This window comes from Amphiura filiformis, chromosome 2 (genome assembly GCF_039555335.1).
Source record: "Amphiura filiformis chromosome 2, Afil_fr2py, whole genome shotgun sequence".
In the NCBI taxonomy this organism is placed as follows: domain Eukaryota; kingdom Metazoa; phylum Echinodermata; class Ophiuroidea; order Amphilepidida; family Amphiuridae; genus Amphiura; species Amphiura filiformis.
This window is the reverse complement of record NC_092629.1, coordinates 77849280-77993458: the sequence shown is the minus strand read 5'-3', so window position 1 is coordinate 77993458 and position 144179 is coordinate 77849280. Positions and strand designations below refer to the sequence as shown.

The 144179-nt window shown below is 36.8% G+C and overlaps 4 protein-coding genes across 4 annotated transcripts in view; 1 reads left to right on the top strand and 3 right to left on the bottom strand.

Annotated features, from left to right (window-relative positions):
• Nucleotides 1-731, top strand: part of LOC140137123 (uncharacterized) — a 6953-nt gene extending 6222 nt beyond the window's left edge. Inside the window, exon 4 of the mRNA XM_072158781.1 lies at nucleotides 1-731. This exon is cut by the window's left edge and continues 595 nt beyond it. The gene's annotated coding sequence lies outside the window, so the exon portion shown is untranslated.
• Nucleotides 732-1467: 736 nt separating this feature from the next.
• LOC140146648 (neuronal acetylcholine receptor subunit alpha-9-like) lies at nucleotides 1468-14837 on the bottom strand. Its single transcript, XM_072168519.1, has 7 exons — nucleotides 14765-14837; nucleotides 12103-12251; nucleotides 10024-10068; nucleotides 9143-9252; nucleotides 7004-7231; nucleotides 5865-6178; nucleotides 1468-4589 (listed from the first exon to the last, which is right to left on the bottom strand). The coding sequence occupies exons 1-7, from the start codon at nucleotides 14832-14834 to the stop codon at nucleotides 4030-4032; spliced, it is 1476 nt and encodes a 491-aa protein (XP_072024620.1). The 5' UTR covers nucleotides 14835-14837; the 3' UTR covers nucleotides 1468-4029.
• Nucleotides 14838-28616: 13779 nt separating this feature from the next.
• Nucleotides 28617-41239, bottom strand: LOC140137115 (neuronal acetylcholine receptor subunit alpha-9-like). Its single transcript, XM_072158773.1, has 7 exons — nucleotides 41165-41239; nucleotides 37582-37730; nucleotides 35754-35798; nucleotides 34161-34270; nucleotides 32931-33158; nucleotides 31309-31622; nucleotides 28617-30247 (listed from the first exon to the last, which is right to left on the bottom strand). The coding sequence occupies exons 1-7, from the start codon at nucleotides 41229-41231 to the stop codon at nucleotides 29985-29987; spliced, it is 1176 nt and encodes a 391-aa protein (XP_072014874.1). The 5' UTR covers nucleotides 41232-41239; the 3' UTR covers nucleotides 28617-29984.
• A 15114-nt stretch (nucleotides 41240-56353) lies between these two features.
• LOC140146647 (neuronal acetylcholine receptor subunit alpha-2-like) lies at nucleotides 56354-111286 on the bottom strand. The gene is made up of 7 exons (XM_072168517.1): nucleotides 110958-111286; nucleotides 103932-104083; nucleotides 93925-93969; nucleotides 93261-93370; nucleotides 90403-90627; nucleotides 61924-62237; nucleotides 56354-59047 (listed from the first exon to the last, which is right to left on the bottom strand). Exons 1-7 carry the CDS (start codon nucleotides 111037-111039, stop codon nucleotides 58599-58601), a joined length of 1377 nt encoding a protein of 458 aa, XP_072024618.1. The 5' UTR covers nucleotides 111040-111286; the 3' UTR covers nucleotides 56354-58598.
• Between the last annotated feature and the right edge of the window lie 32893 nt (nucleotides 111287-144179).

The window sequence follows — 144179 nt, the reverse complement described above, 5'->3', positions numbered from 1 at the left end:
TTCATTTTGACGTTATAAGCAAGGTCATATTTGGGCTCCACATGGGTCAAGTACACAAAAATGCTCCGATATCTATAAAAAAGGTCTTAATTTGTTCGTCCTTGAAAGACACTCCAAATTAAGAACAGTTTGCCATATCTGGGATGGTTCGTTACCTAGGTAGCAGGGTAAGAGAGATCGATGACCTTTGCACACTTATTAACCATGACATATATTTGATGTTACCTATGTAAATAAACATCCTAAACATGACAAACTATTCTTTAAACATGTTAAATGAGTTATGTTTGTAAGACGAACACTTTGAGACCATTTTGGTTAAAATCAGACAATGTTTTAGTGTTTACCTCCACGGAGCCCAACATTTGACCTTTGACCTTTTGGCTTATAGCTCAAGAACCGTATATCACAGATAGGGCAAACTAATTTGTGTAGTTTCGAAGTGATTGGAGGCCCCTGCATGATATTTTCCAGCCAAAAACTATGAGGGCATATAAAATGGCTAGTAGACAAAACTGGAACGAACTGCAATTTACTGGTATGATATTATGGGTTTGTTTTAAATTTGCGCTTCCGGTGTGTAATGTTAGGTTTATAACAAAATAAAAGCATCCGGTAATAATATTGGAACACATTACAATTATTGCCAGATTTATGGACAGATAAAACACAATGATTTAAATTATACACTATTACAAAAAAAAGTATATTTATTACATTTCAAAATATTTAAAAAACTCATATATAACAAATAAAGGTATAACACAATCATATATTATGTTGCGTATAATGAAAAAAACTTGTAATCTATAATGTGCCTTATTAATGTGCTTTATTGTAAAGGTTTTTATGAATGTTTTTATTTATTTGTTTAAAACTTATTTTCTTTCCAGACTGAACTTTTTAGTTTGTTATCTATTTCAGCTTTCAAGTGCACAATATCTTAAAAATCTTACTGCGTTGCTGCAAGATCGTTTTTGTTTACTTGTTTGTAATTGAACGTTTGTTTTTGAGGTACAATTCTGGTTTACCCTGCGCACCCTGTGTTAGGTTAGGGTTATGGTTATGGTTAGGGAAAGGGTTATAAACTACGCAAAAAAATGTCTTTATGGTTAGGAAATTTACCCACAATTAAAATCTAGCAACTAATTTTGTACGTTTGCTATATAATCGCATGCGGGGGATTGTTCTGCGCATTTTGACACCTCAATCACTACCCTACGACACTCCTGAGAAAAGATATGAATGTTTAAGTAACACGAGGTCGAAAATAAAAATTGCAAAGAAGCCTATTCAATGGTTTTAGAGCTGATTTACTGATCGAAGGCGGTTTCATTATTCCCGCCTTTTCAATTTGAATTTAAAGCATTTTCCTTGATGCATGTTGGATAATCCTTTGCTTATTGTGCAGATGAATGATCAAAAACAAAGGTGAGTGGGTATACTAAGACATTCACGTTTTGAGAGATGGGTTTGGAAAAGGGATTCAAAACAGGTCATGATTACAGCAGTTTGGAAGATACTGTACGTTCAATATGTTACCAAAACAGAAGGAATTGAGACACTTGAGTGGTCCTCCAGAAGCCCTGATCTTAACCCGTTGGAGAACCTTTGGGATCAGCTCAAGAGACAAGTAAAAAAGATAAAGGCAGATACAACTCTGGTGGGATTGCGTCGCATCGTTATCAATGAGTGGAACGGGATTGAGCAAGGTAACATTCGACGCCTCATTAGGAGCATGAGACGCCGCGTGGCTGCTGTAAGGGAAGCCAACGGTGGACACACAAAGTACTAAAAGAAAAAGAGATTAAGCTCAATTGATGTTGAAAGCGGCAGTATGATGTCTGAAATGTGCTCAGCAAGTAAACAAAAAAATTTATCTGCATGTTTTTTGTGTTCTTTTATGCTGAAAACTTGAATAGGCCTTTTTGCAATTTTTATTTTTCGACCTCGTGTTACTTAAACATTCATATCTTTTCTCAGGAGTGTCGTAGTGTAGTGATTGAGGTGTCAAAATGCGCAGGACAATCACCCGCATGCGATTATTTAGCAAACGTACAGAATTAGTCGCTAGATTTTAATAGTGGGTAAATTTCCTAACCATAAAGAAACTTTTTTTGCGTAGTGTACTTCGTGCGCAGGGTATAGCAGAGTTATTCTGTTTTTGACATAAGATACATCCACTCTTAAATTTGTTTTGTACTCATCCGGCAGCAAAGTTGTCTGACCTCCTCCGTAAAATTTTATGTACAATAAACCTTTTGCATAAAACTATTGCGCTAGAATCATTAAAATGCGGTAAAAACTTGCGGTATCTAACCACATTATGGCAACAAATTGCTTCTAGCAATACCCCTCTAATAGCCCCTTACCAGCTGTCAACATTTAATAACCAAATGCCCCAGGCAGAGGTCACCTGAGACACTTAAGCAACGCGGTTCTCGAGCAAAACGTGGGGGATGCCGTGTGAACTGTGAAGGTTGCCTCCAAATTAATGGGATTTTACGATTTCGTCGAGTCATCCTCGAGTGGTATTCGAGTGCTACCGCCACGTGAAGGATAAATACAATTCGTTGCGCCACTAGATGGGTCACAGTAAGCTTCCGGTTGTAATTCCAGAACTGACGTCTTGAGACATTGTAAAACTCGAGGATTCCCGGCTTTAATTGTGGCGTGTGGACACTCGGGATCTGAACACGGTCATCTGATGTAACTTATTTAGACCTACGCCCTTGGTTGTAAGACAAACTGGTTTTGGTCATTACGGGAGAAAGAAAAAAAATCCCTGGGAAGTAAAGATGTCAAGAAGAATAATTGCTCAAAAAATTTAAGGGATCTGAAACGTAATGAAAATATGTGACCTGCTACCACGAAATTAGAATAAAGTCGCAAGTTGGTAGTTTCGAGGCATTCTGGGTGACTGTTTTGATGTTCTTTGCTTGCCGCGTACCTAAACAAGCCAGTAGTATGTCCTTCGAGAATGGCCCATTGTGCCCTCATTCTGAAAGGACATACATACAAACTAATGGCTTGAACAGGTGCGTAAGAAGCAAAGGTCATCAACGCAGTAGCCAGTGGGTTTCGAAACTACCAACTTGTGACTTTATACTAATTTTGTGGTAGCAGGTCATATTTACGAAACAAGTACACCATGTAGTACATGGTGGTGTTTATTTTAGTAATATTTAAATCAGCATTTTCGTCTTGCAACATTAACGGAACCGATGTTTTTGGTATACTTACACCTCTAGAAGTTAGTAATTGTTGGTATTTAGTTCCTGTATAAACCTGCCAGTTGACCAGGCCAACTACGGTGGACCTTTAATGTCTACCAGCAGTGACGATACATTACCCTTCCAAGAATCCTTTACAGCATGATAAAGCTCCACACTTCACTTCATGAAGTGACACTCGCATTACTTTGTACTTGTTCCTTTCTTTTCACGTTGAGAATGGACTGCCTAAACATTGGTAGATGGTCAAAAAATAAACATATTTTGCTAGACCTTGGTGTGCTCTAACCATTGAGTTACTTTTTGTCACTATCAACCCATGTTGTACTAGATAGCCTTCCTAATCAGCTACATACAATTGAAATGGAAGAAATGCATTGTGAGAAGTGTAATATCTTATGGTCTATAATTGAAGAGAGAGATAAAAAGACTACGTTGCGTCTGACGTCAATGTCAATCAAATTCCCTATGATCCTTAATTGGTTAATAGCGCGTAAAAAGAAGGCCGATTTATCTTGTGCCGATCGGAGAAAAAAAATATCAGAAAATTGCGACGTACTTTTACAAGGCAAAAAGCTACTTTACTAGGCATTGTTGACATGGTGCCTCCGGGAAAGAAAGTTTCCTACTATAAAGACCTAACTTTTGAGATGGTTTGTGTGTGTGAAGGTGCAAAATTAACAATAAGGCGCCCGGTTTTACTGTCGCGTTCAGCAACTCATCATCATCACGGCACTTGCAAACAAGCCGTGCTCGAGTTTGATTGACAGATGACGTCAGACGCAAACTAGTATGTTTATCTCTGTCTCCAATTATACCAGTTTGTATCCAGATCACGTTTTACTTCATCATATGCTTCTTCGCTTCCTAAAACAATCGCAAGTGAGAGCCAAAGTGTACACACAACCATAAAAATGACAAAAATATGCAACAGTAACCGATCACAAATTATCGCAACCCATCGCCATTGCAAATGGTCCAACTTACACGCATTCTTAAAGGTAAGATCTGTTTTTATAAAGTGTAATGTATCTAACACTTCTCGAAGTTCCGAATTAAATCTCGATACTGGACCTTGGGTGACACTATTATCATTCACCACTTCCGTACCATCGTCCCCTTTGGATAAGTATACGTCTTTGGCAGTTGGATTTTGAATGGTAGATCTTGGCGTGGATGTGCCTTGAGAGTCGTTTAGGTTTACAGGTGATACACAGAGCACACGGGACAAGAAGTCAAGAAACACACACTTCACCCATCGTGGTACAGGCCGGGATATAGAACTAAGATGCATTACGACGCCAGTTGCCATCACAGACGCGCACACCATGACTATCATACACAAGAAATAAGTACCTGAATAAAAAGGATAAACAAGTAAATAGTTTTACGTGAGCGTTGTTGTTGCGATAAACGGAGAACCCGCCAGTTATGGCGTATCATTGGTGTAAGATATGCATGAGTAAAGACTCCATTGAAGAATCAAGCAACTTACGGAATAAAGCTGTATAATCCCTAAATAGAATAATTTTGTGCTAGGCTAATTCCGTGCAGTTTCACCAGAATGATAAACCCAATTCTGCTTGTTTTCAGTCAAATTTCTATAACTTAAGGTCTGATTTAAGGGATCTTATCATGCGCGTATTTTTATTGGGGGCTGTGGGGGCGCCAGCCCCCCGGGGTCAAAGTAGGGGGCGGCAAAAACGAGGGGCGGCGGAAGAAGAAGGGCGGAAAAAACAGGGGCGGCAAAAACGAACGGGGCGGCAAAACGAACGGGGCGGCAAAACGAAAATGTTTTTTTTTTTGCTCTTCACTTTTTCAAACGACCGTGAAAAAAATTGGGTCAACCTTTTCGGGCTGTTAAGGAAGGGGCGGCAAAATTGTTTGTTCTTCAGCCCCCGGGGTTGGGGCGACCACGGTACGCCACTGCTTATAGTACACGTTAATATAGTTTACGTATTTTTGTGGGAGCTGAGAGTACACCAGACACATCGAATTGCATTGTGAATACGAGGAATATCCTCTGATATCAAATAGTTCTGATTTTTTGAAATTCGCGATATTATACAAATTTTATAACAAATTATTAAAATTTGATAATATTTTACAGTCCTCGAAGTAAACTTTATTTCATCCCCGCTACATACACTTTAAGTACATATCATTAGACTTAGAAGTTTACTTCGAGGACTGTTAAATATCAAACATATCAAGTTTTAATCATTTGCCATAAAATGTGTATTATATCACGAATTTCAAAAAAACAAAATTATTTGATATCAGAAGTACATTCTTCGTATTCAGAATGCAATTCGATATATCTGATGTGCTCTAATCTCCCACAATAAATACTGTCCAAACGTTCATATCCCAGCCCTTAACTGTTGTTTGCATTCAAAAGTCACAAATATAACTTTTTTTTTCTGAGATCATGTTAATGTTTTAGATTATGCACATTACGGATGGCGTTATAACCCAAATGCCATTCAAGCGCCTGGACTCTGACAGAACCGGTAAATGGTTTGGAACAATAGAACGCGGTTAATTCACCGGCTCTGTCAATGGTATTGGCGGTCGACCAGCGGTAGAGCAACATTAATCGATACAAAGTTTAAAAAATCAAGTATTTACCAATAATCGGCGAGTCTTCTGAAGTTGGTGGCATATTCGCGGCAATCATTTGTTGAAACACGACCAACGCCAGTAGATTAGTGATGGATAGCGTGAGCTTCTCACCACAATCAGGTGGCAAGTAGAATACCAATAGCGACAATATAGATAGTAATATACAGGGTACTATCATGTAATAGATATAGAAGGCGGGGCTACGTTTGAATACTAAAGTGAAATGTACTTCCGGGTACGGCTCAGGACAGCAAAGATAGTGTACCACCTCTCTCTTGAAGCGGATGTCAACCATATCCCAAATACCATTTGCAATGTACCTGATTGGACAGAAGCAAAGACGAACAATACGTGATATTGAAATTACAAATTTTTTTATAATAATAATAATAATAATAACACTAATAATAATAATAATAATAATAATAATAATAATAATAATAATAATAATAATAATAATAATTAGGAAATTTGATTTATAATCTGATCTACTGGACTTACGTTTTGTGAGTGGCAATATTGCACATTCTATTTCGGATGCACCATCAGGCCCACTGATTTTAAAGCGGCAAAAGTTCGTTGACCTGTGATGGGATGTGAAATATTGCCACTCACAAAACGTATATCAGATTATTTCATAGTTATTAACACCGGGATGAATGATAATCTTTGCAATAATAATAACAATAATAATAACAACAACAATAATAATAATAATAATAATAATAATAATAATAATAATAATAATAATAATAATAATAATAATAATAATAATAATAATAATAATAATAGTAATAATAATAATAAAATATATAAATAAATAAATGTAATTTCAAAGGTCAAATGCAAAATCTCATAATTATGTAACAAAGTGGGCCCCAATATTCAATTCAAATTGTGTGTCAGGTTGAAGACCATGTCCCAACACACTGTGCTTCCCTTTTAACCATCATTTGCTATGCAAATCCTGTTAAGTTTGAACATTTCTTTACGTGTCACACAAAATAACGAAATCTTTATCGTTACATTATAAAGTTTTGTCACTGGGGTCCACTTATTATATGAGGTTTTTCAATCATTGAACTTTGTTTTCCCGCGCCCAGCGACTGCTTGCTGTTAGCCATTTATCACTCGCAATTAAATACCTGTGTGTAAACGCATCTATGCTCTCCTCTGGATAAAGATCGATCTCTAAACCGTGATAAGCCCAAGATCCAAAAACCATATCACAAACTTGGACATCGAATGGAAACCATTTCACCCACATTCTACATACGACAGTGTATATTGCTGGCGAAAACCATATTACGGTCCCATCAGGGGAAAGAGCTGCGAAAGAATCTGGTTTATACTGCTCAAAATCTTCATCGGCACTTAAAAAAAGAGAGTGAGAAAAATTGAATAAGAACAAGTTTTGTTTAGTAGGCCTATCGTTTGTCCACCCAAGTAAACGCCCCTATAGACAAACAACATTGATATACTGCCCTCTCATTATAATCATTATAACAAGGGTGGCATGCGCCATTGACGACGTCTTAGAAGGCACCGAATCTACCAATCTCCCCTTCGATCGATTCTGCGCCCCTTTCAAGCGGTAAAAGTCAAAATCTTTAAAAACCGAATGCGCGAGATAATACGCTGCACAAATGCTCTTCTTTATATCGTTATGAATTCGGCAGAGTGACGAATCGAGAATTTTGATCATCGTGATCATTAAATGGTACAGAACGACAGAACATTATAGAGTATTCATTTATGCATTACGTTGCAGTATTAAGGGAGCTCAATTATGACCCCTACCCTCAGATAAGTGAGGAGGGGGCCGGGAGATAATCTTTTGTGCGGTTACATTAATGGCATTCCCCACCCCGGGGATACATTGAGGGCATCTTATACCCACTAATGTGACGTATAGACCCAAACACATATCACATACAGAAACCCATCTCAATATGTGACTTGACCTTGACCGTGGTGACGTTTGAAAAATGGCTTCAAAATCAAAATTTTAGCCTTCATTTTCCCCCCTCACCTCAAGATGTGGGTGATAGCGGATATTTGTAATGAGTGAATTTTGTTTACAACTTAGGGAACAAGTTATGTAATGAAAGATTAGGCACAATTATCAATAATATTATCATCATATCCAATGTTTTCAAAAATGCTGATTATATTCAATTGATCCTTTAATTCTTTTGAGGAGTGTTTATAGACCCAAACGATATGCCTTACTGAGGTGGGAAATATCTTTCTTTAGCAAACTATATAAGTATGAAATGCTAAAAAATGAATTCCGAAAAAAGCTCGCGGGCGAAGTTAAGGCCTATAAAAATCATAAAACTTATACTAAAAGATACAATTTCATGCCTAATTTTAACACCAGGTTTTATTGGTTAAATGTATATCCAAGCACTATGTTTTAACTGAAATTTCGGAAGAAAAAAATATTGCTTTCAACTTGTATCGATCGACTTTTAGCGCGACTATGCATAACAAAAGAAGCGGGCGACGATAAAGTTATGAGGGGTACTGGACCGACGCGATCACGACGGCTTAACGTCTTTTTCGAAAGACGTACTACTCTTATGATTCAGTTCTAACTGCAAATTAGGCCTACAAACATGACAAACAAGATCATTTCCTCGGGTAGTGTCGCCACAATTGAAACACAATCGCTCCTGTTTAGGGAAATAAGCTTTATGACGTGTCTACTAAACTCTGAGGTGAACAAAGCATGTACCTTGAACCATAACCTGGTTTTAAATTTCCACACTTAAATAAACTGAACTTAAGGGTATACGCGGTATTGTTGGTCGAAGCAGCCAAAAAAAATCGATTTTCATTATCCAAATTAATATATTATTGAAAAATAACAGTTTGGTGTTTTGCATTCTACAAATCATATACTTTGAAAACCTGATTAAGTTATTGTTGTTAACGAGTTATGTACGTTTTACAAAAGTGTTGTTGTTTCAGCACTCTTTACAACATAACTCAAGAACCACAGGACCTACAAAAGTATATCTGTGATATTTGCATTCTTCTACACGCTCGCTATGAATTGAGCAATGCATTTTTTGCTAAAGCTCACTAGCATTCGCAAGATGCTGTGAACTACATTTTTTTTTTTTTCGACCAACAATACATCATAAAATTATACCCTTTTGGTTTTTTAGGGAAGGGGCAATTTTAATGATTGTATAACGGAGGGGATGATGCTTGGTTTGGTGATGGCGCTATTCATAACACAATGCAACAATACCAGCGTTTGAGTGTATTCGTACTTATGATGCAGAGTAATATCTGGAGACCAAATGCCATTGACAGGAACCAGGAGCCTTTGAATTCCGTCAAATTCGTCAGGATTCCACGTAAGAAATTCATCTGTCCATTTCTGAAAAGTATCAGATATAATTGAACACCGAATTAAAAAAGACTTGTTTGCGTGTGACGTCAGGGCAAAGGCGCGACGTGATTGGTTGCTGACCTGCGCAGCACAGCATTTTGGACTGGTTGACAGGACGTCATACGCAACTAGTCTTCAATTCAACTAGTCTTCAATTCGGTCTTCAATTATAATACGCTGCATGGTTAACAAGCATTAGATGGTGCTGTGAGAAATATTAAAGAGATTTTCAGTGATTCCGCGAAAACAAAAATTGAAATTTATTTGAGTAGCGTATAAATGACAAATTAGTCTATTGCAAACTTACATTAAACTAGATTATATATAGGTCAAAGGTAAAAAAAACCTTGGTTTCATGAAGTTTACATGATTGCTTTTTCAAATATCTTAATTAAATTTTAAAACTTATACCATGATTTACCATGTAATATATAAACCTTTTTGATACTATTGAACGAAATCCCCAAAATATTGCATCGAGATATAAAGTTTGTTTTATTTTGTTTTTGTTTTACTTTCAAAGTAATAGCTATTTTCATATTGATATTGTGGTAAAAAAAGTCCTAAAAACTACATTTTCAACCCAAATATCGCAGCTGACGTCATTTTTTAGAAACGACAGCCAGGTGAAATAAAAAGATCGGAGTAAGCAGATATATTTCAACATGGATGTCACCTTTGTCTAAAAATGTTACGTGAAAATTTCAAAAAACACTAAATCTAGTTTGCAAACAGTTTTTGAGTTTTAGAGATACTTACAAATTTTAACCATGCTCCCACCGAAAAGACCTGTTCAGGGGTATCCTGGCGAAAAAGATAAGAACGAAATAATTGAAAATACAACGTACGCCAAAATATTAATTTAAGAACCGTGATTTGTTAAAAATGAACGTGAGGCCATATACTGAGCTTATTCATTAAAATAAAATTTATTAACGGGATCAAAATGAACTCTTTAGTAGGGGTTGAATAATGATTCCCCGTGGAAATAATTAGTGCACGGCAGAAGTTTTGAAAGTGTTTCTTTGTACTTTCGAGGGTGCTGAATAGGAATGTTTGGGTCAAAATTTTAGGAAATGCATCATGAGAATACTCCCTCCTTCGGAGAGGACATTAAGCCGTCGGTCCCGCGTACATAGAGAGTCACACCTAAACATGTATATCCCCAGCAAACACAAAACGTTTTCGACATCATTCGCAAAAGGTTAAAAAATGTTGTCAGAAAATGTTTAAATGTCGGGTTATATAAAGGGTATATCAAGAGTATAAAACGTTTTCATAACATTTAAAAATATTTTTTGATAATCTACTGCCCAACAAAACAAAACAAAATTCGCAAAAGGTTATAAAATGTTTTACAGAAAACGTTTAAATGTCGGGTTGTATAAAGGGTATAAAAACGTTTTAATAACATTTCAAAAACATGTTTGAAAACTTGATACATAAGATTCTAAACAGAATGTTATTTTGGGGTTGAAAAAAATATTTTGCGACAAAAGTTTGCCCAAAATATTTGCAATAACGTTTTAAAAACGTTTTCATGACCTTCATATAACCCGACATTTAAATGTTATTAAAACCTTTTGAAACAAACATTTTAAGAACATTTCTGTGTTTGCTGAGTGCAAATATTTTAACATAATGTTATTTAAGTGTTGACAAAATATTTGGCAAAAAACGTTTGCGAAAATAGTTTACAATAACATTTTTAAAAACATTTAAAAAATATTGTTGTAGTGTGTTTTCATATAAAACGTTTTAAAACGTTTTCATGACCTTTATATAACCCGGGTTTTTAATGTTATTAAAATGTTTTTACCTAAACCAAAAGCCAAAATATAACTTATTTATAACGTTTTTAAAACGTTTTTGTGTTTGCTGGGTCACCGTCTGTTTTGAAATGAGTTGGGCTGTACCTATCCGCCCCGGTTTGCCGCAGGGAGCCCTTAAGATGGAATTGCAGTACCTTTCTATTTAAGTTAAAATCAAAATATATAAATAAATATCGGAAATTCCATGGTAACTCGTGCTCCACTTTTGGGCATCCTTTTACAAACTTTATACTCCAGCTTTTAAACTCAGTTGAGTGGAATCTTTATTTTATTTATTTATATATATATATAATATATTTTAATACCCAACATTCAAAGGTAGATCCTCGTAGCCTATTGCTTAATGACGTTTGTAAATATGGGACAGCTGTGAAAAATGGAACTCGCGCTACGAGCAAAGGACATCTCTCTCTCTTTTATTTTGATGGTGTCATAAAACAAAAAAGACTATATAAAGCTTAATTGATTATGATAAGCTAGTGACTACTATGTTAAGGTTTATCTTGATATACCTTAAAAAAATTTGCCCTTCATAAATTTACATTTGCTTGCAAAAAACATGGTATATATACTCGTGCTACAGTTTGTCCGCCCAAAAAGATGCAAACGAATTACGTAATAAATCCCTCAACAAGATTAAAAAAAAACATGAAAAATATAGAATATGTAAATTGCGATACTCCTTGAGCAATTTAAAACAAAAAACATGAAATAAAACCTTAATGAAGATGTGCAAAGGAGATCCAAAATGTAGGTCTTTTATCACTCAAAAAGTAACAAATTTAGCCCAAAAAAATTTTCAAAGAAAATTCAAGGTAAACATGCACCAACGTAACTGCAAGACAACTTACATGTTAACCTCTTCCATTTGATACTAAAATTTTCATTGTAGCACTTAAAGTTTTAAAGTTCTGAGCATTTTTCATGTTTTGGGTCATGTCCAATTTTGCTTGGAAGTGCCTTTATGCAGAATACTTAATTCAAAATAATTAATATTTAAATTTACCATAGTTAATAGATTTCGCAATACCATCCTCATAATCACTGGAGTTGCAGTGGAAGCGTTGTGAACAGGACGAATCTCTCGGATGTAATCGTGGAATAAGTAATTGTGCAGCCTTTTCCCAGCGGCAGTTTGGTTTTCGCAGAAACATACTGTGAAAATAAATAAATAAATAAATAAATAAATAAATAAATAAATAAATAAATAAATAAAGGGGTGGGTGTAATAAAGTCCTAACCCACCTAAAACACATGTTACTGGTTTCGCGATAAGTTGTTTTTTGACCAAGGGTCTTTTTATCTTTCCAGTTTCCGTAACTCTATTGTTCAGATACGAAAACGCAAGGAATTCAGTAAGTTTACTGTAATCTGACTTCATTGTTAACTCTGAAGTACCAATCAGCTTATTTCAATAGAGGTAATTGCCTGTGTCAATAAAGCCCATAAAGGCTGGAGATAAAATAGTATTGAACACCGGTGTTCGACCGCTGTTTTAATGGTCTAGCGCCCTCTCGTGTTTGACAGTGATAAATTGATTCACATTATTATGACAAAATGCAAATCCGAATGAAAAGGTCCACTTTTTTCTGTAAAAACGTTGAAAATAAGCCCTTCAATCACAAAAGGTCCGCTTATGAGCCTGTCGCGCCCCATTGCACTTGTGCAGGGCCACAGTGTCGCCCTTCCCTCGTATCAATGTGTATCTCCCTATTTTGCTTCCTCCTGCCCCCCCTATGATCAGTCTCCCACTCCCTCCCCGTCCCCGGTCCCTACTCTCTCCTCTCGAGTTCTTCTCTTTCTAGTCCCTCTCCTCTCTTTCTTCCTCACCCCCTCCCACTCTCGCTTGTTCCGTCTCAACTTAAGTATCTCACTCCCTCCCTCCCTCCCCCTCGCGAAATTTATCAGTATGATCCATGACTGAAAATAAGCTCTGCAAAAATAAACATTTAAAATAAACCCGAGTCTTGCATATAGGCCCAACCAATTATCAGATTAGCTTGCCATGAATAGAATACATTATCTTTGCTCCAATGCAAATTCTTTTGTATTGCATTTCAATATAAAACATGATTACCAAATCACCACTTGTACGCGCCTCATTGGGATATTTTAGACGCTCGTTTCATCGCCAATATGAAAGACTTTTGCTTATAACTTGGCAACATGGTTAGTATATATTTCAATGCAAGACTTTTTTACGAGGCACTTACGTCTAGGCGTAAGTACATATACACCAAACACAAGTCAATTGAAGCCGTACAATTTACCGCGAATTTAGGACCGTAAAATTTAGACTCTTCTTTTGTCTAGATTGGCACCCAACCGCACATCTCAAGGTTTTATGTAAAAAATCAATATAACTTACCAAAACGAAAACTGAAATTCACGAGCTTCAAATTTTCAGTAACTAACAAAAGGCTAGAATAAAAGATTGGTCATACCTGGGAGACTACCACTTCAGAATAACAATGACTTACAAAAACTATTACGGATACGGAAACAGAAACTGAAAAGATAAAACGACGGCAAGTACATGAGAATTTCCATAAATAAAGTATACAAACATAAAGTATAGGCTTTCTTCAACAGACTAACTGTTTTGTTGAAATCATTCCTACAATTTTTACACACAAACCGGTCACTTGTAAATTAGTGGGTTAGGACCTTTTTGCCCCAAGAATTCCACACTACTTTCTAGAACTACCTAGATGGATATTTCTTTGAAAAAATATCGAATTTAGTCGTTGTTGATGTAAGAAACACATTCTCAATGATTCCAGATAAAAATTGTTGTTCATAGAAAATCTAGGACCCCAGGTTTAAAGTCGGTAGCAATATAGTGCTAACCCACATTTCTTTTTTGAAGAAAAACAGGGAACATTACATACCTGTAATCATGCCAATAAGTTCATATTGGTGCAAAAATGACACATTATTTTAATAAGTACAATATAAGGATTACTTTTTATAAAAATGGATTAAGTAGTTGTCCAATCTATATGTTTTAACTGCAACTGATTTGAAACCAGTAACAAGTGCACCGAAAAAGGGGGAGGGTTAGGACTATATTACACCCACCCCTTCATTAATAAATAAAAAATAAAATAAATAAATAAATAAATAAACCAGCTCAAAAAATTACAATTTTATTATACGCCATAAATCACATGCTTTGGTGTTAGACTACACCAACTTATGCAATGTTGGTTCATATTCTGCCCGGTAAATCGAGCTGGCCAAACTGACCAGTCTGTAGTCGGGGAAGGGGGTAACCTCTGGTCTGATATGTACTTGTATAAGTAGGCATATCGGTTTAATAGTCGGTTAGACGTGGATAGTTCGAAATAGTTTGTTAGACGCGGATACTTATAGATATGCATCCCCACACACATCTCATACAATCCCCACACCCTCGCCACAACATATTACACCCATTTACCCCCCCCCTCATCCCCCACCCCCAGAAACAGTACACAAATGAATGAGCATATCAATATTGTGTTTAAAAAAAAGTAGTGACGGGAAAATCAAATGGTTAAGCCACAGGTCTCGTAAACCTGGGGTTCTGGGTTCAATTCCCGGGCGGAAACTTCTTCTATTTGAGTCCTATATTTCTTGCGACGGTGAACCTGGTTAAAAATTTAATTTTATTAGTATTTACCTACCTGTACATAAACACATAATTACTGCAAATATTTTGAAAACTCTGCTTTCTTTTCCTCTCATCGTGATCATGCTTCGTTGCTGTAACAAATAAAAAAAGAAGGCAGGACTGAATCGATTATATCATATTGATTACACAAAAATACTTGCAATAAATTTTGACTCTTCAATTACATCGATAGTCATCGATAAACATTACTTGCAAAAGTAATAATATGAAAGCTATGCGTTGTTTTGTTGTTATTGATGTTGTTATTGACTAATTGCTGACAGATAACGTAATCTTAGATTTGAAAGTTTGATTATTATTATTTTTTTACAAAGTAGCTCCCATTTCATTTCTTAACCCGTTATATTTGCACTCAGGTCAACTTTCACTCTGCCAAAATTTTCAGACTGTTTTCAAATATTTGATTTCAGCATTAATTTCTTTAGTTTTAATATTTTAGGGAATCAAACAGTAAAACAAGAGTTAGCTTCCGGGGTAAGCTTGGTTTTTAGAGGGTACATTTGGGGGAAAAAGAAGGAAAAAACCGTAAACACGTTTATGATCTCGTGAACATGGTGCATAAAAAGGATGCAAGCGAAGAATTTCAAAGGGATTCTAACAATCTGTATAAACATTTAAAAATAATGTAAAGCTATATCCAACACACCAACATTTCTCTCACTGGGATATTTAATTGCTGAGGAAAACTTCGTTTTAGAGACCAACTTTATACGTTTCTTATACGTTTTAAGTATTGGTTTCTTGAGACAGGTTAAATAATCTTTATATTTTATTTGACTGTATATTAAAGCCATTTTGCATTTTTGTAATGTTTACATATGTCCCAACTTGCACCTAAGTGGAATCGGCCAAATTTGTTGTCTTTGTAGGTCAACAGAGCAACTGCGTGTTAAATGGCCAAAATAACAAGTGGGGTTTCTTTCACTTTACCTTGTTATTTCAACCTAAAATGGACAGCAACCCTTCTCGTCAGTTATTACTAATATTATTTCAACATTTTGAATAAAGAATAACAAAATCAAAATTTGACGGAAATCGTACATTAACAATGATTAAGGCTTTAAGACTGCACGAGTATTATAAGTGTTAATTGCAACGTGCCAGTTTTGAAGATCAATATCTTTACATCTTTGGCCAATGTTGGCTGAAAATATCAATAACATAAGTTACATTTGTGACACCCAAGGCCATCATGATAAAAATATTTTTTATTTGCAAAGCCCAGCATTCTTTGCTATTTTCTGCCTTTTTAAATTGAAAATCATAACATTGACGTAAAATGTGTAATTGTATCTAAAGATGAAATATAAACCAATAGTAAACACATAGAATTGCAGATTCAAAATATTACTATATTGTAGCAGTCAAGTTAGCTCAATCGATAAGGCGTTCGACTGTGGTGCGAGAGGTTGTGGGTTCGAACCCTGGCGGTGCCTAGTACGCTCACGTGGAAAGAAAATTGAGTGTAGCTTGAAATTCCCTGGACAAGGAACTCACTGCTAATTTGTCTCGTTGTAACCCGTACGAAACTCGGGGAGCTGATCCTGGTTGCGATGGTTATTTGTGGAATGTCTAGGGTGTGCGCTCTTGAAGCAGCAAAGTCCCTGATTTGTGGAATGATATGGGCCGTAGTGGTCAGCGACAACCTGTAAAGTGTGCTGAGGCTTGTGGATCAACGTCTAGGCGTTGTGCCTGTGCGTAGCGCACTATAAATCACTGCGCTTTTTCTTTTTTTTTTTTTTTTTACTTTCATAATATTAAACTTTCATAATATTAAACACATTTGATAAATCTTTGAACTATTGTGTTTCTGCCAAATTCTCCACTTACTTTGCAGGTGTGGTGCAGATTTATTAACACCGAGATTTAATGTAGTGACATAATTTCATATTATTCTATTCTATTATGGAGAGTTTCAGATGTTCTCCCTCTGGTTCACTACCAAATGAACGAATGAAGAATATTTTGGTATAATTTTTTTTAAATACATCCGCTGAAAGAGAGCTATAATTTTGCAAAAAATCGTGTTTTTTTAGCTTTGTTTTAGCTTAGAATCCGTTGATTCGACCAATTGCCGCTGCATGAAAACGTATAACAAAGATAGTTTTGTTAACAACATCAATTCTTGTGCTTTCATAGAACCATATTTCAAGTCGTTTTAATCGACAACCACGTTTAAGAGTAGACAATGTATTGTTGGTCAAAGCTGCCAAAAAAAAAATCGATTTTCGTTATCTAAATCCACATATTATTGAAAAATAGCACATTGCTGTTTTTCAAAATGGTGCAAAAGTTCATTCTATAAATCATATACTTTGAAAACTTGCTTGATATATTGTTGTTGATGAGTTTATGTACGCTTTACAAAAGTGTTATTGTTTCAGCCCTCTTTACAACACAACTCAAGAACCACAGGACCCACAAAAGTATATCTGTTATATTTGAATTATTCTACACACTCGCTTTGAAATGATCAATGCAATTTTTGTCAAAGCTCACTACCATTATATGATGATGAAGATGATGTGAACTACCAAATCGTAAAAGTTTAAAATACTTGCTAACCTTAAAAAACATAGCTTTGTTTTTGTCAATATTCAGATAAAGTTCAAATCCGAAGACTGTACACTGATCAAAACAAGATCATTAGCATGAAGGTGATACTTAACTCACAGTGGTCATGGTGGTTGATTTGGATTGTTTGAATATATACCCCTTGATAAATTTGTGACTATTTTCGCATTTTTCTCAAAAAATAATGACACACTGCAGCAAAAGTTATGTATATTATAGGGGCAAGGCATCCAGTTACTACACTGGAATTTCAGTGATTCAAGACAAGCGGTACGTAATTTATGATAAGAAAAGAGGTACCGCTGGAATGTACCTCATTTCGTAACATATAGAATGAACCACCTGTCTTGAATCACTAAAATTTCAGTGAAGTAATTGGATTCCTTGCCCCTATAATATACATTACCAATTTGTTACCAATGTGTAGTTATTTTTTGAGAAAAATGCAAAATTAGTCACAAACTTTATCAGGGGTGTAGTACCACCTTAATATTGTACTCAAATCATTAGAAAAAATTTAAACAAAAATGGTGACAAAAATTACCCTTGTGGAATCAAGTTTGTTCTTGGTGGAAAATATTCTTAGCATCTGCCCCCAAAATTAAATCTCTCATGCAAAACTTTAGAGAATATTTCGCTCATTAGGCTAATATCAATTCACATTTTTTTGTGTGGGGGTGGGGTGGCGTGTGTTTGTGTGTGTGTTTTGTTTGTGTTGGGTGTTTTTTTTTTTCGGATTGGGAAGGTAACTTCACATTTTCCCGTTTTTTTTTTTGTTTTGTTTTGTTTTTTTTGTTTTTGGTTGGTTTTTTTGGGTTTTTTGTTTTTGTTTTGTTTTGTTTTCCGGATTGAGAAGGTAACTTTTTCATTATCCATTATTTTAAGACTCTGGCGTATTGTGTCCAAACTAGTATGTGGTAACGGATAGCAGAAATGCAACGCTAGCCACAAAAATGTTTTGTTTCTCTAAAACTTGTCAAAATATTAAATAATGAAATATTTGGAAATAATTAATTATTTAACCGGTAATTTTCCGGGACCGGGTCGGGTAACGGGAAGCTTGGAATCGACTTTGATTAGCCCTATTGTAAGAAGAGCGATTCCATGATCATTTCCAAGTTAGTTTTTGTTCCCTTTTTGTAGAAACAATAAGACACGCAGCTCATTGTAAAGAAAAGGAACATGTTGTCAAAACAATTTGCAAATTCAACTAACATTTCCAACAGTTTATTTGTTGGACTGAATTAAATAAGTTCGGATATAAGACCAAAAGTGATGAAATCGGATGTATAATAAGGAGATTATTTAGAAAAATATTCCCAAGATCCTTATCTTCAATCGTATCTTGGTTAGCTTGTTCTTGAATTTTTATATGGAAAAGAACTTCAAAATACTAAAACCAAATTTTAACCAAATTAAATCCTACATTTTACAAGGCATTACCTAGGGCTTAGAATCGATCAGTCCTGTTGTTGCTATGCACATTCCGATTGGTTCAAATAGCGCGTACGAGTATCGCGTCGACTCGCACGCGCTAAGGTGTGTGATATCGTGTCTTATCATACGGGTAAGAACCAATAAGATTGCAAGAACATTCTCAAGTGTTTAAGAATGTATTTTCTTTGCATCCAGCCTTGTGTTGTATGCACGTTTAATGTATGTGGCTTAATCGAAATCCTCCAAGTTTCCTTTGAACCTTATTCTTATAAACTTGGTACATAACAGTCATCATGAAAGCAATAATTTGGTATAATGGTATACATATAGAATAGATATTCGAAGACCGGGTAAGGAGATTTCGTTATATAGCTTCTTTTTTTTTTACTATGCACGTTCAGTTGAAAATTGCTACCGTTTCATGTCATATAAATTATTATTTATTGAGCATTATTAAAGCCATGTTATAACATTTCCATCAAAAATAGTATAGTGTTTCTTTTCCATAAAATGTTAGCTTTTACTGTCAGATATGTCCCTTTTTTTAATTTTAAGCTGAACAACTGAGGTAAAGCAAAGAAAATTGGAATTTACTACCAGCGCCGATGTCGTCAATGCCTGTCACTCCATTCGGTTGTGTTACGACACGATCCTTAAATGTGTGTCGCCATGCACATGTACGTACGTACTGTGTTACTGCATCGCGTACGCGTTCGACTAATATTTCCATCGTAATAATAAAACGACGGTTCCTGCGTTTTATTCAAAATCTCGGATTGTGACTAAACTACAGCACCTAGAGTTATGATTTTAGCAGAGTATGTTAATTTAATAAAGTACATTATAATTATGTAAAAAACAAAATTTTGAAAAATATTGAGGGCGTCTTCATCAGCAAATGTTATAATATGGCTTTAATTATGATTGTCAGTAACACTGCATACCCTAATACAGCAGGAATGTAATTAAACCTGTGTTTTAGATAGGGCATCTCGAGCCAGCACACCCCTCGTTGCATTTGAGAAACAATTGTGATATACTTAAAAAAAATCTTAGTACAATCAAGTCGACTAACTTTAAATTATTCCAGTGTAATTATGGCCCGCATTGTAGTAGTCACTTCGGTGTAAAACTAATAGTGCTCTGTCTACCTATCGGTTGCACTTGTTGGTAGCCTATCTACCTATTTCCGAGTCATTATTATTTGTCATGAAATAAATATTGACATACCATTACGCAACAAATATTAGGCTATATAAATGTTATGCTTCGATATCGAATATCGATACAAATAGCGAAAGGGAATGGGAAGCAATTAAGTTTGTTGTGGCCGGCGCCAGTGCGTGGGGTTGTAACACCAAGGAGAACCGCGTAATAGCTCGTAATAGCTGAATTATGCCGCTTGGATGATGTTACGATGAGATGAGGCTTATTCCCTATTGAAAAGCGTTTTCCAATCATTACGCCCACGGTTACGCACAGACGCGTATCCTATCCTCCAATGCCCATCAATAAAATATACTGCACTGATACTGCGCCAAGAAAGTATCCTTACACTTGGAAAAATAATCACAATTTCAAAACTGAACCATGTTGGGGTAAATTTGTTTTTTTAATAGATGCACTATCTAATCAGGCACATTTTGACGCCCCATTGAATCCAATGTGACTTCAATAAGCAAAGTTACAAGCATTTTATTAGACGAAGGTCCAGTTTTAAAAGTGACACACTGGCCTATTCAAAACGCTACGGACTAGACATCTGGTTTGAGTGTAATAAATCGCTAATTTGTGTGTGCCTTTAATTTAAAACAAAAGGAACAAAAGAAAACTGAAACAAAAGAGCTGACAAATAAAATGCAAGTTATGAAAAGTACAGAGAAGTAAAAACTGAAATAAATACTGCTTTAAATAAGGCTTCAGTGAAGAAACTGTGTAGTCTCTTTGTTGCGCTTGTTGGAATCTTTTTGCGCCTTGTATATGCCAATTTGTCACTTTTAAAACTGGACCTTCGTCTATTCAATTGCTTGTAACTTTACTTCTTGAGGTCACAATGAATTCAATTTGGTGTCATAATGTGCAGGATAAGATTGTGCATCTATTAAAAAAACAAATTTACCCCGATATTGTTCAGTTTTTAAATTGTGATTATTTTTCCAAGTGTAAGGATACTTTCTTGGCGCAGTATAATAGACAGTCACCAATGGAAGTCGAGTATTGTGAGTGTAAACATATTTTAATAACAATTGACTACACATTATCATCATAAAAATATCTTTGATAAAAAATAAAAAACAAGAAATTAATAAAAGCGTTTTCCAATCATTACGCCCCCGGTTACGCACAGACGCGCCTCCCAACCTCTAATAAAATGATAGACAGTCACCAATGTGAGTACTATGAGTGTAAACATTATGTGACACGACCGGGTGACACAATCAAGGGAAATGAGTCACATGTCGCTAATATTGATTTTGAGATATTGGCAAAGAAAATGTTAAAATTCTTTTGATTTATATTGTTTTCAGTGATTGATAAATTGATGTAACTTCGAAAAAAAAAGTGGCATCAAGATGAGTTTTTCAATTTCTGAAAGCTCTAAACGTCCTCTTTAGAAATGTATGTAAAACTTATTTTCGACCAGGGTCGACATGTGACTCATTCCCCTTGATCATGTCACATTATTTTTGTAATAACCATTGACTAGACATTATCATTTAAAAATTAAATAAAAATAAATAAACAAAAGCGTTTTTCAACCATTACGCCCCGGTTACGCGCAGACGCGTATCCCGACCTCCAATGCCCATCAATAAAATAATAAGCAGTCCCCAATGGGAATCGAGTGTTAGCATAAGAGTTACATACATATTGCAATAACAATTGACTAGACATTATCATCATAAAAATATCATTGATAAAGTAAAAAAAAAATAGAATAAAGTAATTGTCACGTGGGCAGAAATTGTGTATGTTATTTGAGATACGATGGATACATCGAGTGTAATTTATTAATATTGCAGTAAAATGTTAAGGGCTGGGGTATGGGCAAACTTAAAGTACAGGTAAATGTAGACTATGCCATAGTCGATTTTTGATAAATAAAAGCATGTTATTAATGTTAATCATGATGAAAGCATTCAGTTGAACTCGAAATTATATACTGATATTTATTACATCAAAATACTAGTATAAAATTGTTATGAAAAAGTTTATATAATTATATTAGTGACAGTAAAAGTAAAGTGTAAGTAGGCTTATATTATTGAATGCAACATATCATAATGTCATAATTGTATTGGCTCTTCAATACTGAACAATTCTGATTTTAGAATCTGCCAGTTTATTAATCGCGAAATTCCAGGTTAAAAATCGACTATGGACTTTCAATTTTAAACGGGATTTCGAACGGGCAAAGTCCCTAACACTCACACTGTCAATCATACTTGTTTATCAATCAAATTTAACCGCAAGCAAATACAAGACGCGCTCATGCACTCACTGACGCGTTCATGCAATTACACAACACAAAGGCCGCGTACTTGTGTACCATGTAGTTATTAATGGTAACGACAGGTACCCGGAGGATTTAAACCATAACGAGATCTGGGCGACCAATCACAAGCCAGATCCATTTAAAGATGCATTACATCATGGCCAATTTTAGTAGGCCAGATTTCCGACAATCTCATCCATAGAAGCTCATAGACAGCCGTGTTAAGCATGTAAACCGCAATCCAAAGTCAGTAGTCCACTTGGGAAGCTAACAAACAGAGGGAGTAGGGTGACTGAAAAGATCAGATGTGAAAATCTATCAATTGTGCACACATTAATTAATACAATATCCAGAGTATGCACAATGGGCAAGTGGACTACGGAGTAGTCTACTGTAACTGTGGAGAGGGGAAGCGACGAGTTACCCTAAATCACAGCGACAGGTAGTGACTGGGCCGCTTGTTTTAAATTTTGGGACGTTTTTCCAACATTTGATATTTTTGGTGATATTTCAAAATAGCGAAATACCAATATGTGACCGTACACGACGAATGGGCCGTAAATTTCTCCCCGATCAATGTTGTTTTATTTGGTGTTTAGCAAATATATATCATAAGCTTTAAAACATGTAAAATAATGGTATATCATTTGACTTTAAACGATATCCAGAAGCGGGGTTATGGTTTGTTGAACTATGCTCCTTCAAAAAAAATGGTACCTTTTTTCATCTGTACATGTGTCTCTTTTTCCGCATAGATGGTAATAAATATCAAACAGTCATATTTGGCGGTCATTTCAAATCATCCCCAAGTCAACAAGGTCCAGGAATATCCTATCATTGTTAATTGTTGGTTGTACATACCTACCTAGACAAAATACAATGCTTTGTAATCCACCACTTGAACAGGATTTAGCCCAAGCAAACAAAGACCAGAGCTATTAAGAATTCTATAGACATCTAAGGTAGAAGCTTATTATCCTCTTTAATAATAGGATTATTGATTGGTTTAAAAGGTGTTTGACTATCCAAATGAGATACTTGTCGAACCAACTTGAGGCACTGATGAATACGACCTTCATGCACATTTTACATTGTAACTCAGAATACAAGTTAGGACATTTACGGCTCATTCGTGCTGTACGGTCACATATTAGTTATTAGGTGAGGCAGAGGTATGGTACGGGAAATTATTGTGGGCGAAGTGTCATACTGAGTAAAGCTGAAGGCTGAACCTAATAACAAATTTATCATACCACTAAGTCTTTCTAAATATGGTAATAATCACGTTTTTAAACATTTTAACTGTTACAAAATAGGAAAAACATTACAAAAAATACATGCCTGTTCCGCGTATTCACGGAGCAATACTATCGCGTGTATTTTACACGCCCGGTTTACGCGAATTACCTTTATACGTGTACCTAGCCGTTTATTTTATGATAAAAAGTAGTTTGCTACGTTACTCAATTCGATTGTGCTTCAATGTCATTCTTCAAGTGTCTACCCCTTGTAAAGATGCAAACAAGATTTTAAGATAAGTAGTGCCATCAGTGTTCAACATTTCATAAAAATCTTAAAACGTCTTAAATTAAAAGGTATAAATATTTCATTAATTTGTAGAAAAAGTACAAAAACAAAATGCTTTTGTAGCAGCTTATTTCTCAACATCCAGGCTTCGTTTTACGTAACGGTCATGGCCAAGAAGGTGAAACAAATTACAAACTTTTTTTCCATGACTTTGTTTACATTACAAAATTGATTAGGATCCATGCCCGGGAAGTATGGAACGACCTTTGATATATAGACATAATATAAACAACCTGTGAACTAGATAACGTATGAACAACTCATCTCATTCATTTGCAGGCCTACATACATCCTCGATATACATGCAGTCATCGACACAGATTTCATTCGTATATTTTAGAGGCCCATTTAAAGATGGGGTTAGCGTATATATGGTACATCTATATTTTCACACTTGCATGTGGCCGAAGTGTACTTTGTCAAAGAGGTCAACCCGAGGCTGCTTCTGATGAGCAGTGGTACCACCAGGACATGCAGAAACAAGATGCCGAAACAAGAAAATTAGGTATAACATTCACATCACCAAAAGGATTAAACTTAGGCAATAGAGACAAATTAGTTCTATCTTTTGATCGACCATCGATGCTTGGTCGATCCTTATTATTTATGAAATCAATTAATTTACTATTGTTAATTGTGATAAAATAGTAATTTGTACCTGTAGTAATAGTGGCCAATATAAATTTTGCGGTAATTCTGATTAGTAAGTTGATAATTCGTTAATAACAAGCATCGAAGCAGCATCGACGGTCGATCCTAAGATCGAACAAATTTGTTCCTGGTGCCTTACCAAAGGAAAAGCCAACACGTTCGCACGAGTGGTTTATAATTGAACAGGAAGCAACAAGGCAACCAAGTCACAAACCCGCATATTCGCAAACAAGGCAAACAAACCACATCCCCGAACATTATCAATGGCATGAATCAACAAGACAACCAAAACACGAAGCTGAATGGTATAACACGACACGACATTCGCGATGGTTTGAAACAACAAGACAGTCAGGGCATAAGCCCACACGTTTGCCATGGATAACTTCAACAATAAAGCAACCAAGCAAGCCTACATATGAAACAAGAAGACAACCCGGACACAAGCCTACACACTCGCGATGGTATGAAACTACGATAAAACCCTTGTACAAAGCCACACATTCGCGATGGGTAACTCATACAACAAAACAACCAAGTGCCAAGCCTACACATTCGCGATGGGGAACTCAAACAACAAAACCACCAAGGCAACCAAGTACCAAGCCTACACATTCGCGATGGGGAACTCAAGCAACAAAACCACCAAGGCAACCAAGTACCAAGCCTACACATTCGCGATGGGGAACTCAAACAACAAAACCACCAAGGCAACCAAGTACCAAGCCTACACATTCGCGATGGGGAACTCAAACAACAAAACCACCAAGGCAACCAAGTACCAAGCCTACACATTCGCGATGGGGAACTCAAACAACAAAACCACCAAGGCAACCAAGTACCAAGCCTACATATTCGCGATGGGGAACTCAAGCAACAAAACCACCAAGGCAACCAAGTACCAAGCCTACACATTCGCGATGGGGAACTCAAACAACAAAACCACCAAGGCAACCAAGTACCAAGCCTACACATTCGCGATGGGGAACTCAAACAACAAAACCACCAAGGCAACCAAGTACATTCGCGATGGGGAACTCAAACAACAAAACCACCAAGGCAACCAAGTACCAAGCCTACACATTCGCGATGGGGAACTCAAACAACAAAACCACCAAAGCAACCAAGTACCAAGCCTACACATTCGCGATGGGGAACTCAAACATCAAAGCAACCGAGTACCAACCCTACACATTCGCGATGGGTAACCATTCGGAAACGAAACCAAACAGGTAAGTGCCCGAATTTTGAGATGGTTTGTATGTTTGAAAGTGCAAAATTAACCATAAGGTGCTTTGCTTCTCCAAGAGCAGATTTGAAAGCGTTGGGGGTTGAGAAGGCTATACTCTCCAAGATGTTAAATTTGCACAAAATCCAAATGTCAGTAGAGTAAAATGGTGATTGACCTATTTTGCCCAGTATCTTTAAATCCAAAAAGAGGCAGTGCAAATTAATTTTCAATCCCGTGACTAGATGACAATGTTGAGCTTAATTCGACAGATATCAGAGCATTCTAAAAATTTGAACGTTTCAACGCCTAAAATCAATTTGTATTTTAAACCATGTATATTATTGTAATCTTTTCAGAATGTATTTTGCTATTTTATATTTAACTGTTATTATGATATTGTGCAATCAATCTCCAGTGTATAGAGTCTAATAAATATAGAGTCTAATAAATAAATTAATAAATTTGTTGTTGTCATCTATTTTTAATAAATTAATATCGCAATTGATATTCGATAGTGCTTATTAACAGCAAGCTTTCAAATTTCTACTTTACAGATGGCTTTTCCCCTGTGAAAATCCTGGGCATACGGTGGGCATAACTTTAGCATGTTTCTTCATTGCATTGGCCATGATGGAAGTATTACTTGTAACAAGACGTAAATGCCGGACCAGTAACGAAACTACACCACCGTTCGAACCATGCGTAACCAAAGTAATGTACATGCGACTTGACTCTATGGAATGAAGGGTTACATGATGCAACAATTATCATGATTAGTGGGAAATTCCCGAAATTTTCCATCACTCAACAACAATCGTGCTAATCATGTTAGTTGTCATATTTGTGACCCGCTGTGAAAAAAACAGGAACAAGTCGATTTTTTGACATTTGATGATTTGAATACAAATGTAAGCACTAGACAACAAGCTTTAAAATGATACCAAAAGTATAAAAATAGCATCAATACTTGAATAATTTTGTAATTGATACCTTGATGTTTTTGCCAAATTGCTATTCTGAGTAATGGGCCAATTAGTGACAGGATTGAATATGGATCAACTGTTATTTATTGATTAAATAAACCTCTTTTTAATAAGTATATACTTTCAAGAATTTGAAAGTCCACTTAGTCCTAAGGTTAAATACACATTGTGACGTATGCTTAATTTCTCTTCACAGGTAGGCGAACATGAATTTTGATGAAACTGATCTCAAATTATTTGTCTTACTGTAAGAAATCAGGAAAAGAATATATAGTTTGACTCTGTAGGGTGCTTTTTAATCAAAGTAACATACCAAGTTTCTAGGTCAAATGAACTCAAAGACGTCAAGTGGCTGCAGCAAAAAAAATACACACCAGCTTGTGCCCACCAAATCTGAAGGCACTACTACCAAAGCCATTTATAGTCAGAAATGCTACCCACTCCAGAACCATATCTACTGGCAGGACCTTCATCCACACTACAGTTCACGTTGCGAAGCCTACCGAATGGAGTAGTCGGAGACACATCTGACAATGGCGCACCATTATTCAAAATCTAGAGTAGAGTGCATAAGCCTGTTATTTCTCATGTCTGATGCTTTGCTGTACCCCTTCACTCTTGTGTCCCTAAGCTGCTGTGAACCACTGATTGGCCCATGTGGTTGTCTTTTATAGAGGCTAGGTGCCTATATAAGTTCTTGACCCGTATCACTTTTCCAGTGGCGTAGATTTCTTAAAACAATCCCTTTTGGCGACATAATAAGTATATGGGTGAAATGCGGGCGAAGTGCGCGAAAAGATTTGCCATATTGAAATGTGGTGTGAAAATGGAATAAATTAGCGCGAAGCACACAAAAATTGGCATTTGGGGAGCTAAATGTCCAAATATGAGGTTAATTTGGTCAGAAACCCACATACAGACGTCAATATTGAGGGATGATTTTTTTTGTCATTGTGTTTTTATTGAAAAAAGCAAACCACAAACACATGATTGGAAAAAATTAGAACAAGTATACATAAATCATTAAACATCAATCAAATCACAAATTGACATCAAACATACACAAAAGTTCTGTGACCAAACATATCAGATTGAACCATGCGAACATACAATATTTACCTGCCACCACAAAAGTGGGCATTGTATGGACCATCCCCCTAGCAATTTTCATGGCCTATTGTTCACTCTAGCATTTTATAAAAACAAAATACATGTAGGCGACTTCATGGGTATTTTCCCATTGATGTGTTTCCTGGGTAACAAAACATCCTACATAACGCAGACTACTCCTTTTCTGATTTATTATGGAAAGACAAATAATTTGAGACCGTTTTCAACAACATCGGAGCAATTTTGACTGTGAACATTTCGAAACAAGCTTTTATCTTTAGATAAAACTAAATTAAAGAATAAAATGGTTGATAGATGACGGATTTTGTGCTACGTATTGGGATACCTCAGTCGGCACGATATGACTTTTTCCCTAACTTATTGCAATTTGAATAAAAAGAGAGCTTTTCCAAAAAAGCGTCGCAAATTTACATTATTTTTTTCCTTAAAGCACGCAGATAATAAACCACCCAGCGGAATGAACGTTCATTCGTCAAAGTGCACAACAAAATCCTCCATTCTTTTTTTCAATCTAGTTTTATAAGTGTCTTTAAGAAATTGCTTTTGTTTAAGGGATGGGGTATGAGCGTTTGTACTGTATTTATTGTGGTAAATGAGAGCACATCAGAATCAGAATGTCCTTCTAATATCAAATAATTTTGATTTTTTGAAAATTTAATGGAAATCGTTATAAATCTGATTCAATGTACTTAAAGTGTATGGATTAACATATTACATGTAACACTATATCCAATATGTCATAAGTATGATTTCTAATTTGATTAGTAATGTATTATGTACTGGGGACTTTTAGTCTGCACGGTGAGGGGACTTAATCCCCTGATGCCTTCAGCAACTTAATCCTCCAATTGTCACAACATGCACATATTTCATGCCAAATTTGGTGGGCTATTCTATTTAAAATCCACACTACTCCTGTGGAAGATTTTGGAAATATCTTCCACAGAGTACGGATGGAACTAACACAATAGCAGCTCCATTTGAACCTCCCCCTCCCCCAGTGGAAGATTCAGGTTGAATCTTTCTCAGAGTGTGTAAGAAATACAAATGAAGCTACTTAATGTGTTCATTCCATCAGAAATTCATACTTCCCCTGTGGAAGATATTTCCAAAATCTTCCACAGGGGTAGTGTGGATTTGAACTGGAATAGCCCAAACAAATCCAAACTCGGTGCATCTACGAACCGCGAAAGACGGGTGATTATCATCATGATTACACTAATTTTACTGAGCTGTTTTCTGGCAAGATTATTTTTTATTAATTTGTTTGTTTTTAAATATTCATTTTTTATCACACTATTATAATAACAACATAATATAGTAAACAATATTTCACTCGAGGCTCGTTTTGAGAAGACTGACAATTGATCTAAGTTATGATTTCAATTGACAGAGATAGTTACCGCGGTACACTGGTATTACTTCTGTTTCAAATTTCCAAGTTTAAATCACTCAATTCCGAGTCCAACTTGCACCTGACTCAGAAATGATTCGACGTCAATTTGAAGTCATTCAGGAGTAAAAATAGGTTACAGCGATATCGCGTAAAATCGCACGTTATCGCATCGGTCCACGTACGAAAATCTAAACCTCTCAATTGTGTTTTGTGAGGGAAACAAACGTAGGGTCGATCGTAGTTCTATAATGGCCGTAATATACGGCTTTTCATTTTAATATGTTGTTTTTAGCCCATGCCATCGGGACGAATCTATGTGCATGGATTGTCCCTAAGTTACTCTTCGCAGTTAAGGAACAATCCATGCACGCAGGATCCAGGATCATACCCAGGATATGGACTAATATGACTGTAGCATCGATTTAACGTGACCTTTTAATTTCTACCAGTTTGAATCAAGATCACGTTTGACCTCATCATATGCCTCTCCGCTTCCTAAAACGATCTCAAGTGACAGCCAAACTGTGCACACACACATAAAAATGATGAAAATGTACAGCAGTGCACGGTCGCAAACTAACGAAACATATCGCCATTGCAAATGTTCCAATGTAGCCGCGTTCTTATTGGCCAAATCAGTTTTAATGAAATGTAACGTGTCTAGCACATCCCGAAACTCCTCCGAAGCAAATATAGAAACTGGTATTTGAGTGCCGCCGTTTTTATTTACCATTGTAGGCTTGTTATCGTCAACTTGTAGTATGTATTTTTCCTTGGTAGATATATTTTCAATGGTAGATACTGGTGAGAATGTATTTTGCGAATCTTGTATCGCTGCAGGTGACAGGCACAACACACGAGGCAAGAAATCAAAAACACACGTTTCACCCATTGTGGAACTGGTTGGGATGTAGCGCTAAGACGCATGACGACGCCAGTTGCGATCACTGACACGCACACCATGACTATCATACACAAGTAATAGGTACCTGAGAAGTAAAGGAAAGGAAAACTTTACAACATACTCTAGAGAATAATAAAAACACCCTACATATTCAAAAGTTGTACTTAAATTTATTTAAATTCTGTCATATGTTGTTAACATTGCCTTGTCATAAAATATTGCCCTTGGGCTATTCCAGTTGAATTCCATACACCCCCTATGGAAGCTTTGACCTTTATCTCCCACACAGGGTTGTAGGTTTCAAAAGGAGTCAGCAATTCAAGTAACCCCATTTTGATATTCTCCGTCCCTGTGTGGGAGATTAAGGTCATGTCTTCAATATGAGGTTGTATGGATTTCAACTGGAATAGCCCATTACATTACGCTACATGTCCCTTTTAAGTTTTTAGCAATTCCTCTTGGCAGATTTTGTTCCCAAATGAATTATTTCCCTGTCCATGTGATGCCAAGTTTTACCAATTTGACATACAGTCAAGGACAACATATGACCCAGATTGGGAATCAGTTACATCAGACGACCTTGCTCAGTGTCAGTGCAGCTTTTCATGCAGAAAGTGACTTCGATGACACGTGTTCTTAGTTGGAAACCGGAATCATGCTACATACCTTTGCTGACCATGGTATATGCTTACGTTTTTTTTAGGTAAAATATTACGATTTGTTTAAGTACTCTACAACGTAATGATCCAAAGGATTGAAATTGGTAGCAATTTCAGGGCTATTGGTACATGAGGCACCACAATGTGCAAAACATATTGGTGTTCATTTGTTCTTGTTTTTACTATTTCAGCTTGTGGTATGCTACAGTGGTGATTATTTTTTTGTGACTGCCAAATAAATGAAAATCACATTAAACATTCACACGGATGTGTGTTGATCATTTTGGAACAGCATTTAGAGGTTAATGAACGCGTATTACTTGTTTGGAGAGAAAATGATGTTGATGCGTCTAATGCACGTACTTTTCTAACCGCTTTTCTGATTGGCTGCTTTGATATAGGAGTGTACGAATAGCGGTTGATACATTGGATACTTTTAGATGCTGAAAAAATTCAAAATAAGAGCAAACATTTAACCAGTACTTACCAAGAATCGGCGAGTCTTCTGAACTAGGTGGCATATTCTCAGCAATTATTTGTTGAAACACGACCAAAGCCAACAAATTGGTGATAGATAACGTCAACTTCTCACCGCAATCAGGTGGCAAGTAGAATACCAACAGAGAAAGTATCGATAGCAGTAGACATGGTAGTATCATGTAAAAGATGTAGAAGGCAGGGTGTCGTTTAAAAACCATGTTGTAATGTACCTCCGGGTACGGCTCCGGACAGCAAAGATAGTATTCCACTATTCGTTTGGCACGGTGTTCAACCATATCCCAGACTCCGTTTACGATGTACCTGTTTGGAAAGAAGTAAAGAAGATAATTTCGTCGTTATTTACGCATCTTAACAATTATGATATATGCATAGCCCGGTATAATGTGCTTTATAAAGTTGGGGAAAATCTTTCACAAGCGAACTATATTACTTTGAAAAGCTAAACATTTGACACAAAAAAAGCTCACGGGCGAAGTTAAGCCTGGGAGATCGAAATTCTTACACTAGGAGACTAAATTTCATGTTTCGGTTTAACACCAAGAAAATTTTATTGCATGATACAGTATCATGCATTGTGGTTTTCTGTTGATATTTACTGAATTTTGCTCATTTCAACGCCGAATTCAATTGGTTCCAGTGCATAATTAATTAACTGAGTGAGCATTATATAACAATAGGCATCGATGGACTAACGTTCTGAGTGAGTAGGGTAGTCCACCAAGGAGTTGTAGGATAGTTATCAAGGAGGACCCTCGGTACCCAAGGCATAAGACGAGGAGAATCTGGGGCATTCTCTAAGGCATTTTAGACACTTGAAAAAATCATGGTAAATAAACGTCTCACTCATCTTTTTTATTCTTATATGTTTCGGACATCATATAGAAAGATTTGGTTAAGGATTAGTCTGGGGTTTAGTCAGTGGCGTAGCCAGTGGGGGTCCCCTCGCTCATCATTTCCGTTTGTAGATCTGAGGCTGCAAGTATATGACGGTCCTAGGTTCTAGAGCGCACTGGGCAAAATAATTCACAACTTCCGTCGGTAAAAATATTTCCATCGGTACACTAAAAAGTTTGTGCCCCCTCCAGATTCCGAAACCCTGACTACGTCACTGGGCAGTGGCGTAGCGTGGTTCATCCGATTTTTTTTGGGGAGGGGCACCGATTTTGCAATCGATTAAACACGTTTCCGAATCTTTTAGCAAGTTGATCCTGGTATTTGCCATTTACCTTTTCGGTAAATCCCGCAAGCCTTTGCGAGTAGACATGAGATATCGTCACACTGATGTGCACATCGTTACTGCGCACTTCACAGCTTTGAAATGCGCAGTAACGATGTTCGCTAAACGATGTGTACACCGGCGTGACTTCAAATGACGACATCTCAGGTCTACCCGCAAACGCAAAGCCTTATGGGATTTACAGAAAAGGGCAATTGAAATCAAAATATAATTGAATACCGAATTATTAAAAAGACTAGTTTGCGTATGACGTCCTGTCAACCATACCAAAAATGCTGTACTGCGCAGGTCAGCAACCAATAACATCGCGCCTTTGCCCTGACGTCAGACGCAAACTATTTTTTTTTAATTCGGTCTTCAATATACCTTACCTGTTAGTTGACGCATCTAAGCTCTCCTCCGGATAGAGGTCAAGCTCAAAACCATTGTACCCCCATGAAGCAAACACCATATCACACACTTGCACATCAAATGGAAACCATTTCACCTTTATTTTACACACTGAAGCATATATTGCTGGAGTAAACCAGATAATAGTTCCATCAGGATACAGCGATGCGATTGAATTTGGTTTGTAGCGTTCAAAACCGGGATCAGTACTTAAAAAGACAGAAAGAATTATGCAACAAGCAATCAAGGAATGAGTTATTCCATTTGAAATCTATACAACCCTGTGCAAGACATGACCTTAAACTTCCACACTGGGAGTGTGAATTTCAATTGGGATTACCTGAATGGGTGACTCCATTTGAAATTCAAACACCCTATGGATGACATGACCTTAATCTCCCACACAGGGAGTGTGAATTTCAAATACGGTTACCTGAATGGGTGACTCCATTTGAAATCTACACCCCCTGTGTGGGATATTAAGGTTATGTCTTCCATAGGGGGTGTGTGTGTTTCAAATTGAATAGACCAATGGATGTGTGGTTAGAATATTTAATCCGCAGTGGAAGAACAGGCTCGATAGAATCTCAGAAGCTATGAGCTAGATGGTCGCTGTTTTTTGTTGTATTTACACAAAATCTATGTTTACATACATGTGACCAGCTCCAACAATACCTGGAACAAGTCGCCAGACATGTTTTTAAGTTATAGCCCTTTAAAGATGACATTCCCGTAAAAAAAACACATTTTGGAATTCTTAATTTCATGATATTTGACTGTGGGACTAAGTGGAATTTCAAATCCTTGAAAGTAGGGCCTACCTATTAAAGAGAGGTTTATTTAATCAATAAATAACAGTTGAACTATGATAATCCCTATTCATTCCTGTGTAAGGCCGGGAACTAATTGGCCCATTACTCAGAATAGCAATTTGGCAAAAATATCAAGATACCATTTACAAAATTATCCATATCTTGAAAAGTATTGATGCTATTTATATGATTTTGGTATCATGCTTACATTTTTTTAAATTGCATGGATAATTGAAGTTACAGCACTTTTAATAAATGCATCTCTGAGAGTACATAATGGCCTGTTTTTTGTTTTTTTACGTTTAAATTTCAGAAAAATAGAGACTCTATATAATAGGGGCAATTCGACTGCCCTTTTGGCGGGAAACCTGTCATAACCAGTGATTGCGTAATACCTACTTGTGATGCAGAGTAATATCTGGAGACCAAATGTTGTCAATAGGAGCATGGAAAGTCGTAAGTCCGTCAAAATCATCAGGATTCCACGTAAGAAACTCGTCTCTCCAAGTCTGAAATGACGAACATTATGATGATGATAGTGGTGATCTTTTAGTTATAATTTGCAGGGAACCAGAGTTCACTTCATTAAATGGTTAGAAACTTAGATAGTTTTAAAGATTTAACTGCGAAATTGAAAACAAATGTTGCAGGACCATTATTGCAGGACCATTGTTGCACTTTTCGTTAGGGCGACGGCCGCGTGCGTCCATCCGTCATGTCCGTGGATCAATACTTATTTTGTATCAAAACTTAGAACATTTGTAAAATGTGATATATGGATTGCATAGGAAATTTTCTGAGAATGTCAAAAAATGACTTTCAAATTTTGAGTGCACTTGTTAGTTCTAGGTTATCGTCTATACACCATATAGACTATAAGCAAAAAAATTTACAAAAACATGCTATTTTAGTCCATATGTGAATTTGAAAGGGCCATAGATCAAAAACTATAGGTCACAGACATTCACCATCATTAACTTTTTTGTTCAGAATAACTAGGTTGATATAATGACATATTTTTTATATCAATAAAATATATATTTATTTTTTTCCCCATGCAAAAATTACATTAGTTCAAAAATGGCTAAAATAGCACAAAAATATGGTTTTTGCCATTTTTTTATATTTTAGAGTTGTGCTGTGACATTTTTATTCACCAGTGTTGGAAATCCATGTGACATGTAACATCTACAATAGAAATGAAATTTCTACTCAATTTATTTTGAAAGTTACAGCTATTTTAATATTTGACATTTTTGGGCAAAAATGGAAAAAAATCACGAAAAACACATTTTTAACCCCAAATAACTCCTAAATGAGTAAAGTAAAACGTGGGAACTTTTTGGATATTGATTCAGACATTTATTTACTTTTGATTTGTTATGTTTTCATGTTCTGCCCAAGAGTGGACTACGGAAGTGAAAGATAAATGCCCATGTCCCATAGTCTAATAGAGACTTGCAACTCCAAAACTGTAAAACTCACGATTTTTGTCATTTTAATGTTATTTTTGGCATTCGAAAATTTTCTTTGAGAAAAATATTTAATTTTTGACAAAAAGTCTCCAAAAACTCAACATTAAATGAGCATTGGGCTATTCCATTTAAAATCCACACTACCGCGTTGAAGATTTTGGAAATATCTTTCACAGGGGGAGTATGAATTTCAAATGGAATTAACACAATAGGCAGCTCCATCTGAATTTCATACACTCTCTGAGAAAGATTCAACCTTTAAATCTTCCGCAGAGGGTGGCGAGTTTCAAATTGATCTCCCTGATGTGTTCATTCCACTTGAAATTCATATGATACTCCCCCTGTGGAAGATAATTCCAAAATCTTCCACAGGGTAGAGTGGATTTTAAATATAATAGCCCAGTGCGTGTTAAATCAACCAGTCGGAGCTATGTGAAGTCAACAAAATGTATCCTGCAAAATTTAATTTTGTACATCCGATATCATTTTTTGGATACACTACATGTACGGTACTTACAAATTTCAACCATGCTCCCATCGAAAATACCTGTTCACGTGTATCCTGCCAAAATAAGAGGAGAACAGGATCAACCTCAATAAACTGTGGACTGTGCTAGTGGAGTATGGAGGGAAATGATAACTACCCAGCAAACACAAACCGTTTTGGACATCATTCGCAAAAGGTAAGAAAAGGTTGCCAGAAAACGTTTAAGTGTCGGGTTATATAAAGGGTGTATAAAATGTTTTCATAACATTCAAAAACATTCGTTGATAACCTCAAATATTCTAACATAATATTATTTAAGTGTTGACAAAATATTTGGCAAAAATGTTTGCGAAACATATTTTACAATAACATTTTGAAAACATTTTAAAAATATTTTATTTTAAAAAGCCTTTATATAACCCGACATTTTATGTTATTCCAAACCAAAACCAAAATATAACCTATTTAAAACGTTGCAGAAACGTTTTTGTGTTTGATGGGTACTCCCATCCCAGCAAACACAAAAATGTTCTTAAAACGTTTATTCAATACAACGTTTTAATAACATTTAAATGTCGGGTTATATAAAGACAAAGAATATATGTTTTAAAAACGTTATTGTAAAATATTTTGGGCAACCATTTTTTAAAAATATTTTGGAATGTCCGCCATGGAGGTGTCCTGTAATCCCTATTAATCATCGTCTATATGGACTGAATCCCCTATATAAGCTTATATAAGAAGCCAAATCAGATGCCCAAGTACTTAAGGGCTCGGATACCAACGTTTTCACGTATTTTTTGTGAGACCTGAGAGAACATCAGACATATCGAATTGCATGTTGAATACGAGGAATGTCCTTCTGATATCAAATGATTTTGATTATGAGCCAGGAAAGCAGTCAATATAACCAGAACCGATAAATGAGGACCGAGGTCATTAGATATATCACTGGCACCAAACCCATTAATTACGAAGGGAGAAGTGGAAAATGCCCAAGGGAAAATCAAATCATAGGCTATTATCAAAGTCTGAAGTGGTTTGGGCATGTTACGCGCATGTACCAAAAGCAACCAGTTCTACGGGAACTAAAGATTACTAAAACAAAATAAACTACCCATTAGGATTTGTTTCTTTATTTAAAAAAAATGTTTTTTCAATTGAAAAGATTTTTGGCATGCATCATCAGCAGACTTACAGCATCAAAGCCCGGGCATCAAAGATACTGATTTCATACCTGTAGTTGACTTCATGCTTGAATGAACACACATTAAATGAAAGAGTTCACTAATTCAAAAGTTGCAAAAAAGTTATTATCAAGTATCAATTATAAATTTATAATGCATGTTTTCCTGATACCGGATGCTCGATTATAATCCGAGTATACTTGATAATACGGTTGCGTAATGCAAATTTTTCTGATACCGAGTGCCCGATTACAATTGCCCTATTCTGGTCAGACAGGCGGGATATGATATCAAATTGAGAATCACTGATAATGATCAGAATGCAGACAACCATCCTCATTGTTGCGACTTTTGAAATCGGCAATCTCTCCATTCATGTTTGTACCGGACTTACTCGTGTATCTGAACACCTATCGGATTAGAAACACTGTATATGAGAGATATGAGTCTGGAGATGATACATGCCAAAATAAATGCTTTATGAAAATAATATAGAACCAAATCCTAAGCGGTAGTTATTTTTTTGTTTTACTCTTTTCTACAGTTAAGTATCTGATTCCAGATGGACCCGAAAAAGTGGAAGACACGGCCGGGATCCTGCTCCTGCCTGGATCCGCGCCATTGCATGCAAATTGGGTATTTAAAATGGTTTTAAGGTTATAGATAATTACCATAATCAGAAGATTTCGCAATACCAGTCTCATGATCACATCAGTTACAGTTGACGTATTGTGAACAGGGCGAATCTCCCGGATGTAATCGTCGAATAAGTATTTGTGTAATCTTTTGGCAGCTACCGTTTGGTTTTCGCAGAAACATCCTGTCAATAATAATGATGATAATAATGATAATGAGAATCAAGAAACACCTGACAAAAGGTAAAAAAGGTCATTGTCAACATGAAGTAAAGGTCATTCACCAGTATCACACCACTGATGATGATGATGATGATGATGATGATGATGATGATGATGATGATGATGATGATGATGATGATGATGATAACACTAATACTACTACTACTACTACTACTACTACTACTACTACTACTACTACTACTACTACTACTACTACTACTACTACTACTACTACTAATAATAATAATAATAATAATAATAATAATAATAATAATAACACTAACAATAATGAAAATAATGAAAATAAATAATAATAATAATAATAATAATGACACTAACAATGTTAATAATAATAATAATAATAATAATAATAATAATAATAATAATAATAATAATATCAGTTAACCCCTGGTCGATGGGGTGGCAGTAGATAGGCCACCTGGATATACTATACGACATCAATAGGCCATATAATTTGATATAAATAATTAATGATACTTTACAACAATATCAATGACTTTTAAAAGTGGTCACTAACGTCTTCATTGCGGGTCTACTCGTAATCAATATCCCATTGTAGGTCGTGTAATGTAAACATTGGTAAGATGAGCATATTTGTGACATGTCATGTCAAAAGGAGACACTTTTGGGCAGGTTACCAATTTTGATGTCTCTACAACGCCGTTTCCCCCAATGAAAGCGGACATTCCTAAGCGAAGATATTGAATTCGCAAGTTATGGTATTATAAAATTGGAAATTGAGATACCGGCCTTTAAAAACATTATTGACAATGCTGAGAGTAGTAAGTAAATTGAAAAATGTCTCAAAAAATACAAGATGCCAGTTATATTCCGGTCTGAAACTATCAGACAATATTGTTAACATGAATAACATCACAAATTCGCAACAACCCCAAATTGTGAAAAAATCACCCCGGGCAGATTTTTGGCTATTTCTCCATTTACGATCCTGCCCAAAAGTGTCTCCTTTGACCTTTTGACATGACACGTCACATTTTATACCTCGTCTACGATGTCTACTATAAATGCATAGGCCGAGTAAAAAATAAACAAGTTTAGCGTCTCCGCCCTGCTCCTTTTTTGGAGATTTTTCATTTTTTGTTTTATTTTGTATATTTTAAGGATGTTTGAGAAGTTGGAATTTTGCATACAGCCTTGCAAATGTATAAGACACATTTCAGAAGAGTTTTGTGATCACAGTAGGGGCCTACCTCCCAAAACAACAAAATAAAAAGTGCCTCCTCCTCATTTTCGGATATCATTCACAACGCCAAATACACAAAATAAGGTGTTAAATGTGGATATAAGAGCAGCTTCGTAAAAAGCCCCCCTTGCAGAATCGTTTGCACAACCTTGTGTAATGCAAGCATGCGCAACCACTTTGCAAGCTTGCAAAAATGCTTGCCATTTTCATAAGGGTCCTCCTTCCCTTTTTCAAAACACCAGGACGCTAAACATGTTTTATTTTTATTTGGCATTATTGGTCCATTAGGTCACCACCATACAGGATGTTTGGATATCACAATGTGTCTTTATGAAATTTTATAATAAACATCAAATGTCCCCAAATCGGTTCATATTATGTGACATGACATGTCAAAAGAAGACACTTTTGGGCAAGTTATCAATTTTGAAGTCTTAAATATAGAGATATTTTGCTCCGCAACACCATTTTCCTCAATGAAATCGGACATTCCTAAGCGAAGATATTGAGTTCGAAAGTTATGGTATTATAAAATTGGACATTGAGATATTAGCCTTTACAAATATTATTGACAATGTTTAGAGTAGGAATTACCTTGAAAAATGTTTCAAAAAGGATGTCAGTTATATTCTGGTCTGAAGCTATCAGCCAATATTTTAAACAGTAATAACATCACAAATCCGCAACAAACCCAAATTGTGAAAAAATCACCCCCGGACAGATTTTGGGCTATTTCTCCAATCTCCATGTACGATCCTGCCCAAAAGTGTCTCCTTTTGACATGACACGTCACATATTAACATGGAGGCCTATGACAGGAGAGAGGTTTAATTTGCGACAACTCACATCCTTAGATTGGCGTGCATACTAAAAATACTTTTTTGAACACAAAAAATAGCATCTTTACCCCCCGTTTGTTTTATCTTAAAGTCCCATTCAGTGATCCCAGCGCAAGTGTAAAGAATTATAATTGTTTATAAATTACTTACAAGTCAAGGATAAGTCATTCAAATTCTCATTTGATATTTTTGGAATGAAAAATTTGGCAAAAAACGAAGAAAACAGCAGTATTGACAAAGTTGAAAACCATTCAAATACATGTAGCTAATTATACTGCCAGTATATAAATTACAGACTCGTGTAAAATCCCTGATCTTAAGGGGTGGGGTATGAACATTTGGACAGTATTTATTGTGGGACATTGGAGCACAACAGACATATCGAATTGCATTCTGAATACGAAGAATGTCCTTCTGATATCAAATAATTTTGATTTCTTGAAATTCGCAATGTAATACACATTTTATGGCAAATGATTAAAAATTGATATTTTTGATATTTAACAGTACTCTAATGTCCCACAGTAAATACTGTCCAAACGTTCATTCCCCATCCCTTAAATACACAGCTTTTGGCTGAACCACTAGCAGGCTATATTAGCACATTTATGACAATGACATAGGTACCACAATCTGAATTTTGATCATTTTAACGATCGTCCTGATGAGCAAATCACTGAATTGGGCTTTAAGGGGTCAAATTGCACTTGTCAAGTTTATATGTTGCAATTCCTTTTCACGAGGTGCAATTTTAATACTAATATTTGGTTTAATTGTAGTTGCCGTTTCTTATTATCACAAATATTCTGTAAAATGTTATTCCTGACAATATACAGTAGCTTAATGTTAATATTATGAATATATAAAGTATACTCCATGCATGCAAAAATAATGTATATTTAAATTGACAATCCACAACACTTTCAAAAACACTGAAAAGTGGAACATGCTTATATTCCACAAGGATCAAATTGCCTCTCCTTCACTTTTTTTAAACACGTTAGGCGTTTAGCCTAATTTAAAAATTATATTATTATCTACATGTCCATTTTCAGAAACGATATCATATTTTGAAACCTACACATCACAAATCCAAAATAAAATCAACACCGTCCCTTTGGTTTACAAGTTATCGCACTTTGAATTCGTGGCAGCATGATAGGTAAAACAATTCGCACACTATTTTTAATAAGGGGAAATATGCATATTTTGAGGTGCAAAATGCGATGTGAAACGATTTAACTCAAGTTCTGTCACACGCACACTCACCCCCCCCCCCCAAGAACGCAAATGCCAATTATAAAAGTTTTGATAGAAAAAACATTTTACCTACCTCTACATAAAAACAGAATTACTGCTATTATTTTGAAGCTGCCTGTGTGTTCCTTTCCACTCAACATCGTTGCTGTGACTTACAGTGACAAATGTGGAGAGTGCTGAAAATTAAGAAGGAATCAATGTTGTGATATTGATATTGATTATGTACAAGATAAATAGTAACGCCATGTGATTTTTTCAATCCCGCCGGTCGAACGTAATCGATAAACATGATTGAAATAAAAGCAAAGCTGCAGGATTGTTATTGGCTAAATTGTATGATAGCATTCTTGATTAAGTTCATCAGGACTGGAGTATTCAATTACCGGTAATTAAACATTTCTTCTATGCAAGTCCAATTGAAACACTTACTTTATGCAGGAAAGTTGAGATTTCCTGCTTTATGGGACGTTTCAAGAGCTAAGGTCTGCTCTTTTCATCAGCCAGATGATGTAATGATCTTCTTGAGTTGTTGCTAGTTGACACTTCCTGTTAATGGTATTGATCAATACATCATTAAGGGATCTGGAATGAGCGTTTTGAGCGTTTCGACAGCATTTTTGTGGGACATGAGAGCACATCAGACCTATCGAATTGCATTCTGAATACGAAGAATGTCTTTCTGATATCAAATAATTTTCATTTTATGAAATTCACGATATAATACAAATTTTATGACAAATTATTAAAATTTGATATTTTTCACATTTGGAGATATAACAGTCCTGGAAGTAAATTTTATAAATTTAATGATATAGTCTTAAAGTGTATGTAGCTGGGAGGAAAAGCCGACGATCAATTGAAAATTTTGATCTTTCATATTGAAGATATGGATTTTTTCCCCAAAAAAGACCTAATTTTTTTTGGTGTTTTGGGAAAAAATCCATATCTTCAATACGAAAGGTCAAAATTTTCAATTGATCGTCGGCTTTTCATCCCACCTACATACACTTTAGGTAGAAATCATCAGATTTATCAAGTTTACTTCGAGTACTGTTAAATATCAAAAATATCAATTTTTAATGATTTGCCATAAAATGTGTGGATCCAGATGGATTTTTTGACCAATCTCGTATACTTTTCGTTTTCAGTTGTAAGAATTGAGCTATCCTCCCAGCCTATAAAATGCTTATTGTCACCATGGGGTTTACTTACGTAGTCAGTTAATGCGGAAGTGGGAAATTCTGATGATGCCCTAGTAAGTCTGTTTTTCGATAGGGTTTTTTTTCCACCGATTTGACATGTTCCCATTTGCCGGTCCAAACAGGCCCGTAACCACCCGTAATCCGCCCACCTAGTCCAAAAAGGTCTAAATTTTGACAAATCACCCCCTCCCCACCCCCAATAAAAAAATAAATCCTGGTTACAGGCCTGGGTCCAAACGCTCTGCCCGTTTCTCCAACATATATATCTTAACAACCTTGGCATGGAATTTCATATGAACATGATTTTTATCTTCTTTTTTTTTGTCCTTCGGATGTACCAGAATGTTGGGTAGAGTGAAAAGTCGATATATCTTGGATTGATTTTTCAGGAACAAGAAATATATCACGGAATTTACTCTAAGAACCTTTGATGGACCTTGACCTCACCAACTACCTCCATGGTTAATCGGTGATGGTCGGTCCTAACCCTTAAGGCGGCAGAGTAACAATGAAAACGAGCGCAGTTTGGATCTACGATTAGCTCAAGTCGTTTGTGAGTAAATACGCCCGTTTTTTATGCCAGCTGAAAAACCTTTTAAGGTCAGGTATATTGCTCGGACAACATCATATCATTGGCAAGGCAATATTATGAGGACAATGAAAATGACTCTTTTTTTGAGAAAATAAGACATTTAAAATTGATATTCCACAAAAACCAACTTCCTTCGAAGAAGACAGATTTGGGCTAGAAAAAAATTGACGTCATGAAATGACTGTGCCTGCTCTGCGAGAAGGGACTATAAACATTTTCAATGCACAGAACGTATACTGTTGTTGTTCACAGAAAAAAACCTCTGAATTAAGTATTACAAATTTAATGGTTTTTAAACATATGGATAAAATCAGCCGCTTCTTTTTTATATATTAGTAAATTGTTATATTACAATTCATATGTATATCAATATCATGAGAAATATTTGGGCTAAAAAAAATTTTAAAAAAATTTGAGCTTAGAATTTCAGCGTCATCCATCTGAGACTAGCATATAAACCGTGTTAAGTTCACAAACTCATGTATCTGATTTCCCTGTGTGATATTGCAATATGCTATTATAATAGTTATTATAGTTCCAGTTGGATGAAATATTATGCAAACGCATAGTAACAATGACGTGTGACGTTTTGTTCCCCAAATGAGAACAATAGTCTGCATATTGTTATGCAGCATTGTTATGGTAAATAATAGTAAAATTCATTGTTGCTTATGTCAAACTTGTCAAAGTGATTGTGATTGTATGATGAGAGCATGATATAGTGTCCGCTTCATTTACTTACGTCATCAGCCAAACGGGGGAAGAACACGTGCGCTTCAAACGGGGGAAGAACACGTACGAGGCTGAACTTTACCCACACAATTTCTCCTTTTTCAGGAGAAATACGCTAAAAAAATTGCAACGAATGTCAACGTGTAATGTAATAATTATTTTCTTCGAATAGAGATTTTTGCAATAGACCTGCCCTTTAATGCATGTAATGAATACTTACCAGCATGCTCCGTCTATATATAACGGGGTGGATAATCCCGCCACATAATAAATAAAATACGCAGAAGAATTGTAGAAATATTCCTGAAGATGGATGCAATAAATAATGATAATACGTCGTATGATATGAAGACAAAGTTGGTGTTGATGTTGAGCAGTTGGAGGCTCAGATGGAAGTGAATGCTATGTCACAAAACCAGACAAACAAAATTAAATTTCAACCTCTTTAACAGAATACCTCTAATCCCTAATATACTAAATACAATGCGCATTAAATCTACTTTTAAAAACTTGTAAAAAGAGTTGGTAGAGATGAGAAGAAAATAAATAAGGCCATAATTGTTATCAGATATAAAGCAAAATGCAAATACCTTAAATCCCAGCCCATTCACTAAGGTCCTTCAGCATGTCCAGTAAACATTATTAAGTCCTTAAGTCCTAAAAAGTTTTCTCCCTTACACTCCCTCTCTTATATATTTGTTAACACTACATGTATTATCTAACTATCTATTGTATTCTCTATATATTATTAGTTCAGTTATTCTTTTCTTTTACCTTCCAAACATTTATGCTTTTATTATTAAGACCAGCAATTCTGGTGCCGGTTACATTCACCTCTGCTGCAAAGAGAATGTCGTCCTCGGCATTTTACATGAAATTAGTAAGATGATAATTTGAAGAATGTTGCAAATTTCAACAAAAACATAATGATCAAGGTACATAATGACTGCATTATACTGAAGTGATCCAACTATCTCTTTACAATTTAAAGTGCATTATGATTTGCTAATTTGTTGTGAAATCCAAAAGGTATACTCTGCTGTAATCCTGAATTTTACTAAAAGAATCAATAAGCCTTTAACTTTCATGGCCACATCCAAATCCGACTTTGCAGAAAAGGACTTGAATTTGCAAAGAGTCTATTATAAGGGAAGGAATGTTTATAGAAGAAAACTTATATTAATAAAACACTTAACTTAAACAAAGGAAACCTACAGAAAACAACCACTATCTTGTAACATATAAAACCAAATGTAAAGTGATGGAAATTAAGTTATCTTATTATTTTTTTTTTGTATGATGAGCATAGTGATGGAAACAAATTTTGGAAAAGAAACCAAAGGCCTACAAAATAAAGTAGAATACATTTTTGATTCTATTTGTTTAATTGATTAAGTCATACTACATGTATATTATGATGGAAATAAAGAAAGTTATAAGATGACAAAATAATTATGACCTTAATGAACTTAAGAGGGAAGATACATAATTAACTAATTATTAATATTCCTGACAATGAAATCAAAAACAAAATAGAACACATGATTGATGGTCCTACAAAGAATTCTGCCTTATAAATGACAAATTAATAAAGACCAATATCATGGTAAAGAATGAGACATGATATCATAAAATAATAAAACATATAGGTGAATAGCTATTTGGAAAAAAATGTGATGACATGCAAATTTAGATCATCTTTTCGTGTGATCCTCATGCCAAAAACATAAAAATTAATAAAACATAGGTTTAATTTACATAACCTACACTACTCGAACAAATTAGTGAACCAAATAGGTTCTTAAATGTAAGCATACATAACTTTTAACAAGAATTTGTCTTTAAAAAGACAAGTTCCCGGATCAAGTGTATAGTACTCTGAGCTACTTTAGTCTAACATTTAATATTCATATATAACCTACTCTACTGGATTTTTTTTTTAAACCTCATTTTGCATTCAGGTTTTTAAGCCACCTACAGGAAACAAATTTGGCTACAACTACGAAGAAAATCGTAGTTATACCATGGGTCACGTGCGTATTTATAAATACCTATTTATAAATATAGTCGCAGGTAGCTGCTTACGAAATATCCTAGGTAGAATTCAGCCGAAAACATCAAAATATTCTAATGTTATTCCAATCCGCATTGTGGTTCATGGTTTGGTTACAACTTTGGAAAATAACACTGCCCTGTTGACCTATCGGTTGCACTTTTGGTATCTTGCTATTTCCTAATTATTTTGACATCAAATTAATATTGAACAATATTATGTAACTATAAATAAGAATGATCTACAAATGTTATGTTATAATATTGAATGTGTATGGAACATCGATACATGGCATGCAAGAGAATGCAATTAGCATTAACATGATTAAGCTTGTAATTGACATGATGTGTTGTACTTTACACTTACAGGGTGTCCCTTAAAGAACTGTATAGTCAGAAACCTAATTCTATGGGTATTTTAACGCCACAACTAAACATAACTAAATAATTGGTGTGGTTGAGGAATAAATCAGCTATCATGTATTTTTAAAATTTTGACAATTGACCACACCGCTCTTGAAGAATGTTACGGAACTCCCTCATTTTCACACCTTTCCACAGATTCAAATATCAATCGATGATCTGAATGCTTTTATCGATTGACTCCAAACTAATCGTCGCTCGCAAGACATAGTGGTGTATCGGCCATTTTTGACCAAATGCGATAAGATCAGTTTCATATGTATAAAGCTCTACATTCTGATAAACTTTCAAGATGTGGTCCACCTTCAAAATTTATAAAACATCACTTTTATATGACTACTAGTCTTAAATTACAACTTTGCCAAGTCCCAGTAATTGTCTAGGTTGACTTCATATAAAACGACAAGCCCAAAGTTGACCATTTTCTTATGATTGCCTGTACTGCAAATGTGCCGAATTTGGAAGGCTTGAAAGTCTAATGTCAGCTTGACAGCGCAAAAGAATCCGCTCCTGAAATTCAAAATTCAGCAATTTGCTCAATTTAAAAATAGCATTGAAGGTCAAAGATGTCAGGAAGTTTCTCAGATATCTGCAACCAGATAAAGCTACTGGTGCTGATGAAAATGCCTGCAAGAGCTAGTCCTGAAGGAGTGTATAGCGCAGAACTGCATGGCAAAACCACTCAGCCTGCTGTTTGAGGTTTTCTTTTCCATGGGTCTTTTCCCAAGCTAATGGAAGACTACATCTGTCATCCCTACTCACAAAAGATATTCGAAGTTTAATCCTGGAACTACTGAGCCATATTTTGTAACACGGACATCGAAGGGGGTTCTTGCGCCCTCCTAATTTTCCATTATAAACGCTATATACCATTATATTTGGTACCAATGTATAGCCAAGCTTCAAAATAAGCAGGCACCCAGGAGCCATTTACCCAATGGTCATAACATTTTGGCTCCTGGTCAACACCAAAATCATATGAAACAGGCTCTACGGGTTTTTTTTAAATAGAGCCTGGTAGTTTTGTATTTAATGTGTATAATTTAAATTTAATTGACTCTTAGCTCTTTAGAAATGGCTCCTGGTTTACTAAATAATCACAGGACCAGGAGCTGCTTTTTCCAAATGTGTGGCTCCTGGTCCAGATCTGCTTATTTTGATGCTTGTGTATAGCTATGGGTCTCCTCTATCCAGTGATACCAAAATAAGTACAAACATCCCTCACATAATATCGCTATGACGCCATAATTTGGGGGGCGCACATGCAAATTTGGTAAATTCTGGCTATGTACAAAAGTACAGGCAAAATTGATTTTCGGCTAAAAATTCTACAAAAATGCGATTTTCACCGAATGTTTCCAAAATAAAAAAAGAAAATGACTATTTTAACCAAACTTATAAGTAAAAAGTCAGTAGCTCTTGGAATAATTTTACAAGAGCCAAATAAAGATAATTGATTTTACTGTAGAAACCAATGTTGAGCCTCGCCAATCCCCTCCCCTACTCCTCCCCACCCCGGTCATCTTTGACGGCCGATTCTACCCCTGGGTAAGATGCTGGGGTAATAATTTTATCACTAAAATGAGCGCAAAGGATGGATCTAGGATTAACTTAGGTCGTTTGTGCGTAAATGTGTGCATTTATTTAGGGCAGATAAAAGATCTGGGGGTGGTACAAATCCTTGGAAATACGAAGGTTATGACCGTATGGGAAAGAAGTGTAACATACGTTACCATAAAGTGCATGTTTAAAACAAACAAGTGACTATAAACTGTTGAGCAAAATATAGCCGCAGGTGTACTTGATCAACTTAATATTATTTCATTAACACATTCCCAACATACTTGTATGACAGTTTGAAGTTAAAATGTAACCTACGAGACAGAAACATACGTTACCATTAATTTTAACACCCTATTAAAATTAACTAAAACGGCGCCCGATTACCCCTGGATTGTTTTCTTATAGTGCCACCATGTATTATAGGTACTTAGGAAAGGAGCATTACAGAAAATAGGCTCAATGAAAATTATCCTAATTGTAACGTAAGTTTCATATAAAATGTCAGGTATGTTTCTACTTTTTTTCAACTCTTTTTGAAGCAATTAGTTATCCTCTAACAAACATTTCTATTTAAACTTAAAGGCGACATTGCATTGCTTTATGCCAATACATTTAGTTTTTCATGTCACAAAACGAGCTTGCAGTACTCCTTTCAATCTAATGATAACGTAAGTTTCGTGCTTACTTTCTTTGAAGTTCGTTTGAATTTTGCATATCGAATAAAAGCATCAATAATTGACAAAATATTGATTTTGAAAATGTGACATGTACCTTACAATTGACAGCAAGAATTATGTTATATTAAATTGTTTTATTGTTTAGCATATTGAAATTGATGTAAAAGTAACGGTTCACAAGATTTTATCTCCATATTTTCCAGAATGTAATTTAAATGGACTGTCTTTGATTTATGAATATAAGGAATAGTTTGGGGACACTCTATTTTTGCCGATTTTTTAATTCCAAGTACTGCCGATTTATCGGCTTTGACCCCTATAAGTTCTTGACCTGTGTCACTCCTCATGGGCTATTGTTCACTCTAGCATTTTATAAAAAAAGGAATATGGAAGAAATATTGGAATTAATAAATGACATGCTTTTGATATCAATTGGTTTGTGATGTGAAGTAAATACCGTATACGATTGACTATGATTGGTTTGCTATTCAAGGTCAGATAAGGTGGAATAAAAGAAAAAAAGTTTAGTAAGACGAGAAAACAAGAATTTGTCTTTAAAAAAGACAAGTTCACGGATCAGGTGTATAGTACATGTACTTTGAGCTACTTTGGTCTAACATTTAATATTCATATCTAACCTACTCTGCACTTATTCGACAATAAATAAGTGATATGAGACTTAATAATGATACCTGCGTCTTGACTCTGGAAAACAATAGTTTTTAAAAACCTCATTTTGCATTTAGTTTTTTATTGCGTTGCAAAGTAGCAAAACTTTCTTTATATATGGCCCAATTTATGCCTGGAAAAGGCTATCCCTCTTACAACCTATCAACAGGTCTGATTTCTATAATGAGGTGTCACCGGGTTTGCAAGAGATAATTAATGCCAAATCTAAACACCATGAAATTCACCACATCACGACCAAGCTCACATTGGGCACCCCGTTCCTTTTTTTATTTTTTTTTTATGTGAGGGTCATGGTCCAGCTTTTATATGAACACCAATATTATACAGGTTTATACACATGGGTTATTACAAGAGTCAATAAACATTCAATTAACTGAGTTATTACAAGAGTCAATAAACATTCAATTATAGATAATGGACTTAGTTTTGTGCAATGTAATTATATTAAACTTTTTCTGAAGTAAATCGCCTGCTGCATAGTTTTCTAATTACAGATGATATGTTAATTTGTGATTAGGCCTGACCATGAAATGGTAGTTTTGATTAACCAATCAGTTATGTGTATTGTCAGCATGTGATGGCTATAAGCCAATTACAAACATGTTTATAAAAAAAAGGCTTAAAAACTCTTTCCCGGGTGTAAGGCTAAATATTAAGTTGTCATGTGTGGCAAGATTAGATAAAGGCATACAAACTAGGGTATGAAATATTAGGAATTATTTCCTAGCCTCTTAACCACACTGGTTAACCACATATAGCTATTCAAGACACAGGATATGTAAGGGATAAACTGTGCATATGAGATGTGGGTGCAAGTGGCATCATTTCACTGCCGTGAAAAAACAGCTGGTCTTTACTATATTGAGAGCAGGTATCTAGGCCTAATTTTATTCCTTGAAAAAGAAAGGTTTTGTCTTTTCGAAACGTCGGGTTTATAACTTTGTTTATACATTTGGTATTATTCACCCATTGCATGCTGTGTCATATTCTATCTGTTCTTAATTTTATCCATTGCTAGTGTGACACTGTTGTATCCTTTTGGAACCATCCTTCGGTTCCCTGCTGGTAAGTTGGAACCCTGTTTTTATCTAAAACATGACAAGTAAAAGTAAAGACTGTAAATAAATTAAACAATCAATCAATAAAAGCCAACAATCACACGTGCACAGGGCTTTCACATTCTTTAATATGCGCGCAGGTTGTAATGATAAACTTTTCATTTTTGGTCCTAATATTCTCACTTGCCTCTATGGGACACTATCTTATTATTCATGTATTTATTTTTGAAAGCCGAAATTCATGATTATGTGCTGTGCGCCCATTTTTTACAACGCGATTGAAATCACCGATCTTTAGTACGTGACATGACTTTGGTTACTTTAGGATATGATTGTCAAAATGAACCTTGGACTTCGAAGCAACATGTACGACAAATACCGTGTATACATGCATGCACTTCGTCTTCACGATTGAACCTCCTTGTTTACTTCACTTCGATAGCTAATATGAGTTTACTGTATATGAATATTGGGCATGTGTATATTTTGACGCTTGTATGTAGCCAACGTGTGCTTTGTCAAAGAGTTCCCCCGCGGGCTCCTTCTGATCAGGAGTGGCACCTTCATCAGTACCAGAATCAAGATCCCGGAGGAAGAGCAGGCCAAGCCCTCAACCAAGCATACATATCAAGGGCCGGGCCAAGGCCCAGGTATTCATATTTACGATGGTATAAAACAAAAAGACAAGCAGAGGCAAGTCACAAGCATAGACCCTCATACTCTGCACAGCCAATGGGACCACCAATGCCAGGTAAACGTGAGCCAGAACCAGATTTGGGTTGGTATAAAACAACACGACAACCGCCCAAGTCCATATATCTGGAACCACTAGGACAACCAATGCCCGAACCGACACTGAAATGGTATGGGATGATACCAAAGCACAAGGCCACACATCGGCCGCGTTATGAAATTACAAGGCACAATGCAGGCCGCATTGGTCATGGTATGAAACAACAAGACAACCATGGCTCAAGCCCACACAATCGGGACAGTATGAACCAGATAGGCCCAAGCCGGAAGATCCCGATCGGGAAGACGGAGCTGTGACACGTCGTCCACTATCATGGTATGAATTGGAGGAACAGTATAAACCAGATATATTTAGGCCCAAACCAGAAGGGGCCAAGGCAAGGCCTACGCCCACACATCCGGATTGGTTTAAAGCAACAAGCCAACCATGGCACAAGCCCACGTATTCGCGTGGATATTTGGATTCTACGTGGAACCGAAACCAAACACGTAAGCATAGTAGGCCCACCAACATGAATAGTGATACTTCGCGCGAACATATCCAGTATTGCCTGCTCTTGTCGGACTGCCAAAAATTACTTGACCACCCCCCTCCTTGCCCTGCCAACAAATTGCCCCTCTTTTTGCCCACCCGGACGACAGATCATTTTTGCGCACTATGTTCCTGCGAACTACATGACATGACCGCACAATGTTATCTTAACACATTTAGTCCGACGAGTAGGACATTTTTTCTTAGTTACTAGTTTTCTTAGTTTTACTCAAAACGTTTTAATAACATTTAAATGTCGGGTTATATAACGATCATGATCATGAATACATTTTAAAAACGTTATTGTAAAATAATTTGGGCAAACATTTTTGCTAAATATTTTATTAACAGTTGAATAACATTCTGTTAGAATGTTTTGCCTCACGTTTTCAAAAATGTTTTATAAATGCAAATAAAACGTTTTTATATCCTCTAAACCTTTTCTGTAAAACGTGAGGAACGCAAGAGGAACTAAAATGTGACCCTTTGCTTAAGGCAGATATAACGTATTGAGATGGAGTGCAATCAATAGCTAAAGCTGAATTTTTGCTCCATCGCTGAGTGACGAGCGATTGGTATTTAACCAATGAGGTTTTCCCGATGCAACAGAAAGCGCGCTACCTCATTGGCTAGAAACTAATCGCTCGTCAGCAATGTAGTATAAATTCAGCATATGACATCAATGACAATTCTAACACCATGCACGGACTCCATTTAGAAAAACTCTCATAAAAAACATCAAAAATTTGAATTTTGCAGTCTTGTAAGAATCGTGGGTGTGATAGCATACTCTTGCAAGTGGATAAGACCGAAAGCAACCTAATAAGGACAAAAGTTGCCATATTTTTATGAATTGCAGGATCAATGATAGTGCCTTTCATATTCGATAGTCCAGTGGCGGATTTAGAGGGGGGCGCACGCGGCGCGCGCCCCCTCTATTTTGTGCAGATCGGCGCCTGACTCTGTGTATTTTTGCAGAGTGGCGCCTTACTTTGTGTGGGCGCCGAGCCGCGGCGGCGGTGGCGGTGGATCGGCGCCCCCTCTATTGAAAATTCCTGGATCCGCCCCTGTTAAGTCCTTTATATTAATTAACAGCAAGTTTCAAAACTTCTTCTTTTACAGATAACTTTTCACCTGTGAAGATCGCGGGTATAACAGTAGCATGTTTCATTATTCTGTTGGCCTTGGTGAAAGTATTACCCGTACTGAGACGTAAATATCGCACACGTAATGTAACGCCACCGTTGGAACCATGCGTCACCAAAGTACAGTACATGAGACTTGTTCCTATGGAATGAGACGCAAATGCTGGGGACGTAACGTAACTATATACGAGAGTGTAAAATTTAGCCAAAAAGCAACTAGTCAGCAAGACAGGCTTCTCCTAAAAGTAACTCGTCCGGTCTGAATGTAACCTGTCCATAATATTTTATTTTGGGTTTTACGTATCGGTATTCGGACGCTGTCTTAATGTCTAGTTATCGGTGGACACAAATTTCCAGAGGTGGGTTGAATTGCAAAATCGTCCTGATGACCCGTTACCAAAATGCCCTTCGGACGTGTGCGAAAATTTGCAGTTTTAATGCTGAAATGGGCCGCAAAATGAAAAAATCGTGGCCTAAAAAGGCCAAACGGAAGAAAAACATCACAGATTTGATCAATGTGTTTCCTGGTATTTCGGCGGTCTATATTGTAATCAGCTCTTAATAGGCAGGAAATAGTAGGCTTTTATTACTACGTCGAAAAGTAGACCCACGTTAAGAGTGCTATTAGTTGACCTGTCTGTTCTATATGTTCTATATTTTGTGTGTTAAAGAAAGTAAAAATACTAGTATAGGACTTGAATTAATAATTTGTGATGCTTCTAGCGAGATGTCACAAGACAATTCTGGAAATAAAATATTTTGATATTAATCCGCGATGTTATAAGGCCCGCCGATTACGAACTTATCAAAGTATAGGGAAATAGCACATTCGAAGAAAAGTAGCCCGTCTCGGACGTGCGGACGGGCTCTATTTTTGCACACCGTTGGAACCATGTAAACCATTTGAGGTTTATGTACTGGGCCAATATTTCAAACATTGTTTGACCGATGAAGGTAACCCCATTTGAAATTCACAATCCTTGTGTGGAAGATTATGGTCATATTTTCACAGCAGGTGTATGGATGTCAACTGGAATAGCCAAATATACAATATATTAAATCGTCGGCAGAATTCAAGACGATCAAGTGGCATATTTATTCAAATTGAAATTTTGAAAAGGCCCATGAAAGTACACATTTTAAACCAATTTTGTAAGTTGTGAAGTTTATAGAAAAATTGAGTTAGCTTGAAATTCCCCTGGACAACTTACTGCTAATTGTCCCATTGTAACCCGTACGAAACTCGGGAAGCTGATCCTGGTTGCGAAGTTTATTTGTTGAATGTCTAGGGTGTGCGCTGTTGAAGCAAAGTCCCCGATTTGTTGTTAAATGGTTTATGGAATGATGTGACACTGTAGCGGTCAGCGACAACCTGTAAAGTGTGCGAAGGCTTGTGGATCAACGTCTAGGCGTTTTGCCTGTGCGTAGCGCACAATAAATCACTGCGCTTTTTTCCCTGACAGACCATCACTTATCAACGTCAAAAACCAAATAATAATTTAAGTGTAATCGAAAGTAAAGGTGTTCTAGTTATGACATTACTTGAAGTATAGATCAATTGTATTGTAGTACAGTACAGCAAATATAATTTGCCAAGTCACAAAATCACAAACGCAGTGTTTGGGATATATTTACAGTCTTAAGTATAGTTTATTTTAATGCGTGTATTTTAGTTTTCTCGAGGGCCGAGGCTACCCTACCATTTGCTTGCATAATATCCTCTATAGGAAACTATATGAGCTGTCTGAAGATATCAGAGTCTCAATTTTGATTGCGTTGAGAATAAGGCTGTCAATGGACTCGGGTGGTTATAGCTCGCTATCTCGAAGGTCCGCTATGTCGAAGGTCTACCATTTTGAATACGAAATAAGGTTCGCTATCGAAGGTACGCTATGTGAAATATAAATAAGGTTCGGTGTGTTGAATGTTCGATATGTCGAATTATGAAATAGAGTTCGCTGTGTCGTATAATTTATGAATGTCGACTCTATAACCCAAAACCTAAACCTAGCCTTATTTTATACGACATAGCAAGCTTTCGACATAACGAACCTTAATTTTATATTTGACGTTGTGGATTCTCTGGCATAGGAAAACACCATTTTTTGACAGAGCGTCGTTGGGCAGGAAAAACCTATGTACTTGTGGCCCATAAAAATCTTAAACACAATACTGAAAAGAGGTTACATATATAGGAGGTTTTGCTTCCAACATATCGTCGGCCGTATCACATCTACTAAAAACGTTTCAAAACGTAAAAGGGGCCAAGTTTAAAAATCTTTCCTGTGTGGCTTTTCACCCTTTTTAAAACTTGGTCCCATTCAGTAAAGTAGTACCGAAGAATTTAACAAAGTGAGTATTTGCTACTTTTGCCTTAATTCAAAATACATTATAATAACGTCTTTACGGAAAAACTTCAATTAAGCACGAACATTAATTAATTTACTCTACAAAATGAACACTGACAACTAAGAAAACAAACAAGTAGCCTAAAGATGACTTCGTATGGGTCTTTAGAAACTTTCATAAATGGGACCAAGTTTAAAAAAGGGTGAAAAGCCACACAGGAAAGATTTTTTAAACTTGGCCCCTTTTACGTTTTGAAACGTTTTTTAGTAGATATTAATTCTTTTTTGAGGTAAAAAGATATTGCGCGGTAAGTGGTTCTTTGTAGCCATGCGAGGCGAAGTAGTTGGATATCCATATTTCGCGGTTAATGGTTCTTTGTAGCCCTGCGGGGCAAACTAGTTGGATATCCATATTTCGCCATGAGTGGTTTTTTGAAGCTTCGAGGGGCAAACTAGTTGGATATCCATATTTCACGGTTAGCAGTTCTTTGTAGCCTTGCCGGGCAAACTTGATGGATAACCATATTTTGCGGTTTGTGGTTCTTTGTAGCCCTGCGGGGCAAACTAGTTGGATATCCATATTTCGCGATGAGTGTTTTTTTACAGCTTCAAGGGGCAAACTAGTTGGATATCCATATTTCGCGGTTAGCAGTTTTTGTAGCCCTGCGGGCCTATGTTCGATATCCTCATTTCGCGGTTAGTGGTTTTAACGACCCGTAACCACCCCAATCAGCTGCATGGGGTAAAAGAATTATTTAAAAAAGTAATAGCTGAACCCAATAGCTCAGCCAGGGACTGGAAACGCCATATTGATGACTATATATAGAGTGTATTCAATAAACCCAAGCGGAACGAGAGCTGCTAAGTAACCGCTATCCGAACCATAAACACATGCATGATCAGACAACGAGTGTTCAATTTCCTCATAGCTTCTCACGTTGTACATACGTCGAATTTGGCGGTGTTGGTTTGTTAGCCCTCCAAGTTATAACATCGTTCACTTTGTGTTGAACATTGTATGTGGGCCGCACTGTAATAACATAAAGATCAGTCTGATCAGTGTGATGATATCATTTCAAGTGGTCACTTCCCGATTAACATGATTAAGCTAAACAGCATATGTGGAAGAATTTTATGCATGAGCATTGAGCAACCACATCAATGATGTAGTAATGAATACCCTCTATTGTTATCGGATTAATTTTTACGACCTTCGATTACATGGGAGTAACACCGAGGACATGGTGTTTGATTTCACTCACGTAATAGATCAATATGACCTTCATCCAGCAAGGATCAGCCAAGCACTACAGTGGCCAAGCACGAAAGGTTTCTTGTTATCTCTTCAAGTATTTTTACCTTAGGTCTATAATCATAATGCAGGCCTAAATCCCGGGCCTAAATTAAGTGTACCGTTCGAGTAGGAGGATTTGTTTGATATTATTCTTGATTTTGAATAATATTATAGTACCCGTTTGTTTCCTTAGCTTATATCGGTTATTAAAATTACAATTCACCACATACACATTCCAGTTTGCGAGAGGTTTATAATGAATAAATGAATAGGTGTTATTATTTCGAATTATAAATATTTAGGGAGAGTGTTTTAGGATTTTGTTAGAAAAGGGATGATTGTTGATCATGTTTATTTTATTGTTGTATGTATTTTCCTGTCATTTCCTGCAAACCTAATAAAGATATTTTGATAATTGAAAATAGTCTGTATCATAAATCGTAGAGGTTGAAAGAGTCAACAAGCGTCAAAAATTATAATTTGCCATGGAACTTCGGTCATATTTTATTTGAAATATAACTGGATGTTAGGGTCTGCATGCATGGTATGCATAGTGTGATGATATACAGACACTGACCTTTCCCTAAAACTATTAAGCAGCAAGTTGTGTATCACACCCATCATGGGTTTGAACCCCTTTATTGTATTTTATTGTTAAACCTGAATAGCGTGATTACTTTTGAATGAGCGGCAGCACACATATTTTGTTTGAGGATAGCTGGATCTATCTCCTTTTCCTCACATCTTCTCTGTAGTACAAAGCTGTCTTTTTATCTAGTGTTTAGACAATGTTTACTCAACCATTGCTATCAATGGATGTTGCCATTTTTGACGACTTCTAACTTTTGGTAAGCCCAAAATGAATCAATAAAACCGTGTATAAGATATTTGCGGGGATATTTGGGCGCGATTACAAAAAATTAGAAAATAAATGGGTACTTCTGGGTTGGGTCTGCATGAAATTATTGATTGGCTCCAAACAAAGGATTTGAACAAGTGTCCTTCACCGTAGTTATGGCGGAGTACAGTCCATTCAATCAAATGTTGTCATCAACCTATTTGATCGTAGTGCAGGGTTATGTGTGTGAGACGAACTGTCACGGTAGATTGCAATCATGCTTTTGTTGAATGCATTTGAGTAGTCTGCCATATTTACGGGATGATACGTCACATGCAATGCCTCTATAGATTCTATAGAATTTAAGTATGATGTATTTTCGATGGTAATATATTTTCACTTTCAAAGTTTGTAGTTTTCATAATTGCAATTTCTGAATATTATATAAAAAGCACTAATAAGTCTATAAATGTAAGAGTATCGGATCATTTTGAATGTTAATAAATGCGAAACGCCGGCGGTAAACACCTGCGATATCAGGGATTGCCGCGATTCTTGCAGTAGTTTTTATGAATAGAATACAATAGTGGATACAATAGCGGATACAATAGCGGAACAATAGAGCTCTCTTACGGGCAAATAAACCTCGTCGCGTTTTGCTAAATTTCACTTCTTCTTTTTCATGAACTAACCGTTATTTCATTAAGTAACCGTTATTTTTAAAACTTGGCAAAACCTCGACGCGAGGTTTTTAATACTGACGTAATCGACATTTTTAACATTTTTGAGAAAATTGGTATATTAGTTTGTTATGTTCTAATCTATTTATTCACCAAAACCCATGCCTCAAAGTGGCTTAATTAGTAAGATATTAATTAATTGAATTATGTCGTATTTACAAAACATTGAAATGTCCGCATCACATAACGACGTATTTGCCGATCACCTATAGGCCTACTGCGCAAGCCCAGTATATCGTATCTGCAATTTGAAGAATTTGCCGTTTCACATACTGACGTATTTGCGCAACGTATTTGCGCGACTCTGTCATTTCACGGCAAATTTGCTGTTTTGTCCTTTTCACATACTGACGTATTTGCGCAACTGTTTCACATACTGACGTATTTGCGCGACGTATTTGTCATTTGAACGGCGAAATTGACATTAGTCCTTTTCACATAGTGACGTATTTTATTTAATATTGATTTTTTGCAGAATGAGTCATGCTCTGATAGTGATAAGTGAATTATATTGAAAATATGGTATATTTGCATTACTGTTAACCTGCTTTTAATCGACAATAATATTTTAATCAAGATTATATTAAAGGCAAATGAAAATCGCTAAATTTTCAAGTTCGATTTTCTCGAAATGCGTATTTTGCAAATACGTCAGTATGTGATGCATCCGACGATATGTACGTTCAGGGGCTAATGACACATAGGTTTTTCCTGCACATCGACGATAGCAAACCTTCCACATTAGACACAGCGAACCATAGACATACACCAATCTGGTGACAACAATAGCATATGCATGGAATTCGTACTAGACCAACATACCACTATTCTCCCGGACCTCGTGCACGCCAAATTAATACAAACGATGTCACAACCGCATAAACAATAAATCCGATAAGCAAGCACCTATCAACCACGGTCGCCACATGTTTCCATTGGGAAACTTGTAAGTCATCCACGTTTTGTTCTCAAAACCGCGTCTAATGTATTTTAAATCCTCTTGCATCCTTTCCAACGTTGTTGCTGATTCCTGCGAGGCTACTCCATTCATTCCATTCACTTTTAACGGTACAGGTTCTTCATTTGTTACGGCGAATCTGAGCGAACTGTTAGATAAATCGTTCTGGCAACCCGTGATATCGGATAAATCTTTATCGAACTCGGCCCGATACGTACAGGTAATCCGCGCCAAAATATTGAGAACTACAACGCGAATCCATCCGGGTACTTTGGTGGATCGTGCGCTGACGTTGATGACTAAGGCTGTGAAGACGACTGATAGACACACCATGATGATCATTGCTAAGAAATAGTCTCCTATATGGGAAGCAATAAGACGTATAACACATGTCAGCGTCACTAGTACTTCGTAATAACATCAGTGGCGTAGTCAAGTGAAGTCTTGCCCCCTCCCCCCAGTTTCATGCCCTGATATTTAAGATTTGTTGGCCCTTTTTTGTACATATTATAGCCCATTTTGACCATTTTCGTCAAAGTTTGCCCCTTCAAAATTGGCTTCCCCCTATTTACCCACCCTCTGAAAAGTGCTGGCTACGCCACTGAATGATAACAGATCTTGGCATATGCCTACGATATCCTAGTAAAAGCTTACAACCTATTATGCCGATATAAGCTTAAAGCAACACTTCTTTCAATCCAGCAGATGATTCTTTCAATTCACTGCTCTTTCATTCGAAAAATGTTTCTATAACTTTTCTCAATCGAAGACCTGGAGTTAAGCACACCGACGCACTCAGTTTCACGCATCTTTACGCCTAGCGTTGCCCATGAGAGAAAAAAATCCCATTTCCCTTACCCTAACACCCATAAATACCACAAAATACCACGATGAAAACCCCTGCGCATGTGTGAATCCCAGGGTCTGCGATGACGCAATCACCCTAAGTGTTTTAAAAATGCTCACGGAATTGCTGCCGGGGCTGTATTACCCGTGTAGCTACCGGTCTGTGATCGTTTGCTTGGCATGCGGGGTGTCAAAGGTTCGAATCCCGGGGTGCCAAGTGACATCTTTGTTCATTATTCTCTCCTTTTTCGTATCTTCATTAACTTCAGATATCAAAAAGCAGGGTTTGGGGTTAGGGTTATGAGCAGTCAATACGTGTCTAGTAACACCAATTGTATTTCACTTAACAGTGTGTAAAGATTAGGGTTGTCCATAGTGCTCAAGGCTTGGGTAATGAGAATTAGAAACCATTTCAGTTAAAGAGCAATGGTTACAGTAAGGACTTGATATAGGATGAGGTCACGGACAACGGCTACTGCCAAATAAAACCCTACGACCGAACTTGAGTGCTGAAAATGCACGTGGAATGTCTAAGGCTATATAGTACATGACCAGCCTGTAGAATCCGTGACCAAATCATAGAACAAAACAAAAGTTTGAGAGTCATTTTGGGATCTTTGATTGATTCTGAATAAATTTAGCTTGGGCTCACCTCCTGAAACTTCCGGGCATTCAGGGGAGAGGTCAATCAAGGTCACATGGGGTCAAATTTTTAGAATGCTCCAATTATGTCAAGTAATATATCAAATTACTCGTATGGTCATGAGGATTCCAACGTTAACAACGTCTGATTTTGGTAATTTTGGTGTCTAATTATATGTTTTCTTGCATGAGAAATAAATTAAAAAACTATATGATTAGACACCAAAATCGGACGTTGTTAACTATGGTCAGAATTCAAAAAGGTTGTTGACCTATGAACATTTTTCGTCATAGCGCCCTCCTGAATCCTGAAAGGTCTGACACATAACAAACTATACATGTTTGGAATCCTCATGACCATACGAGTAATTTGATATATTACTTGGAGCATTCTGAAAATTTGACCCTATGTGACCTTGATTGACCTCTCCCCGGAATGCCCGGAAGTTTCAGGAGGTGAGCCCAAGCTAAATTGATTCAGAATCAATCAAAGATCCCAAAATGACTCTCAAACTTTTGTTCTATGTTCTATTTAAAGTTCACAAAACGTAACGCAGCCGTTATAAATACGCCTATAACTTCAGAATAATTAATCGTATCCACAAGATGTCATCATAGAAAGAAGGGTTGTTTATTTAGACAATAGACATGATAGAAACAGGAACAAATTAGTCTTTCGATCGATCATCGATGATTGGTCGATCCTTCTTATTTATGAAATCAATTAGTTGACTATTGTGATAACATATCAATCTTCGCCTGTATTGATATGGACCAATATAAATTTAGCATTAGTTGTCAGTTCATTAATAATAAGCATCGAAATAGCTTCGATGGTCGATCCAAAGATCGAGCAAATTTGTTTCTGGTGCCTTAAAAATACGCGAAATTTGATACCCATTTGTTTAATATCGTTCAATATTAATATAACACAGTAGTGCTTTTAAAGAAAAATACCCGAATTTAAAAGTTGCAGTTAAACAGCGATCATTGATTATTACGCAAGTATTGTGGCACTTTTTCTTCTTCGCTGCCTTCAAATCAATGCAAATAGCTGCAACTCGGGTGTTATACTTTAAAATCACTGCTGTGTTAATACCGCAAACGTTCGCCTAATGGCGCTATGGGCTCCCTTGACATTACTGGAATTTTAGACACAAACAAAGAGTGCCCTCACATAAAAAAAATCTCGCCAGCAAATAAGGGCACATACCCTTAATTCTTGTTGGGATATTTAGAGGAGGAGGTCTCCATTTGTACATAAAATTTACCCAAGGCAAAGGAGCTCAGGTGCGCCATTAGGCGAACGTTTACGGTATTGGACGAATGGGGTATCAAATGCGCGTAAATAAATCATCCTTAAGTTGCATGTTGAAATATTGTGAAAACGTTATATTTCTGAAGCTATAGGCGTATTTATAACAGTTGTGCTACAGTTTTACCTGTACTGTTATACGTACATAGCCATAATTTTCCAATTACTTTGAAAACTTATGACTTATTTACGTTTTAAAAAAAGGGTTGTTGTTTCAGCCCTCTTTACAACAGAAATCAAGAACCTACAAAAGTATATCTGTCATATTTGAATTCTTCTACACACTGCCTATGAAATGGTCAATGCAACTTTTGTCGACGCTCACTACCATTCGCAAGATGATTTGAACTACCAAATCGCAACAGTTTAAAATAAATGCTACCCTTAAAGGGGAAAATGTAGTAACAGGGATGCGCCCTCTACAATATTTACCTATAAGAGGCGGGTCATCTCCGTTTGGTGGCATCGACTCTGCTATAAGTTGTTGGAAAACTACTAATGCAAGCAGATTGGTAATAGATAAAGTAAGCTTCTCTCCACATTCCGGTGGGAGGTAGAACACTAAAACAGACAGCCCAGACAGGAACATACAAGGCAGAATAAGGTACGCAACATAGAAGGCGGATCTTCGTTGAAAAACGAAGGTGTACACAAGTTCTGGATATGGCTCTGGACAGCAGGCGTAGTGTATGATTTCTCGTTCGGATGACACGTTTTTCAAGTCCCAAACACCGTTTTTGAGAAATCTGTGGGGAAAAATTGTATATAACGGTAGATTTATTTCTTTATTTTCTGAAAATAAACTTAATGTCAGAAATCTTACACATCTTACAGTAGGCAACTGAAGTAGCTCCGGTCAGCTAAATCACTGTGAGAACGCAAAACAAAAGAGAGTCGGTATGTGCAAAGCTAAATTTGAAACTTGACCGAGTCACTCAGTGTGTGGATGTTACGGCAACTTCTGGTCACGACCAACCTGTTATTAGTGCACAGCACTATGTTGAACAAAGGGTAAGTCGTGCGATTTCTTTGTTAAAAGCAATTTCTCAATTGATTTCATTACATTAAAAGGTAAAGATTGACATAAAACATGTTTCCATTTTTTTAAAGACCGTTTAGTCCCTAAAATCCAAGATGGCCGTCGTGATTGAAAATGTGCCATATTTTACTCATAAATTGCGCTTTAGTAGGGTACAGAATGGAAGTCCCATTCTTGGGTTGAGTACAAGAAGTTTTGAAGGTGTTTCTTTGTAGATTTGAGGATGCTGAATAAAATGAGAGGGGTCTGCACCATCGAAAAGTGTGGGGTACTCTTGGTAGAGGGCGTTTTTCAAAATGGCCGCCAAAATCCCTTAGCATCGCCGTAACTTGGTCAGAGAAGCACCCAGCAGCACGATTCTGATGTCTATACCCATGTTTGCAGGGTCAAGGAATCCAATAGAGTCATTAACAACAGCCTAGGACCTATCATTCCAAGATGGCTGCCAAAATTTCAAAATGGCCGCCAGTGAAAATTACTGATTTGGGTATATCTCGGGTGCAGAAAGTCCTAGAAGTATGAAGCTGGTGTCTATATATACCCATGTTTACAGGGTCTAGAAATCAATTTGAAATAATCTAAAACAGCACAGGACCTTAAATCCCAAGATGGCCGCCAAAATTTAAAAACAACCACCATTAAAATGCAGAATTTTGCCTGTATCTTATCTTATCAGTGGTTTATACGGCCTTATCCGGCGTTTACGATCCTTACCTGGGGCTAAGATACCTTAACCTTAGCATAACGCAGTCTAAACCCCAGATAAGGTACCTAAACCCCAGATAAGGCGCCGTAACCCCAACTTAAGGGACATAGACCCCAAATAAAGCAGTCCAAACCCCAAATAAGGTGCCTTAACCTTAAATAAGGAACATAAACCACAGATAAGGCATCTAAACCCCACGTAAGGTGCCTTAATTCTAGATAAGGATCGTTAACCCCAGATAAGGGTCGTAAACCCCAGATAAGGCACCTAAACCCCAGATAGGGCTCCTTAACCCCAGATAAGAGACGTAAACCTCCGATAAGGCATTTTAAACCCCAGATAAGGCGCCTTAACACCAGATAAGGAAAGTAAACTCCAGATAAGGCATCTAAATCCCAGATAAGGCGCCTTAACTTCAGATGAGGGACGTAAACCTATGATAACACAGTCTAAACCCCAGATAAGGCATTTAAACCCCATATAAGGAGCCTTAACCCCAAATAAGGGATGTAAACCATAGATAAGGCAGTCTAAATCTCAGATCCATTCTTTAGGCATCTAAACCCAGATACGGCGCCTTAACCCCAGCTAAGGGACGTAAACCCCAGATAAGGAAGTCTAAACTCCAGATAAGGCGTCTAAACCCCAGATAAGAGATGTAAATATAGGATAATGCAGTCTAACCCCCCCCCCCCCAATAAGCTGCCTTAACCCCTGATAAGGGATGTTAACTGGGGATAACAGTCTACACCCCGGATAAGGCATCTAAACCCCAGATAAGAGGCTGTAACCCCCAGATAAGGGACGTAAGCTCCAGATAAGGCAGTTTAAAAACCCCAAATAAGGCCCCTTAAACCCTAGATAAGGAACACAAACCCCATATAAGGCAGTCTAAATCCCAGATAAGGCATCTATCTAAACCAAGATAAGGCGCCTTAACCCCAGATAAGTGACCTGAATCTAGGATAATGCAGTCTAAACCCCAGATAAGGTGCCCTAACCCCAGATAAGGGACGTGGATCTAGGATAATGCAGTCTAAACCCCAGATAAGGCGCCCTAACCCCAGATAAGGGATGTGAATCTAGGATAACGCAGTCTAAACCCCTAAACCCATTACACTGTTGTCAATGGGAAAATGGCTGATTTTGGGTGAAATTTTCTCAAATTCAGAACTCTCACAGTTAATATAGTTAAACGCCACCAATATCAGGTAAAACTAGATGATTTAGATCCCAAATGATCAAAAAATCAACATAGGTTGAAATGAGACTTTTCTTGTTTAAATGCACTGAACCGCAAACAAAATGGCATTGCGCCCTCGAAGCTGAAAGTTACAATTAATTAGATAGCGCGAATATATGCTAAAAAGTGTCATATAATGAGAAAAATATGCCATTTTGAAGCATCAAAACCCAAAATGTACTTTTTTGGCTATATAACTCGGTCAATTAGTGTGATTTTAAACAGTCTTTTCAGATACCATGCGAACAAATAGTTCATCATTTCCATGCATCGCCCAGGCCTATTAGTGGTGTATAACCATGCACTAGTGCCACGAGTAGGTACTGTCTCCGATTTGCCGTCCATCTTGGACCTGCAATCAAGGAAAAAAGTCCTTGGAACGCTTGGCACACTCTGTCGAAATTCCGTGCAGAATTTCTTATGTTCATGGAAATGACCTATATTGTGTTTGGGAAGAAACATGACATCTACAACAATGATTTACCTTCCCTCTCCCCATCAAGCAATGTTGGAACACATTGGGGAACCGCTGAAGACATTGGCATTTCTCAACATTGCACGGGGAGAGGAGGTGACAGTTTTCCGTTATTTACACGCAAGCGTTCCAAGACTTTTTTCCTTGATTGTCTCTACCGAATGCAAAATATTTCATCTAAATTTCGTTTTTGTCTCATAACGCAAAAACGGAATGTCGTATGAGCTTCAAATTGCACACGATTTGAGAGTGGATTATATGCTTTGTAATCATAATAAACTTGTTGATAAAGAATTTGGTTTATTTAGGGAGTGGTCATTGGAAACACCCCCTATGCTAAATTACTCACGTTTCTTAATCATGGCTCTAAAACGCTCTAAAATGTCGTTTTTGTCCATAACTCAACAACAAAATGTTGTATGAGTTTCATATTGCACCAGATTTGAGAGTAGATAATATCCTTTTGAATCATAATAAAATTGTTGATAAAAATGTTGGGTTATTCAGGGAGTGGTCACTGAAAACACCTCCTATGCTAAATTACACAAGTTTCGTAATTATGCCCTCTACTGTAGTCAAATTTCGTTTTTGTCTCGTAACTCAAAAACACTACAAATACATTTTTTTACAATATCACAATGTTTTGCAGCATGTTTCCAAAATATTTTCAATGTTATTAAAACTTCAAACATTTTGTACCCTTTATGATATAACCCAACATGTAAATGTTTTGTCTAAAACGTCTGTTTGCTGAGTATAGGCATATATAAATGTTTTCTGGAAAACTTGTGTATGCTGAGTATAGGCATATCCGAGCGAATCACAAAGATTATGATGTAACAATTTGAAACAACTCATTTCTGAATATTATTTCTATTAAGACACGCTTTTGCGATGAGAAAAAAGAAGAAAAAAACCCACACAATTGAATATACTTTTTAAAAAAAGACCACCACTGGGACTCGAACCATTCACATCGGTCAATAGTCAAAAGGTTATCAGTCTGAGGACTAATCCGCTACGCCACGCTGCCATTTCGCAATCGAAGTAACAAGTTTTGTTCTTTTATAGTAGTCAGGTATCGGGGAAAGTGTAAACTTGTATAAACTTGTATAGAGTGCTTGCACGAAAGGTCATGAGTTCAAATCATCCTCCAGACACGCTCCATAAGATATGCTAATGCATGGAGTACAAAGAATTACTTTGATCAAAACCAGTTCAACAGGTGATTGGTATTGTACTCCGTGCATTTGCATGTCCTCTGGAGCGTGTCTTTAGATGGTTTGAACTTTGTGATCTTCCATGCAAGCACCCTATAGTAGAAACCTCAAAATGTATCAGTTTACCATAATGACAAAATGGTCCAAAATCGACATTTTATGTTTTTAGGCCGAATCTTACGAAGCGTCGCGTTCGTTTACATTTGCTATATCAATTGAAAATGTTTTATTTCAAAAGGAATGAAACATTCGTTTCATATATAAAATTTGTTAACAGTTAAGTTTACCAATTTGAATTGAAATAAATACGCATAAAAACTCATTTCTGAATATTATTTATATTAAAATACGCATTTGCGATGAGAAAAAAAAACAAGAAAAGAAAAAAGAAAACAACAAATGAATATACTTTAAAAAAGACCACCAACGGGACTCGAACCACATCGGTCAATAGTCAAAAGGTTATCAGTCTGAGGACTAATCCGCTACGCCACGCTGCCATTTCGCAATCGAAGTAACAAGTTGTGTTCTTTTATAGTAGTCAGGTATCGGGGAAAGTGTAAACTTGTATAGTAGAAATGGCAAAGTGTATCAGTTTACCATAATGACAAAATGGTCCAAAATCGACATTTTATGTTTTTGAGGCCGCATCTCATGAAGCGTCACGTTCGTTTACATTTGCTATACCAATTGAGAATGTTTTAATGCAAAAGGAATGAAACATTGATTTCATATATGAAATTTGTTAACACTTTACCATTTTGAATTGAAAGAAATACGCATATATATTTATTTCAATTCAAAATGTAAAAGTAACAAATTCATAAAGTGTTATTCCATTTGCGATAAACATTCATATAACTGTCATTAAACCATTTGCGATATTGACTGATGCATGGTTCGAGTCCCAATGGTGGTCTATATTTTTTCTTTAAGTGTATTAAATTGTTGCTTCTTTTTTCTTTCTTTTTTTTCATCGCAAAAGCATATTTTGTTATAAATAATATTCAGAAATGAGTTGTTTCAAATTGTTACATCATAATCTTTCTGATTCGCTCGGATGTACCTATACTCAGCAAACACAAGTTTTAGAAAACATAAATTTTACACGTTAGGTTATATCATAAAGGGTACATAACGTTTTAATAACATTCAAAAAACATTTTGGAAAACATGCTGCAAAACATTGTGATATTGTACGAAAAATGCATTTGTAGTGTTTTTGAGTTATGAGACAAAAACGAAAATTGACTCAGTATCATACAGAAGAGGGCCATAATTACAAAACTTGTGTCATTTAGCATAGGAGGTGTTGTCAGTGACCACTCCTAAATAACTCAACATTTTTATCAACAATTTTATTATGATTCAAAAGGATATTATCCCCTCTCTAATCGTGTGCAATATGAAGCTCATACAACATTCTGTTTTTGAGTTATGGACAAAAACGACATTTTAGAGCAGTTTAGAGCCATAATTATGAAACGTGTGTAATTTAGCATATGGGGTGTTTTCGGTGACCACTCCTAAATAAACCAAATTCGTTATCAACAATTTTATTATGATTGCAAAGTATAAAATCCACTCTCAAATCGTGTGAAATTTTAAGCTCATACGACATTCCGTTTTTGAGTTATGAGACAAAAACGAAATTTAGATGAAATATTTTGCCTTCGGTAGAGACAATCAAGGAAAAAAGTCCTTGGAACGCTTGGCACACTCTGTCGAAATTCCGTGCAGAATTTCTTATGTTCATGGAAATGACCTATATTGTGTTTGGGAAGAAACATGACATCTACAACAATGATTTACCCTTCCCCTCTCCCCATCAAGCAATGTTGGAACACATTGGGGAACCGCTGAAGACATTGGCATTTCTCAACATTGCACGGGGAGAGGGGTGACAGTTTTCCGTTATTTACACGCAAGCGTTCCAAGACTTTTTTCCTTGATTGTCTCTACCGAATGCAAAATATTTCATCTAAATTTCGTTTTTGTCTCATAACGCAAAAACGGAATGTCGAATGAGCTTCAAATTGCACACGATTTGAGAGTGGATTATATGCTTTGTAATCATAATAAACTTGTTGATAAAGAATTTGGTTTATTTAGGGAGTGGTCATTGGAAACACCCCCTATGCTAAATTACTCACGTTTCTTAATCATGGCTCTAAAACGCTCTAAAATGTTGTTTTTGTCCATAACTCAACAACAAAATGTTGTATGAGTTTCATATTGCACCAGATTTGAGAGTAGATAATATCCTTTTGAATCATAATAAAATTGTTGATAAAAATGTTGGGTTATTCAGGAGTGGTCACTGAAAACACCTCCTATGCTAAATTACACAAGTTTCGTAATTATGCCCTCTACTGTAGTCAAATTTCGTTTTTGTCTCGTAACTCAAAAACACTACAAATACATTTTTTACAATATCACAATGTTTTGCAGCATGTTTCCAAAATATTTTCAATGTTATTAAAACTTCAAACATTTTGTACCCTTTATGATATAACCCAACATGTAAATGTTTTGTCTAAAACGTCTGTTTGCTGAGTATAGGCATATATAAATGTTTTCTGGAAAACTTGTGTATGCTGAGTATAGGCATATCCGAGCGAATCACAAAGATTATGATGTAACAATTTGAAACAACTCATTTCTGAATATTATTTCTATTAAGACACGCTTTTGCGATGAGAAAAAAAAAGAAAAAAAACCCACACAATTGAATATACTTTTTAAAAAAGACCACCACTGGGACTCGAACCATTCACATCGGTCAATAGTCAAAAGGTTATCAGTCTGAGGACTAATCCGCTACGCCACGCTGCCATTTCGCAATCGAAGTAACAAGTTTTGTTCTTTTATAGTAGTCAGGTATCGGGGAAAGTGTAAACTTGTATAAACTTGTATAGAGTGCTTGCACGAAAGGTCATGAGTTCAAATCATCCTCCAGACACGCTCCATAAGATATGCTAATGCATGGAGTACAAAGAATTACTTTGATCAAAACCAGTTCAACAGGTGATTGGTATTGTACTCCGTGCATTTGCATGTCCTCTGGAGCGTGTCTTTAAGATAGTTTGAACTTTGTGATCTTCCATGCAAGCACCCTATAGTAGAAACCTCAAAATGTATCAGTTTACCATAATGACAAAATGGTCCAAAATCGACATTTTATGTTTTTAGGCCGAATCTTACGAAGCGTCGCGTTCGTTTACATTTGCTATATCAATTGAAAATGTTTTATTTCAAAAGGAATGAAACATTCGTTTCATATATAAAATTTGTTAACAGTTAAGTTTACCAATTTGAATTGAAATAAATACGCATAAAAAACTCATTCCTGAATATAAACTAGATTAAAACACGCTTTGGCGAAGAGAAAAAAAACAAGAAAAAAAAAAAAAAACAACAATTGAATATACTTTAAAAAAGACCACCAACGGGACTCGAACCACATCGGTCAATAGTCAAAAGGTTATCAGTCTGAGGACTAATCCGCTACGCCACGCTGCCATTTCGCAATCGAAGTAACAAGTTGTGTTCTTTTATAGTAGTCAGGTATCGGGGAAAGTGTAAACTTGTATAGTAGAAATGGCAAAGTGTATCAGTTTACCATAATGACAAAATGGTCCAAAATCGACATTTTATGTTTTTGAGGCCGCATCTCATGAAGCGTCACGTTCGTTTACATTTGCTATACCAATTGAGAATGTTTTAATGCAAAAGGAATGAAACATTGATTTCATATATGAAATTTGTTAACACTTTACCATTTTGAATTGAAAGAAATACGCATATATATTTATTTCAATTCAAAATGGTAAATGTTAACAAATTTCATAAAAGATCAGGTGTCAAAGTGTCATTTCATTTGCGATAAAACATTAAAACGTTTAAACACTGTTAACATAATTTGGCTATTGACTGATGTGCATTTCGAGTCCCAATAGTGTCTATATTTTTCTTTAAGTGTATTAAATTGTTGTTTCTTTTTTCTTTTATTTTTTTCTCATCGCAAAAGCATATTTTGTTATAAATAATATTCAGAAATGAGTTGTTTCAAATTGTTACATCATAATCTTTCTGATTCGCTCGGATGTACCTATACTCAGCAAACACAAGTTTTAGAGAAAACATAAATTTTACACGTTAGGTTATATCATAAAGGGTACATAACGTTTTAATAACATTCAAAAAAACATTTTGGAAAACATGCTGCAAAACATTGTGATATTGTACGAAAAATGCATTTGTAGTGTTTTTGAGTTATGAGACAAAAACGAAAATTGACTCAGTATCATACAGAAGAGGGCCATAATTACAAAACTTGTGTCATTTAGCATAGGAGGTGTTGTCAGTGACCACTCCTAAATAACTCAACATTTTTATCAACAATTTTATTATGATTCAAAAGGATATTATCTACTCTCTAATCGTGTGCAATATGAAGCTCATACAACATTCTGTTTTTGAGTTATGGACAAAAACGACTTTTTAGAGCAGTTTAGAGCCATAATTATGAAACGTGTGTAATTTAGCATATGGGGTGTTTTCGGTGACCACTCCTAAATAAACCAAATTCGTTATCAACAATTTTATTATGATTGCAAAGTATAAAATCCACTCTCAAATCGTGTGAAATTTTAAGCTCATACGACATTCCGTTTTTGAGTTATGAGACAAAAACGAAATTTAGATGAAATATTTTGCCTTCGGTAGAGACAATCAAGGAAAAAAGTCCTTGGAACGCTTGGCACACTCTGTCGAAATTCCGTGCAGAATTTCTTATGTTCATGGAAATGACCTATATTGTGTTTGGGAAGAAACATGACATCTACAACAATGATTTACCCTTCCCTCTCCCCATCAAGCAATGTTGGAACACATTGGGGAACCGCTGAAGACATTGGCATTTCTCAACATTGCACGGGGAGAGGGGTGACAATTTTCCGTTATTTACACGCAAGCGTTCCAAGACTTTTCTCCTTGATTGTCTCTACCGAATGCAAAATATTTCATCTAAATTTCGTTTTTGTCTCATAACGCAAAAACGGAATGTCGTATGAGCTTCAAATTGCACACGATTTGAGAGTGGATTATATGCTTTGTAATCATAAATAAACTTGTTGATAAAAATTTGGTTTTAGGAGTGGAATTACTCACGTTTCTTAATCATGGCTCTAAAACGCTCTAAAATGTTTTTGTCCATAACTCAACAACAAAATGTTGTATGAGTTTCATATTGCACCAGATTTGAGAGTAGATAATATCCTTTTGAATCATAATAAAATTGTTGATAAAAATGTTGGGTTATTCAGAGAGTGGTCACTGAAAACACCTCCTATGCTAAATTACACAAGTTTCGTAATTATGCCCTCTACTGTAGTCAAATTTCGTTTTTGTCTCGTAACTCAAAAACACTACAAATACATTTTTTTACAATATCACAATGTTTTGCAGCATGTTTCAAAATATTTTCAATGTTATTAAAACTTCAAACATTTTGTACCCTTTGTGATATAACCCAACATGTAAATGTTTTGTCTAAAACGTCTGTTTGCTGAGTATAAATATATAAATGTTTTCTGGAAAACTTGTGTATGCTGAGTATAGGCATATCCGAGCGAATCACAAAGATTATGATGTAACAATTTGAAACAACTCATTTCTGAATATTATTTCTATTAAGACACGCTTTTGCGATGAGAAAAAAGAAGAAAAAAAACCCACACAATTGAATATACTTTTTAAAAAAAGACCACCACTGGGACTCGAACCATTCACATCGGTCAATAGTCAAAAGGTTATCAGTCTGAGGACTAATCCGCTACGCCACGCTGCCATTTCGCAATCGAAGTAACAAGTTTTGTTCTTTTATAGTAGTCAGGTATCGGGGAAAGTGTAAACTTGTATAAACTTGTATAGAGTGCTTGCACGAAAGGTCATGAGTTCAAATCATCCTCCAGACACGCTCCATAAGATATGCTAATGCATGGAGTACAAAAATTACTTTGATCAAAACCAGTTCAACAGGTGATTGGTATTGTACTCCGTGCATTTGCATGTCCTCTGGAGCGTGTCTTTAGATAGTTTGAACTTTGTGATCTTCCATGCAAGCACCCTATAGTAGAAACCTCAAAATGTATCAGTTTACCATAATGACAAAATGGTCCAAAATCGACATTTTATGTTTTTAGGCCGAATCTTACGAAGCGTCGCGTTCGTTTACATTTGCTATATCAATTGAAAATGTTTTATTTCAAAAGGAATGAAACATTCGTTTCATATATAAAATTTGTTAACAGTTAAGTTTACCAATTTGAATTGAAATAAATACGCATAAAAAACTCATTTCTGAATATTATTTATATTAAAATACGCTTTTGCGATGAGAAAAAAAACAAGAAAAGAAAAAAGAAAACAACAATTGAATATACTTTAAAAAAAGACCACCAACGGGACTCGAACCACATCGGTCAATAGTCAAAAGGTTATCAGTCTGAGGACTAATCCGCTACGCCACGCTGCCATTTCGCAATCGAAGTAACAAGTTGTGTTCTTTTATAGTAGTCAGGTATCAGGAAAGTGTAAACTTGTATAGTAGAAATGGCAAAGTGTATCAGTTTACCATAATGACAAAATGGTCCAAAATCGACATTTTATGTTTTTGAGGCCGCATCTCATGAAGCGTCACGTTCGTTTACATTTGCTATACCAATTGAGAATGTTTTAATGCAAAAGGAATGAAACATTGATTTCATATATGAAATTTGTTAACACTTTACCATTTTGAATTGAAAGAAATACGCATATATATTTATTTCAATTCAAAATGGTAAAGTTAACAAATTTCATATAAGATCAAGGTGTCATTCCATTTAAAACATTCTCAATATATAAAACTAAACAAACATTTTTGTTTAACAGTTTTGATACCTGACTACTATAAAGAACAAAACCTGTTAGTCCCGGCGTGTAGTCTATATTTTCTTTAAGTGTATTAAATTGTTTTTTTAAGTGTTTAAATTTTGTTTCTTTTTTTTTTTTCTCATCGCAAAAGCATATTTATATAAATAATATTCAGAAATAATTATTTCAAGTGTTACATCATAATCTTTCTGATTCGCTCGGATGTACCTATACTCAGCAAACACAAGTTTTAGAAAACATAAATTTTACACGTTAGGTTATATCATAAAGGGTACATAACGTTTTAATAACAATCAAAAAAACATTTTGGAAAACATGCTGCAAAACATTGTGATATTGTACGAAAAATGCATTTGTAGTGTTTTTGAGTTATGAGACAAAAACGAAAATTGACTCAGTATCATACAGAAGAGGGCCATAATTACAAAACTTGTGTCATTTAGCATAGGAGGTGTTGTCAGTGACCACTCCTAAATAATTCAACATTTTTATCAATAATTTTATTAGGATACAAAAGGATATTATCTACTCTCTAATCGTGTGCAATATGAAGCTCATACAACATTCTGTTTTTGAGTTATGGACAAAAACGACATTTTAGAGCAGTTTAGAGCCATAATTATGAAACGTGTGTAATTTAGCATATGGGGTGTTTTCGGTGACCACTTAGTAAATAAACCAAATTCGTTATCAACAATTTTATTATGATTGCAAAGTATAAAATCCACTCTCAAATCGTGTGAAATTTTAAGCTCATACGACATTCCGTTTTTGAGTTATGAGACAAAAACGAAATTTAGATGAAATATTTTGCCTTCGGTAGAGACAATCAAGGAAAAAAGTCCTTGGAACGCTTGGCACACTCTGTCGAAATTCCGTGCAGAATTTCTTATGTTCATGGAAATGACCTATATTGTGTTTGGGAAGAAACATGACATCTACAACAATGATTTACCCTTCCCTCTCCCCATCAAGCAATGTTGGAACACATTGGGGAACCGCTGAAGACATTGGCATTTCTCAACATTGCACGGGGGAGAGGGGCTGACAGTTTTCCGTTATTTACACGCAAGCGTTCCAAGACTTTTTTCCTTGATTGTCTCTACCGAATGCAAAATATTTCATCTAAATTTCGTTTTTGTCTCATAACGCAAAAACGGAATGTCATATGAGCTTCAAATTGCACACGGTTTGAGAGTGGATTATATGCTTTGTAATCATAATAAACTTGTTGATAAAGAATTTGGTTTATTAGGAGTGGTCATTGGAAACACCCCTATGCTAAATTACTCACGTTTCTTAATCATGGCTCTAAAACGCTCTAAAATGTTGTTTTTGTCCATAACTCAACAACAAAATGTTGTATGAGTTTCATATTGCACCAGATTTGAGAGTAGATAATATCCTTTTGAATCATAATAAAATTGTTGATAAAAATGTTGGGTTATTCAGGGAGTGGTCACTGAAAACACCTCCTATGCTAAATTACACAAGTTTCGTAATTATGCCCTCTACTGTAGTCAAATTTCGTTTTTGTCTCGTAACTCAAAAACACTACAAATACATTTTTTTACAATATCACAATGTTTTGCAGCATGTTTCCAAAATATTTTCAATGTTATTAAAACTTCAAACATTTTGTACCCTTGATGATATAACCCAACATGTAAATGTTTTGTCTAAAACGTCTGTTTGCTGAGTATAGGCATATATAAATGTTTTCTGGAAAACTTGTGTATGCTGAGTATAGGCATATACGAGCGAATCACAAAGATTATGATGTAACAATTTGAAACAACTCATTTCTGAATATTATTTCTATTAAGACACGCTTTTGCGATGATAAAAAAAAAGAAAAAAAACCCACACAATTGAATATACTTTTTAAAAAAGACCACCACTGGGACTCGAACCATTCACATCGGTCAATAGTCAAAAGGTTATCAGTCTGAGGACTAATCCGCTACGCCACGCTGCCATTTCGCAATCGAAGTAACAAGTTTTGTTCTTTTATAGTAGTCAGGTATCGGGGAAAGTGTAAACTTGTATAAACTTGTATAGAGTGCTTGCACGAAAGGTCATGAGTTCAAATCATCCTCCAGACACGCTCCATAAGATATGCTAATGCATGGAGTACAAAAATTACTTTGATCAAAACCAGTTCAACAGGTGATTGGTATTGTACTCCGTGCATTTGCATGTCCTCTGGAGCGTGTCTTTAAGATGGTTTGAACTTTGTGATCTTCCATGCAAGCACCCTATAGTAGAAACCTCAAAATGTATCAGTTTACCATAATGACAAAATGGTCCAAAATCGACATTTTATGTTTTTAGGCCGAATCTTACGAAGCGTCGCGTTCGTTTACATTTGCTATATCAATTGAAAATGTTTTATTTCAAAAGGAATGAAACATTCGTTTCATATATAAAATTTGTTAACAGTTAAGTTTACCAATTTGAATTGAAATAAATACGCATAAAAACTCATTTCTGAATATTATTTATATTAAAATACGCTTTTGCGATGAGAAAAAAAAAACAAGAAAAGAAACAACAATTGAATATACTTTAAAAAAAGACCACCAACGGGACTCGAACCACATCGGTCAATAGTCAAAAGGTTATCAGTCTGAGGACTAATCCGCTACGCCACGCTGCCATTTCGCAATCGAAGTAACAAGTTGTGTTCTTTTATAGTAGTCAGGTATCGGGAAAGTGTAAACTTGTATAGTAGAAATGGCAAAGTGTATCAGTTTACCATAATGACAAAATGGTCCAAAATCGACATTTTATGTTTTTGAGGCCGCATCTCATGAAGCGTCACGTTCGTTTACATTTGCTATACCAATTGAGAATGTTTTAATGCAAAAGGAATGAAACATTGATTTCATATATGAAATTTGTTAACACTTTACCATTTTGAATTGAAAGAAATACGCATATATATTTATTTCAATTCAAAATGGTAAAATGTTAACAAATTCATATAAAGATCAAGGTGTCATTCCATAAAACATTGCAAAACGATAAAATGTCTTCATTACAATGGCGGCGTAAAACAACTTTTTGTGCATAGTTCGAGTCCCAGTAATGTCTATATTTTTTTCTTTAAGTGTATTAAATTGTTGTTTCTTTTTCTTTTTTTTTTTCTCATCGCAAACGCATATTTTGTTATAAATAATATTCAGAAATGATTATTTCAAGTGTTACATCATAATCTTTCTGATTCGCTCGGATGTACCTATACTCAGCAAACACAAGTTTTAGAAAACATAAATTTTACACGTTAGGTTATATCATAAAGGGTACATAACGTTTTAATAACATTCAAAAAAACATTTTGGAAAACATGCTGCAAAACATTGTGATATTGTACGAAAAATGCATTTGTAGTGTTTTTGAGTTATGAGACAAAAACGAAAATTGACTCAGTATCATACAGAAGAGGGCCATAATTACAAAACTTGTGTCATTTAGCATAGGAGGTGTTGTCAGTGACCACTCCTAAATAACTCAACATTTTTATCAACAATTTTATTATGATTCAAAAGGATATTATCTACTCTCTAATCGTGTGCAATATGAAGCTCATACAACATTCTGTTTTTGAGTTATGGACAAAAACGACATTTTAGAGCAGTTTAGAGCCATAATTATGAAACGTGTGTAATTTAGCATATGGGGTGTTTTCGGTGACCACTCCCTAAATAAACCAAATTCGTTATCAACAATTTTATTATGATTGCAAAGTATAAAATCCACTCTCAAATCGTGTGAAATTTTAAGCTCATACGACATTCCGTTTTTGAGTTATGAGACAAAAACGAAATTTAGATGAAATATTTTGCCTTCGGTAGAGACAATCAAGGAAAAAAGTCCTTGGAACGCTTGGCACACTCTGTCGAAATTCCGTGCAGAATTTCTTATGTTCATGGAAATGACCTATATTGTGTTTGGGAAGAAACATGACATCTACAACAATGATTTACCCTTCCCTCTCCCCATCAAGCAATGTTGGAACACATTGGGGAACCGCTGAAGACATTGGCATTTCTCAACATTGCACGGGGGAGAGGGGGTGACAATTTTCCGTTATTTACACGCAAGCGTTCCAAGACTTTTTCCTTGATTGTCTCTACCGAATGCAAAATATTTCATCTAAATTTCGTTTTTGTCTCATAACGCAAAAAACGGAATGTCGAGCTTCAAATTGCACACGATTTGAGAGTGGATTATATGCTTTGTAATCATAATAAACTTGTTGATAAAGAATTTGGTTTATTTAGGGAGTGGTCATTGGAAACACCCCTATGCTAAATTACTCAGTTTTTAATCATGGCCTCTAAAAACGCTCTAAAATGTTGTTTTTGTCCATAACTCAACAACAAAATGTTGTATGAGTTTCATATTGCACCAGATTTGAGAGTAGATAATATCCTTTTGAATCATAATAAAATTGTTGATAAAATGTTGTTATTCAGGAGTGGTCACTGAAAAATCCTATTTTACACAAGTTTCGTAATATGCCTCTACTGTAGTCAAATTTCGTTTTTGTGTACTTAAAACATTTTTTTACAAAACATGTTTTGCAGCATGTTTCCAAAATATTTTCAATGTTATTAAAACTTCAAACATTTTGTACCCTTTATGATATAACCCAACATGTAAATGTTTTGTCTAAAACTTGTGTTTGCTGAATAAAGGCATATATAAATGTTTTCTGGAAAACTTGTGTATGCTGAGTATAGGCATATCCGAACGAATCACAAAGATTATGATGTAACAATTGAAACAACTCATTCTGAATATTATTTCTATTAAGACACGCTTTTGCGATGAGAAAAAGAAGAAAAAAACCCACACAATTGAATATACTTTTTAAAAAAAGACCACCACTGGGACTCGAACCATTCACATCGGTCAATAGTCAAAAGGTTATCAGTCTGAGGACTAATCCGCTACGCCACGCTGCCATTTCGCAATCGAAGTAACAAGTTTTGTTCTTTTATAGTAGTCAGGTATCGGGGAAAGTGTAAACTTGTATAAACTTGTATAGAGTGCTTGCACGAAAGGTCATGAGTTCAAATCATCCTCCAGACACGCTCCATAAGATATGCTAATGCATGGAGTACAAAAGAATTACTTTGATCAAAACCAGTTCAACAGGTGATTGGTATTGTACTCCGTGCATTTGCATGTCCTCTGGAGCGTGTCTTTAAGATGGTTTGAACTTTGTGATCTTCCATGCAAGCACCCTATAGTAGAAACCTCAAAATGTATCAGTTTACCATAATGACAAAATGGTCCAAAATCGACATTTTATGTTTTTAGGCCGAATCTTACGAAGCGTCGCGTTCGTTTACATTTGCTATATCAATTGAAAATGTTTTATTTCAAAAGGAATGAAACATTCGTTTCATATATAAAATTTGTTAACAGTTAAGTTTACCAATTTGAATTGAAATAAATACGCATAAAAACTCATTTCTGAATATTATTTATATTAAAATACGCTTTTGCGATGAGAAAAAAAAAACAAGAAAAGAAAAAAAAAACAACAATTGAATATACTTTAAAAAAAAGACCACCAACGGGACTCGAACCACATCGGTCAATAGTCAAAAGGTTATCAGTCTGAGGACTAATCCGCTACGCCACGCTGCCATTTCGCAATCGAAGTAACAAGTTGTGTTCTTTTATAGTAGTCAGGTATCAGGGAAAGTGTAAACTTGTATAGTAGAAATGGCAAAGTGTATCAGTTTACCATAATGACAAAATGGTCCAAAATCGACATTTTATGTTTTTGAGGCCGCATCTCATGAAGCGTCACGTTCGTTTACATTTGCTATACCAATTGAGAATGTTTTAATGCAAAAGGAATGAAACATTGATTTCATATATGAAATTTGTTAACACTTTACCATTTTGAATTGAAAGAAATACGCATATATATTTATTTCAATTCAAAATGGTAAAGTGTTAACAAATTCATATAAAGATCAAGTGTCATTCCATTGCGATAAAACATTTCAATAATGTAAACAATAACAAATGTAAACAACGATGTTTGCCATTTATCAAGTCGATACCTGACTACTATAAAAGAACAAAACCTGTTACTTCGTTTGTGCAATGGCAGTGGCGTGCGGATTAGTCCTCCGACTGTTAACCTTTGGCTATTGACTGTAATTCGAGTCCCAATGGTGGTCTATATTTTTCTTTAAGTGTATTAAATTGTTGTTTCTTTTTTTTTATTTTTTCTCATCGCAAAAGCATTTTATTATAAATAATATTCAGAAATGAATTATTTCAAATATGTTACATCATAATCTTTCTGATTCGCTCGGATGTACCTATACTCAGCAAACACAAGTTTTAGAGAAAACATAAATTTTACACGTTAGGTTATATCATAAAGGGTACATAACGTTTTAATAACATTCAAAAAAACATTTTGGAAAACATGCTGCAAAACATTGTGATATTGTACGAAAAATGCATTTGTAGTGTTTTTGAGTTATGAGAAAAAAACGAAAATTGACTCAGTATCATACAGAAGAGGGCCATAATTACAAAACTTGTGTCATTTAGCATAGGAGGTGTTGTCAGTGACCACTCCTAAATAACTCAACATTTTTATCAACAATTTTATTATGATTCAAAAGGATATTATCTACTCTCTAATCGTGTGCAATATGAAGCTCATACAACATTCTGTTTTTGAGTTATGGACAAAAACGACATTTTAGAGCAGTTTAGAGCCATAATTATGAAACGTGTGTAATTTAGCATATGGGGTGTTTTCGGTGACCAATCCCTAAATAAACCAAATTCGTTATCAACAATTTTATTATGATTGCAAAGTATAAAATCCACTCTCAAATCGTGTGAAATTTTAAGCTCATACGACATTCCGTTTTTGAGTTATGAGACAAAAACGAAATTTAGATGAAATATTTTGCCTTCGGTAGAGACAATCAAGGAAAAAAAGTCCTTGGAACGCTTGGCACACTCTGTCGAAATTCCGTGCAGAATTTCTTATGTTCATGGAAATGACCTATATTGTGTTTGGGAAGAAACATGACATCTACAACAATGATTTACCCTTCCCTCTCCCCATCAAGCAATGTTGGAACACATTGGGGAACCGCTGAAGACATTGGCATTTCTCAACATTGCACGGGGAGAGGGGTGACAGTTTTCCGTTATTTACACGCAAGCGTTCCAAGACTTTTTCCTTGATTGTCTCTACCGAATGCAAAATATTTCATCTAAATTTCGTTTTTGTCTCATAACGCAAAACGGAATGTCGTATGAGCTTCAAATTGCACACGATTTGAGAGTGATTATATGCTTTGTAATCATAATAAACTTGTTGATAAAGAATTTGGTTTATTTAGGGAGTGGTCATTGGAAACACCCCCTATGCTAAATTACTCACGTTTCTTAATCATGGCTCTAAAACGCTCTAAAATGTTGTTTTGTCCATAACTCAACAACAAAATGTTGTATGAGTTTCATATTGCACCAGATTTGAGAGTAGATAATATCCTTTTGAATCATAATAAAATTGTTGATAAAATGTTGGGTTATTCAGGAGTGGTCACTGAAAACACCTCCTATGCTAAATTACACAAGTTTCGTAATTATGCCCTCTACTGTAGTCAAATTTCGTTTTTGTCTCGTAACTCAAAAACACTACAAATACATTTTTTACAATATCACAATGTTTTGCAGCATGTTTCCAAAATATTTTCAATGTTATTAAAACTTCAAACATTTTGTACCCTTTATGATATAACCCAACATGTAAATGTTTTGTCTAAAACGTCTGTTTGCTGAGTATAGGCATATATAAATGTTTTCTGGAAAACTTGTGTATGCTGAGTATAGGCATATCCGAGCGAATCACAAAGATTATGATGTAACAATTTGAAACAACTCATTTCTGAATATTATTTCTATTAAGACACGCTTTTGCGATGAGAAAAAGAAGAAAAAAACCCACACAATTGAATATACTTTTTAAAAAAGACCACCACTGGGACTCGAACCATTCACATCGGTCAATAGTCAAAAGGTTATCAGTCTGAGGACTAATCCGCTACGCCACGCTGCCATTTCGCAATCGAAGTAACAAGTTTTGTTCTTTTATAGTAGTCAGGTATCGGGGAAAGTGTAAACTTGTATAAACTTGTATAGAGTGCTTGCACGAAAGGTCATGAGTTCAAATCATCCTCCAGACACGCTCCATAAGATATGCTAATGCATGGAGTACAAAGAATTACTTTGATCAAAACCAGTTCAACAGGTGATTGGTATTGTACTCCGTGCATTTGCATGTCCTCTGGAGCGTGTCTTTAGGATGGTTTGAACTTTGTGATCTTCCATGCAAGCACCCTATAGTAGAAACCTCAAAATGTATCAGTTTACCATAATGACAAAATGGTCCAAAATCGACATTTTATGTTTTTAGGCCGAATCTTACGAAGCGTCGCGTTCGTTTACATTTGCTATATCAATTGAAAATGTTTTATTTCAAAAGGAATGAAACATTCGTTTCATATATAAAATTTGTTAACAGTTAAGTTTACCAATTTGAATTGAAATAAATACGCATAAAAACACATTTATAAATATTATTTATATTAAAATACGCTTTTGCGATGAGAAAAAAAAGAAAAGAAAAGAAAAAAAAACAACAATTGAATATACTTTAAAAAAGACCACCAACGGGACTCGAACCACATCGGTCAATAGTCAAAAGGTTATCAGTCTGAGGACTAATCCGCTACGCCACGCTGCCATTTCGCAATCAAGTAACAAGTTGTGTTCTTTTATAGTAGTCAGGTATCGGGAAAGTGTAAACTTGTATAGTAGAAATGGCAAAGTGTATCAGTTTACCATAATGACAAAATGGTCCAAAATCGACATTTTATGTTTTTGAGGCCGCATCTCATGAAGCGTCACGTTCGTTTACATTTGCTATACCAATTGAGAATGTTTTAATGCAAAAGGAATGAAACATTGATTTCATATATGAAATTTGTTAACACTTTACCATTTTGAATTGAAAGAAATACGCATATATATTTATTTCAATTCAAAATGGTAAAAGTGTTAACAAATTTCATATAAAGTGATCGTTTGTCATTCCATTTGCATTAAAACATTATAATTATAATAAATGCAAATCTGACCATTTTTGAACATTATACAGACTTCATTTGCTTTGACTGATGCAATCGAGTCCCAGTAGTCTATATTTTCTTTAAGTGTATTAAATTGTTGTTTCTTTTCTTTTTTTTTTCTCATCGCAAAAGCTATATTTGTTATAAATAATATTCAGAAATGAGATTTTCAAGTGTTACATCATAATCTTTCTGATTCGCTCGGATGTACCTATACTCAGCAAACACAAGTTTTAGAAAACATAAATTTTACACGTTAGGTTATATCATAAAGGGTACATAACGTTTTAATAACATTCAAAAAAACATTTTGGAAAACATGCTGCAAAACATTGTGATATTGTACGAAAAATGCATTTGTAGTGTTTTTGAGTTATGAGACAAAAACGAAAATTGACTCAGTATCATACAGAAGAGGGCCATAATTACAAAACTTGTGTCATTTAGCATAGGAGGTGTTGTCAGTGACCACTCCTAAATAACTCAACATTTTTATCAACAATTTTATTATGATTCAAAAGGATATTATCTACTCTCTAATCGTGTGCAATATGAAGCTCATACAACATTCTGTTTTTGAGTTATGGACAAAAACGACATTTTAGAGCAGTTTAGAGCCATAATTATGAAACGTGTGTAATTTAGCATATGGGGTGTTTTCGGTGACCACTCCTAAATAAACCAAATTCGTTATCAACAATTTTATTATGATTGCAAAGTATAAAATCCACTCTCAAATCGTGTGAAATTTTAAGCTCATACGACATTCCGTTTTTGAGTTATGAGACAAAAACGAAATTTAGATGAAATATTTTGCCTTCGGTAGAGACAATCAAGGAAAAAAGTCCTTGGAACGCTTGGCACACTCTGTCGAAATTCCGTGCAGAATTTCTTATGTTCATGGAAATGACCTATATTGTGTTTGGGAAGAAACATGACATCTACAACAATGATTTACCCTTCCCTCTCCCCATCAAGCAATGTTGGAACACATTGGGGAACCGCTGAAGACATTGGCATTTCTCAACATTGCACGGGGGAGAGGGGTGACAATTTTCCGTTATTTACACGCAAGCGTTCCAAGACTTTTTCCTTGATTGTCTCTACCGAATGCAAAATATTTCATCTCATCGATTTAAATTTCATTTTTAGGAGTGGTCACCCCTATGCTAAATTAACGTTTCTTAATCATGGCTCTAAAAACGCTCTAAAATGTTGAATTGAAATTGCACCGATTGTAGTAATATCCTTTTGAATCATGGGTTATTCAGGGAGTGGTCACTGAAAACACCTCCTATGCTAAATTACACAAGTTTCGTAATTATGCCCTCTACTGTAGTCAAATTTCGTTTTTGTCTCGTAACTCAAAAACACTACAAATACATTTTTTTTCAATATCACAATGTTTTGCAGCATGTTTCAAAATATTTTCAATGTTATTAAAACTTCAAACATTTTGTACCCTTTATGATATAACCCAACATGTAAATGTTTTGTCTAAAACGTCTGTTTGCTGAGTATAGGCATATATAAATGTTTTCTGGAAAACTTGTGTATGCTGAGTATAGGCATATCCGAGCGAATCACAAAGATTATGATGTAACAATTTGAAACAACTCATTTCTGAATATTATTTCTATTAAGACACGCTTTTGCGATGAGAAAAAAAGAAGAAAAAAACCCACACAATTGAATATACTTTTTAAAAAAAGACCACCACTGGGACTCGAACCATTCACATCGGTCAATAGTCAAAGGTTATCAGTCTGAGGACTAATCCGCTACGCCACGCTGCCATTTCGCAATCGAAGTAACAAGTTTTGTTCTTTTATAGTAGTCAGGTATCGGGGAAAGTGTAAACTTGTATAAACTTGTATAGAGTGCTTGCACGAAAGGTCATGAGTTCAAATCATCCTCCAGACACGCTCCATAAGATATGCTAATGCATGGGTACAAAGAATTACTTTGATCAAAACCAGTTCAACAGGTGATTGGTATTGTACTCCGTGCATTTGCATGTCCTCTGGAGCGTGTCTGGAGGATGGTTTGAACTTTGTGATCTTCCATGCAAGCACCCTATAGTAGAAACCTCAAAATGTATCAGTTTACCATAATGACAAAATGGTCCAAAATCGACATTTTATGTTTTTAGGCCGAATCTTACGAAGCGTCGCGTTCGTTTACATTTGCTATATCAATTGAAAATGTTTTATTTCAAAAGGAATGAAACATTCGTTTCATATATAAAATTTGTTAACAGTTAAGTTTACCAATTTGAATTGAAATAAATACGCATAAAAACTCATTTCTGAATATTATTTATATTAAAATACGCTTTTGCGATGAGAAAAAAAAAAAAAGAAAAAAAAAAACAACAATTGAATATACTTTAAAAAAAGACCACCAACGGGACTCGAACCACATCGGTCAATAGTCAAAAGGTTATCAGTCTGAGGACTAATCCGCTACGCCACGCTGCCATTTCGCAATCGAAGTAACAAGTTGTGTTCTTTTATAGTAGTCAGGTATCGGGAAAGTGTAAACTTGTATAGTAGAAATGGCAAAGTGTATCAGTTTACCATAATGACAAAATGGTCCAAAATCGACATTTTATGTTTTTGAGGCCGCATCTCATGAAGCGTCACGTTCGTTTACATTTGCTATACCAATTGAGAATGTTTTAATGCAAAAGGAATGAAACATTGATTTCATATATGAAATTTGTTAACACTTCCATTTTGAATTGAAAGAAATATGTATATATATTTATTTCAATTCAAAATGGTAAAATGTTAACAAATTTCATATAGAGATCAATGTGTCATTCCATTTGCGTAAAACATTTCTCAGTGTTAACCTTGGCTATAAATGTGCATGCTTTGTTCGAGTCCCAGTGTCAGTCTATATTTTTCTTTAAGTGTATTAAATTGTTGCTTCTTTTTTTTTTTTTTTTTTTATCACAAAAGCATATTTTGTTATAAATAATATTCAGAAATGAGTTATTTCAAATGTTACATCATAATCTTTCTGATTCGCTCGGATGTACCTATACTCAGCAAACACAAGTTTTAGAAAACATAAATTTTACACGTTAGGTTATATCATAAAGGGTACATAACGTTTTAATAACATTCAAAAAACATTTTGGAAAACATGCTGCAAAACATTGTGATATTGTACGAAAAATGCATTTGTAGTGTTTTTGAGTTATGAGACAAAAACGAAAATTGACTCAGTATCATACAGAAGAGGGCCATAATTACAAAACTTGTGTCATTTAGCATAGGAGGTGTTGTCAGTGACCACTCCTAAATAACTCAACATTTTTATCAACAATTTTATTATGATTGAAAAGGATATTATCTACTCTCTAATCGTGTGCAATATGAAGCTCATACAACATTCTGTTTTTGAGTTATGGACAAAAACGACATTTTAGAGCAGTTTAGAGCCATAATTATGAAACGTGTGTAATTTAGCATATGGGGTGTTTTCGGTGACCACTCCCTAAATAAACCAAATTCGTTATCAACAATTTTATTATGATTGCAAAGTATAAAATCCACTCTCAAATCGTGTGAAATTTTAAGCTCATACGACATTCCGTTTTTGAGTTATGAGACAAAAACGAAATTTAGATGAAATATTTTGCCTTCGGTAGAGACAATCAAGGAAAAAAGTCCTTGGAACGCTTGGCACACTCTGTCGAAATTCCGTGCAGAATTTCTTATGTTCATGGAAATGACCTATATTGTGTTTGGGAAGAAACATGACATCTACAACAATGATTTACCTTCCCTCTCCCCATCAAGCAATGTTGGAACACATTGGGGAACCGCTGAAGACATTGGCATTTCTCAACATTGCACGGGGAGAGGGGTGACAGTTTTCCGTTATTTACACGCAAGCGTTCCAAGACTTTTTTCCTTGATTGTCTCTACCGAATGCAAAATATTTCATCTAAATTTCGTTTTTGTCTCATAACGCAAAAACGGAATGTCGTATGAGCTTCAAATTGCACACGATTTGAGAGTGGATTATATGCTTTGTAATCATAATAAACTTGTTGATAAAGAATTTGGTTTATATAGGGAGTGGCGATTGGTACCACCCCCTATGCTAAATTACTCACGTTTCTTAATCATGGCTCTAAAACGCTCTAAAATGTTGTTTTTGTCCATAACTCAACAACAAAATGTTGTATGAGTTTCATATTGCACCAGATTTGAGAGTAGATAATATCCTTTTGAATCATAATAAAATTGTTGATAAAAATGTTGGGTTATTCAGGGAGTGGTCACTGAAAACACCTCCTATGCTAAATTACACAAGTTTCGTAATTATGCCCTCTACTGTAGTCAAATTTCGTTTTTGTCTCGTAACTAAAAAACACTACAAATACATTTTTTTACAATATCACAATGTTTTGCAGCATGTTTCCAAAATATTTTCAATGTTATTAAAACTTCAAACATTTTGTACCCTTTATGATATAACCCAACATGTAAATGTTTTGTCTAAAACGTCTGTTTGCTGAGTATAGGCATATATAAATGTTTTCTGGAAAACTTGTGTATGCTGAGTATAGGCATATCCGAGCGAATCACAAAGATTATGATGTAACAATTTGAAACAACTCATTTCTGAATATTATTTCTATTAAGACACGCTTTTGCGATGAGAAAAAAGAAGAAAAAAAACCCACACAATTGAATATACTTTTTAAAAAAAGACCACCACTGGGACTCGAACCATTCACATCGGTCAATAGTCAAAAGGTTATCAGTCTGAGGACTAATCCGCTACGCCACGCTGCCATTTCGCAATCGAAGTAACAAGTTTTGTTCTTTTATAGTAGTCAGGTATCGGGGAAAGTGTAAACTTGTATAAACTTGTATAGAGTGCTTGCACGAAAGGTCATGAGTTCAAATCATCCTCCAGACACGCTCCATAAGATATGCTAATGCATGGAGTACAAAGCATTACTTTGATCAAAACCAGTTCAACAGGTGATTGGTATTGTACTCCGTGCATTTGCATGTCCTCTGGAGCGTGTCTTTAGGATGGTTTGAACTTTGTGATCTTCCATGCAAGCACCCTATAGTAGAAACCTCAAAATGTATCAGTTTACCATAATGACAAAATGGTCCAAAATCGACATTTTATGTTTTTAGGCCGAATCTTACGAAGCGTCGCGTTCGTTTACATTTGCTATATCAATTGAAAATGTTTTATTTCAAAAGGAATGAAACATTCGTTTCATATATAAAATTTGTTAACAGTTAAGTTTACCAATTTGAATTGAAATAAATACGCATAAAAACTCATTTCTGAATATTATTTATATTAAAATACGCTTTTGCGATGAGAAAAAAAACAAGAAAAGAAAAAAGAAAACAACAATTGAATATACTTTAAAAAAAGACCACCAACGGGACTCGAACCACATCGGTCAATAGTCAAAAGGTTATCAGTCTGAGGACTAATCCGCTACGCCACGCTGCCATTTCGCAATCGAAGTAACAAGTTGTGTTCTTTTATAGTAGTCAGGTATCAGGGAAAGTGTAAACTTGTATAGTAGAAATGGCAAAGTGTATCAGTTTACCATAATGACAAAATGGTCCAAAATCGACATTTTATGTTTTTGAGGCCGCATCTCATGAAACGTCACGTTCGTTTACATTTGCTATACCAATTGAGAATGTTTTAATGCAAAAGGAATGAGACATTGATTTCATATATGAAATTTGTTAACACTTTACCATTTTGAATTGAAAAAATACGCATATATATTTATTTCAATTCAAAATGGTAATGGCAGCGTGGCGTAGCGGATTAGTCATTCCATTGCGTAAAACATTTCAATTGACTGATGTGCATGGTTCGAGTCCCAATGGTGGTCTATATTTTTTTTTTTTGTTTATTAAATTGTTGTTTCTTTTTTTTCTTTATTTTTTTCTCATCGCAAAAGCGTATTTTGTTATAAATAATATTCAGAAATGAGTTGTTTCAAATTGTTACATCATAATCTTTCTGATTCGCTCGGATGTACCTATACTCAGCAAACACAAGTTTTAGAGAAAACATAAATTTTACACGTTAGGTTATATCATAAAGGGTACATAACGTTTTAATAACATTCAAAAAAACATTTTGGAAAACATGCTGCAAAACATTGTGATATTGTACGAAAAATGCATTTGTAGTGTTTTTGAGTTATGAGACAAAAACGAAAATTGACTCAGTATCATACAGAAGAGGGCCATAATTACAAAACTTGTGTCATTTAGCATAGGAGGTGTTGTCAGTGACCACTCCTAAATAACTCAACATTTTTATCAACAATTTTATTATGATTCAAAAGGATATTATCTACTCTCTAATCGTGTGCAATATGAAGCTCATACAACATTCTGTTTTTGAGTTATGGACAAAAACGACATTTTAGAGCAGTTTAGAGCCATAATTATGAAACGTGTGTAATTTAGCATATGGGGTGTTTTCGGTGACCACTCCTAAATAAACCAAATTCGTTATCAACAATTTTATTATGATTGCAAAGTATAAAATCCACTCTCAAATCGTGTGAAATTTTAAGCTCATACGACATTCCGTTTTTGAGTTATGAGACAAAAACGAAATTTAGATGAAATATTTTGCCTTCGGTAGAGACAATCAAGGAAAAAAGTCCTTGGAACGCTTGGCACACTCTGTCGAAATTCCGTGCAGAATTTCTTATGTTCATGGAAATGACCTATATTGTGTTTGGGAAGAAACATGACATCTACAACAATGATTTACCCTTCCCTCTCCCCATCAAGCAATGTTGGAACACATTGGGGAACCGCTGAAGACATTGGCATTTCTCAACATTGCACGGGGGAGAGGGGGTGACAGTTTTCCGTTATTTACACGCAAGCGTTCCAAGACTTTTTTCCTTGATTGTGGCAAGGGGTCTGGTTATGTAAAACATTGTGCTCTTGGTTCAAAAACATAATTATACACTTGGAAACGTGATCATAAAAACAAACTCATGCATTTATATACATTTAAGCAGTATATAAGCAGCCATATTGGTCGCCATATTGAATAGTAATCATAATACTAGAATATCAAATATATCTTTGAGTGCCTGACACAATGCTAGTTCCAGTGTTTGAAATTTAGATTTTGAGCATACTTTGAGAGAGATATGTGGATTTTTTTTGCATGTGTCAGTCAGTTTTACAAGATTTTGGCGGCCATCTTGGATTTTACCATTTACCCCGAAATATTAAATCTTTCTTTGAGTATCTGACACAAGGCTACATAGTTCCAGTGTTTGAAATTTACATTTTAGCATATTTTGAGAGCGATAAATAGCTTTTTAGCATGTGTCAGTCAGTTTTACAAGATTTTGGCGGCCATCTTGGATTTTACCACGTACCCCGAAATATTAAATCTTTCTTTGAGTGTCTGACACAAGGCTACATAGTTCCAGTGTTTGAAATTTACATTTTTAGCATATTTTGAGAGCGATATATAGCTTTTTTTGCATGTGTCAGTCAGTTTTATAGGATTTTGGCGGCCATCTTGGATTTTACCAGTTACCCCCAAATATTAAATCTTTCTTTGAGTATCTGACACAAGGCTACATAGTTCCAGTATTTGAAATTTACATTTTAGCATATTTTGAGAGTGATATATAGCTTTTTTAGCTTTTTTGCATGTGTCAGTCAGTTTTATAGGATTTTGGCGGCCATCTTGGATTTTACCACTTCCCACGAAATAAAAAATGGAAACATCTTTTTCCCATTATTTACCTCCACAAGAGACAAAATCAAGTGAAATTTTGCTTTTAACACCGAAATCACACGACTCGACATAGTGCTGAGCACTATATGACCAGCCCCCCGGAGTTAATTAGGGGTGAAATCAAGACAACATTGACGTACGTCGTAGGACATTTTCGTAATTTGGGGTTTTTACTGGGGAGGGGACATTGGGGGAAACAGTTCCGACCGGGGCCATGATCCCCCTGTCATGCGCCGCTACTGGTTAAGTGTATTGTGCTTTAATATTCTGTGTTTTGTAAAAAAAAATCACTACAAAAGCCCACCTGTTTTGTACAGCATCTGCGCCTACTTCAGGGAACAAATCTATTTCAAGCCCATGATAAGCCCATGAACCAAACCGAAATTGGCAACTCTGGGTATCGAAAGGGAAGTAGCGGACATGGATTAGACAGGAACTGGTGAAGATTGCGGGTGCGAGCCACTCCACACTACCAACGCTGTAAACACTTGCTTTGGTCGACTTGATTCTCTCAAAATTTCCATCGATACTATGGTATCAAACAAAAGTTGTCACGTGTTAGTAGAGATACAAAATACAGGAATTTTTTATCTGTTGGTTCGTTTTCACGTAACGTCATTAGAATGTCAATTTTATGTTACATAATCTAATACAATGAACTTTCACAATGCTTTTCTTGTAAAAAATATTTAACGTTGAAGTTGGTGAAGCACAATAAATAGTTTGTGATTTTGAACGGTCATGCAAATTTACCATTCTTAAAACATATAACTATACCCACTACAGCATTTGAAAATCATAACCTCTCTATCATACCGTCAATCCTGATGGTTTGTATATTGCTGAATAATTGCCATACCAAATTCCAAACAACCATGTAGCCTACATTGTACAACCCACTTTTTACTCGAGTTTCTGCACACGGATAGGAACGAAGGCAACAATGGTTTTGCACTATAGACGAATCCAATTTCACGCATTCCTACACCTTAATGGCAGCCATAGCTGGGTCCCCCCTTAGGTCTATTTCACCTAAAATTTGAAATGATGTCGCCTTTGCGGGGATATTAAGCTGCATTCCGTCACCCATGTTACACGTAGACAAAAGAATGATGAAAGTTTACAATACGATACAATTCAACATCGATTTTAAGCGAATTTAATACACCCAATTAGGCAGTAACAACACCAGTTTTGTGCAGACGGGACTCAGTAATGGCCAACTGAATTCTGACCATCACTTGGCTCGTTGGATTCGTCTGTACCAAAATATCAGTAACATCGCCCTCTACGATACTTTTTGTCCAAAGGGACGTATCATATTTACGTACGGATACCAATCATTAGAATGTCACCAAAGGGCCACAAAGAATATTCTTTCAACAAGTATTCGTTATTCAATCCATTTCAATTTATTTTTATAACGAATGTTTCGTGATGAAAAATCAATTTTATTTGATGTCGAAGTGTGGTGGAAATAATATTATTATCGATTTTATGTCATAAAATATTCGTTAGAAGTTAAACATGACTGGAAATAGAATGGGAATAAATAATAGTTTGCATCAAATAATTATTCTACGTCGAATAAAAGTATGCAGCGGAAGGTTGGTGATATTAACAGTGCAATTATTGACAATAATGGTAAAGGTAATGGTATGATTTATGTTTTATTTGACAAGCATGACAAAAACATTGTGACGTTACTTTTTCTCAATCGATTACTATTCGATTCATAACCTTTATATAGTATATGGCGCTCTCGAATAATTTGAGTTAGCATCCAATTTTGCTACATTAGTAGAACCAATGTTTTTGGCATCCTTACACCTCATGATAAAAGTAGAATCGGTTCCATGCCCCCTATGCTTCCCACGTCCCACGAGGGTCGAAGGTCATAATGCAATGTGCCTCAAAGTTGATCCTCTCATTGCTATGAACAAAGAGAGTCAACTAGATCAAATGTCAGATATCTCATGCACAGAGGCCAAATGTTCAAGATGTACTGATTCAATCGCAACCTGTCGCAAGTTACTCTTCTTGGCAAACGAACTGGAAAATAATTTGTTTGAGAACTGTATAATCTCAGAATCGGATAAATTCATGGGTCAAAGGTTATGCATGTAAGTTCTATTGGACTTTGGCTGCATTAACTCTGAAGGGGGGCATGGCAGTAACAATTGTGAATGTGAAATAAGTATATGTCTGAGATGTCTTATGTTAAGGGGAGTAATTTAAGACCAGTTTCGATGAAATCGGACCATTTTAAAATTTGACCTCTGTGTATGAAATTTTTGGCATTTGACCTACTTGACGTTCTAACCCCTGAACTAAGCATCGTACAACAATATGACAATTGACTTTTATATTTCCTACTAATGAGACTGGAACATTTTGATATCACAACATGAACATGATAGAACCATTTTTGAGTTTTGGTTCCATTATGACCTTCGACCCCTAGTGGGAATCATAGGGAGCATATAGAAAATGGAACCAATTCTAGTTTTATTATTTCAATTGTAACGATGCCAAAAACATTGGTTCCACCATATAATACCCCAAACACATAGCGCCATGTACTAATAGAAAGTTATACTGATGAGTTACTAATGAGCTTAAATGTAAACATGATCTGATCATAATGACGGTATTCATAATCATTAGTGTAATGATTATCAAAAATTATTTGAGTGCAACCTGAATTGCTATTAACAGAGGATGATACGAACAGAGATGCCGAATTTATTGTATTGACCCTGTCAGATATTGGAGCTGAAAGAAAATTATATTGCAAGCCTTATTGTCTAAAGTGGGTTAACATCGTTCTATGGGACATATAAGTACACATTTCGATTCCGAAAACGGACTTAAAGCTCCATAGTTGGGAATTTAAAGGTCATTCAAACCAGGTGGAATCAGTAATTAAGCCGGCATTTGAAATAAACATACAAACAAACAAAACACAAAATGAAATAAGTACTAAAGAAGCAAATGATAAATACACTAACAATAGAGTACAGTACAGTGCAAAGATAAGCCCGGTGTTTACTTTATCATCATGATTATGAAGTCAATACAAATGTTTATCAGACAACTGAAAAAGGCATAGCTAAAAACAATATATATTCAAGGAAATGTAATTGTTTTTCAAATACCCACTTTCTATGTAGAGTTATATCAGGAATCCAAATAACGTCAGTAGGTAGTTGTATGCTGGCAATGTTACCATAGTTGGAGGAATTCCACGCTAAGAACTCATCACGCCATCTCTACAAAACACAAATAATTAATGATTGATGAGTAATGATATGCAATATATATATATATTTACTCTTAATAATGCTTACTCAAGTTTATTATGTTTGTGGAAAAGGAACTACTACAAATTCCAAGTGCGGTAAATCTTACACAACAAAATAAAACTGCACATGATCGAGTAAACGTAACCTACGATTATGGCAATGATTAGTTAGCTTTGTGTACAATGTTACTCAACAAAGAGAGCAGTTCTGTTTAGCTAATAATAATAATAATAATAAAATGACCAAAATGACGCAAGTTTTCTTTACAAAATAAACACAGTACTAGTAATTTTATTTGTACAATATAAACTTAACCCTAAACCGCCATCATTACTACAAAATATTGTTCTTCAATCAAAGCGACTTCAAGCCCAAGTGTACCACGTGATTGGATTGCGCAGTCATTCAATCATACACACACGAAAAATCTGCCCTTGCAGCAAAAACACCCATGGCTTGCTACTTTCGGTCTTGTTGGCTGCACTCGAACTTCTCCACAAAGCTGTTGGGCCATTACTTACTTGTTTCAGCATAGCACTGATGGTAATCCTCTGATTTCTGGAGTCCTGTTGAAATACAAATTTGATTGACAAAATAGAAATGAGAACATGCTAGTTGGGCTATCCACATAGAACATGGCAAGACGAATTAAAAATGACCACATAAAGTGTGTTGCCCTATAGTCCGGCTGACAAACTCAATTTTGCGAAAGAAGCTTGTTTTGGTGTCCATAGTTTTATTTTGATGGATATTGTTTCTCAATACCACCAACTTCAAAAATAAGTTTACTGGACCTCTGTCAGCATTGAGTATTTTGAGATATAGCGGGGCAAGTTCACACAGAGGTCAAAATTCCAATTGCTCAAATGCTGTTGAAAAGTTCCCCAAATTATTCCTCTTGTCATGGAGACCCAGAAAAAGTATACTTTTACCTGTCTGTGACATACCCTTTTGGAGTTATAAGCAAAAAGTCAAAGGTCACAGACGCCGAAATCTAAAAAATGCTCAAATACTGACAGAGGTCCAGTAAAATTATATTTGAGGTTGATGATCTTGAGAAGCAATATCCATCAAAAACTATGGACACCAAAACAACGTCATACCCACTGGCAGCCGGACTATTATGATGAATTTTCAATTATGCTTGTAAGACCAAGTACAGGATTGATAGTGCCGCTTTAATTTTTACCTTAATGTAAAGTATTTCAAATATCTGGGCAAAAAGGTTATATTTTCGAGGTATTATTGCGGTTAAAGAGTAAAATTAAAGGTTGCTGCCTTGATAAAATAATGTGTCCTCGGCAGTAAAATTGCTAAAAACGTTTTAATAATCAGATAATGTGTTCGGCGCCATCTAACTAATTATTTATGTTTTTTCAGCCTCGGACACTTTATTTGGGAGTAAAGGCTACAGCTCAATACATTAACTCGGTTCCGTAGTTTGTGCTTAACACGTTTTTTGCTGTGATCATTTATTACATTTTCTAACAAACCATATAATGTTCATTATAAAAGACCTTGACAATACCAACATGTAGCTGTCACACTAATGTACACATATATTTCTTAGGTATTTGTAACATAGAATGTTGTTTCTTTATCAACTTATTCGTCTTTTTCTGATTTAAAAAAAAATTATTCTATAAACTGTATATTTTGGTGCAAATTGGTTACATAATCTTAAATTCAATGTAGCCAAAGAATATATATATACATGTATATAAGCCATTCCTTACGATAATACGATAATAAGTTTTTGGAAAATTTCCTTCTTATTTGTTACTCTTTTTCTGATGTTTTAACGTCATTTTACCAGTGTCTACCCCTCGTAAAGATGAAAAAGATTTAAGATAAATAGCGCCATCAGTGTTCACTTTGACTTAAAATTGACATAATATAGTTTTACATGCAGTCAATAACCTTGGCTTATATAAATTCTCTATCGCAATAACGCGTACTATTCACCCCCTCCCCTCCTCCATTTTCCTTCAGTTCTGGGGAGTGTTAATATCAACACTAGGCTATCCACTAATCAAAAATTAGCCGCCTGTAAAATTACGTTTGCTTAAATTATTGAAGGCTGTTTCACAGCCGTCACTTAAAGATCAGGCGTGCAAATCACCTGTTCATGAAGCACACCGGGTAAATGTCAATGTGCTGTATAGCGTGGGGAGTTGAGATAAGTATCAATGTACACATACGCAGCGCATGCAAAGTCTGTGGCCGCCGCGGCGCACAATTGCATGTCACTTAGATTCAAGATCATGATTTTTGAAAGGGGAAAGGGCACTCAACCCAAATTTTTCCATTAACAAGGAAAGGGGGAATTTTCACAAAAAGTAAGAAAGAAGAAAATAATAACGAATACTACAACAAAAACAAACATAAAGAAGGAAAGGAAAAAGAGGAAGAATGACGCGAGGTATTCTCCGATTTTATTTTTACACGAACAAAAGAATATTTGTGACGTCATTTTAGGACGAGCTATGACTAAAATATTTATAGCAGTAGAGTTTTGTAAAACCTTTCGTTCTTTCCCCTTAAAGCCATATTATAACATTTGCTGAGGAGGACGCCCTCACTGATTTTTTAAAATTAATTTTTTTACACAATTATATTGTACTTTATTAAACCAATATACCCAATAGACTCTAGGTGCTGTAGTTTTGTCAAAATCCGAGATTTTGAATAAAACGCCTGAATCAGCATTTTATTATTACGATGGAATTATTAGTCGAACGCATACACGATGTTCATAACACACAGTACGTACACGTGATCTACACAACAAAGGGCCGTACCATAACATGACCGAAGGAGTGGTACGTATTGGCGACATATGCGCTGGTAGTTAATTCCAATTTTCTTTGCTCTGCCGTAGTTGTTCGGCTCAAAAATAAAAGGGATATATCTGACAGTAAAACTAACATTTTATGGCAAAGAAATGCTAATCTATTTTGTATGAAAATGTTATAATATGGCTTTAAATGTAAAGTTGCGTATGACTAACATTTTCTTTTTCAAAGTTGATGCCTAACACGTTGAGAGTATGATAATGAGAACCTTTGGGCATTAATAGAAATATGAAGTCAAATGTTATACAGGGACCAATACTCAAAATTGCTCCGATTTTGTTTTACAAAAAAGCTTTACAAAAATATTCCTCAGCTCGCAATGATTCAGAAGGTATATGGTTTGACCTACCTAAGACTTGGAGTTATTTGGCGAAAAGGTTAAAGGTTGAACTAATTATTTGGGCTCAATTAATTGCAGAATATCTACCCGATTTTGAATTTTTTTAATGGTCACAAATTGTTTGTTTTGTTATAATAATTTAAAAAAATAATAGTTTCCACTAGGTAACGCGGGAAAATACGTCAACGTCAATTGGACTAAACGGACAGCATCTGTAACCAATGTAATGAAAATAGTGCAACCTATTTCTTTTCGGAATTATTATAACCAGAAAAAAATTGAGACCATTTACATCAAAATTGGATAACTTTCCTGTGTCTAACCCCTATGGAGCCCAAATTCCAACATTTGACCTTCTCGCCAGTAACTACTGATTAGTCGTATATTTCAAACTATATACAGGGTATCTTGTAAAAATGCCAGGTGACTGTATTAATTTTGGAAATAAGTAGAGAACGAGGCAGTGAAATCTACACTACTAAAATAACGAGCGAAGTTTGTGTGTGTCTGTCTGTCTGTCCGGCTATGCGTTTCGCCGCGCTTCGACGCATCGATCCGATATTTTGGATATGGACAGGTACCGAGAGAAGCATGTCCTTCGGCTGGTTTTAAAGGTCATCGGAGGTCAAGGTCAAAGGTCAAAATTTCAAACATTGTCCGATCAGGCTTAAACTTGGTGGGTGGAATCCTTGATGCTAGGGGAATATATTGCTTGGAACAAAATCAAGGTCAACCGAGGTCAAAGGTCATTACGGAGGGAGTAAACTTGGTGGGTGGAATCCTTGATATGAAGGGAACACGTAAAATATAATCGTGGTCGTCAAAGGTCATCCAGGGGCTACATTTTACACTTCCTCTGATTTCGCTTAAACTTGGTGAAAGTAAATTCTCCATATCACGGGAGCATGAACAAAATCAAACCGAGGTCACTCGAGGGCGAAGGTCATATGGGGTCAGTATGCCCAATTGGGCTTAAAAGTGGAAAAAAGAATCCTCGATATGACGGGAATATGTCAAAAAGTCAAAAGGGGTCATCAGCGTTAAATAGTATCGCTATCAGTTATTCTCACAGCTACGGGTGAACTAGTAAAAAATGAAATAAAAAGCAGCGCGTAGATCATTTGATTGTACATCATAATATGCACATTTTATTTTATTCGATTGACTGCGAAGAAATGAGCGCACATCAGGGCGATTCATTCCAAGTTTGATCAACGCGGCAACAGGCGTTGTTTTAAGGGTAGACGAGGTATTGTTGGTCGAAGCATCCATTCATTATCTAAATCAATATATTATTGAAAAATAACACTTTGATATTTTTCAAAAGTTCATTTTACAAATCATACACTTTGAAACTTGCTTGATTTATTGTTGTGATTTTTTGTGTTATTTTTTACGTACGTTTTACAAAAGTGTTGTTGTTTCAGCCCTCTTCACAACATAACTCAATACCTAAATCTAAACTCACAATCAAGTTTTACCCGACTAGAATATTTGAAAACTGCGCAACCCGAGAACCGAGAAATCTATATTACAATTACTGGGAATATCAGCACCATCCACTAATAACAAGAACTGTCTTTAAAAAGACAACGCCTTAGATGGCGATTAATAATAATAAAATAATAAGATCTATTTATTTATTTAAAAGGTCAAATAAGGTACATTGTTCAATACTACATGTAAACGTGTATAAATTATGCTCGTATAACAAATGCCCTAAAACTTAAATTCTCGTCGGATGTTTCCCGTGAAGAGACAAAATTTATATTTAATATATCAATTATTTCATTAATAAGCTTGCCATTAATTCTTATCCACAAATCAATACAGAACAAGATAATAACTTCCTCCATGGTTTTAATTAAATAAGTACACATGTTGAATATATCAATTATTTCATTAACAAGCTTGTCATTAATTTTATCCACAAATCAATACAGAACAGGATAATGCCCAGCAAACACAAAACGTTTTCGACATCATTCGCAAAAGGTTAGAAAAGGTTGTCAGAAAACGTTTAAATGGTGGGTTATACAAAGGGTATAAAACGTTTTCATAACATTCAAAAACATTTGTTGATAACCTACTGCAAATATTCTAACATAATGTTATTTAAGTGTTGACAAAATATTTGGCAAAAATTGTTTGCAAAAAACATTTTACAATAACATTTTTGAAACCCGTTAAGTTGCAAACAACCACTTTTGTAGTCAATTATTTGACCCGTACGGAACCAAAAAGAACCCTAAAAGTGGTTGTTTGCAATTAAATAGGGCAATTCATGAGTGAATTCAAAGAAAATATCATATTTTCGTCAAAATGTAACCAATCTGAAAGTATCCGGTGTCAGTTTGGACTGAAGACATTTGCCAGATTTCGTTGATTACAGCCAATTTCATCCATAAACAAAAAAACATATCCAGCACATTTCATATAGGGCCTAGACTCTGCCTAAAGTCTACAAAGTTTTCTGGAAATATTACATCTTGAAGGTCATCACAAGAAAGTCATGCATATCAAACATTCTCCAAACAATATCCAAAAGTAAATGCCTATTGCCAACTTGGAAAAATGCTATACTTGTAGCCCAAACTCGTACACGGTTTCGAAATATTGCATTAAATTGGTTCTTTCAAATTTTAGATGAAACAACACAAGTTTAGCACAAACAGTTATTATATTTGTAAGATATAGCAAACTTTCCATGATAGAGATTGGACCCAAGACAAATTACACCTACATAAAGTTTATATTCAGGATTAATCCGCTATGGCGGAAAAAATGCCGCCTGGAAAATTAAGTTTGCTGAAATTAATGAAGTATTCACACAAAGCCGTCCCTTGCTTAATGATCTGGCGTATACATCAAAAATTCATTAAGTACACAGACATACTGTACCATTATGTACAAGGTGTACCATAAAAAAGGGTTACATGTAGAAAATGAATCGCATTTTGTGATGATACAACAAAACAGTGTCATGTTTTCAGATTTGTATTTATTCATGCATTTTGTAATTGTTTACTAAGTTTCAACTCAGCATCTTAATAGCAATGAGCACAAGGGTGTCAGGAGTGATGGCTAACCATCAAAATATCGCATAACCATGACAATGAAAGTTCAACATAGGCACTTTGCTTTTGTTCCATTTTCTTTCTTTTTTCTTGTTGTTGTTGAACTTTATTGCACATTCTATTACCCCCACGACCCATTATTCAAAATCGCGTACTGTGATTTGTTGAAACGCGTCACGTGACAGACCATTAATTAGTGATAAAGTGTCAAGGGCAACGAACTTTATGTTCTTATATCATCACAGCGCACAGCAAAGCGCACAGCACACCTGCTTATAGGGGAGAATGGAATGCCAGGGGTGTGTTATTGTATGTGCATACCTGCTTATAGGGGAGAATGGAATGTTAGGCTGTGTTATTGGAATGTGCATACGCTTTGGCTACGTGTAGGCGCTACACCTTGAGGTAAACAACTTTAAATATTTGGGCAAAAAATGTGACATTTTCTCTTTAAATCGCACTATTTTGTGGTAATAGAATAGAAATAAAGGGTGCAGCATTCTCCTTTACACGCAAATAATGTGTCCTCGGCAGTAAAATCGTTTAAATAATGGGTTCGGCTGCGCCTCACCCATTATTTACGTTTTTACTGCCTCGAACACATTATTTTCGTGTAAAGGATCATGCATTACCCTTTATTTCTTAAAGAGAAAAATAAAGAAATATTAATAAATTTTACGCTAAAAATCAGTTAGACTTACTCGTTGTAAGTAACAAACGATTTCGAGACTTACTAAGCTTCGTAAAGTAGTGAAATAGACCTCTGGTGGTCTTTATTCCTGTTCTTTGATAATCTATGTGCAATGCAAGGTAACGACTAGTACAGGGCAATGCATTCAAAAATAGTGTAAACCCACTGCTATGGTAACTAATCATCACTACTTCTATGGCGAATTATTTTAAATATTATTTTTAAGCCCCAAACACCAAACACACTGTTAAGCCTCATTGGTTTTACTTCAAAACTTTACGCCACGAGTGCCCTTTTCAAAAATATTCCCCGACTTAATTTTAATTAATTCAAACTTCAAGCATAGCTTTCAGACGTCTTTTGAACTGGGTCGTTTAATTGACACGGTTAATAAAATGTTAGACTAAACAAAAAATATATAAAATATGTAATTACATTAACATGATCGATGGAAAGCATGACTAACTATCGTTTCGATATTATTATTAAATTGCGCAGAAATGACTACCATTGACGGGTGATGAGGATATTGATTACATCATGATGACATATTTTAACTTAGGCATTCTATTCCTTTTGCGAACAATTGTCAATTGTGACGTCGAAAGGAGACACTTTTGGGTAGCATCGTAATAGAGAAATAGCAAAAAAATCGGCCCCGGGTGATTTTTTTCACAATTTGGGTTTGTTGCAAATGTTGTGATGTTAATATTGTTTAAAATATTGTCTGATAGTTTCAGACAGGAATATAACTGGCATCTTGTATTTTTTCAGACATTTTTCAAGGTCATTCCTACTCTCAACAATGGGGAGGAGGAGGAGGATGATCAAGATGAGGATGATGATGATGTGATGATGATGATGATGATGGTGATAATGATGATGATGTGATGTGATGTGATATGATGATGATGAAGAAGAAGAAGATGATGATGATAATTATGATGATGATGATGATGATAACGACGACGACGACGATGATGATGATGATGATGATGATGATGATGATGATGATTATGATGATGATGATGATGATGATGATGATGATGATGATGATGATGATGATGATGATGATGATGACGATGATGATGATGATGATGATGATGATGATGATGATGATGATGATGATGATGATGATGATGATGAATGTTGTGATGATGATGATGATGATGATGATGATGATGATGATGATGATGATGATGATGATGATGATGCCGACGATGATGATGATGAGGACAAATGGAGCAGCAGGCTCAAATTAACAAAACACCTAAATGAGACCAATATCGCCTTAACATTAATCTCAAGCTTAATTTATTTGATGAATCACCCGACACTTTCATTGTGACATACGGCGTGTCTGCAGTCAAATTCCATTAACTACATGTACTTCATGGATATGCTTGTCTGCATTAGCCACTGCCTTAATTTTAGCGAGACATACCGCTTGATCAAATATAAAATAATTATAAATATATTAATGAACATGATTTTATAATGTGCAAAAGTGCGGAACGTATGTATATGAATAGTTCTGGGAAACTAAGACTTGAACGCAGAATGTTTGCATTAATTTATTATAAAGGCATTGTGATAAAGTCTATATAACATCTGTTTTTAAATATTATTGAATTCTAGTGAGGTTTGAAAACGTACAATATATTTATATTAAAGCAAAGAAATACTCAAAACCGCAGTAGTGGTTAATGGTTTGATTTGCGACAAAGTTTGAAAAATCAAATCAAATTAAATGAACGAAAATTAAATTTTGGAAACAAGCTTTTTCGTGGATATCGACTGAAAAATGTCATAAAAAGAGGATGCTAGGTTCACGAAATCCTAGTTCAAATGATCGGCCATGTTTAATATACGGGCCGGGCATTTCAAGTATTTCAAGGTCAGGTCCCCGAAATCGCTGATTTTACATTCTGTTAGCAAATTTTTAAAAAATCTCCAAAACGCAAACTTTGGGTCGGTCGAGCCCGTAGAACAGGTTTTGTTTTCGTCACCTAATGGGACCAAGTTTGAAAAAATGATGAAGACACATGATTGTGTTCAACTTTGGGGCTTCTTTTTACACGCTTATAACGATATAAATAACAAATATTACAATTATGAAGAAGTTTATGTTTTTAACACATGTGGTAAAAACAATCATCATATGTTACGTGTTTTAGTGTTAGTTTAGTGTTTATAAATTAACACCCCTATGCCGCACTTATTAAGTGTTCAAGTGTTTATTAAGTGTTGCACTGCTGTTTTTGCAGTGTAAGAGTTCGAATGAAGTCTAAGCCCCCCCCCCCCCCAAAAAAAATGGGGGTTGTCTTGGCCTAGACCTAGGCCTTTTCACAGGCTGTATTTTTAGTTACCAGCGAAAAATGTCAACATATAGCATATACTTCAAGTTCAAAATGCCGAGAGACAAACTCTTTGTTTTGGCCTCAGGCGAGATATGTAATGACTTGGTGTAGATGAAACACTCCTGCACTCTCGCTAATGAAAGGTGGGTTGCCATCTGAAAATTCCGAGCCAGGAATAAACTTGTGCTTGTATTGCAGTAATAATAATTAGAAAGGAATTTAAATAAAACATGTAAAAGGGCATTATAACAAGTATTACGCTTTACACCTTATAGTACATAAATTATTAATCGTTCAAACAACGTAAGTAATTAATTTTTTGTGTAATTAGTTATTAATAATGAACTTAATTAATAATGGCCATATCAACGAACTGTGACATACATGAACATGTAATGTCCTCATTTAATATCAGCGCGCAACGCAATTATCTTCTACCCGTTAATGTTCACTCGTCTGTGTACGGCATGTCCTTGAACTTCAGCAAGAACAGTTTAAAAGGACATTAACACAAAGGATTCTTTGTAAAAGGTGCAGAACATGACATTCTGGTATTTTGTTAGTCGTTAGTCATAAAATGGTTAAAGTTATGGTTAGAAAAATACAGCACGGGTTACAGCACCGTGAGATTAAAAAATATATAATTATAAACTTCTGCCAAGTGAAACACATCTCAATCCTAATCATTCATCGAACTGGCAAGTTAAATTCATGAATTAAGGGCAAAAAACATGCATTTTTAGGGTGTTTTTCACCTGAGACTAGTCTCAGTCGCTTTTCACATGCTGTAACAATCAAGTCTAAAGACTTGTACAAAGTCTAATTTCAATTTATGCATTCTAATTTTTGGAAAAGGCGTATTTCATTCTTATAACCAATTCATTAAAGTAATAAATTGGAGCCAAATGTTGGCACTCAATATTTTGAATGCACTTGTTCGAAGATTAGATTTGTTCTTTGATTTTTGTGATTCGAATTTCAGAAAACATGTCGGAAATGTATGTTTTTAGCTCCTTTTCCAAGAAATTAGTAAAAACTTTTTCTGTTATCTACATGAAACACACTTAAGGGAATAATCAGAAATAATTGGGGATTTGGTAACTGATACGTGCTTGCATATTTTGCAGATACTTTGTTTTCAAAATAACAAAAAAGAAAATGATTTAGGCAAATTATCGTAGCAGGATGACAATTTTTCATCTTACCAAGTCGATTAATTCGTAGATGAGAAGCCTGTATACAACCTTTGTGACAGTTGAAGTGTTTAGCACTGGTCTTACATATCCTCTGCCGTATTTATCAAGTAGATCCTGAACAAGTCGACCTTGAAAATTAACCGCGTTGTTTTCCCTAGAATCTGTGAAGCAACAAATGAAACGGGGTTTATGGTAAATACCGTTTACGTTACAGGTGACTTTTAAGCAATTATGATTGAAAGTGATTAGTTCTCGACGGAATCCTTTCTGCTCTATCCCTGACATAATCGGTTTATACGTTTACCTAATAGCCATATCATGGGTAGTATATAACCTAGTCTCGGTCCCTGCCGCCTTGTGTTCCTTTGTCACTATTAAGTAAACCTTAGTGTCGAAGGTGCACAAGTCGACTGGGACCGAGACTATTATATGAGGTATCGGTTACATCATATGACCTTAGGCCAGCTTTCCAGAATGTGACTTGAGTAACCTGAGAGAATTGTTGACAGTTGGTATAACAGGTGTGATGTTGATATCATTTTGGGGGTTGGGATGATTAAATGAATTATTACCCCCTTTTCAGCTATTTAACGTTCAGTTCAAACTTATTAATTGCATTTCTTCACAAGAATACTGTTTGCTTTGTTTTAACTATGGCAAATCTAACTTGACACTCTGCTTTTCCTAATCAAAATTTCTCCTCATCTAGATTTCAAGTTGGTGGTATTTTAGTGATTACAGGGGCCCACTCTTTCTAAGTACAGGGTGTCCCAGAAAAAATTACCGGGCAAACTAATTTGGCTGTAAGTTGAAAATTAAGCATCCAAATCAAAATATTTAAAAAGCAGCGTGTAGCCCATCTTATGTTGCATCTGACATGGTAATTTTACTTGAATCGGTTGACCAATTGCGAAGAAATGAGCGATTACATAATGCATGCGTCAATGCAGTTCATTCCAAGTTTGATCAACAGGCCCTTTTTCATATTCGCTCACCTCTTCCTAAGTTCTGTGTATCTCATTAAATCTAGTCCTCGTATCTATTTTATAATCGATAATGTTTAGTTATTCATGCTTTCACCTTTGAACGTGGACGACCTGAATTCAGTCAATGAATAAGGGTAAAGCTGATGAATGAAGACATTACATCTCAAAAAATAACAACAAGCCCAACAACTCATCCCGTCTTCAAACACGGGTTTTTGATATTCCGACAGGTTGGTTGGAGTGGACTTTATTTTATAAATGATGGTTTAACAATGGGTTTTTAATCAACATGATAATAACTGGACAACCAGCATATAGACCTAGCTGTCAAACTCAGATTGTACTTCACTTATAGAAGTGCAGTCTATGCCCATTGCTTCAATGTTTCTTGTCATACATGGTTGGCGAACAGTTTACTGCCCGTCAAAGGGCCTTCGTTGTCTTAAGATATGCAGAAACACACAGCGCTGTGCAGACCCAGCAAGATTTCAGACGGCTATATCACAGAAGGCCTCCTTGTGAACAAACAATTAGGAACAACCGAACAATTTCAAAAAGTATCAGGAGAAAAGTACGAGCCTCAACCTGAATAAGGACAGGTCACTGAATAAGGGCAGGTCATGGAGACCAATATAATAATTTATGTTAATTAGTTTTGATGACAGAGATTGTGTGAATATTAATAACGGAGGGTGTAATTACGAACGGGTAGTCAAAATGCAAACATACACAATTGATTAGCCCTATAATTATTTTGGCTAACACAATTTTAGGCATGTGAAATGTCTCGCCGAAAAAACCCTTTTCCACCCTAATCACACAGGCACTGTATGTTTTATCAAATTTTCTTGTAAGCGATATAGCGGGCGAATGAGTTGGAGAAGTGTGAAGGTTTTTCTCTAGTGTGTTACAACAATGTCAACCTAATGTTGTTCTTTACAAAAACGTATTATTAACAGTGCTTTTTTCAAAATTTGGGTTTTGTCAAAAGTCACTTTTGTTGCTCAGCCTATAAAATAAAATAAATTATTTGTGCAAAATATTCTAAAGCGTTTTTGATCAAATATAAACTGGTCTTTCACGGTATTTGTAACATCAAAATGCTTCAATCAATTTGACAAAACAACATTGGTAAGTAGCGTGAATAATCCACAGCATCTGATTGTTGACTCAACAACTCAACCTTGAGCGTTATAAAATCAATTAGCCTACCTTCCAAGCTCAATACATATCACTTGCAAACACAGATACGAATACTAAATACCATTATTATGATCATGATGAACTTCCAATTTAAACCTAGTCCTACCGACCATTTTTAATAACATGAACTATCAAAGTGGTTTTGGCATAATAATTGTTTTCTTCTGTATTATAAAGCGCTCCACAGACTCCGAGTATTAGACGTACAATATTGTATGCAACATATCTACGTTATTTAATCTATTGCCATTCTATTTCCAGTAATGTTTAAGTTCTAACGAATGTTTGATGACGAAAAATCGATAATATGTTACATATAATATCTAGTAGAAATATATTATCGATTTTACGTCATCAAACATTTGTTAGAACTTAAACATTACTGGAAATAGAATGGCAAAAGATTAAACAACTTAGATATGTTGCATACAATATTTTACGTACAATAAAAAGTCTGAATACTGCTTCAAGGGTAGACAAGGTACTGTTGGTCGAAGCAGCCAAAAAATATCGATTTTCATTATGTTAATCAATATATTATTGAAAAAAAAACACTTTGATGTTTTGCAAAAGTTCATTCTTCAAACCATATACTTTCCAACCTTGCTTGATTTATTGTTGCTAATGAGTTGTGTACGTTTATGTAAGTGTTGCAGGTGTTTCAGCCCTCCTACAACATAACTCAGGAACCACAGGACCTACAAAAGTATGTGATATTTGAGTTCTTCTACACGCTCGCCATGAAATGAGCAATGCGATTTTTGCCAAAGCTAACTACCATTCTCAAGATGCTGTGAACTACCAAATCGCAACACTTTAAAATAGTGTCAAACCTTAAAGGTTACTTTTATATTTGGAACCAATAGCTATGAATCTTCCTTATCCAGTAATACCAAATAATAAAGTACAAACACCCGCCTAATGTCGCTATGACGTCATGACTTTGCAAAATTTGAAAATCTGGTTGAAAATATATACAACTATTCTGGCTATTATATGTGTACATCCATATCAAAAGGATGCACTTGTCGGCTGCTACATTACCTAATCAGGTACAGTAATAACTACTCATGTCCCAGCAAACACAAAACGATTTTAAAAGGTTTTAAACAGGTTATATTTTGGTGGTTAAAATGTTAAAATAACATTAAATCTCGGGTTATATAAAAGCTTATAAAGGTCACGAAACGTTTTAAAACGTTATGTATGAAAACACATTACAGCAAGGTTTTTAAAATGTTTTCAAAATATAGTAAAATATTTTGTGGAAACATTTTTGCCAAATATATTCCAACACTTTTTTTAAATAACATTATGTTATTCTATATACTTTATATACCCTTTATATAACCCGACATTTACACGTTTTCAGACAACCTTTTCTAACCTTTTGAGAATAATGTCGAGAATGTTTTGTGTTTACTGAGGTACTGTACCTAATCAGATACAGAAATACCTAATCAGGTGCACGTGTATCCCATAATGCATTGCAGCAATTGTTCTGAAATTGAATTTTAGACCAAAATGAATGGTAAAAAAATCCAAGTTTTCTTGACTAAAAGATTAATTATATATTGTATTGTTTTAATCAATACGTTAACCTCATATGAAATCCTATCCATGATAGATGTGTTAAATTACATAAAGATTGTTAAAACATTTGCAGACCTCAAATAAATTGCCGTGCCCGGAGGTGGCTAAAACTCAAAATCGTGTTCTGATAAGGTAATTCTGTACCTGATTACGTACTTTGCCGGGAAAGTATAGGCAAAGTTGATGTTTGGTTACAAATCCCACGAACATACTATTTTGACCTGATTTTCTGCTAAATATATGGAAGGAAATGACATTTCTTCTCAAAATTACAAAAAAATGATTTAGGCAATTAGCGTAGCAAGCTGACGATATGTAACTTAAGGGGGTACTACACCCCTTGCCAATTTTGTGCCTATTTTTGCATTTTTCTCAAAAATTATAGCGCATACGTGACAAGTAAGATATGTTTATTATAGAGGCATGGACTACTATTATTGCACTGAAAATTCAGCAACTCGAGGCAAGTAGTTATTGATTTACTGCTCAAATAATTGGTTTCCCCTCATTTTTGACTGTAACTCCACAACTGTTGTCTGTGCTGAAATAAATTTTCCAGTGCAGTAGTTGTAGTCCTTGCCCCTATAATAATTTTATACATATCTTACTTGTCACCAATGCGCTATAATTTTTGAGAAAAGTGCAAAAATAGGCACAAAATTGGGCAGGGGTGTAGTACCCCCTTAAGTGCAGAATCTATCGGTGGCTTCATGAACATCCCCCATGGTCGATATTACCCACGGGTAAGGTGGTGGGTTGACATTTTAAACGTTGACTCTACGATTACCATAAGTTATTTGGTTGTAAACAAATGCGTTTTAAATCCACAATGTACGATCTTATAATATTCAAGATCACTCCTGACCAACTGTGCGCATAATACGACCTTATCATGCCTATAAAAATTTTATGTAATGTTTACACTTAAATGGAATGAACCAAATTTGTTGTGTTTGTTAGGTCAACAGATCAATTTTGACATAATGTCGTATTTAGACATTTTTATTTCTAAATACGACATTATGTCTTAAGGGAAGGGGTATGAACGTTTGGACAGTATTTATTGTGGGACATTAGAGCACACCAGACATATCGAATTGCATTCTGAATACGAAGAATGTCCTTCTGATATCAAATAATTTTGATTTTTTGAAATTGCATTCTGAATACGAAGAATGTCCTTCTGACATTATGTCTTAAGGGAAGGGGTATGAACGTTTGGACAGTATTTATTGTGGGACATTAGAGCACACCAGACATATCGAATTGCATTCTGAATACGAAGAATGTCCTTCTGATATCAAATAATTTTGATTTTTGAAATTCGCAATGTAATACACATTTTATGGCAAATCATTAAAAATTGATATTTTTGATATTTAACAGTACTTGAAGTAAACTTTATAAATCTGATGATTTATACTTAAAGTGTATGTAGGTGGGATAAAAAGCCGACGATCAATTGAAAATTTTGACCTTTCGTATTGATGATAATATCACCCGGCAGCACAAATGAGCCGTAAATTCCCTAAATTGTATTCTGAGTTACGGTGTAAAATGTGTACGAAGGTCATATTCATCGGTAACTTAAGCTGGCCCGACATCCGTCTCATTTCGATAGTCAAAAACTAATCAATAATCCTATTGTTGAAGTGGATAATGAGCTTCTACCTTAGATGGCTATAGAACGTTTAATAGCTCTGGTCTTTGTTTGCTTATTTGCTAAATCCTGTTCAAGTGGTGGGTTACCAGGCATTGTATTTTGTACAGGTATGCATAACCAACAATTAACAATGAGAGAACTTTCTTAAACCTCGTTGACTTGGGGATGATTTGAAATGACCGCCAATTATGACTATTTGATATTTATTGCCAACAATGTGGAAAAAGAGACACATGTAAAAACGTAAAAAGTTATAATTTTGTTGAAGGAGCAAAGTTTAACAAACCATAACCCCGCTTCTGGATATCGTTTGAAGTCAAACGATATACCATTTTTAAGTTTATAATGTGTATTTTTTAAACACGAAATAAAACAAAATTGACCGGGGGAGGAATTTACGGCTCATTCGCCGTGGACGGTCACAATATGGATTTTTTTTTTCCCAAAACACCAAAAAAATTAAGTCTTTTTGGGAAAAAAATCCATATCTTCAATACGAAAGGTCAAAATTTTCAATTGATCGTCGGCTTTTCCTCCCAGCTACATACATTTTAAGAATATATCATTAGATTTATAAAGTTTACTTCGAGGACTGTTATATATCAAAAATTTGAAAAATATCAAATTTTTATAATTTGTCATAAAATTTGTATTATATCGTGATTTTTTTTTGATATCAGAAAGACATGCTTCGTATTCAGAATGCAATTCGATACGTCTAAGGTGCTCTCATGTCCCATAAAAAAATACTGTCGAAACGCTCAAAACGCTCATTCCAGATCCCTCAAAAGTCCCACAGAACCCATTTTTTTATATCAGAAAGACATGCTTCGTATTCAGAATGCAATTCGATACGTCTAAGGTGCTCTCATGTCCCATAAAAAAATACTGTCGAAACGCTCAAAACGCTCATTCCAGATCCCTTAAAAGTCCCACAGAACCCATTAAATAATCAGAGTATCCAATCAGATTTCTTTCACTTTACCCTTTTATTTCGGCCAAAAATATGAACAGACCCATTTCCTGGCATTATTACTTATATTATCTCAACATTTCCAGTCAATATGATAACAAAATTGATAAAGTTAGCCAATAAAATATCTGACGTAGGGAACTCTATTAAAAGTAAAATTAGGTGGAAATTGTACAATATTAGCGGGTAAGTATGCGGGAAGGAAAAATCTTTGAGGGTTACACCCAACAGGGGTGCGGTGGGTTGGGCAGTCCCTCCCCCGCTCATCATTGCCGTCAGTCGGTAGACGACGAGCCTTGGAAAAAAATTGTGGGTCAACAATCAAAGAAACCAAGAACATGTCGCTAAAATACTTGGATATAACTCTTCCCTTTTTGGCTGTTTATACGTTAGCACATTGAAGGATATTGAAGTATAAACGTTAACGCCCCGTGAAATATTTTTGGATAATTCTTCCCACTCCTACTATTTAGGTTTTCGAGGACTACACTGGCCAAAAATTATTTCCGTCGGTACATTTACAAGTTGTGCCACCTTGTTCGGAAAACCTGGCTACGCCACTGCCACCCCTCCCCCACCCTTATAGATTGAGGGATGCTAAGAAAGAAACAGCTTACCCATTCCATCGGTGAAGTTATGTGGCGAACACACAATTGGAGCCAAGGAGCACAGCAGTATTATCAATGAAGAATATTCCATGCCTACTGTCGCAAATTATTCTTGGCGTTTTTAACATCAGAGCAAAGGTGTATTGCTTCTATGAAATGACATACATTATACATGAATGTAAGCGCGCCGTCAATTTTGTTATTTTTTGATGGATTTCAGTTGTTGCATGTCTATACACTTATTTTACTGGACAAATTGCACCATGGTGATGATGTTTCCCGGAACAATGTTTGAAGAAAGCAACATCTAAATATCGACTAAAATCGGGTACTACCCAATGGGAGGAGCTACTGCTGTCATAATTGGTAATATCATAGCTGAAGGCCAAGTTGCTGATGGAAAGAACCCACATAACTACATTAATAAATCAGCGCATGCAAGTTAATTCGTAATTCGTCACGATTATTTCGCATTTTAATAATATTTTTTGGATGTTGGTACGTTTTTGGATGTTGGTATGATGTTGAAATAAATGTATGCATACACTCCTCGACATTGGTTGATGAAATTTGGTCTGGAGCTATCGGCATTCACACCACTCCACGCCATACATAAATTCTCCCAGTCACATTTCCCCAATATGAAATTTAAAAAAAAAAAAGGAAAATTAAATTTGGCGGAGGCGGGGTTCGAACTCACGGCGCACCGCTTTGGACACACTATGAACCCAGCGCCTTAGACCACTCGGCCATTTTGAAACTTATTTGAAGATATAATCGCAACTTCAATATATGCCTACCATGTGACAAGCAAAGGCAGAAAACGCACGGAGGTATCATATTCGTGGAGGCGCAATGGATTACATAACGCATTGTAACTTTGTGCCGATTTGAAAATCCACCAAGCTATTCATCGAGAGGTACCTTTTGTTCAAGACAAAAGAGTTCCGCCATTAAATCGGTAACTAACCTGACAGCGTATTAACGTTTTACCAGGCAGGCTACTGTCAATAAGTGATCAAAAGAATGTCATGTGAAAGCGCCCACTTGACTGAGAGGTACCTATTGTCCTGATTAAACCCAATTAAAAGGTGTGACTGAGTGTTCGCCAGCACACAAAATCACACCATGGTAGGTATTATAGAAGGAGAATTCACGAACCCAGTTCCCTTTGTACTATGATCGTTATGAGTCGATACTGAGCAATCAGGTATGAATGGTGCACTATCGATTTGCTAAGCTTCTTATCTATTGATCTTGGCCGGTTATGAACCACCGTTATCGTGACTTCTAAGCAGAATGACGTCATTTTTACCCACAAAGCATTGTGGCCGTGACCATAAACAAAGGAAAACGATTTACTTCCGGTAATTTTATAACGCCAATATTTCTTATGGCCAAGCTTGGCGGATCATAGAAACAACATTGCCAGTCTTGGAAAACCTTTCCAAATCATTTCCACTGGTTTAAAAGTCCCGCAGACACCCGCCAGTATTTGGAAATTTATTCGGTTGATACTGCCCTCGTTGAATTAGAATAAATTAAACTTCTTCACGATTACGTCATCGGGAATGAGATTGTGAAGGCAGAGAGTAGTTATTCTTGAGAGGGCACTCACCTCATTTGCATGGCAAAATTACCCGTCTCCTCTGCAGCCAATTTGGTTTCGCTCCATCGAAATCAAGCTGGTCACGGAGGAGACTACTTTCCTTTGTGTTTGTTCATTTGTGTATGGAGAGCCCTTCTTGGAGTTCGTTTGGACTCAGGCTACGCTCTCAGCTAGAGTCCGACGCTGCATTGTACTAGAAACACCTTCTCTGTGAACTCCCTAGAGCAAGGAAAATAAAAACTGGTTTCATTACTATCTGTTTTTGAGCTTTTTTGCAGGTCTGCGACCATGGTGTTACCACAACTGTCTTTGCGTCATTAACATGTGCTGGAGTCTAGCACAGGTCAACCAAAGTCCCGGATTTTAATAAGACAATAATGATTGACACACACACTAGGAAGTTTCTCATCCAAAAGAATGAGAAAATTTAAATTCTCACCATTTTGGCCGTTTCTCATCAAAATGTCCGTTTTCTCATCCAAAACTTCCTTTAGTGTATTAAGTTAGCTTAGGCCTATTGATCCTAAATTTGCTGGTAGGGTAAAACTCGTTTTAGGGGGGTGTTTAAAAAGTTGGCCACACATGCGTATATGCCTACATTATCATACTTGAGTGCCCCTCCCCCCGCCCCGGTGAAATTTGAGACTCATTTGGTCACCGTCCTAAGCGTCCTTGCCCACACGAGTCGCCCAGGACTAGGCCCTACCCGGCATTATTAATTATTAGTGGTTAGCCTCCCTAAATACAGTCGCGTATCGTGTTGTCAATTATCGTTACTTGTGTCCATGGATATGACCCCATGTATAAGTAGGCCGCTAGTCTTCATAGAATTCACACAGTCTATGCCATGTCATTTACGGATACAAAGAGGATAATAATGTTGAGGGCGCCCACAAAATCTTACACCGTCTTACACCAAAGCAGGGGGATGACACTCTATTCACGTGGTTTCTTTTCCAACGCTAAAAGATTACGAATTTTGATGGTTTGTAAATGAAAAGTGTCCGCACTATCGATTGATTACGTAACTGTTATGAATAATTTATTAGTTTTTCAATGCAATCGCCTCGACCCATTAATACATATTATCTGTATTTATCAAAGTACTTGGAATAGCAATCTGGTGAGTTCACTGAACTACGCCCAAATACTGATGGAGTTTTAATGGCGCTAATCCTCTCCATACACAGATGAACAAATACAATAGGAGAAGGTCAACACATATGACCTCCTATATGACATGTTATATGATATGTACAACAACCTGAATATCATAAAGATCAGTGTTCGTTTGTGCATATGAACTGCATATTTACAATACTAAATATTACTCGTTATATATTATGTCAAATATTGGTATTATGACAACACGGTATATACATTGTATATAAAACGACTAATAGATCCTACTATCATGGCGTCAGGTCATTGGTTCATCATATCCCGTATGTTTCTTAAAATTCATTCATATTTGAGACAAATTTCTGTGCCCATTTTATAGGCGTACAGGTGGATCCGGTTTGTTTTGTCATTTTCATTTCTTTTTGATGAAAGAATTAAGGTTTTCCACTGCACGGAGGCCACTATGTGATACTAATTTAATGCTATTTGTAAATGAATGCGGATTCCCGGTTGTTGTTTTTCCACAGTGTGACAACTGTCCACCCATCCAGACAACATCATCACATAATAAAACGTCTGTATTTTTACGATGAGTAAATATTAAACTGAACTTTGCCTTGGAACATTGTGTAAGACGGTGTAAGATTTTGTGGGCGCCCTCAACATTATTATCCTCTTTGTATCCGTAAATGACATGGCATAGACTGTGTGAATTCTATGAAGACTAGGGGCCTACTTATACATGGGGTCATATCCATGGACACAAGTAACGATAATTGACAACACGATACGCGACTGTATTTAGGGAGGCTAACCACTAATAATTAATAATGCCGGGTACTAGGGCCTACTCCTGGGCGACTCGTGTGGGCAAGGACGCTTAGGACGGTGACCAAATGAGTCTCAAATTTCACCGGGGAGGGGCACTCAAGTATGATAATGTAGGCCTATACGCATGTGTGGCCAACTTTTTTAAACACCCCCCTAAAACGAGTTTTACCCTACCAGCAAATTTAGGATCAATAGGCCTAAGCTAACTTAATACACTAAAGGAAGTTTTGGATTCTTGAGAGGGCACTCACCTCATTTGCATGGCAAAATTACCCGTCTCCTCTGCAGCCAATTTGGTTTCGCTCCATCGAAATCAAGCTGGTCACGGAGGAGACTACTTTCCTTTGTGTTTGTTCATTTGTGTATGGAGAGCCCTTCTTGGAGTCCGTTTGGACTCAGGCTACGCTCTCAGCTAGAGTCCGACGCTGCATTGTACTAGAAACACCTTCTCTGTGAACTCGCTAGAGCAAGGAAAATAAAAACTGGTTTCATTACTATCTGTTTTTGAGCTTTTTTGCAGGTCTGCGACCATGGTGTTACCACAACTGTCTTCGCGTCATTAACATGTGCTGGAGTCTAGCACAGGTCAACCAAAGTCCCGGATTTTAATAAGACAATAATGATTGACACACACACCAGGAAGTTTCTCATCCAAAAGAATGAGAAAATTTAAATTCTCACCATTTTGGCCGTTTCTCATCAAAATGTCCGTTTTCTCATCCAAAACTTCCTTTAGTGTATTAAGTTAGCTTAGGCCTATTGATCCTAAATTTGCTGGTAGGGTAAAACTCGTTTTAGGGGGTGTTTAAAAAGTTGGCCACACATGCGTATAGGCCTACATTATCATACTTGAGTGCCCCTCCCCGGTGAAATTTGAGACTCATTTGGTCACCGTCCTAAGCGTCCTTGCCCACACGAGTCGCCCAGGAGTAGGCCCTAGTACCCGGCATTATTAATTATTAGTGGTTAGCCTCCCTAAATACAGTCGCGTATCGTGTTGTCAATTATCGTTACTTGTGTCCATGGATATGACCCCATGTATAAGTAGGCCCCTAGTCTTCATAGAATTCACACAGTCTATGCCATGTCATTTACGGATACAAAGAGGATAATAATGTTGAGGGCGCCCACAAAATCTTACACCGTCTTACACAATGTTCCAAGGCAAAGTTCAGTTTAATATTTACTCATCGTAAAAATACAGACGTTTTATTATGTGATGATGTTGTCTGGATGGGTGGACAGTTGTCACACTGTGGAAAAACAACAACCGGGAATCCGCATTCATTTACAAATAGCATTAAATTAGTATCACATAGTGGCCTCCGTGCAGTGGAAAACCTTAATTCTTTCATCAAAAAGAAATGAAAATGACAAAACAAACCGGATCCACCTGTACGCCTATAAAATGGGCACAGAAATTTGTCTCAAATATGAATGAATTTTAAGAAACATACGGGATATGATGATAAAGGTGCGATGATGGTTATTTAGCGCGTTAGCGCTGCTCACTAGCAAATTTGCAAATTGCGCGGTATTTGCAATTTGCTGCTTTTTCCACGTTAATAGCGCTAATATCGCCGATAGCGTGATAATAGCAAACCTCTGCTATTTCGTGCTAATTGTGGTGAACCAATTGCGCGCTATTACCAAAAGTGCTAAAACTGTTCTCGGCAAGGTAAGTGATATTAGCGCTAATATCGTTAATAGCGGCCATTAGCGTAATGCGTGCTATTAGCGCTATTAGCGCGAGTCGTGCTATTTTCATCACTAACGCTATTAGCACTCATTAGCATATCACTTGCAAATGTTCTAAAAATGCTCTCAATCGCGCAAGGTGTGCTACTAGCGCTATTAGCGCTAATAGCACTAATTTGCGTGAGATGCGATATTAGCGCTAATAGCGTAAGGCGTGCTAATAGCGCTATTAGCGCAAATACCGACAGGTATGCTAATAACGATATTACAACTTATTGTATTATGTGCCAAATTGTTAATTTTCTGCAAATGGTAGGCGCTATTAGCGCTAATAGCACTAATAGCACTCATTAGCGCGAGGTGCGCTTTTAGCGCTAATAGCGTAAGGTGTGCTACTAGCGCTATTAGCGCTAATAGCGTAGTGTGTGCTAATACCGATATTGGCGCTCATTAGTGTATCGTTTGCAAATTTTAAAATTGACCATTTTGTACGGATGGTACGTGCTATTCGCGCTATTAGCGCTAATCGCACTCATTAGCGTGAGATGTGCTATTAGCGCTAATAGCGTAAGGCGTGCTATTAGCGCTATTAGCGCTAATACCGACAGGTATGCTAATAACGATATTATAAATCATTGTATTATGTGCCAAATTGTTCATTTTCTGCAAATGGTAGGCGCTATTAGCGCTAATAGCACTCATTAGCACGAGGTGCGCTTTTAGCGCTAATAGCGTAAGGTGTGCTACTAGCGCTATTAGCGCTAATAGCGTAGTGTGTGCTAATACCGATATTAGCGCTCATTAGTGTATCGTTTGCAAATTTTAAAATTGACCATTTTCTACGGATGGTAGGTGCTATTAGCGCTATTAGCGCTAATAGCGCTAATAGCCCTCATTAGCGTGAGATGTGCTATTAGCGCTAATAGCATAAGGCGTGCTATTAGCGCTATTAGCGCTAATACCGACAGGTATGCTAATAACGATATTATAAATCATTGTATTATGTGCCAAATTGTTCATTTTCTGCAAATGGTAGGCGCTATTAGCGCTAATAGCACTAATAGCACTCATTAGCACGAGGTGCGCTTTTAGCGCTAATAGCGTAAGGTGTGCTACTAGCGCTATTAGCGCTAATAGCGTAGTGTGCGCTAATACCAATATTAGCGCTCATTAGTGTATCGTTTGCAAATTTTAAAATGGACCATTTTCTACGGATGGTAGGTGCTATTAGCGCTATTAGCGCTAATAGCGCTAATAGCACTCATTAGCGTGAGATGTGCTATTAGCGCTAATAGCATAAGGCGTGCTATTAGCATTATTAGCGCTAATACCGACAGGTATGCTAATAACGATTTTACAACTCATTGTATTATGTGCCAAATTGTTCATTTTCTGCAAATGGTAGACGCTATTAGCGCTAATAGCACTAATAGCACTCATTAGCGCAAGGTGCGCTAATAGCGCACGGTCGGCTACTAGCGCTATTAGCGCTAATAGCGTAGTGTGTGCTAATACCGATATTAGCGCTCATTAGTGTATCGTTTGCAAATTTTAAAATTGACCATTTTCTACGGATGGTAGGTATAGTGCTATTGCGCTAATATCACTCATTAGCACGAGGTGCGCCATTAGCGCTAATAGCGTAAGGTGTGCTAATAGCGCTAATAGCACTCATTAGCATCAGGTACGTTATTAGCGCTAATAGCATAACATGCTTATAGGCGCTATAAGATGTGCTTATAGCGCTTTTATCCCAAATAGCGTATCATTTGCACAAATGTTCTAAAAATTTCTCACCTTTGCAGGCGCTAATAGCATGATGTGCAATATTAGCGCACATCACGATAATATTGTTATAAACGGTATCAATATAAAAGGGCCCCGCAAGGCAAGAAAGCTAGTGTGACCGCTGTCCCCACCATCAACAAAAACATCAAGGCCGCAGGGCCGGCAGGCTGAGGCCGGTGACTCCATACGACAACTAAACACTCCAAGTGAGTTCCAATATAAAAGGGCCCCGCAAATCAACAAAGCAAGTGTGATCGCTGTCCCCACCATCAACAAAAAACATCAAGGCCGCAGGGCCGGCAGGCCCGAAGCCGGAGACTCCCATACGACAACTAAACACTCAAAGTGAGTTCAACTATAAAAGGGCCCCGCAGGGCAAGAAACTTAGTATGACCGCTGTCCCCACCATCAGCAAGAAACATCAAGGCCGCAGGGCCGGCAGGCGCGAGGCCGGTGACTCCCATACGACAACTAAACACTCCAAGTGAGTTCCAATATAAAAGGGCCCCGCAGGCCAACAAAGCTAGTGTGACCGCTGTCCCCACCATCAACAAAAAACATCAAGGCCGCAGGGCCGGCAGGCCTGAGGCCGGAGACTCCATACGACAACTAAACACTCCAAGTGAGTTCAAATATAAAAGGGCCCCTGCAGGCCAAGAAACTTAATGTGACCGCTGTCCCCACCATCAGCAACAAACATCAAGGCCGCAGGGCCGGCAGGCCTGAGGCCGGTGACTCCATACGACAACTAAACACTCCAAGTGAGTTCCAATATAAAAGGGCCCGCAAATCAACAAAGCTAGTGTGACCGCTGTCCCCACCATCAGCAACAAACATCAAGGCCGCCGGGCCGGCAGGCCCGAGGCCGGCGACCCCCATACGACAACTCAACACTCCAAGTGAGTTCCAATATAAAAGGGCCCCGCAGGCCAACAAAGCTAGTGTGACCGCTGTCCCCACCATCGGGAACAAAAACTCAAGCCCGCAGCGCCGGCAGGCCCGAGGGCGGTGGCTGCCATTCGTCAACTAAACACTCCAAGTGAGTTCAAATATAAAAAGGGCCCCGCAGGCCAAGAAACTTAATGTGACCGCTGTCCCCACCATCAGCAACAAACATCAAGGCCGCAGGGCCGGCAGGCCCCTGAGGCCGGTGACTCCATACGACAACTAAACACTCCAAGTGAGTTCCAATATAAAAAGGGCCCCGCAAATCAACAAAGCTAGTGTGACCGCTGTCCCCACCATCAGCAACAAACATCAAGGCCGCAGGGCCGGCAGGCCTGAGGCCGGTGACTCCATACGACATCTAAACACTCCAAGTGAGTTCCAATATAAAAGGGCCCGCAGGCCAACAAAGCTAGTGTGACCGCTGTCCCCACCATCAACAAAAACATCAAGGCCGCAGGGCCGGCAGGCCTGAGGCCGGAGACTCCATACGACAACTAAACACTCCAAGTGAGTTCAAATATAAAAGGGCCCGCAGGCCAAGAAACTTAATGTGACCGCTGTCCCCACCATCAGCAACAAACATCAAGGCCGCAGGGCCGGCAGGCCCGAGGCCGGTGACTCCCATACGACAACTAAACACTCCAAGTGAGTTCCAATATAAAAGGCCCCCGCAGGGCAAGAAACTTAGTGTGACCGCTGTCCCCACCATCAGCAACAAACATCAAGGCCGCAGGGCCGGCAGGCCCGAGGCCGGTGACTCCATACGACATCTAAACACGGCAGAGGGGCGCGAAGGGAAAGGGGCCCCGCAGGGGAGGACACCGAGTCAGACCGCAGTCCCCACCATCAACAAAAACATCAAGGCCGCAGGGCCGGCAGGCCTGAGGCCGGAGACTCCATACGACAATTAAACACTCCAAGTGAGTTCAAATATAAAAGGGCCCCGCAGGCCAAGAAACTTAATGTGACCGCTGTCCCCACCATCAGCAACAAACATCAAGGCCGCAGTGCCGGCCCGCCTTGAGGCCGGTGACTCCCATACGACAACTAAACACTCCAAGTGAGTTCCAATATAAAAGGGCCCCGCAAATCAACAAAGCTAGTGTGACCGCTGTCCCCACCATCAGCAACAAACATCAAGGCCGCAGGGCCGGCAGGCCTGAGGCCGGTGACTCCATACGACAACTAAACACTCCAAGTGAGTTCCAATATAAAAGGGCCCCTGCAAATCAACAAAGCTAGTGTGACCGCTGTCCCCACCATCAACAAGAAATATCAAGGCCGCTGGGCCGGCACGCATGAGGCCGGACACTCCCATACGACAACTAAACACTCCAAGTGAGTTCCAATATAAAAGGGCCCCCCGCAAATCAACAAAGCTAGTGTGACCGCTGTCCCCACCATCAGCAACAAACATCAAGGCCGCAGGGCCGGCAGGCCTGAGGCCGGTGACTCCATACGACAACTAAACACTCCAAGTGAGTTCCAATATAAAAGGGCCCCGCAATCAACAAAGCTAGTGTGACCGCTGTCCCCACCATCAGCAACAAACATCAAGGCCGCAGGGCCGGCAGGCCCGAGGCCGGTGACTCCATACGACAACTAAACACTCCAAGTGAGTTCCAATATAAAAGGGCCCCGCAAATCAACAAAGCTAGTGTGACCGCTGTCCCCACCATCAGCAACAAACATCAAGGCCGCAGGGCCGGCAGGCCTGAGGCCGGTGACTCCCCATACGACATCTAAACACTCCAAGTGAGTTCCAATATAAAAGGGCCCGCAGGCCAACAAAGCTAGTGTGACCGCTGTCCCCACCATCAACAACAAACATCAAGGCCGCAGGGCCGGCACGCCTGAACCCGGTGACTCCCATACGACAATTAAACACTCCAAGTGAGTTCAAATATAAAAGGGCCCTGCAGGCCAAGAAACTTAATGTGACCGCTGTCCCCACCATCAGCAACAAACATCAAGGCCGCAGGGCCGGCAGGCCTGAGGCCGGTGACTCCCATACGACAACTAAACACTCCAAGTGAGTTCCAATATAAAAGGGCCCCGGGTCAACAAAGCTAGTGTGACCGCTGTCCCCACCATCAGCAACAAACATCAAGGCCGCAGGGCCGGCAGGCCTGAGGCCGGTGACTCCCATACGACAACTAAACACTCCAAGTGAGTTCCACTATAAAAGGGCCAAAGCTAGCGCATGAGGCCGGACACTCCCATACGACAACTAAACACTCCAAGTGAGTTCCAATATAAAAGGGCCCCGCAGGGCAACAAAGCTAGTGTGACCGCTGTCCCCACCATCAGCAACAAACATCAAGGCCGCAGGGCCGGCAGGCCTGAGGCCGGTGACTCCATACGACAACTAAACACTCCAAGTGAGTTCCAATATAAAAGGGCCCCGCAAATCAACAAAGCTAGTGTGACCGCTGTCCCCACCATCAGCAACAAACATCAAGGCCGCAGGGCCGGCAGGCCTGAGGCCGGTGACTCCATACGACATCTAAACACTCCAAGTGAGTTCCAATATAAAAGGGCCCCGCAGGCCAACAAAGCTAGTGTGACCGCTGTCCCCACCATCAACAAAAAACATCAAGGCCGCAGGGCCGGCAGGCCTGAGGCCGGCGACTCCCACACGACAACTAAACACTCCAAGTGAGTTCAAATATAAAAGGGCCCCGCAGGCCAAGAAACTTAATGTGACCGCTGTCCCCACCATCAGCAACAAACATCAAGGCCGCAGGGCCGGCAGGCCTGAGGCCGGTGACTCCCATACGACAACTAAACACTCCAAGTGAGTTCCAATATAAAAGGGCCCCGCAAATCAACAAAGCTAGTGTGACCGCTGTCCCCACCATCAGCAACAAACATCAAGGCCGCAGGGCCGGCAGGCCTGAGGCCGGTGACTCCCATACGACATCTAAACACTCCAAGTGAGTTCCAATATAAAAGGGCCCCGCAGGCCAACAAAGCTAGTGTGACCGCTGTCCCCACCATCAACAAAAACATCAAGGCCGCAGGGCCGGCAGGCCTGAGGCCGGAGACTCCATACGACAACTAAACACTCCAAGTGAGTTCAAATATAAAAGGGCCCCGCAGGCCAAGAAACTTAATGTGACCGCTGTCCCCACCATCAGCAACAAACATCAAGGCCGCAGGGCCGGCAGGCCTGAGGCCGGTGACTCCATACGACAACTAAACACTCCAAGTGAGTTCCAATATAAAAGGGCCCGCAAATCAACAAAGCTAGTGTGACCGCTGTCCCCACCATCAGCAACAAACATCAAGGCCGCAGGGCCGGCAGGCCTGAGGCCGGTGACTTCCATACGACAACTAAACACTCCAAGTGAGTTCCAATATAAAAGGGCCCCGCAAATCAACAAAGCTAGTGTGACCGCTGTCCCCACCATCAACAAGAAATATCAAGGCCGCTGGGCCGGCACGCATGAGGCCGGACACTCCCATACGACAACTAAACACTCCAAGTGAGTTCCAATATAAAAGGGCCCCGCAGGGCAACAAAGCTAGTGTGACCGCTGTCCCCACCATCAGCAACAAACATCAAGGCCGCAGGGCCGGCAGGCCCGAGGCCGGTGACTCCCATACGACAACTAAGGAAGACTCCCCCTATTCTATAAATGAAGATGTACTTGACATTCTAGAGACTGAATATGCTCAATATTTATCAGATTACCCAAATGCCATTTTTTATTATTGTTGGTGATTTTAATGGAAGAACAGGTATTCTCAATGATTTCATTGACTCGGATGAATGCCCCGAGGGTTGGGACAATGATGTGTATGATGAAGATGTCCCCTCCCAAAAGATCAAACCAGGACAATTTTGTAAATAGATATGGTCGTGAATTGTTGAATTTTTGCTGTAACACGGGTATAAAAATTGTAAATGGTAGAATTAATGCTATTCGATCAAGCTTCTATACATTCATAAGCCATCAAGGGAAAAGTGTTGTAGACTATGTGTTATGTAATGTTTCCACCTTTCAAAAGATCTGCAATGTTGATATCCACTCAAGAATTGAATCGGATCACCTCCCAATTACCTTTTCATTCATAGTGGGTAATTCTTCTGTACCGTCTGATATGCCGGACCCATGGCAACAGACAGCATGTAGCTCGTTACATAGATATGTGTGGAAACCAAATCTACTCAACTCTTTTGTTAACAGGTGGAAGCATACAAAGGTGAATGAAATGAAACATGCTTTTCAAAGAGCTCTAGACTTGGTACAAATTGACAAAGCATTGTCTGCTTTGACAGATATCTTTGCTTATGTAGGGAAAGCTATGCAACGCCCTTTTATGAACAACAAAAGTAAGGCACATTGTAAGTCTACGTGGTTTGACGATGAGTGTATCAGGTATTAAAATAGAGTTCAATACAAACTCAGATTATTCAGATTAAGTCGCTCTGAAGAAGCTTTAACTGATTACAAAAATACGAAGCATGAATATAAAAACTTCATTGAGGAAAAGAAAACAAAATTCAAAACCAGCAACAAAAAGAAATTTTGGACTGTTTGAAAAATCGCGACAGTAAAGGTTTCTGGTCAAGATTGAAGGGAAGTCAAACATCAATTTCCAGTGAGATTTCATCAGACAATTGGTTTCAATACTTTGAAAATCTATTTCGAGTTGATATACCAGGTGGGGAGCCCACGTTGCAAAACCAAGTTGAGGGTGAACTAAATCACCATCCAGATTGGACTGCATTTTTGATGCCGAAATAACACCCGAGGAAATTAAATCGAGTATTGATGCTCTTAAAATGCCAAGGCTCCCGGTATTGATGGTTTTCCACCCGAATTTTTCAAAAACAGTCCAATTAATGAGTTGAGTGATATTTTGGTGAAGTTTTGCAACCTGATCTTGACCACTGGATCATTTCCACTCCAATGGGCATCCAGTCTTATTATTCCTAAAAAAAAAAGGGGAATAAAACTGATCCAGCAAATTACCGTGGTATTTCTTTACTTCCTATAATGAGTAAAGTTTTTCTAAAGTTTTGCTCGAAAGGTTAAACTTTTGGGCTGAGGCTGAAAATGTTTTCCATCAAGAACAGGCCGGCTTCCGTAAAGGTTTCAGAACCACAGATAATGTTTTTATATTGGATACAGTTATCAATAAATATCTTTCATGGAAGCGTGGAAGGGTCTATATAGGCTGTGTAGATTTTCGTAAAGCTTTTGATTTAATAAATCATGATGCTCTATTATTTAAGCTGAAACGATATGGTATTACTGGTAATGTTCTTAATGTTTTGAGTTCAATGTATATGCAATTAAATGCTTGTGTCAGAACATCTACAAGTATAACAAATGTTTTTCTTGTAAGGCTGGAGTTCAGCAAGGTTCTTTGCTGTCACCATTTTTATTCAAACTTTTTATAAACGATTTGAGTACACGACTGAACTCTGACGACACTGAAAAAGTGCAGATAAATCAATGCTTTATCAGTCATCTACTATTTGCTGATGACTTAGCTCTTATAAGTGGCACTATCTTTGGTCTACAAAAACAACTTGATGTTCTAGCAGAATATTGTCATGAATGGGGCCTTTCAGTAAATAAAGATAAAACTAAAATCATGGTATTTAAACGAGGTGGTGTTCTTAAACGTGCTGAGAAATGGTTTTATAAGGGAACAAGAATAGAAGTGGTCAATACCTTCAAGTACCTAGGTAATGTGTTTTCAAGTAATGGGAACTGGCTTAATGCACAGAAATCCACTGCATCGCAAGCTAACAAAGCTTTCTTTGGTCTCATAAAGATTTTGAAAAGCTATAGTCCTCTCCCTGTGGATGTTCTATTCAAGATTTTTGACACAAAAATAAGACCTATACTCCTTTTCGGTAGTGAACTTTGGGGAACATCTGAGTCCCAGATAATTGAAAGAGTACATATTAAGTTTTGTCGTTATGTTCTTGGTGTATCTAAATCATGTAAATCTATCCCACACTGTGCCATTCGTGGTGAACTTGGTAGAAATGCACTGTTGGTAAATTCACTTATTAACTGTATTAAGTATTGGTTTTACATTTTATCACTGGATAATAACAGGGTTTTAAGACAAAGCTATGAGTTTCAATACAAAAAGGCAGAGAATGGTAAAGAATGCTGGGCTATGAAGATCAAAAACATTCTGTACTCTTACGGTTTTGGTGAAATATGGATTGCTCAAGGTGTTGACAATGTAAATTATTTTATTGATGTTTTCAAACAGAGATGTAAAGATATTGATATACAAAATTGGCGAAATGCATTAAGTACATATTCATCACTTACTTTTTATACTCAAATCAAAGAAAATCTAGTGGTGGAAGACTATTTATTGTGGCTGGAGAAACCATTTCATAAAATACTTCTGACCAAAGCCAGATTGGGTGTTCTTGAGTTAGAATATGTTCGTGGAATATGGTTTAAGGTTCCTCGAAATTTACGTATTTGTAAAATCTGCCACACTGGTGAAATTGAAGATTTGTATCATTTTGTATTAAAATGTCCTGCTTATGCTAATGAAAGAAATCGCTTATTGCCAGAGTGTATTCCAAATTTCAATTATTTTATTACTCTATTTCAGTCTAGAAATCAACAAACTATAATTTCATTATCAAAATTTATTTTTAATGCTCATAAAATCAGGCAAACTCTTTTGCCCCCTGGTGATGGGTAAACATATTGTACTGTACTTTATTGTATTGTAAGGCCGAAGGCCTATATATACTGAGAAATAAAATCTCTCCATATGGAGAGAACTGAACTGAACTGAACTGAACTAAACACTCCAAGTGAGTTCCAATATAAAAGGGCCCTGCAGGCCAACAAAGCTAGTATGACCACTGTCCCCACCATCAACAAAAAAATCATCAAGACCGCAGAGCCGGCAGGCCCGAAGCCGGAGACCCCCATACCACAACTAAACACTCTAAATGAGTTCCAATATAAAAGGGCCCTGCGGGGCAAGAATCTTAGTGTGACCGTTGTCCCCACCATCAGCCAAAAAAATCAAGGCCGCAGGGCCAGCAGGCCCGAGGCCGGTGACTCCCATACGACAACTAAACACTCCAAATGAGTTCCAATATAAAAGGCCCCCGCAGGCCAAGAAACTTAATGTGACCGCTGTCTCCACCATCAGCAAAAAGCATCAAGGCCGCAGGGCCGGCAGGCCTGAGGCCGGAGACTTCCATACGACAACTAAACACTCCAAGTGAGTTCAAATATAAAAGGGCCCCGCAGGCCAAGAAACTTAGTGTGACCGCTGTCCCCACCATCAGCAAAAACCATCAAGGCCGCATATAACGTGCTATTAATTGCTATTAGCGCTAATAGCACGCTTTCCCTAGACTTAGGATCTTTTAGATTTAGCACAATTGCATATGACGTGCTATTATTTGCTATTAGCTCTAATAGCACGCTTTCCCTAGACTTAATTTTTTTAGATTTAGCACAATTGCATATTACGTGCTATTAATTGCTATTAGCGCTAATAGCGCTATTAGCGCTAATAGCACGCTTTCCCTAGACTTAGAATCTTTTTAGATTTAGCACAATTGCATATGACGTGCTATTAATTGCTATTAGCGCTATTAGCGCTAATAGCACGCTTTTCCTAGACTTAGAGTCTTTTTAGATTAGCACAATTGCATATGACGTGCTATTATTTGCTATTAGCGCTAATAGCACGCTTTCCCTAGACTTACAAACTTTTTAGATTTAGCACAATTGCATATTACGTGCTATTATTTGCTATTAGCGCTAATAGCGCTATTAGCGCTAATAGCACGCTTTCCCTAGACTTAGAATCTTTTTAGATTTAGCACAATTGCACATGACGTGCTATTATTTGCTATTAGCGCTAATAGCGCTATTAGCGCTAATAGCACGCTTTCCCTAGACTTACAAACTTGTTAGATTTAGCACAATTGCATATGACGTGCTATTATTTGCTATTAGCGCTAATAGCGCTATTAGCGGTAATAGCACGCTTTCCTAGACTTACAAACTTTTTAGATTTAGCACAATTGCATATGACGTGCTATTAATTGCTATTAGCGCTAATAGCGCTATTAGCGCTAATAGCACGCTTTCCCTAGACTTAGAATCTTTTTAGATTTAGCACAATTGCATATGACATGCTATTAATTGCTATTAGCGCTATTAGCGCTAATAGCACGCTTTTCCTAGACTTAGAGTCTTTTTAGATTAGCACAATTGCATATGACGTGCTATTATTTGCTATTAGCGCTAATAGCACGCTTTCCCTAGACTTACAAACTTTTTAGATTTAGCACAATTGCATATTACGTGCTATTATTTGCTATTAGCGCTAATAGCGCTATTAGCGCTAATAGCACGCTTTCCCTAGACTTAGAATCTTTTTAGATTTAGCACAATTGCACATGACGTGCTATTATTTGCTATTAGCGCTAATAGCGCTATTAGCGCTAATAGCACGCTTTCCCTAGACTTACAAACTTTTTAGATTTAGCACAATTGCATATTACGTGCTATTAATTGCTATTAGCGCTAATAGCGCTATTAGCGCTAATAGCACGCTTTCCCTAGACTTAGAATCTTTTTAGATTTAGCACAATGGCATATGACGTGCTATTATTTGCTATTAGCGCTAATAGGGCTATTACCGCTAAGTGCACGCTTTCCCTAGACTTGGAATCTTTTTACATTTAGCACAATTGCATATGACGTGCTATTATAGCACGCTTTCCCTAGACTTGGAATCTTTTTACATTTAGCACAATTGCATATGACGTGCTATTATTTGCTATTAGCGCTAATAGCGCTATTAGCGCTAATAGCACGCTTTCCCTAGACCCTTACAAACTTTTAGATTTAGCACAATTGCATATGACGTGCTATTATTTGCTATTAGCGCTAATAGCGCTATTAGCGCTAATAGCACGCTTTCCCTAGACTTAGAATCTTTTTAGATTTAGCACAATTGCGTATGACGTGCTATTAATTGCTATTAGCGCTAATAGCGCTATTAGCGCTAATAGCACGCTTTCCCTAGACTTACAAACTTTTTAGATTTAGCACAATTGCATATTACGTGCTATTAATTGCTATTAGCGCTAATAGCGCTATTAGCGCTAATAGCACGCTTTCCCTAGACTTAGAATCTTTTTAGATTTAGCACAATTGCATATTACGTGCTATTATTTGCTATTAGCGCTAATAGCGCTAATAGCACGCTTTCCCTAGACTTAGAATCTTTTTAGATTTAGCACAATTGCATATGACGTGCTATTATTTGCTATTAGCGCTAATAGCGCTATTAGCGCTAATAGCACGCTTTCCCTAGACTTAGACACTTTTTAGATCTAGGACAATTGCATATGACGTGCGATTATTTGCTATTAGCGCTAATAGCGCTATTAGCACCTTTCCCCTAGACTTAGAATCTTTTTAGATTTAGCACAATTGCATATGACGTGCTATTATTTGCTATTAGCGCTAATAGCGCTATTAGCGCTAATAGCACGCTTTCCCTAGACTTAGAATCTTTTTAGATTTAGCGCAATTGCATATGAAGTGCTATTATTTGCTATTAGCGCTAATAGCGCTATTAGCGCTAATAGCACGCTTTCCCTAGACTTAGAATCTTTTAGATTTAGCACAATTGCATATGACGTGCTATTATTTGCTATTAGCGCTAATAGCGCTATTAGCGCTAATAGCACGCTTTCCCTAGACTTAGAATCTTTTTAGATTTAGCACAATTGCATATGACGTGCTATTATTTGCTATTAGCTCTAATAGCACGCTTTCCCTAGACTTAATTTTTTTTTAGATTTAGCACAATTGCATATTACGTGCTATTAATTGCTATTAGCGCTAATAGCGCTATTAGCGCTAATAGCACGCTTTCCCTAGACTTAGAATCTTTTAGATTTAGCACAATTGCATATGACGTGCTATTAATTGCTATTAGCGCTATTAGCGCTAATAGCACGCTTTTCCTAGACTTAGAGTCTTTTTAGATTAGCACAATTGCATATGACGTGCTATTATTTGCTATTAGCGCTAATAGCACGCTTTCCCTAGACTTACAAACTTTTTAGATTTAGCACAATTGCATATTACGTGCTATTATTTGCTATTAGCGCTAATAGCGCTATTAGCGCTAATAGCACGCTTTCCCTAGACTTAGAATCTTTTTAGATTTAGCACAATTGCACATGACGTGCTATTATTTGCTATTAGCGCTAATAGCGCTATTAGCGCTAATAGCACGCTTTCCCTAGACTTACAAACTTGTTAGATTTAGCACAATTGCATATGACGTGCTATTATTTGCTATTATTGCTATTAGCGCTAATAGCACGCTTTCCCTAGACTTACAAACTTTTAGATTTAGCACAATTGCATATTACGTGCTATTAATTGCTATTAGCGCTAATAGCGCTAAAATAGCACGCTTTCCCTAGACTTAGAATCTTTTTAGATTTAGCACAATTGCATATGACATGCTATTAATTGCTATTAGCGCTAATAGCACGCTTTTCCTAGACTTAGAGTCTTTTTAGATTAGCACAATTGCATATGACGTGCTATTATTTGCTATTAGCGCTAATAGCACGCTTTCCCTAGACTTACAAACTTTTTAGATTTAGCACAATTGCATATTACGTGCTATTATTTGCTATTAGCGCTAATAGCGCTATTAGCGCTAATAGCACGCTTTCCCTAGACTTAGAATCTTTTTAGATTTAGCACAATTGCACATGACGTGCTATTATTTGCTATCGGCGCTTATAGCGCTATTAGCGCTAATAGCACGCTTTCCCTAGACTTAAACACTTTTTAGATTTAGCACAATTGCATATTACGTGCTATTAATTGCTATTAGCGCTAATAGCGCTATTAGCGCTAATAGCACGCTTTCCCTAGACTTAGAATCTTTTAGATTTAGCACAATGGCATATGACGTGCTATTATTTGCTATTAGCGCTAATAGCGCTATTAGCGCTAAGAGCACGCTTTCCCTAGACTTGGAATCTTTTTACATTTAGCACAATTGCATATGACGTGCTATTATTTGCTATAATAGCACGCTTTCCCTAGACTTGGAATCTTTTTACATTTAGCACAATTGCATATGACGTGCTATTATTTGCTATTAGCGCTAATAGCGCTATTAGCGCGAGTAGGGCATTTTCCCTGGACTCGCAAACCTTTGAGATTTAGCACAATTGCATATGACGTGCTATTATTTGCTATTAGCGCTAATAGCGCTATTAGCGCTAATAGCACGCTTTCCCTAGACTTAGAATCTTTTTAGATTTAACACAATTGCATATGACGTGCTATTAATTGCTATTAGCGCTAATAGCGCTATTAGCGCTAATAGCACGCTTTCCCTAGACTTACAAACTTTTTAGATTTAGCACAATTGCATATTACGTGCTATTAATTGCTATTAGCGCTAATAGCGCTATTAGCGCTAATAGCACGCTTTCCCTAGACTTAGAATCTTTTTAGATTTAGCACAATTGCATATGACGTGCTATTATTTGCTATTAGCGCTAATAGCGCTATTAGCGCTAATAGCACGCTTTCCCTAGACTTAGAATCTTTTTAGATTTAGCACAATTGCATATGACGTGCTATTATTTGCTATTAGCGCTAATAGCGCTATTAGCGCTAATAGCACGCTTTCCCTAGACTTAGAATCTTTTTAGATTTAGCACAATTGCATATGACGTGCTATTATTTGCTATTAGCGCTAATAGCGCTATTAGCGCTAATAGCACGCTTTCCCTAGACTTAGAATCTTTTTAGATTTAGCACAATTGCATATGACGTGCTATTATTTGCTATTAGCGCTAATAGCGCTATTAGCGCTAATAGCACGCTTTCCCTAGACTTAGAATCTTTTTAGATTTAGCGCAATTGCATATGAAGTGCTATTATTTGCTATTAGCGCTAATAGCGCTATTAGCGCTAATAGCACGCTTTCCCTAGACTTAGAATCTTTTTAGATTTAGCACAATTGCATATGACGTGCTATTATTTGCTATTAGCGCTAATAGCGCTATTAGCGCTAATAGCACGCTTTCCTAGACTTAGAATCTTTTTAGATTTAGCACAATTGCATATGACGTGCTATTATTTGCTATTAGCGCTAATAGCGCTATTAGCGCTAATAGCACGCTTTCCCTAGACTTAGAATCTTTTTAGATTTAGCGCAATTGCATATGAAGTGCTATTATTTGCTATTAGCGCTAATAGCGCTATTAGCGCTAATAGCACGCTTTCCCTAGACTTAGAATCTTTTTAGATTTAGCACAATTGCATATGACGTGCTATTATTTGCTATTAGCGCTAATAGCGCTATTAGCGCTAATAGCACGCTTTCCCTAGACTTAGAATCTTTTTAGATTTAGCACAATTGCATATGACGTGCTATTACTTGCTATTAGCGTTATTGACATATTTGCAAATGAGGCTCTAATAACTGCTAAAACGCTAAAAGTGGTATGGTAATAGCAGTTTTAACGGATTTTTCATTAGCGTTGCTATTAGCACTATAATGTATAGAGATAGCATACTAATTAAATGCTAATAGCATTGTTAGCATAATAGCGCTAATTCTGCTATAAGCCATCATCGCACCTTCCTCGATATGATGAACCAATGACCTGACGCCATGATAGTAGGATCTATTAGTCGTTTTATATACAATGTATATACCGTGTTGTCATAATACCAATATTTGACATAATATATAACGAGTAATATTTAGTATTGTAAATATGCAGTTCATATGCACAAACGAACACTGATCTTTATGATATTCAGGTTGTTGTACATCTCATATAACATGTCATATAGGAGGTCATATGTGTTGACCTTCTCCTATTGTATTTGTTCATCTGTGTATGGAGAGGATTAGCGCCATTAAAACTCCATCAGTATTTGGGCGTAGTTCAGTGAACTCACCAGATTGCTATTCCAAGTACTTTGATAAATACAGATAATATGTATTAATGGGTCGAGGCGATTGCATTGAAAAACTAATAAATTATTCATAACAGTTACGTAATCAATCGATAGTGCGGACACTTTTCATTTACAAACCATCAAAATTCGTAATCTTTTAGCGTTGGAAAAGAAACCACGTGAATAGAGTGTCATCCCCCTGTCATAGCCCTGGTGAAGGGTTGTTCCGGGGTTAGATCACTTCACGTCGGTAGCTGGAGCCATGGAACAATATCCTGGAAACGGCAATAGCTCATTTGCATGAGCCGCACTGTTATGTAAATAACGTATTGTTATTCAAATTTGCTCCCTGGTCTTATAGTCGGCGCTATTCATAGCATGCAGGCGGAGCCTGTCCGAACTAAATGGAAGTGTGCAGGCATGTTAAATTGATGCGTAATATCACCTTTCTGTGTTATGTATAAGCTAGTATATTTCGTGCACCTTGGTTATACAAAACAGAATGTAATATTCAATGTATTGAAGTGTATGACATTTGACATAGTAGCCTTGTTATTGTCTGAAATGCAGAGCTCTGGCGACTTAAGCTAGGCGATGTATGCAACGTGCCCGTCCCTGGCTGCATGTAGAATTCAATTCCAATAATATTGAATTATATCCGATAAATTTGAAGCAATCACAATTGGCCTGCATTTAAAAGAAATGTTAATTCCTAAAGATATATAATCGAGCATCACGATGTCATTCAATCATGTTAAAGCAGCTATAGATCTTCAAAAGTTCAAGGACATGGGTTACGTAATTTCCACAGCATGCGTTTGATGATAGACCTATGAATAAGGGATAAAGTACTCTTCATTTATGATCCGCTACTGAACAACGCCGCGCCATCACTGGCACAATAATTAAGGATTACACCTACAAACTTACATCCCTGTTAGTGTTAGCTCATGTTCATGAGAATGAGCCTTGGGCCCGGGCCTTGGGTAGGCATATGCTTTATATTACACAATGAATCGGTGATTCTGATATTTAGACTCAGGTATTTAGGCCGAGATTTGTTTGTGGCTAGGCCCCTAGCTCATACTTGCTTCCTTTTAAAATTTTGTTTTTATTTCCCATGATCATGATCACGCGTTTCTCCCGATCGGAATAGAATCAATCACAGATAGATTTGTCAACAGTCTGAACTGACCAGTAGATAGTTGGCGTACATCAAGGTGTGCAATGACACAGTTAGTAGATCCTCTTTTTTTCTGGGGTCTGTACAAATGTAGCTGAAAGCGATACGACCTATCTGCTCACCTATGCCCTAAAGCAGATTGTGACCAATCAGATTTTTGGTCCATTGGTGCTGATATACATAACTAAAATGGCAATATGATGTAAATTTCTTTACATACTTGTAAAAACATTACTTCACGCCCATAGCCGCAAGCACCAATATGTCTGATTATTGCAGATTGATAATTTTTTTAATGAGAATAGGAAAGGAATACAAACACACATACAATACCCCCCGTACAAGTTAATATATCGCCATGTTGAAAGGTCAGATGTCATGTCAAAGGTTTTATTGACTTGAAATACTACTTGTATTTCATACCTTGCATCTGACACGCGTTTTCATCGCATTATTGACAGCAAGTCCTTATTTCAACATTACTTTTGTAAAAAGTCATTCCCGACTCAAACTAGTAGACTTTCTGGAAAAAACAAATCACTGGTGCCTGATGGGAAATACTAGTGCGCCATCACCGGATTGCTCCCTGCTCTGCTAGCTGGCGCTCTTTCAAGCTTGCTACTCGCATTGAACAGGCAGAGTTCGCAAAACTAACGGCGTCGTTATTTGCCAACCCTAATTAAACATGATCAAGGGATCGAAATTAATTATTCATAACCGATCGATAACTGGCCTCATTTTCTAACGAGCAAACCAGCGGGGTTTGTCATAGGTTTGCGTTGGGAATAGAACAACCGTGAATTTAGTGTCACCCCCTTGCTGGAGCCTACAACACACAATTTTTTTTTCCGCCGACATGTCTACCGAGGCAGCAACCAAAGGAGATTTTCAAGCACTTTTACAGTCTATTAAGTCTTCCCAGGATGAGTTAGCGACCAGGTTCGCAGTTTCATTAGAGGATACCAAAAGGCAGTTTCAGGAAGAAAACGAGAGAAATATAGAGGTGTTACAGAAGAAAGTGAGCGAAGTTTCGGCGAAGAAGGAAGTCAAGTGGAAGAGGGAAGGCAACAAAAGACAATTTGAATTCAATCAGTTAAGTGTTCATTTACTTCTATAGTAGATTATAAATACGCTTTTAGAGTCTGAATGAGATGAATTCAAGAAATTGGGATATGGTGCCTTTTTTGTGTAGTTTTTGGGTCGAGTTCTTTGTTTGTATTTTGGCGCGAAAATTGCCCCCCCCCCCTGTTTCAGGTCCATGACAAACGTCTTCTGCGCGGTTAAAACAAAGTTTGAGTATATTTGTGTACATTTAATATAAAGCCTCTGTGCTGAATGGTAATGAATTATGCTGCCAAATATGAAAGTCTGGGCGTGTGTCTAGTTTTGTGTTGAGTTCCTTTGTCAGTAAAATTGGCGCGAAATTGGACTCACCCCGGCTCAAGTGCGTTATTGCTGCTAAAAAGATTTAATAGGTGTTTTTGTTCATCATAATTAGCGTGTGTAGTTATTTTCGTTGTGACAAAATGAGTAATTTTCAATATAGGCCGTTAGCTTCAATCGTTAGTGAAATTTATGTCGCTAAAAATTTGTGAGTTTAGCATGCATCAGTGCACGACGAAGCAGATCGAGGTTATATAGGATCGATGCTTGAGTGATCAGGATACTATAATAAGAGACATGATTGTTATGTAATAAAATTAATGAGCGTTTATCATGTTTTGTATCTTTTTCTTATTTATCAGATCCATTGTGGAATTAATAGAAGAATCTATTGAGAAACCGATTGAAGCAGACCAATCATTAAGGAAAGCCTTGGGTTTACTACGAGATAGACAGAAGCTGATCAAATTAGCTGAACAGAGCGAGCATGGTTGGACAACCGTCGCTGAATACGAGACCAATGAGCTGGCTGAAGATGAAGACGATGAGAAGAGGATCATGCGTGCAGAAGCAAGAGCAGGGAGGAAAATCAAACAGAAACAGCAAGCCAGAAAGCCCCCAAAACGCTTCAAGAGAGACATACAGTCTACTTCTGGTTTTACTCCTAGGGCTAATCCTAATCCGCTTTTTCTTGGCAACCCCGGGTATGGCCCCGGTTTTAAGCAAGCAAAAGGAGCATGTTTTTTCTGTGGCAAGTTCGGGCACTGGAAAGAATCCTGTCCAGCACGCAGTACCAGTCAATACAGAGATCAGAGCTACCAGAGTTCCACCCAGACTGGAAACAGCCGCTAAAGTAAATAACAAAGTTAAGTATGATCTTGTAGAAATCATGAATATAGACCATCCTAATGTGGTAAATGATCTAGCAGAATATGAAGAATCTGATGGTACATGCGATATTAAAGTTTCTGGTAGGTTAAAATCTCACCAAGAATTTTGGCACAAGATTGGTGCTCCTGATTTCATTCTGGATATCGTAAAATATGGCTATGTTATTCCATTTTATGATTGGCCGCCAAATCAATTTTCAAGAAATAACAAATCGGCTTTGGATAATGGTGATTTTGTAACTAGGGCTATTTCTGATTTAGTTAAATTAGGCACAGTTGAGGTTTGCCATATAGCGCCACATGTTATTAACCCTTTAACAGTTTCTGTCCAGTCGAATGGTAAGAAGAGGTTAATTCTCGATCTAAGATTAGTGAACCAATTTATTCATAAGAAATCAGTAAAATTCGAAGATATGAGGACAGCTTTGTTGTTCCTGAAGAAAGGTGGGTATATGTTTAAGTTTGACCTTAAATCAGGATATCATCATGTGGATATACATCCGAGCCACCAGACTTTCCTTGGTTTCAAATGGACAGTTGATGGTAAGAGTACTATGTTCAGGTTTACCTCATTACCATTTGGTCTCAGTTCTGCAGCTTTTCTATTCACGAAAACGGTTCGACTCCTTGTTAAGAAATGGAGGAGTGAAGGTAAAAACATAGTCGTGTTTTTGGATGATGGATTAGGTTTTGCAGAGAGCTTTGTGGAAGCCAATTCGGTAAGCGAAGAGATTAAGGCTGATCTTATTGCTTCTGGTTTTGTACCAAATGTTCAAAAATCAATCTGGTTGCCTACCCAATACATGGAATGGTTAGGTTACAGTATAGATTCACAATCCGGCAGTTTTAAAGTACTTGAGAAGAGAGTGCAAGACATTTATCAATCTTGTTTAGGTATGTTGGACTCTCTCAAGAAGTCCTCCTCTGGAAGAGTAAGTGTAAGACTTTTAGCAAGTATTACAGGTAAGATAGTTTCCACGGGGTTAGCGGTGGGAAATATGTCTAGTTTAATGACTAAAGCAATGCATGTTTGCATTGAAACAAAGGTAAATTGGCATTCTTTTGTTCAGTTATCCACTCAAGCTGTCGAAGAGTTAAAATTCTGGATTGAAAACATCCGTATTCTCAACAATAATCAGTTGGAGTTTAAGCCATCCGCTACAAGAATAGCGTATTCGGATGCAAGTAGTACAGGTTATGGTGGGTATGTGATTGGTTTAGGAGATGATATAGCACACGGTCTATGGACCACTGAAGAAATGAAAACAAGCTCTACATGGAGAGAATTAAGGGCAGTTGACTTAGTGATGCAATCTCTAGTTGGTAAGCTATCCAATCATAGGATTAAGTGGTTTACTGACAATCAAGCAGTAGCTAAAATAGCTAAACAAGGTAGTATGAAACCTGATTTGCACAATATAGCGTTAGATATATGTGGGACTTGTGTCAGACACAACATTTCCTTGGAAGTAGAGTGGATACCTAGAGCAGAAAACGACAGAGCTGATTTCATAAGTCGTATTGTAGATTCTGACGATTGGGCAATAGCAGATTCGGTGTTCAATCATTTTGATCATATATGGGGTCCTCATTCTATAGACCGTTTTGCTTCCTTCTATAATGCAAAACTACCAAAATTTAATTCAGGTTTTGGAATCCAGGCTGTTATGGAATAGATGCATTTACTTTTGATTGGTCGTCAGAGCATAATTGGCTAGTTCCACCAATAAGTTTGATCCCCAGGGTAATCCTTCATATGATGAAAACGGGGTGTTCAGGGATCTTGATTTGCCCTCAGTGGTTTTCGGCACCATTTTGGCCTTTATTATTTCCTGATGGGTTTACCCCAATCCCAGGAATCCTGGAAATTAAAGAAATCCGATATTTTTCCGGAATGTTTGAAACGGGCAGAGGTGATAACAGTAAATTTGTAGAACAGATAGCCAGAAGTGTAATTATAGCACTAAGATGTGATTTCAGATCATAGAAGATATCCGATATCAGGGATTATCACCGATTGGGTGTATAGTGTATATTGATACAAATTTGCGTTTTCAGACGGCTTAAGTTATTTCACTGGCTAGATGCTGTCGGACAGCAGTTATATCTTAGCATGATCCTGTCATGGTATTTTGGCAATCGGTATTGCTGTCAGACAGCAAAATTTTCCAAACAGTTTGGATAATGGTTTTGTCACTGATGATATTTGGCAAAAGTATGCTGTCAGACAGCGGTTCTTATCCAATCACTATTGGTTAAGTCTGTTTTAACATTTTTTTTGTTTTTTATAAGAGGTAAGCCCAAGAGTTGGGAGTCAACCAGGTTTAAAATAACAGGTATGTGTAGTATATATTAGAGTTTATTCAGATGGTATAGATTCTGATTATTGTTTTTGTTTGCTTTCAGGTAATATTTGGGAGCGGAATATGGACAAATAGCCCTGTTGAGAACCAGCATGAAGAACTTATAAAACTGGAAGCAGAGTTACCCTCTGTACTCTTGAACTCTAAAGCTACATCTACCAATGCCCAATACAGTGGCGCTTTTAATAAATGGTGTACATGGGCAGGTAAATTTAGATTAGTTAAAATCCCGGCTGATCCGTTTCATCTGTCGCTTTATCTGATAAGCCTGAGCCACTCAGCCAAATCTCCAGCACCCATCCTTACACCAGTCAGCCTGGGCTCATAAATTGGCTGGTTTAGCTGATCCGTGTAGCACTCCGTTAGTTAAAAGCTCAGTCGAAGGCTTAAAACGCAAGCTATCGTCTCCAAAAGTCAACAAAGAGCCTATTTCACCGGAAATATTGATTAATATGTATGAGTTATATTGTGCTGATCTTTCCGTAAAAAACCTGTTTAATATCAGAACAGTATGTATGTGCTTAATTGCATACGCTGGTTTTCTACGTTTTGACGAACTGTCAGATATTAAGTATGGTCATCTTGATTTTAAACAATCACATCTTTCAATTTTCATTCCGAAGAGTAAATCCGATGTTTATAGAGATGGTAACCATGTGGTAATTGCAAGGCTAGGTTCAAAAACATGCCCCGTTGCTATTCTTGAAAAGTATTTAGAGTTAGCCCATTCAAAGTTGCTGATGCAGATCGCTTTATTTTCAGAAATCTTTCGGTCACTAAAATTGGGGTTCAAGTTAAGAGATACTAACCGACCTATGTCATACACTTGTGTTAGAGAAATCATATTAGATGCTCTAAAACCTATTGTTGGGGATGCGTCAGTGTATTGTGTCCATAGCCTACGTTCAGGCGGCGCCTCTGAGGCGGCCAATGCCGGGATTAATGATAGAATGTTAAAAAGGCATGGCAGGTGGAAGTCCGAGTCAGCCAAAGATGGCTATGTTAAAGATTCACTTGAAAACAGGTTGGCTGTGACAAAATCACTTGGCCTTTGATTCCCTGGCTTTTTCCCCTTCATGGAGCATTACAGTAGTGCTATGGTCAATAACAGTACCGACAATTAATGCTAATTTCTTGTGTTTTGGTATGTTTATTCGTTTGTGTGAGGGGGGCCCGGTGGGGGATCTCAGGGTCGGGAGGTATGAGTGAAGAATTGGAAATTTATTCGGTTGATACTGCCCTCGTTGATTAGAATAAATTAAACTTCTTCACGATTACGTCATCGGGAATGAGATTGTGAAGGGTTGTTCCGGGGTTAGATCACTTCACGTCGGTAGCTGGAGCCTACAACACACAATTTTTATATATATTTTTTTTGCTGTGGTCAAGCTGGTTAGTAGTCTGGATGGGAAGGTCTTTTGGCACGTGAAACTTTGGCGGGAGGGAGAATCGAACACCAGATTGGCATGGGGTGACTAGGCTGGGCCAATCTACGTTCTCAAATTTTCTTGTTCTTTATCAATAATACATAATATTAATAATAATAAAAAGTTCAAGTTTTTCGAGTTTTCGTAGCTCCCTAGTTGCTGCGTTCGTATTCTGTGTAGGCTGTCCTATTGTAATAGATTCAAATATACTGATCTATGTAGTAGTTTAAGACAATGGATTCATTATGTTTAACATAATGGTAATTATGGAGCATTACAGTAGTGCTCTGGTCAATAACAGTACCGACAATTAATGCTAATTTCTTGTGTTTTGGTATGTTTATTCGTTTGTGTGAGGGGGGCCCGGTGGGGGATCTCAGGGTCGGGAGGTATGAGTGAAGAATACTAATCATGATCAGAAAAAATACATAAATTCACCGTAACTTTGGAAGGAAATGAGGGAATTCGATCAGGTTTTCGCTAGTAAATCAACTTGAACTCGGAAACACAATGACTCAATCGAAGATCATGTGACCGATGCAAAAGGGCACTAATACCATCCATTTCCGGTAGGGGTCACCTGGGGGGTCTGTTTAAATTGAATTTTAAGATAGATGATCGATATTGTCGCATAACGATCATAAACATCAAAGGCCGTGTTTGAGGGACTGCACTGATTAAATCCATTCAAGTGATGACTAGCGTTGAATAGCGTAATCGGCTTAACCCTATTGAGTGGATTAGGATTTTTCTGTGGAACCTCCTTCTATAATACCTACCATGATCACACTATACCGTCGATGTGCAAGTATTTACGACCCATCTTTATTTAGGCACCTCATTTAAATCAATTCAATAGAGTTATTGATCGATTACCGTAACAACGTGACATAGCTGCTATGTATATAGGTCTATCTGTGTCACTATCTATTAACTCCTTCGCAGTAGGCCTATATTATGTTGTTATCATGGTTATAGGCCTGTTCAATGAAGTCAAATGGGTTTCTTAATATCCCGAATATCCATTTTAAAGGCCAGTAGAGGCAATTGAGGTAGTGAAGGAGGAGTCGAGGGGTGAAAAGTGGAGAAGCGGATGTGTGATCGTGATTGTAGGGAGGGGAGGAAGACAAAAAGAAAAAGAAAGAAAGATGGGGAGAAGGAGAGGGAGACGGAGAGCGATGGTGTATAGATCGGGGGGGGATAAATCCCCGAATATTTTGCCAGGGGGATTGTCCATACAATCTCCCCCACCCCACCCCATGTTGACGCCTGTGTGTGGGTTTCTGTCGAAATCAACCTCATATTTGGCCATGTTAGCAACAAAATGCCAATTTTTTAGTGGTTCGCGCGAATTTATTCCACTGTTGTCCCATATTTCAACAGTTTAGTTTCAATAGGCCTGTGGTAACATTTTTCGCGCGCCACTGCTAAAGTGTAGGAATAAGAAAGAATAAGTGCAGAGAAAGGAAAAGAAAGTGATGAATAAAGAAAATAATTATTATTATAGAAATTAAGCATATAACAGCACTAGGCAGCCATTCAATGATGCCAAAACCTTTATGCGTTACGTAATTAAAACACCCAGTCAGATGTATTTCACACCTGCCAAACACAAGTCACCCAATTTCGAAAACTGGACGTTGAATGTACACTCTCATGAATATTGATTGGCAACATTTTCCAATATGTCAGCGCTCTGATCGGAAACATTAGAACAAAAGACCCTGCAGAGCGTTGAGAAAACGTACCATATTTTGGAATTTTATTTGCCTAAAAACATTAATGTGTATTAATAGCGCTCAATTGTTGTTAAGTGCGTGTTCTATATACAAAAACATCCAACAATAAACATGATAAATGGGCGTCTATGGACAATACATTATATCGATTTTGACACGTGCTCGTGTCTCAGTACATTTCCATGGTCAGTAAAATACTATAGAGGAACCTACCATTTTTCGTGTATACACGTTCGATGTTTTGATCAAGTATGTAAATAATCGACATTAGACCCCAAATGTTTTTTCAGGAAATAAAAGATTAGATTACCATAAAACCGAAACAGTAATTTGGTGGGTCTAATGTAATATTCACATAGAATTTTCAACGTTTTTTCTATCCTTATTCTTGCTCAATTAAAAAAATATATGTTGGCGTATATAAAATTGAAATAAAATTCTCTGCCTCTTAAACGACATCAAATGTGCCACAATTGGATATCATGAATCGTTATTATATGATGTGCAGTTTTAAAATATGATGTGAATATTAAAATATTCATATTTTCTTTTATACAGAGGATGCTTCAGTTTTGACAGGAAAAATATTTTCTTGAAAACCCTCTCACTCGGTTATTTTAAAAGGTAACCACGCTTCCCTAGAATGTGCAATAAATTAGCATTAATTTTTTTCATATTCTAACAGCAAGCGTTTCTAAAATGCAGAATGGCGAAATGTGGTGTAATCGGCATTGTAATCATTAGCTGAACAAGCAAGATTCCCATCACGTGCATGCGCGTATTTTTTTTGGGGGAGGGGCTTTGGGGCGCCAGCCCGAGGTCAAAGCAGGGGCGGCAAAATCGAAGGGGCGGATGGGAAGAAGGGGCGGCAAAAAGAGAGGCGGCGGAAGAAGAAGGGGCGGCAAAAATAATTAGTAAAGAAAAAGGGCGGAAAATGTTACAAAATTGTACTACATCAAAATGTGTTGCTTTTGGGGCGGTAGCGCCTATAATTCCTTTTTTCTCTTCACTTTTTCAAACGACCGTTAAAAAAAATGGGGCAACCTTTTCGAGCTGTTGCGGAAGGGGCGGCAAAATTGGCTTTTCTTCAGTCCCCCGGGGAAGGGGCGGCCACGGTACGCCACTGACAGTAGCGTATCAGAGAGTGGCAGAAAACCCAGGATCCAATACCCCAATGCTTACGGTTCATTTGATTGGAGAGATTTTGCTGTGTTAACCGAATTCGGTAAATATTTTTCAATTTGGGGAAATACCAAAAACAAAAATGTGTTCCTGATTATTATAGTCGAAGTTTGGGTAGGCATTCATTTGTATATAAATAGCGAACCCCGAAAATCCGACTATGGACTTTGAATTTTAAGCAGAACTTTACCCCGGAACTTTGCTCTCTAAAAACACACTGTCAAGCATACTTGTTTATCAGTCCATAAACCACAAGTACTAAGCATGGTATAGAGGAATCCAAATTCACGCATTCCTACACCTGACTAGCAGCCTTTAGTTGGGTATCCGTCGGCTACAATGCACTCAAAATGTGAAATGATTCGGCCTTGGCAGAAATTTTAAACTGCATTCCATCACCCGTTTTACACCTTCCGCGAAAACACAGGTAGACAAAAGAAATATTAAAGTTTACAACACAATACAGTTCCCTTCGACAAAACACACAGCTCGTCTATTCGCTGTTGAAGTGACAAAATAATCGGATTAACTACACGCGGTATCTATGCATTGATGTACTTGCAAACAAAAGGACTATGTATGAATAGATGCGACGGGATTACCTGCGGAATTATCTCCATTATATATATTATTAGCTATTATTCTATTAACCCTCCTCGTCCTTGCATCTTCTCTAGGTGTTAAGCGGTTTTATTTGCACAATTGGACGCTCAAAACACCAGGTTGGTGCTAGCGGCTACCCAAAGATGTCCGACCAAATCCTGACCATGACTTGGCTCGTTGGATTCGTCTATAGTACAAGACGCGCTAGATGTTTGATGAGAGATTAACTTTCGCGTCAACACAAAAGCGCCGCAAATACCACAGATAGTTGTGTACGGTGTAGTTAATGGTAATGGCGCGGGCCCGGAAGATTTGAACCATAGCGAGATAATATGGGCGACCAATCACAAGGCAAATCCATTTAAAGATACATTACATCATGGCCAATTTTAGTTCTTGAGCGATGTGGTAGAGGAAGAAAACAAGAAAGAGAAGATTAAGAAAGAGGAGGAAATAAAGATCAGAACAGCGCTAGCAGAGTGTGGCTATCCAAAATGGTCTTTGGATAGAGTGAAACAGCAAATGAAGGACAAACAACCGAAAGCGAGAGAGAAAAAGAAGGACGACACACCATCAAAAGGAATGGTGGTCATACCCTACGTAGAAGGCTTGGCAGAAAGGCTCCAAAGAATATTTAAAAAGCACAACATCTCCACGGCGATGCGGCATTACCAACACGCTAAAGAGCCTGCTAGTCCACCCGAAGGACAAGAAGGACATAGAGCAGACAAGTGACGTTGTCTACAATATCCCGTGTAAAGGATGTGACAAGTCCTACGTAGGGGAGGCAGGAAGACAGTTTGGGACAAGACTCAAAGAACACAAGAAAGACTCTGAAACAATAGCCGAAAGAAAATTCACAAGAGCAAACAGAAAAGAATCAACTTCTGAACAACACAAATCAGCCATTACTGACCACATCGCTCAAGAAAACCACGTCATTGAATGGGAAGGGGCAAAAGTACTTGACAGGGACTCGAACGCATTCACCAGAAGAATAAGGGAAGCTATCCAAATCCGTAAAAAGAGGGCCAAAGCAATCAACCGCGACGAAGGTATCGTCTCTCTCGATCACGCATACGATCCACTACACCACATTTCGCCATACTGCATTTTAGAAACGCTTGCTGTTAGAATAAGAAAAATGTTAATGCTAATTTATTGCACATTCTAGGGAAGCATGGTTACCGTTTTAAAATAACCGAGTGAGAGGGTTTTCAAGAAAATAATGTTCCTGTCAAAACTGAAGCATCCTCTGTATAAAAGAAAATATGAATATTAACTGCACATCATATATAACGATCCGTGTTACCCAATTGTGGCACATTTGATGTCGTTTATGAGGCAGAGAATTTTGTGTCAATTTTATATTTTTTTAATTGAGCGAGAATGGCGATAGAAAAAACGTTGAAAATTCCATGTATAAATAACATTAGACCCCACAAATGATTACTGTTTCGTTTTTATGGTAATCTAATC

Excerpts from the sequence above, each read along its gene's own strand:
- LOC140146648 (XM_072168519.1), bottom strand. The coding sequence starts at position 14,834 with ATGATCACGATGAGAGGAAAAGAAAGCAGAGTTTTCAAAATATTTGCA. Across the intron at positions 10,069-12,102 it reads TGCGAAATCTATTAACTATG|GATACCCCTGAACAGGTCTT; the intron begins GTAAATTTAAAT and ends CTTTTTCGCCAG. Across the intron at positions 6,179-7,003 it reads ATAGATGCGTTTACACACAG|GTACATTGCAAATGGTATTT; the intron begins GTATTTAATTGC and ends CTGTCCAATCAG.
- LOC140137115 (XM_072158773.1), bottom strand. The coding sequence starts at position 41,231 with ATGTTGAGTGGAAAGGAACACACAGGCAGCTTCAAAATAATAGCAGTA. Across the intron at positions 37,731-41,164 it reads AATTCTGTTTTTATGTAGAG|GATGTTTCTGCGAAAACCAA; the intron begins GTAGGTAAAATG and ends TATTATTGACAG. Across the intron at positions 30,248-31,308 it reads AGAAGACTCGCCGATTCTTG|GTACCTATTACTTGTGTATG; the intron begins GTAAGTACTGGT and ends TTTACTTCTCAG.
- LOC140146647 (XM_072168517.1), bottom strand. The coding sequence starts at position 111,039 with ATGGAATATTCTTCATTGATAATACTGCTGTGCTCCTTGGCTCCAATT. Across the intron at positions 104,084-110,957 it reads TAACTTCACCGATGGAATGG|ATTCTAGGGAAAACAACGCG; the intron begins GTAAGCTGTTTC and ends GTTGCTTCACAG. Across the intron at positions 62,238-90,402 it reads GCAGATGCTGTACAAAACAG|ATTTCTCAAAAACGGTGTTT; the intron begins GTGGGCTTTTGT and ends TTTTCCCCACAG.